This window comes from Sorex fumeus, unplaced genomic scaffold (assembly GCF_029834395.1).
Source record: "Sorex fumeus unplaced genomic scaffold, SorFum_2.1 ptg000014l, whole genome shotgun sequence".
NCBI lineage: Eukaryota > Metazoa > Chordata > Mammalia > Eulipotyphla > Soricidae > Sorex > Sorex fumeus.
Genome location: NW_026606071.1, coordinates 19,074,316 through 19,183,438, shown reverse-complemented (window position 1 = coordinate 19,183,438; position 109,123 = coordinate 19,074,316). Strand labels below are relative to the sequence as shown.

General features: G+C 39.1%; 2 protein-coding genes across 5 annotated transcripts; one reads left to right on the top strand and one right to left on the bottom strand.

The window, feature by feature from the left end:
- Positions 1 to 1,321: 1,321 nt before the first annotated feature.
- Positions 1,322 to 31,028, bottom strand: STRADB (STE20 related adaptor beta). Its single transcript, XM_056111679.1, has 12 exons — positions 30,726 to 31,028; positions 24,849 to 24,968; positions 19,080 to 19,160; positions 14,819 to 14,918; positions 12,464 to 12,585; positions 7,629 to 7,737; positions 6,151 to 6,274; positions 4,644 to 4,815; positions 4,245 to 4,349; positions 3,848 to 4,092; positions 3,018 to 3,060; positions 1,322 to 2,128 (listed from the first exon to the last, which is right to left on the bottom strand). The coding sequence occupies exons 2-12, from the start codon at positions 24,858 to 24,860 to the stop codon at positions 1,985 to 1,987; spliced, it is 1,257 nt and encodes a 418-aa protein (XP_055967654.1). The 5' UTR covers positions 24,861 to 24,968; positions 30,726 to 31,028; the 3' UTR covers positions 1,322 to 1,984.
- A 110-nt stretch (positions 31,029 to 31,138) lies between these two features.
- Positions 31,139 to 99,056, top strand: TRAK2 (trafficking kinesin protein 2). Of its 4 annotated transcripts, XM_056111573.1 has the most exons (17): positions 31,139 to 31,364; positions 57,458 to 57,748; positions 63,620 to 63,814; positions 71,576 to 71,590; positions 73,430 to 73,500; positions 75,173 to 75,289; positions 76,246 to 76,455; positions 77,445 to 77,523; positions 81,237 to 81,367; positions 81,771 to 81,845; positions 83,828 to 83,962; positions 85,017 to 85,096; positions 85,384 to 85,584; positions 87,891 to 88,192; positions 90,100 to 90,366; positions 93,543 to 93,648; positions 94,900 to 99,056. In XM_056111573.1, exons 2-17 carry the CDS (start codon positions 57,658 to 57,660, stop codon positions 95,576 to 95,578), a joined length of 2,754 nt encoding a protein of 917 aa, XP_055967548.1. In that variant the 5' UTR covers positions 31,139 to 31,364; positions 57,458 to 57,657; the 3' UTR covers positions 95,579 to 99,056. The 4 variants fall into 4 exon arrangements, with proteins under 4 accessions (XP_055967548.1, XP_055967550.1, XP_055967549.1 ...); XM_056111575.1 differs by lacking the exon at positions 71,576 to 71,590; XM_056111574.1 differs by lacking the exon at positions 71,576 to 71,590 and having other exon boundaries at positions 73,424 to 73,500.
- The last annotated feature ends 10,067 nt before the right edge of the window (positions 99,057 to 109,123 follow it).

Below are 109,123 nucleotides of genomic sequence, written 5' to 3'. Positions count from 1 at the left end.
ACCTAACTTTTGGCCGTTTACTTTCTTGGAAAACTTTGCCCCAAGTTTTTGGGGTCTGGCCAAAGGCACAGCAGCATTTGGGGATATCTGGAAGTCTGAAGGTGCCATCAGGCTGCTGATGCACTCGCCTCACAGGTACAGACTGACCTGCTGGTGGCACCATACCCCCCAAGATAATGATTTTTTAAAAGAAATTATTCCTACTTATTTTATTATTTGGTTTTTGAGCAACAACTGGCAATGCTCAGGGGTTACTCCTGGCTCTGCACTCAGGAATCCCTTCTGGTAGTACTTGGGTGCCAGGAATAAAACCCTGTGTTGGCCATGTGCAAGGCAAGTGCTCTGCTGTATTCTCTCTGGCCTGAGATAATGGCATTTAAAAATAATCTTTGAGGATTGGAAATAATTTTACATGAGTTGAGCACATGTAAAATAAGTTTTTCATGTGGAAGACCCAAGTTCAATCTCAAGCACCACATTGTCCCCACACAGAGTTGGAGGGCAGATCCTCCACCACAGCACAGAGCTGGGAGTTAGCTCCTCAGTATTGGTAGATATGCCCTGGCCCCCAAATCAAAATTTCTTTGATGAGGGGGTGTGAATATGAATAAATTTAATTAGAATAGGCCCCAATTGATCAATTTATTTTGGATATGGTGGGGTACATATCTGGGGCTTACTGTGCTCAGGGATTACTTCTACTGGTGCTTGGTGGACTATATGGGATATGAGGGTTCAACCGCAGGTGGGCTGCTTGCAAGGCAAGTGTACAGCCCACTGTACTATCTTTCTGACCCCCAAGCACAGTTCAAATTACATATTGAACATTGTTCTCCGTTTGATGGCGAGTTCTCAAGTGATGCTCAGGAGATTCTTGGTCAATCAGACCATCAGTTCAGTATAAGTGTTGGCAGATGAGATGATTCTCAGGCCTTGTGGGCCATACCAAGTGGTGCTTGAGGCCTCCAGGACTCCACCCAACAATGCTCTGGAGGACACGTAGTGCTGAGACCTGAACCTGGGTCAGCCACATGTCAGGCCTGTCCCCTGTCCCCCATACTATTCTGTTTTTCCCTTGCAACATCCTGGGGAACCACAGCAGCAATATGGTCTGCAGTTGAGAAATGCCACTATAAAGGGGAGGGCAGCATTTGTCTCAATTGAACCAGATACTGCTACTCCCCAACTCACGAAGTTATGTAAATTGAATCTGTTTGAGCAAGAGGGTTTTTTTTGGCAAAACAATTCAGAATCTGTGTCTTAGCTTTGTCCAGTGACACAAAGAAAATGAAAGCGCAAACTTACTTCAATAAATTTTATTGAGCTCCCACGGGGTGCATGAATTTAGTATCTATAAATTACATTAATAGAAAAGTGTTATTTTAACCCCCTTTTTTAAAAAAAGCAAATAACAACTTCTCTGTAGATCTCAAGTGAATGATTTAATGTGAGGCTCAGTTTGTCTGATATTACCATAAGTATCAACAGAAAAACATGGAGAAATATAAACATTTTCCTCCTACCAAAAAAAGGTGCCAGGATAATCTAAATTGTTGGTCTAACAGTAGCTGATCAAAAATGCTACATAATCTGAAGTAAAAATGTAGTTGGCAGCACGGTCCTCTGAAGGCTCGTTCCCCTAAGGGCCAAAAAAAAAAAAATGGAAAAATTAACTGGCTCAAAATTACATTATAAGATCATGAAGAGGAGTTAGTCACAGCTTCAGGAAAGAATGAGAATAAACGACATTAAATGCACGTAGATGAATAATTCTGAAGTTTCCCTGGAGTTGTTATAGTGTTCTGAGCTAACGAAAGGCTTATAAACTCATGCTCTTTTGAACAGAGTGGTTTTAATGGTAGATTCTCCAGTGCACCAACTGTATTTTCAAGTATAATTCTAGTTTTTTAGTTTTAGCAATACAGAAGAAAAAGCAGCAGGAAAAATGTGTCAAGTATATAGGACATAAAAGGATTTGGCAGCCCTAAAAATCCCAGCCTGTGTTTTCTTCATCACGAAATTCACATTCCAGCTCAGTCCAAGGTGCTGCGGGAGGCAGAGTTACTGGTGGCTTGTGATTAGCAGGAGGCAAAAGAGAAAGAATTGAATCCGGACTTTCATCTTTCATCTGTTAAAGAAATTCAAAATAAGACCTCTGGTACATATATTCAATATACTAATTTTGTTAGCAAAAAATCATTTTGAAATAATTTGTGTTAGAGGCTGGAGGAGTAGCACAGCAGGTAGGGCATTTGCCTTGCACGTGGCCGACCCGGGTTCAATTCCCAGCATCCCATATAGTCCCCGAGCACCGCCTGGAGTAATTCCTGAGCCAGGAGTAACCCCTGTGCATCGCCGGATGTGACTCCCCCCAAAAATTACTTAAAATGTGTTTAGGTATTTTCACTAACACTCCCTTTGGTTCATTCTAGTTATCTGAAAATATTAAGTCATAGCAAAATCAACTGATTTTTATCACAACTGTTTTATCCTTTCATCATTTCTAGCCAAATGTCTCTAAATTAGTTAAAATATAAACTGGGGATGTAATATCCCATGATAATATTCTGTTTTTACTTGTTTTGCTTTGCAAAAATAGGAGTATTTCAGAGAATCTATTATTGAACCACCAAAAAGAGATTTCATGCTTGCAAGAAAATTATCAGGAAACTTGATAACCAAACTATCCTATTTAGCAAACATTAGGTGACATTTTCCAAGGGGGTAGGAGTGCTCTCAGGCAGGCTCTTCCTGGTGACACTTGGCTAGTCAGGCCACACAGTGCAGTGGTAGGACCAGGGAATGCCGTGCTGCTCGAGCTCCACCTGGGCCACGCTCAGCGATGCTCCGGGGCCTCCAGAGCTACATGATGCTGGGGGTGTGGGGAAAGGGCAGTCAGGGACATAAATCAAACCAGGGTCCCAAGCACAGGCCGCTGTGCTATCTACCCAGCCCCCAAAGTGATTTCTTAAGAGTATTTTAAAAACATTTAGATAACAGAAGACAGATCAGCTTACCTGTTTGAAGAAAACATGGGACAATAAGCTGCTTGCCGATGGCCTGAAATTGTTTTTAAAAGTTATTAAAAATCAGAATTTCACAGACTGCAGACTTTTAAGTGCAAATATGTTAGAAAATTATTCAGAGCTATAAAATCCAATACTGAAAAAATAAAAGAAAGAATAATACGAGGGAGTCAAATTCTTCATTTCAACCTTGACTAATCAGAAGTATTCTAAAAGTACCCTTCTTTCATTTATTGGACACTTACAAATTACGAAGAGTTATGCTGGAGTTTAAATAAATAATACACATAGTTATCAATGATAAAATAGCAGTTTAAAAAAACTAACCCTTTTGTATTTCTCAGAAGTTCCTAAACTTTTTTAAACTATATGTAATGATTACTGTGTGGAAAGAGTGAATGAAATTCACAACAGACAAAGGAAATGATACTGCTGAGTTAGGAGTTGAAGTTTTTCTAGCTTTGAATCCAACATTCTCATTTCCCATTTCCTTACTGCTTCTACCTGTTTTTAGCATTGATCTTTTCTGGATTAGTTTTTTGCTTTAAGACACAGATAAGAGATTTTCTATCCACTGGCCCACTGGGAAGTGCTCAGGGCTTACTCCTGGCTTTGTGCTCAGGGATCACTCCTACTGGTCCACGGGGGACCATATGTGGTGCTGGGGATCAAACTGAGATTGGGTGCATGAAGTGCCTTAACCCCTGTACTATCTCTTTGGCCTGATAAAAAATTTTGGCAGGAAGGAAATATGAAAAACCTTCTATAAAATATAAAACACATACAATATGTTTATGCAGTGTAGAAGAGACCACTATTACCTTTTTTCAGGATCTTGTTGCAAACAGAGCTGTACTAAGCTAAAGAAGGCAGGAGAGAAAGTTCTTGCGGCTGGGGTTTGTAATCTGTCGCTATTTATTGTGCGAGTTCCCCCGGAGACAAGAACACTTTCTCCAATTCCAGAGTCGCCACCCGATCGGGAACTTTTCATTCTAGATTCTGACTGAGGGAAAATACTGGCATCCAGTGGGCTATAAGGGGGACCTTTCAGTTTCTGTAACAGCATCTAAAAAAAAATATTTTTTAACATTTTTCAGGGGAAAATATTAAAAGAACAATGATAAAGATTCTAAGAGTTCATGGCAAATATACTTAACAAGAATTATCTAGACCAAAGGAGCTTTTAGGGAAGTGTTTCAGAATTTTAGCAGCATTTACCTGCGTCCTCTCCATGTCCTGGAAAGGGACCTGTCCACTAGCCAATTCACATGCTGTAATTCCAACACTGTAAATATCTGACTTTACGTTATATCCATGCAAATCCTGTAGGGAAATAAATTTGAAGTGTTTCAGTGTAAATAATTTAATAAAAAGTTACACACATGTGCTTTTTTGATAAAGGATGGTGAATGAAAAAAACCTAAATGAGAAATCAAGATTACCTGATACACAATGTAAGTTTTAATATTCCTAACATGATAATTTTGACACGAAAGAGAAAGAAACCTTAAAGGAGGCCATTTACCAATTCAAATATAAGGGCACAAAACTCCTTTAGGCAAACTCAGAAGACACTCGAGACGCACAGACAATCCCAATGCAAAGGCCACACCTGACCTGTCTCAGTAGTTCTGGACTCAGCCACGGCTGCACTGATGTGCTGAACTGTGGGAAATCATACACAGCCCTATGCCTCTGTCCATCCTTAACCAAACTATGAAGATGGGACAGGCCAGAGAGGGTCACTAGGCCATCACCAGAAATGAGGATATGGCTTGCTTTAATACTCCTAGAACAAAAAGAAACAATCCTAAATACTAGGAAATTGGCCAAGGAAAGAAATAACAAAAATCTGGTCAAAACAAATCCATGTAGTCTCTTGGAAATAAAATGCTCCTTTTAAAGTAGCAAAAGACTGCTGTATATATGGACATGTATCCAACATATATCCACATATATGTAGAAAATGTTCAAGAACTAAGAAATCCTTTCAGCTAGTTTTTAATAAAGCAATAGAACTAGAGAGAACATTGTTGAAATCTACATATTTGAGAATGATAGCATTTTTTCCAAACTAGGTACGGAGTTAAATGATTAATCAGCATTTTAGAAGGCTACTGCAAAAGACCCAGTTAAAGAGTAAATTAAATGAAAATTTAAGGGTAAATTTAAAAACACAAATATTGGAAGCTTTAATAAAAGAATTATTTAAAGCTAAATGCAATATTATCCAGAAAGTCTATAATGGCATAACTCATCATTTACAACAGTATTTTTTTACAGAGAAACTTCTTTTAGTTCTGTTGTCACAGAAATCTGAAGAGAGCCTCACTTTTCATCTAAAATCCTGAATTTGGAAACTGGTACAGCAGAATGATTAGTAGTCAGGAAAAGCATAGGAGAACCAGATAAACAGAATGAAGAGAATCTGCTAGAGTTCCTCAGCTAAGGAGAAAGCTTATTAAATATAAAAATATTAAGATAAGAAAGCATTAAGAAGGTTGAAACAAGCTTCTTTTTAAAAGTAACTTAATTAAAAAGTAAAATAAAGTCCCCATGTGTTTTAGAAGGGTACACTGTTTATTAAATATTCAGTTTCTTTTGCATCTACATTTTGGTAACAGGATTGACAGAATTTCAAGGTGCTGCAATGAAGAAATCAAAGAAAGATTTAGCTATAATTTGTACACAGTATAAATATTACATAAATATGAAAAGAAGTACATTAAGAGGCTCTTAAAAAAGAAAAGAAAAGAAAACAAAAAGAGTAAAGAAAAGAAAATTTAACTAGGACCACACCCCTTATAGTTTCTACCTTGAACCAGACCTGTTCTTATACTAAATACTTTGCTAGGACATTGAGGTCAACCCTCCACCCTGGTACCCAATATAGGATTTATACAGAAGAGGTCTGAATTTCTTTGATAAATGAACATTAAATGTAACCATTTTCTGTAGTTATTTGCCTTGCTTCCCTCGAATGTAGTTATTTGCCTTGCATTCCTCAAATTACATTGATAAGTTTCATATTCCCCCCTTTCCAATACACAACTGCTCTGTCCTAAAGCTTCCAAAAGATTTTTTCCACTGAAATTCTTTCATTTTGAAAAATATGAATGAATACCTGTGAATACAGCCATTCTGGTGCAGATAGTTTAACCCTTTCACTGCTCCAAAGAGGATGCTTCTTATTAAAGTTTCAGTCATTCCATCAGGAAAGTACCTCTTCAAGAGCTGACTGGCTGAACCTGAAAGAAACCCCTGAAAACTTTAAATATTGGGAGCAATTTTGCTCCTACTTTCGTCTTAAATGAACCCTTCATTTATAAACAGATGTAAACATGCACATATTTAACACATCTGTCACTTCTGAAGTCTAATCAGGAAACTTTCCTATGCATAGACAATCTACACAAAATTCAAGAATTAAAAAACAAAACAATTTCTTTTATTATTTATTTTTAGCTTTTTATTGAATCACTGTGACATAGACCCTTACAAAGCTGTTCTTTAGATTTCCACCATACAATATTCCAACACCCATCCCTCCACCAGTGTATATTCCCCAAGCTTCCTATCATCACTCCCCACCTGCTGCCTGTCTCTATGGTAGGAGCGCTCTTCCCCACCACCCTCCTTTTAGGCATTGTGGTTTGCAATATTGATACTGAAAGGTTATCAAGAATATCCCTTTACCTACTTTTAACACTCAGATTCTGTCCAGCATGATCATTCCCTGCTATTATTGTCATAATGGTCTCTTCTCTATCTTATCTACCCTCAGCCCACATACACTTGTGGCTAGTTCTAAACACTGACCAGTCTTCCTAGCCCCTGCAAAACAACTTCTTTTAAATGACATCATTTTATGTAATAGGAAGACAGAACCATTTTCAATATTATTGGAAAAATTACATCTGTGTTTACATATGCATATATATGTATATACTTTAACCCAAAGGTAATTCACAAAATATCTCCTAAAAATAAAAGAACCCAATTATCTATTCAATATTTCTATTGACCAGTGCTTTGTCCTAAGAACTATGTGAGCACCAGGGATAGCAAAATGAAAACTACACACACATCCCTTCCTTAAAAGGCACATATCCTTGATGGACAGGAACACACGTGCATTTTCAGGGCACTGAAGGAAGTTTACACTGCTCTGAAGCAGGGAGAGGGATGGTGTGCACAGGTGGGAAACCCACACCCACCTGAAAGTAATAGCAGCTGCTCCCAGAGGGAGAGGAAGGAAAAGGAAAGCCAGCTCATACACACGCGTGGCCTTCCTGGAGAAGCAGTGGGGGTGGTTTGCAGGACCACACCCATTCTACTTTTACTGCAGACTAAAATTTAACATGAAACAAACACAGAACTGTCTCACAAAATCCTGAGTTGGTATTCGTATATATTTTATAAATAAAATTTGTATATATTTTATATACGAATATTATATTCATATATATTTTTATATTCGTATATAATTTTATGTTCATATATTTTATGAATAAAATTGAAACTAGTGATTCATAAATCTAAATTTCCTTCTCATGACATCCAGGCTAAATAAACTGTTTTAGCTAAAATGAGCTTTCTTACCATAGGCCATAAATGGAGAAATAACCCAAAGCCAGCTGCGAACAGTGAAAACGGTCCAATAAGTTGTAATATTGGGGTGCCGGAAAAAGTGAGATAGAATCACTGCTTTCTAGGACAGACATGCAAAAGACAACACACTTAAAATCAATCTTATTTTTCCTTAAGAAGAAAGTAACAGCAGGAGAGACAGGTAATAGTCAATGCGACTTCTGAGTACTAAGCACTTAGTGCGAACATAATCTCTTTAGCTCTTACAACCACTACACTGAATGTGATACATCATGGTTCCCACTTTACAGGACAGTTACAAATCTTGTCCAAGACCACATACTTAATAAAGAACTGAGGGCTGGAGAGAGAGTAGAAGAGGTAACACTTGCATGCAGCTGAGCCCTTGCTGATCCCTCGCACCAGGGGCGACTCCTAAGCACAAAGCAAGAAACAGCCCTTGAGCTGTTGGTGTGGTCCAGCCCATTAAATAAAGAAAAGTTTAAGTAAATAAGTTGAAGTAGAATGTGAACTTAAAACACATCTGACTTCATGAGCCATACCCTTATTAACTATTTTCTTTTTTTTTTTTTTTTTTGCTTTTTGGTTCACACCTGGCAATGCTCAGGGGTTACTCCTGGCTCTGCACTCAGGAGTTACTCCTGGCGGTGCTCAGGGGACCATATGGGATGCTGGGAATCAAACCCGGGTTGGCCACGTGCAAGGCAAACGCCCTACCCACTGTGCTATTGCTCCAGCCCCAATAACTATTTTCTTAATAACTATTTTATTTATTTAAGAAAATAAATAAAAGTGAAAAGTGAAAATAAACACCACTTTAACACTATATCTCAGAAAAAAATCACTACGAACATACCGGTTAATTTTTTAAAATTTTTTCTGTGCAATGTACATAGCACTATCCTCCTGTTCTTCATCGATTTGCTCAAGCAGGCACCAGTAACGTCTCCATTGTGAGACTTCTTGTTATTGTTTTTGGCATATCGAATATGTCACAGGTAGCTTGCCAGGCTTTGCCATGCAGGCGGAATACTCTCGGTAGCTTGCCAGGCTCTCCAAGAGGGGTAGAGGAATCGAACCCGGTTCAGCTGCGTGCAAGGCAAATGCCCTACCTGCTGTGCTATCGCTCCAGCCCATGCAATGCACATACACACATAAAAATATTTTAACAGTTTGGACAATATCAAAACAAAATTCTTCCCTTTTTTAAATAGAAAATGATCAGTGAAAAAAACAAAAATCAGAAAATGAAATAAAATAATAAACATTAGTGCAGAATTTAATGAGACAGATAAAAAAATAATAGTAAAATGAGATTTGGGGCTGGAGCAATATTTCAGCAGGTAGGACATTTGCCTTGCATGCGGTCAACATGGGTTCAATTCCCAGCATCCCACGTGGTCCCCAAAGCACCACCAGGAGTGATTCCTGAGTGAAGAACCAGGAGTAACCCCTGAGCATCACCAGTTGTGACCCAAAAAGGCAAAAAAATAATAAAAAAAGATTTTTTTTTCCCTCCAGGGATGGTTCAATATGGTGCAACTTGAAAAGCATGATAAACCACATCATCATAAGGGGACAAAAAAATATTATCTCAGTAGAAAAAGAAAAAACATTTGACATGATTCAGTATCTTTTTCATGATTAAAAGCCCTTAATGAAATGTGTATAGAAAGAATGTATTTCAACATAATAAAAGCCATACATCATAGACTCACACCAAACAGCACACTCAATGTGAAGAACTAAACGTTTTCCCTACAAGATGTCCACTCTCACTACTTTTCAAAATAGTAGTAAATTCGAAGCTGGAGCGATATTACAGTGGGTGGGGTGTTTGCCTTCCACGTGCTGACCCAGGTTCAATCCCCAGCACCCCATATGGTCTCCTGAGCCTGCCAGGAGTGATCCCTGACTGTAAAGCCAGGAATAAGCCCTGAGCACTGTTGGATGTGGCCCCAAAACCAAAACCAAATAGTAAATTACAGCTAGAGGAATTATATGATAAAAGGATAAAAAAAAATTCCATATAGGAAAGAAGTAAAAAAATTGACATTATTTGCTGATGGCTATATTATACATAAATGTATCAAAGATCCTATTAAAGGACCACTTGAAATAGTAAAAAGGCAGGCTACAAAGTCCGTAAGCTACAGAATAAAATATCATCCATTTCTATATGTAAATAACTAGCAGAAAGACAATTAAAGAAAAACAATCTCATTTACAATCTCATCAAGAAGAACTAAATATCTAGAATAAATTTAGCCAGGGAAGTAAAATAACAGTTGTACATGATCAACTACTAGACATTTTTCAATGAAACACAAGGTACAAAGAGATGAAAATTTTTTTCTCATGAATTAAAAGAATTAACATCATTAAAATAGCTGAATGTACAGATTCAAAAAATCCTATCAAAATCCCAATTTTATTCTCATAAAAATAGAACAAAAACAATAAATTTATTATTTTTTAATTCCTTTTTTTTGTTTTTGATGGAAGACACCTGGCAATGCTCATGTGTTACTCCTGGCTCTAAGTCACTCCTGGTGGTGCTCAGGGGATTATATGGGATGCCAGGGACCAAACCCAGCTCAGCTGCATGCAAAGCAAGCACCTTATCTGCTGTACTATCCATCTAGCCCCCAAAATAATGAAATATATCAGGAACTACAAAAGAACTTGTATTGCAAAAATACTTCTGAGGGGGAAAAAATGGTGATAATGGTAATGCTCAAGATGGACTACAGATTTGGACATGGGGCCTGAAAATATCAAATATATCAAAGAAAACACATGTGAAGAACTAAACGTTTTCCCTACAAGATGTCCACTCTCACTACTTTTCAAAATAGTAGTAAATTCGAAGCTGGAGCGATATTACAGTGGGTGGGGTGTTTGCCTTCCACGTGCTGACCCAGGTTCAATCCCCAGCACCCCATATGGTCTCCTGAGCCTGCCACCAGGCTCCTTGACACCAGCCTGAAACAATGTGTTCTGGAAGTCAATTCCAATGATAAGGGAGACAAAAGCAAAAGTAAGTGGAACTACATTAAACTACAGAGTGTTTGTACAACAAAAGATACTATTATCAAATGGAAAAGACATCCCCAACTGAATGGAAGAAGGTATTTCATATCGTAATCTGTTAAGGATAAATATCAAAAATATACAAGGACTCATGGTAAAATCCAACAATTTAAATCAACCAACTGAAGAATGTACCAAAAAATCTGAATATATATTCTTCCAAAGTGGACTTTGTAATGTCCATGAAAAGATTTTTGTTCACACTTATTTTCAGGGAAATGCAAATATCACCTCACACCTGTGAAAATGGCTATTAGCTCAAAGATAAGAAATAAGTATTGGAGAAGATGCGGAGAGAAGGGACCCTTATACAATGATGGAGCTAAAAACTGGTGCAACTATTACAAAAGCAGAATTGGAGATTTCTCAAAAAATTAGAATTTATGTAAAACTCAGTTATCCCATTTCGGCTATATTATCAAAAAATTTAAACAATGAATTCAAAAAAATATAAACAGTTCCATGTGTACTGCCACATTATTTATAATAGCCAAGAATTTGAAATAACCTAAGTGTCCTTTGACAAAAATTTGGCTTAAATGCACTATGAAATACTATTTAGCTATTAAAATAAAAAATGGAAATCCTATTCTTTGCAACATGGATGGAGCTAGAATCATGCTTACTGAAATAAGCAGATAGAAAAAGACAAACAATCATACATGGTAACAGAGAGAAAAAAGATGAATAAAATAAACCAAAAAATAAATTTTTAAACTCTAAGACTATTGGTGACTACCAGAAGGAAAGGATTGGGGGATAAACTGAGACAAAGTGGACACACATATTGATTTTCAAAGACACACACCGGAACTTCCATCATGTTATATTTCATTGTTACGTAAAAAATGTTTTAATAATTAATGACAATAAAAATTATATTATAATAATATTCATTAAAATGCAATTTTGTTACAATTTCTCAATTAAGAAATTAATTTTATTTAACTGAATGAATTGATAGCACAGCAAGTAGGGCATTTGCCTTGCACATGGCTGACCCGGGTTCGATTCCTCTGTCCCTCTCGGAGAGCCCGACAAGCTACCAAGAGTATCCCACCCACACAGCAGAGCCTGCCAAGCTACCCGTGGCGTATTCGATATGCCAAAAACAGTAACAACAAGCCTCACAATGGAGATAGTTGTTGTACCCGCTCGAGCAAATGGAAGAACAACGGGAGGACAGTGCTACCGTGACAGTGCTACAGTGCTAACTGAATGAAAAAACAAACTGCTTTTGTTTTTTCTACTCCCTATGACTATTTATGATTGAATAGTCTAAGGCTGCTATAAATCTGCCGATATGAATTTTGAATATGATATTCATTCAGAAGAATGAATAGTTACCGAAGTTTGAATTACATTTGTTCTATTTCATTTGGTTTGGATTTTGGACCATGTCTGACACTGCTCAGGTCTTACTCTTGGTTCCGTGCTCACAATCTCTCTGGAAGTGCATGTGGAATGACAGATAGGTGATACAGGGATCAGACTCTGATCAATCACAGGCTAGACAAGTGCCCTACCTACTAGACTATCTCGTCTGTCTTTGAATATACATTTTTTCTTCCTTAGATCTGACTTCCAAGTATTCTTTCTAGTTCTATAATTGCATGATATTTTGATCTACCTTTCTCTAAGATACAGAACCATTACACTGATTTGTGGAAAAAATTCTTACAAACACACTCTCACACGAACATTACTTTTAATGCATCTTTATAAATTGTCACCTGTAAAGCTTTTAGGCGTTCTTCTGAGCAGTTTTCTAGATTTGTAATTTTGACAGTCACGAGCGTTCCTGTAGGAGTATGCCGGGCAAGGTAGACTGAAGTCAAATCATCAAACCCTCTTCCTACAATCAGATGTAAAACTTGTATTAGCAATCAAAGAAGAAAAACAAAATTGATACCTTGAATTCCATCAAAATTGAAAACTTCTGAGCAGGAGAGATGGTGTTAGTATAGCAGGTAGAGTGCTTGCCTGATATGTGGCTGAACCAGGTTTGATCCCCAGCGCTACATACGGCCAGGAGTGATCCCTGAGAACCACCCCAATAAAGTTAAAAGTATCAAAAATTCAGAGTAAAAGTATTAGCAATACTTATACTTAATAATATATCCAGAGTATATAAAGAATTCTTGTGGTCCAGGAATGTAACTCAGCAGAAGAGCACTTATCTAGTATGTATGTGGCACTGAATTTGATCTCAGGATGACAAAAAAATAAAAATAAAAGAGGGAACAAAAAAAAACCCCTATAATAAGTGACATACATAAAAGTAACAATTTCAAAAATAGGCAGAAACTAAATGGGTAATATAAGGAGATATAAGAATATCTAGGGGCTGGAGTGATAGTACAGCGGGTGGGGCGTTTGCCTTGCACGTGGCTGACCTGGGTTCGATTCCTGGCATCCCATAAGGTCCCCTGAGCACCGCCAGGGAAAATTCCTGAGTGCAAAGCCAGGTCTGACCACCCCCCCTCCAAAAAAAAGAACATCTAATAAGCACAAGAAAAGAGTTAAAGAAATGCAAAGAAAAACTGCAATGACATGCCCTTATACCTACCAGAATACCTAGATACCCTGTGATATTGTGAGTTATCCAAATCGTAATGTATTTGAACAACAAGATGCTATTCAAAAACCCTTAGACCCATTTCCTGCCCCTGCAACCACTGAGCTGCTTTCAGTTGTCATATAAAAAATATCTACTTGATTATTGAAAGTATTATAAATAGAGCACCTACATAACAAAATGTAAATAAAAAGGAACATATATAAAAAAATTTAAGTGTCAGGAGTTATGATTATAATAAAAATGTAATCTAAAGTTTTCTTTCACTAGCATATGATTTGAGATTCATACATGTATATTTCACTAGTTTCTTGCTGAGTAATAATAATTCATTGTAAGGATATACCACAATTAATGTATTATCATAAAGTAATAAATACTGGAATTTTTAAAATTTTGGGTGGTAATAAAGAAAACTGCTTCAAAAGTTATTAATCAGGTATATTTTCATTTCTCTTTGGCAAGTAACAAGAGTGAGATTGCTGGGCCATGCATGCATGTTTAATACTTTAAGACATTGCCAAATTGTTTTTTAAATTTTTACTTAGGCACTGTGATTATCAACACTATTAGTAATAGTTTTCAATAATATTCCAAAAACACACCAAACTGTTTTGGAAAGTAAATTAACTATTTTGTATTCTGACAGCAATGAAGACTTGTAAAACTCACCAGTACTTGCTGTTGTCGGTTTTTAAAACTTAAAGCTTCTAAAAGGTGGCACCTAGGAAAACTTCCTCATTCTTCCAAATCCAGTCCCTTTTTCTGTGTTTCTTGATTTGTAGAGGTGGTTAGTCAGACCCTCCATCTTCTCTCTCCTACCACTTAACACACAGCTTTATTTTACTGACCTTTCATGCCAAATCTTAGTGCTCATCTTTGCAGAGAGAGGATATGAACTCAAGCACCTAAACCAGTATCTATCTGTAGTGGTTAACAGTTAACTCTAAATATGCAAAGCAAATATTTTACATGTATAAGGATACAAAGAATAATCCATATTATTCCAAAGTTAACTGAGAAAATTTTCTATTAAAAATGGGGTTGTAGGGGCCAGAGTGATAGTATATGGGTAGGGCACCTGCTTTGCTCACGGCCAACCCACGTTCAATCCCCAGCATCCCACATGGTCCCCTGAGCACCTCGAGAGCCAGGAGTAATCACTGCACATTGCTGGGTATGGCCCCCAAACAAAACAAAATAAAAGAGAGATTATAGTCAAAGTTTTAAGTTAAACTTTGGTGCTCAGAGCTTACTCTTAGTTCTGTGCTCAGGAATCACTCCTGGTGGTGCTCAGGAGACCACATGTGGTGCATAGGACTGTACCAGCCAGCCTAGTGCAATATGTATTGTCTCTTTGTCCAGGAAGTAGAACTATTTGACAGACATAATTGTATATAGTTTTATGGTTTAGGTGACTTCCACATACACTGATTCATTTGGCTACAAAATAACCTTTTTGTCATCAATTTCAGTACAGACTCAATTATGTAAAACTCAGGTTTATTACCTATCTCGGCTTGGAGCTCATACTGAGAAACATTGGTAGAACAAATCACTTCAGGGGCTTCAGCGGATGGGGGCAACCAGGAAAGGGTTGGCTTGTCAACCTGAATTAAGGGAAAAAAAAAGATAAAAACAAAATAGGTATAAACTTTTTTGCCTCCCCCACCTATAAGAAAATACTGATAGTGTGGTTTCAAATACACAAATACTCATTCAAAAAGCACTGTAAAGTGGCTTAAGAAATTTTTAAGTTCCAGGAGCTGGAGCGATAGTATAGCGGGTAGGGCATTTGCCTGGCTTAAGAAATTTAAGAAGGTCTAAAGAGTTTATAAGTACTAATAATCAATGTTAGTTAGAAAACTTAGTTTGAAAAGAGGGAGAAAGAAAAGTGGACCTAGAGTAAGTGAAGAGCATTTTTTCCAGGACAAAAGCCAGTAAACAGTTTTAGAAGTTTGCTAAGTATGGCTGTTAATCCCTCAGCACATCTAAGAAACACATCAAGGGAAGTGATGGGGGGGGGGGGGGGGGCGGGTGGAGGCAGCTTGAAGGACAGCCTGTACTTTCTCTCCTACTTCAAGTGGCTGCTGGTGATCTCTACTTACACATATAGGTACTTGTTAGCTAGTGAAGTTATTAGCAGACTTTAAGTAAATCCACATTACAGTCTATTAAAATTGCTGAAGTTCTTCACAAGATGAAATGAATGAGAAGGGAGGTCAGGAAAACAACCCTCAAGACAAGAGAACTGGACACAGATACCCAGAGTTAGTAACTCTGTGGCAATATGGGGTTTCCTGGGATGCTGTGAGTCAGGCTTGCAGATCCCCTGGCAGTGAAATCACATTCCTCCTGTGAAAGGAGAGGTCAGACCACTGGTGTCTTAAGATAGCCAGGAGGATTTTCCAAAGGACACGGGTATTCCAAATGACTTTACAGGCACCAACAGGTGACAGGGATCTTGTTACTGCCTCCAAGGTAGAGGGATGGAAGAAGGGGTTAGAAATGACTTTACTATGTGCTAGGAATTGTGCTAACTATTTTTACATATTTGGTTCTACAAGGTTTGTACCTAAATTTTAAGAGATCAGAAAAAGAAATTCAAGATCATGGCTAAAGATGAATAAAGATATGATTCAAAAAGGAAGAAAACAGAAAAAAGAAATCTTAAACAACTGGAAATAATCTCAATGAAGGAAAAAATTTAAATTTCTTTAGAACATGTAGTCTTCAAATAAATAAAGGTATGAAGATCACATATAAGAAAATATAAAGAGAATATAGAAGAAAACATACAATAATTGGGAAGGTGGGCTTGAGCCACACCTGGCTTTCCTCAGGACATACTCCTCTCTCTGTGCTCAGAGAGCCCCTTAGTGGGGCTGGGGGACAGGATAGGGTGTTGATACTTGTGTCAGTTGTGTGGTAGGAAAGCATCTAACCTGTTGTATTAGCTCTCTGACCCTAATATTTTTAAAATTAATGATTCAGCCTTTAAGCTGTCATAGGAAGGCTAAAACACAGAATAAACTGAGGCTTGTTGTTTCATTGCTTAAAAATGGCATGATGTAATCAGATGGAGTAAAATCAGGCTAAACAGCCTATACAGTGCTTCCATCTGCTTCATTAGGAAAAATCATGCTTAAAGGAAAGGGTATAGGGCTGGAGAGACAATACAAAGGTTAAGAATGCCTTCTATGTGGCAAACCCCACTTTGATCCCCAATAGTTTTGGTCCTGGAGAGTATTATGTTAAGAGAGTATTACGTTACATTATATTGTTACCATGTTATTTACTTTAAATAATATAAATTATTAATGCTAATAATAATAATCATCGTCAGAGGGAGGACTAATACTGGATCTGATTCATCTGTAGAATATCAAGAGACAAAACAAGTGAACAGACAATATCTCACAATGACAAGCCATTGGCAGGTCTGAATGAGGACCAGGCTAAGGTGATGGACAGTGGTCGAGAATTATGGGTACTTTGGTGGTATGTGTGTGGGGGGGGGCAGGGGGAAGCGGGGAGGTGTGCAATAACTTTGTATATAGACACTATACTTTAATACTATTGTTATCATTTTATCTAAACTATATTAAGATTTAAAAATCAATGGAGGCTGAAGATATAGTACAGTGGACAGGGCGCATGTCTGGCATGCGACTGAACTGGGTTCAACTCCCAACACTCCATTTGGCCCCCCAACAGATCTAGGAGTGAACCCTGAGGCACAGAGCCAGGAGTAAGCCCTGAGCATTTCTGGGTGTGACCCAAAAACAAAAGCAAACAAACAAACAAACAGAAAAGTTCCTGGTGTTCTAGCCCTCTTTCTTAGCATCACAAAGTAAGTAAACCAGAGAACTTTGAATATCACCTCAACCTGAGGGGTAATACCTAAATAAAATTTTTAACTCTGTCATCATCTTTGAAGTAGCGTTTGGCTCCAAAATGCTACTGCAAATGCAAGACTTTAGTAAGGAAAAAGTGAAATGACAAAAGTGAAAATAGGATGAGGTAAAAATATAAACAAGACTACAAGATTAACTGGGATTACCTTTTTTTTTTTTTTTAAGGAAATAGAGCACTGGAATGGCAGGTTCAATTTTGTAGTGAAAAAAATAAGGATTAAAGAGGAAAATAATCCCATTCCTAAACAAGTTTCTTTACATATTTTTTTTTTTTGCTTTTGGGGTTACACCCTGCAATGCACAGGGGTTACTCCTGGCTCTGCACTTAGGAATTACCCCTGGCGGTGCTCAGGGGACGATATAGGATGCTGGGAATAGAACCCGGGTTGGCCGCGTGCAAGGCAAACACCCTACCTGCTGCACTACTGTTCCAGCCCCTCTTTACATATTTTTAATACCAAGAATTTACCAAGGAAAATTAAGGAAAAAAAAAGAAAAAAGAAAGAAAGGATGACTACCAATGGTCATTTTACAGTTAGATAAATATTAATCCTTGTGAAATATAGTAAATGCCATTTTATGAGCATGTTCAGTAGATGCAGAAATAAAGATACCAGAGGAAAGGTTTCATCTCTGTTATGTTTGATTCTTTAAGAAGGAGGAGGAATTTCTGAGACAGAGAAAAGAGAGAAGAGTTGTGGTAACAAACGAAACTTAAAAAAATGACATATAGACATCATTAAGAGTTCTAATGCATACCAATAAATTTCCAGCTTAATCTACAGGTTTTAGGAAACTAATGAAAATTTTAAATCTAAAAAGTGATATAAACAGGTCTATGAAGTGCTGAATACTGAGATACTGAAAGGAAGTTGTCTGTCTAGGAAACTAGAGGAAAATGAGTTCACCTGAAGTTCTCCAGGCAAAAGACATCTCTGGAATAGTAGCAATGGTCAAGTTAAGGCAAGGATGGACTCAGGACATTTCAGAACCACATTCATAAAACTTGGTGCATAATTAAACTAAATAAGGGAGCAGAAGTGGAGGCAGTCCTTGTGAGTGAGGATTAATTCTAAAGTTTCCAGTTGGGTGACTTAGCAGACAGGTTTCCAATAAGGAAAGCAGGAGACACAATGAGTGAGTGAAGTTTGAGAGAGGACCAAGATTTTATTCAAATCGAGTATAAGTGCCTTTGAAAACTCTAATCAGGATTTCACAGATAGTTCTGGTTCTCAGGAAAGCCTGGGATTGCAGGCATATATTTTAGAATGAAGGTTAAAAATCTGAATTCTGGGACTGGAGCGATAGTACAGTGGGTTGGGCATTTGCCCTGCCGGAGACAGATCTCGGTTCCATCTCTGGCATCCCACATGGTCCTCTGAGCACCACCAGGAGTAATTCCTGAGTGCAAAGCCAGGAGTAACCAGCAGTCACCCTAAGCTTCGCCAGATGTGACCCAAAAAGAAAAAAAAAAAGGAAAAGAAAGTAAAGATCTGAATTTTGCTCAATTTGAGAGTCTTCTCACGGCCTGAACGAAAGAAAGTAAAGATCTGAATTTTGCTCAATTTGAGAGTCTTCTCACGGCCTGAAGTGGAGAGAAGCTTTCGGACACTGAAGGTCTAAGCGAGCAAAGTGAAAGGAGTGGGGCTACTCAGGGAGAGCCTATTTAGACATCAGAGAAGAAGCCTGTTTAAGAAGCCTATTACAGTGTTCAGGAGAGTAACCAGGATAGAAGAAGAAACAGTAAAAGCAGTAAAAGACACCAGGAAAATACATATAAAGAGAAGAACAAAAAGTGAACAGTATTACAGAAACCAAAGGAGGACTATTCATTGTACTGAATTATTTTCTTACCAAGTATTGATGAATACTGGATTCAGGCTGTTTTTCGGGTCTGAGTGATTCAACTTGTGTTCTTGAAGTGCAGAAACAGTTCTAGAAATTCAGAAACGCAAGAAATGAGTATTTTTTAAAAAGCCACAAGTTCATTTGGGGTCTAAGTTGGGGATAAAAAATAAAAAAGACCCTGTCAACCTGGGTCAACCCCCGGCACACCAAATGGTCCCCCTGAGTCTTCCAGGAGTGTCCTTAAGTGCAGAGCTTGGAGAAGCCCTTAGCACTGATGTGGCTCCGAAACACAAGCAAACATCAAAGGCCTGGTGACAGGAGTGAAGCATAGAGAGAAGGACTGCATACAGGAACCTTGAAATGAAGCCAGTATCCATACCACTGGGGTATTCAGAAGGGCTCTGTGCAGAAATATTTCTTCTTTTTGTTTGTTTTTAAGAATCAAATATTTATTTTTTCAGAAGGTGGTTCATGACTAGATTTCAGTCATACTATGTTCTGATAATATTTCATATTTTTATGTTTATTTGCTACTATTCTGAGCCTTGCCCTCTTTTCTCTGAATCTCTGAATGTGAAATACGGACTCATTTTTACTGCTGGTGTTAAATTATTTTTCTGGGCCACACCCAGTTATGCACAGGAATTACTCCTGACTCTGTGTGCTCAGGGGACCATATGTGCTACCAGGGCTTGAACCTAAGTCATGCAAAACAAGCATGACCTTAACCCTTTTCTATCTCTCTGGCCCCATGGTGTTAATTTTTAACTCTGTCATCATCCTTGAAGTTTTCTTCCAAATTATAGGGAGCCATATATTAATTCTCCAGTACTCATTAAAATGATTTTTGATGTTGGGCATTCTTTTCAGTAAGTATATGAATCATATTTACCCACATAAAACCACACTTTGAATGTATGTGAAACTACTGTGATAAACATCTTCAAACTTCAACTCAATATAAACAAAGAGATTTAGTCCCAGTATAATTTACATAGTTCTGCATGGTAAATCATGTTTTTTTTTTTTAATACAGGGTTAATAAAGAAATGTAACGTCACCCATGTAATCTATTTATTATCAATTGGTGAAGCCAAGTTTATACTGTTTAGGAAGGATACACCTAAGAATATTAAAAAAAAAAGATACTACTTTTATAATTATTTTAAAGCATCTCAAGAACATTAGCTGTGTGTAAACATTAGAAGGCTAATATTAAATAAAAGTTCATCCAGGTCTCCTTAACACTTGTGATAGGCCAGAGAAGTAGCTCAAGTGATAGAGCACTCACCTTGCATGTATGGGACCCTGGATTTGACCAAAAATCAAAAACAAAAACAAAAAAGTCACTCACTTGATAGTTTCTTTCCTTTTAAATATTTCAACATTTGTTCTCAGCAAAAATCAATTCTTTTTCCAGTTGGTCTAAATTGCTGTTCTATGTTGAATTACTATAGTCTGTATACCTTACTAATCTTGTCACAACTGAATACATATTCTCGTTATTGTATGTAAAGTTTGCTAGAAAGAACAGAAGCTACCAATGAATAACTACAGATCTGTACCATCTTTTCCTTTGCAAATTTTCTAATGGTTTACCTAGGGTGGATAAAATTTATTGTACAGCTATTTTAAAAGATTCATATTACTGTTGCTCATATTTAAAATTACTATGTTAGGTCATAGTAATACATATTTTGTATTTAAGATTTCTATTTTTTTTTTCAGTATCCTTCAGGAGGATGAGTTTCCCTCCCGCCCCAAGCAGGTGAATACCTCCAGAACCCAGCCACAGCCATGCTCAAGGCCACTCTCCGCACGGTCAGAAAAGCCTCACGCATGAAGGAACTGGCAGAGGAACCCAGGTATGCAGGACCCAGGGCTGAGGTCTCCAAGTCTGCTCGGATGGGAACTGGGCCTCCTCCACCCAGATCCCCCATTTTCCAGTAGCTTGGCAGTCACACCCACAAACTGCCCCCAGAGCCATGAAATCCCATCAACGGACAAGGTCCAGAGACTATAAAACAAAGCTGACCTCATAGTTTAGCCCACTATAGTACCTAAAGCAGCATACATGGGTTTGGTCTTTAACATACTTGCTTGTATTCTCTTACATACATTCTTTGTCTTAGTCTCGGAGAGGCCAGCAAACTACCAAGGGGTATCCCTCGGGTATCCCTCCCAAACAGCAGAGCCTGGCAAGCTCCCTGTGGCGTATTCAATATACAGTACAAAAAACAGTACCTATAATGAGTCTCATTACCCTGACCCTGAAAGAGCCTCCAATCTGGCACCATTGGGAAGGACGAGTAAGGAGAGGCTGCTAAAATCTCAGGGTTGGGATGGATGGAGACGTTATTGGCGCCCACTTGAGCAAATTGATGAACAACGGGGTGACAGTGATACAGTGATTTATCCGTCAGGCAGCACAAAAATTTAACACCTATCTAGAAGAAAGATAACTGTTCCTGCCCCCACTGCCACATATGTTTTGCTTTTGTTCCCCAAATATTTTTGGATACAACATTTTATCTGTGAATTATGATAATATGCAAGTAAAAATAATTGTACATTATAAAAATTGAAAAGAAAATATTTTACATATGCTTCTATAAATACATCATTTTTAGCTCTCAAAGAGAGGGTAAAACTTTACTCTACTACTTATTTATTTTTGTATTAAATCACCATGAGATACACAGTTACAAGGTTGTTCATGATTGGGTTTTATATATATTTTTTTATTGAATCACTGTGAGATATAGTTACAAAGCTTTCATGATTGAGTTTCAGTCATAAAATGATTGGAAAACCATCCCTCCATCAGTGTACATTTTCTATCAACAATATCCCCAGCATCCCTTCTACCACCCGCACCCAACTCCACCCCCTGCCTCTAAGGCAGATTATTTCCTTCTAACTCTACTTTTGGGCATTACGATTTGCAACAGAGATACTGAGAGGCCATCATGTTTGGTCCTTTATCTACTTTCAGCACACATCTCCCACTCAGAGTGGTCCCTCCAACCATAACTGATTTAGTAGTCCTTTCTCCATCCCAACTGCCCTCTCCCCCAGCTCATGAGGCAGGCCTCCAACCATGAAGCAATCTTCCTGGCCATTGTCTATATTGCCCTTGGGTATTAGTCTCATATTATGTTATTTTTATATTTCCACAAATGAATGCAGTCATTCTATGTCTGTCCCTCTTTGACTCACTTCACTCTCCATGTTCATCCATTTAAAAGAAAATTTCATGACATCATCTTTCCTAACAGCTGCATAGTATTCCATTGTGTAGATGTACCATAGTTTCTTTAACCAATCGTCTGTTTTTGGGCACTTGGGTTGTTTCTAGATTCTGGCTATTGTGAACTCATGATTGGATTTTAATCCTACAATGTCCCAATACCCTTGCCTTCGCCAGTGTACATTTCCTACCACCAATGTCCCCAGTTTCCCTCCCGCCATCCTTCCCACCTGCCCCCTCCACCTCCTCCACCCTACCTTGTCCCAACTTTTCTTCTTCCCCCCCCCCCAAACTCACTATCTCACACTTTTTTCTTCTGGACATTATGGTTTGAAATAAAGGTACTGAGAGATTATCATGTATATACCTTTACCTACTTTCAGCACATAGCTCTTGTCCAGAGTGATCATTTCCAGCTATCATTGTTTTACTGGTTCCTTCTCTAACCTAATTTCCCTCCCACAGCCTATTACTTTTTAAGATTCCTACAACTGTGGAATAACAAATTAAGTAATATATTCTTTTACCCTGGGCTGGAGCGATAGCACAGAGGGTAGGGCGTTTGCCTTGCACGCAGTCAACCCAAGTTCAATTCCTCTGCCCCTCTCGGAGAGCCCGGCAAGCTACTGAGGGTATTCCGCCCACATGGCAAAACCTGGCAAGCTACCCATGACATATTCAATATGCCAAAAACAGTAACAAGAAGTCTCACAATGGAGGCGTTACTGGTGCTCGAGCAAATCAATAAAGAATGGGAGGACAGAGCAACAGTGCTGTTCTTTTCCCCAATGCTGGAAATCCTGGGCAGGCAGGATCCTCGTGTATCAAATATCCTATCCTTTAAAATGACAAAAGATGATACAGTTCCTGCTCTTAATTAATTCTTAAGAACAGGGATTAGAAAACTGGTCCATCAGCCACCTCTGACCCTACACCCGTCTTAGAAATAAAGTTCTACTGGAATGTCCAGCTACATATTGCCTATGGTTGCTTTCATGATAGAAACAAAAGAGTAACTTAAGAGACCATATAGCAAACAAATATTATCTGGCCATTAGAGAATGTTCACACCTATAATTTAGGAACAAGTTAGGACCTTTACTGACTATATTTTCCAGTTATAAAGGTCTCCTCTTATGTACAAAAAAATCTTTACATCAAACATAAAGTATACATGCTTTATAGTTTCCAAATAACTAACAATACAGTCTTTAACTTCTTATCTCTGCCTTTCACACTTGCAAATGATGGCATGGACTGGTAGATGAGAATTTAAGTTCAGACTTTAATTCTTTGCAATCTTGGGCGAAAATGAAAATGAGGATACCACCTGCCCTGTCAATCATTGACAATTTTGAAGACTAAGATGGATATAAGAATTCATTTGTAAAATAAGTATACTCCTCTAAATGCACCCATTCCTTCTTAAAAAGTCACTGGCTTATTTTATTTCAAGAATTCAAATATTGAATGATATTCTATATATGGCATGATAAAAGTTTTAAAACTACTTTAAGTAAATACCATGAAGCTAGTAAAAACAGAAAACAATTTGGTATCTTTACATTCTATTAGACACTGTTCCAAATGCTTTTTGCCATATTGTGCTTGCCTTTGCCCAGATGGAAACTTGTAAAAAGGATTTTTTCATGATTTAAAGGTTAGGGCTAACTGAATGGGAGAGGCAAATCTAAGTATAAAAAAAGTATGAGAAATAGAAGCAATAAGACAAAATAATAGAATATTTAAGAGTAGGGGCCTGAGAGATAGTATAGCGCGTAAGATAGTATAGCTGAGAGATAGGATGGCCTTGCACGAGGCTGACCCAGTTTGATACCCAGCACTCCATTTGGACTCCCAAGCCCAGCAGGAGTGAGACTTGAATTTGGAATCAGGAGTAAGCCTGGAGTACAACCCAGGTGTGCCTCTAAAACCAAGGAACAAAAAAGAATGAGTGGATCAGAAAACTACGGGAAAAGCTCTTTTTTCAAAAGTACAAAAACTCAGTGAGAACTTAACTCATTTTATTAAGAAGAAAAACCATTCAAGTCAAAAGAACATCTCACATTTTAAAGATACGAATGCCAATGCTTTCTTTTAGTATGCCATTTTATGTTTTTGCAGATGAGAAAGTTTCGAACATTTCATCAAATACAATAGAAATATGACTCATTTTCTGTAGAAGGTTTTTTAGTGGAAATATTTCAACTGTAGAAACTTTAGAGAATTGACAGAACAGATCTTGAAGGGAAAGAAAGATGTGAATAATACTGAAATTTTTGGAATTTATTTGAAAATAGCATATTTTATGTATCTCTGCTAAATGTCTCCTCAAATTAGTTTTAATTTCTATTTCTAAGCCAGCTGGCTTTGTGAACAAGAAAGGTCCATAAACAAAGTTTCTTTAATTTTAAGATTCTTAGCAACTAGAAAATCCCATCAAAATATATCTTTTGTTATTGCTCTGTGTGAACGTCTATACTACTTTGATTTGATACAAAATTAAATCAAGTTAACAAACTTACCAAAAGAGACATTGAATCGCTTTAGTTCACAGAAAGTTACCAAAAATCCATCTATTCCAGGAGATATTTTTGCTTTACTTCACAAAGATTTCTGCTTTTCTTTTAAGATGTAGAAATATCCTATTAAAAACAAAATTAAAATAACTTACATATATGTAACAATTCCTTAAGAAACTAATTCCCACAAACCCCCAACCTGTTTAGCAGTTATTCCTTGACATGAGACATGACATGACATAATCTGAAAAGTGTCCTTAAAGAGCATTTCTTTTCTAGGGGATAAAATACTAAATCTACAAACTAAAGTTCAATTGAAATCTGATTAAATTTTACTCAGTTCTGCATTATTTCCAAAATTTATAATGAAACACGGCATTTATGGAAATTAATTAGAAAACATCTGCTTAATCAGGGAAATATTTCTTATGGTACACAACATTTACAACGTAATCTTTGATACTTTGATACTCTCACAAATTTAAAGTTTTTTCCGGCAGTGATCTATTTGAAAGCATGACTGACGGTATGCTTTCCACTGGTAAGCAATCTCAATCCATTCAAACATTTCTTACCCCTACAGCAATCATAACAGCTCTTCTTTTAGTTGTCATAATTGCATTATTAAGTGTACTCTGGATAAGCCACTGCAGAGCTCACACTACCAACAGGACTGAGATGTCTGCCATAGTGAAACAACTAGCTTGCAAAGCAAGATAAAATACTGTCCTCCCGTTGTTCATCAATTTGCTCGAGCGGGCCCAGTAACGTCTCCATTGGAGACTTTGTTGTTACTGTGTCTGGCATATCGAATACTCTCGGTAGCTTGCCGGGCTCTCCGAGAGGGGCGGAGGAATCGAACTCGGGTCGGCCATGCTGGCTGCGTGCAAGGCAAACGCCCTACCGCTGTAATAATAATAAATAAGGGTAAATAGCATTATTCTTGTCTTCAGGAGTAAAACCTGGAGGCAAAGTTATATTGATTAAAAATACAGCTAAATAATATTTTATACTCATTTATATAAGTTATATGATTCTATAAGTGTATAATTTGATTTGAAATCATATCATATGCTTGTCTTAGATTTCATTATGTAAGAAAAATACTTGCTTTTCTTTTTCCTTTATGTCCTTAGTATGTTTTTATTTTAGAGCAAGTTCTATAGACACAGGAAGGCAATTACAATTAGGTTTTTGTAATATGGGAGTTAACTGAGTCCAAAAAGTATTATGTCCTGGGCATCTGTTACATTTACTTGACTTATACTTCACTTGCCCTTACATTGGCCTTAGTTTTTGGCCCAGCCAAAAAGGTAGGCCCAACTGAGAGACTTAGATGAACCCAGGGTAAGCAGTAAGGTACTTTGGTTTCTACATGGGACAGCCTAAAGGCCATAAAAAGTATGAGGTTAAGAACACGGTCATATAACAAGCTCTGTCATGACTCAAAAAAGAAGTAACTGAAAAGGATCCTTCTGGAGTTAGGAAAAGCTAACCTGGTCTGAGCACTGAAGTCTGGAAAATATAGCACAATGTCCCCAGGAAAAGCCACCCTTTAACATGAGTCTAGAGAGACCATTTTATTTATTTAAAAAAATTTTTTTTAACTTTTATATTGAATAACTGAGATAGATCCCTACAAAGCTGTTCATGCTTAGGTTTCAGTCATACAGTGTTCCAACACCCATCTCTCCACCAGTGTCCACTTCCCAGCATCAGTGTCCCCAGGTTCCCTCATATCATCCTCCACCCCCATCCCCCAGCCTGCCTCTATGGCAGGCACTTTTCTTCTCTCTCTGTCTTTGTGTCCCAGAGAGAGCATTTTAAGCTTAATCAAGGGTATCGATAAGAGTCTATATCTTTTACTGTGTTTATACAAAATGACTGCAAATTTTAATAGGAAGTACATTTAACACGATTGTTTAAATAGATTACCAGTAAAGGAAAAGAGAAAGCAATATATTTCAGTAATTTGCTGAAATTTTTTGTATAAATTAGAGGCAGCAGAAACGACTTAAGTTCACTATAGTAGGCTGATTTAATGGACAGTTAGTAGATTCACCACACTGGAGTCTATTCCTGAGGATCAATTAGAGTAAATCACAATACCTAATTCAGTTCCCTCTGCCCAAGGATATCCAGATGCCAGAGAGGTTCCAACGCAACCCAATCAAGTCTTGGAAGCTGTCCAGCCAAAGCTACTGATTGAAGGAATGGTGAAACAAGAAGTGGGAAATGTTGGAGCCCCAAGATGGAGTGCCACCCCTGGGCGGAGCTCCTAGAATTTCCCCTGAAGGAAGGGCTTTATATCTGTTTAGGTTCAACTAAACCCAAATGTATGTTTATACTTAACTACACCTGTTTATATTTATATTTGACCAACACCCTCAGATATGTAAAAGTCCAATCCAACTAAAGAATGTCTGTAGTTGTAATGTTTACTGATTCTAAGCAATAAATACAGCAAGATGAGGATAGCCTGAGGGATGAGGGCTCTTATTCCAAGAGGGCTGTTAGGCCTTTAAATTTAAAAAAAGCATTTCTACTTACTGGACCCTTTTCTGCTTTTTAGGCCCACTGTAATTAAATAGAAAGCAAAATTTAAAAAGCAATGTGGGTCCCACTTTAATACAAATGACATCACAAGTAAACCAAAAAGGGTTCCACTTATATGCAGAGTGAATATATTTTATCTTAGGATATTTTTCTGTTCTCAAGCCTATTATTCCTGGAATTACTGACAGATATGCAATATATACAGATGATTAAGCAATTCCTATCCATTTTCACCAATAAAGTACTAATCCATAATTAATGAGGGTTCTGTAACAGACTCACAGGTTTAATATGTAACTTCTTTAGGTTACAAAGCTAGAAAGCACCACTAAAAACTTCCAAACCTTGCCTAATAGAAAGAATGGTAAAGTTCTAAACTTGCTAATGCTTAAGTATTTCCTTATATCAAAGCAAAATTATCTCTTTCATTTAAACTGTGATTCATTATTTTATTTTAATGAAGTCTCCAAGTTTAATTGAGCCATTTGCAATCACTGAGCAAGGACTATTTGTAAACTGGAGATATTACAAAACAATTTCACTGCTGAGGAAAGATGTGAATTTACTCAGGTTGTTCACTACAACCCAGAGGTAGAGAATGGGAGGAAGAAAATCCTGAAAGAGGTTATTATGTTGCTACTCACTGTCACTGATTTGAAGCATTGGAGTTTGATGTGGTACCATGAGAGAGAAGGCAATTACTACCGGCCCTCGTTCCTTTCTGGGATGACTGAAATAAAATGGGATTCTCCATTTGAACATGCTCATAACTACAAAACAGTATGTCAACAGAGCCTATTCAGAGGTCCTAAAACTGATTTGGAAGACATGCACCTTTCAGAAAAAAAAAATTACTGTGTCCCCCCCCCAAAAAAATATCTCTTAAACCAATAAACAGAAGTGCCTCCCCCACACCCAACTGCACCTGAAGTTACTGTTGCCCCCTTTGATCATTCCTGTACCCCTCAGAAACAGTATTTCCAACTTTGGGCAGTACTGATCTACAAATATTTGCAGCTATGTGTAGATATACAAGAGCTTGAGTGTGTGTTCTGAAAGGTACTTTCAAATACAATCTTGACAACAATCTTGACAAAAATGCTAAGACTCACTTGGAAAGTAAGTGGGTAATGTTTTGATAAGCATGAGATTGTTTCTATCTTTTGATCTGTAGAATTCTCACTTGCATAACCTATTCTAACAAAATGCACAGGTAAAAAAAAAAAAAAACCAAGTCACTACACTGTTATCTGAAACAGTCAAGTACCTTTCTGTAAGTAAATAAGCACTAGACTCCACCTCCTTCTACACTTAAGGACTTCTTAGAACCTTCCACTCCTTGGACTTTGCCCTGTCTCTCACTCCTAAGGGATGTTCCCATGCTCATGTGAAAGGTTTAAAGTTAAACCAAGTCCAATTAGGTATCCAGGGGAAAGAGCAATCAGGTCCTCTGGGAAGACTCCTGAAGGCTATCATCTAACTGCCAGAAGGTAGAAGTTGAACAAAGTTTTATAAGGGTCAGGCTTCCATCCCCAGGGTATTCATTGAACTGCTGACTCAGGCCAGAATTTCTCAAAACCGGACCCCTTTCTCCCACTTACATATTTTAATTCTAACTTTTTCAATCAGCTCTAGATTCAGCCTGGAAGTAGGAAAGTTTGGGGAACAAGTTTACCACTTTCCATAGCCAGCCCTGAATAAATCTATCTATCCCACACCAACCCTTGCAGTGAGCACCCCAACAATTTTGTAATTGTTTGATAAACAGCTACCAAAGGTGAGACACTTGGGCCCTGGAAAAGGCTGTGAACACCAAGGCTCTTACTCTCACAGCACAAAGAATAGAGATGTCCTGGTTAAGTGATCTTTCTGATTATGGGGCTTTCTGACTTCTGCTTTTCCCAAGTTAATATTTACTAATATTAACAGCAACAATGAGAAAACTTTAAACTCCATTACATCATCTATTTTTTTTCATTAAAGCATAAAAGGAATACATTACATTCCATTAAAAAGTTGAAGGAGAAAATGGTTAGCACTACAGAGGGCTGGAGCGATAGCACAGCGGGTAGGGCGTTTGCCTTACAAGCGGCCAACATGGTCGACCCGAGTTCGATTCCTCCGCCCCTCTCGGAGAGCCCGGCAAGCTACCGAGAGTATTCGATATGCCAGACACAGTAACAACAAAGTCTCCAATGGAGACGTTACTGGGCCCGCTCGAGCAAATCGAGGATCAACGGGAGGGTCTTTACCTTTACCTTACAGAGGATGTCCCTGTGGGTGGATCTGTCCCAGAGAATTTAATATGCCAGACTAGTAAGCGATAATCTTGTAAGACATTTTGAGGTCGAGGCCCCTGCTAGGGGATTATAAATTATCTATGTGGTCTCCTGCACCTGTATCTGAAAAGTGAATTAGAATAAAGCTTTCTATATTAAATTTTGTACAGAGTAGAAGAATTTCTCGGAAAACTTTAATCTGAAACGTTTTCTGTGAAAATCAAAGCGCACAGCTATTTACAGAATGAGTTTAGCAAGAGACCATTGTTTCCAAAAATGCAAAAAAAGGGGGGGGGCAGGGAACTCCTTTGTTTAAGTTTACAATTAATATAATTCTCTAAGTGATCATGGGAGCCCATAAACTCTTAAAAATCATAGCGACGCACCACTCAGTAGACTTTTCCAAATTTAGCATCGTGACTCACGCTTTCAAAAAATATTGACTGAGCGCCTACTGTGTGCCAGCTTCTGCACAGGACCCAAATCCTGGGTCACACGCTCGGGGTGGGGGGGAAGGTGGCAAAGGTACTTTACACAACAAATCCACGAAGGGGGAAAAACACGACGCTGAGCTCAAGTGTCCAGCGCATAAGGAGGTTTGGCCGTTTGGCTTTGTCAAAGGTCCCTTCCCGGTCCAGCTTTGGGGCACTTGTAGTGAACTCGCCGACGGTGCCACCAGGAGCCCAGCGTGTCTACGGTCTGCAAACTCCGCCAGGTCTGCGTGAGCGGCCAGCGGCGAGTCGCCGCTGGAATCAGGCGTCCCGCACAGCTGCAGCGTGCACCCGCCCGACAGGTACCGCCGGCCGTCCGGGCACACACAGGACGGTGGCCCCGCCACCTGGAGGGAAGGGGGACGCGAGGTGCAGAGCTGGAGCTGGGGCTGCTCGCCAAGCCGAGCCGGATTCTCTTGGGATCGAGCTCGAGGAGTGGCAGCAAGTTCTAGCCCGGACCTCCCGCGGCGTGCACCCAGAGCGCCCGTGCTCGAAGGGCCCCTAAATCTTACCCTCCTCGGACTGGCCTCTCCCCCCACGCCACGCCTCGTTACCTGACAGCGACCCCGGCCGGCGACTCTCTGCACAAGGCCACTGTGGGGGGCGCCCGAGCACGCGTGGGAGCCGACCCGCCGAGAGACGAGGCGAGAGCGCTAGGCCCACTCCCAGCGCGGGCCTCGGGCAGCGGGAGGTCGGCGCGATCCGAGCCGGGGCAGTCGGCTGGTAACTCTGCCCCAGTCCCAGGCAGCCAGCCGGGACAGGCTTCGCCCCACCGGGCCCCAGGTCGCGGCCCCGCCTCCCACCCCGGGCCCGGCCGCGAGGGGGCGGAGCCGTGGACTCCGGGTGGGGGCGGTACCTCTCCGCAGCCGCCACTTCCGAAGGCCAGGGGGCGGGGCCAACCCAAAACTACAATTCCCGGCAGGTAATGCGCGGACGGCGTGGAGGCTGCTGGGAGTTGTGGGCGTCTCCTACTCGTACCCCAATTGTGTGGGGGCTGGCCTTGACCTGGTGTCGCTGCAAAAATTCAAGTCGCCTGGTGATGATGATGTGAAGTCGCCCGCCGTTCTCTGCCACGCCCGAGGGGTGGTTGGCAGCGGCGGCAGCTCGGCGGCTGCTCTTGGGGTTGCCTCGGCTTTGGAGCTTTCGCTTCCCGAGGGAGTGAGGGTGGAGGACGGCAGAGCTGGGCCATTCCTGTGAGTAAGCCTTCCTGCGCGCTCTCGAACTTGCCCTTGCCAACTTCCTCCGAAGGCTTCCCCCGGGTACTCGGAGGTCACGCGCGGTCAGCGGGCCGGAGGCTAGAGATGTAGGAAGGCTGGTTCCTCGCTGGGTTGCTGCCGCGCTCTGGGGAGTGGGTTGTTTCCCCAAGTGTGGGTGCAAAGAGAGGGCAAAGGGGAGCTCCGTGCTCAGGGTTCATCCCAAATGTGCCTCTAGAGGATTAGCAGCATCTCTGCCGGGCAGCATCCTCTCAGAGCTCCATCCTTAAGCTGTGAGCGGCTTTAGTGTCTCTACGTTAAGCCTTAAGCCTCGGTCGCCATCTGTGATGCTTGTGAAAGGAGAGGGTATGGGAAAGAGCTGTTTCTGTATCGTGTCGAGCTGTTTTCTTCTAGAGGTTGATTTTGCTGTGGTTTATTCAAGCGTGAATATTGGGTATTGGCTGATGGCCTTTCGGTACCAGCCCTATGATGACTCCCCCAACACTGGAGAAAGATTTATAGGTCCTGAGCATAGTGCAGAGATCAATCACTTATCGGCGCACCTTTTATTTAAACGTGCCAGTTTATGCAGTCCAAACAACAACATTAACTTTCCACTGAAAAGTCATCAAGCAAGAATAGATTCTCAGAACAAACTGCAATGGACTTGTTCATTTTTAAATCTGTTTTAATGCATTATTCTTGACCTTCAAGTGTTTGCTAGAGAAGGAAGTTTGAGTTATAGGGATCTCCAAATAGCATGCTTATGCTGGTCGTGTGACACTTCAAAACAAACCGTGAAGGACGTTTGGTGGTGGGAAGGGCAGGCATGGACTTTATCATCTCAGCAGTTATTCCAGCTTTCTATTTTTAAAATTAAGGGATGTTCAACAAGTCTCAGTCAGCAAGTGCGAAAAAGTGTTTTGTTATTTCACAGAATGCAGTTTAGAGGAGAAAGGAGTCACAATGCTTTTCAGCACCTCGAACCCCCTTGTGAGATCAGTAGATTCCCCTAATCATGGACCTTGTTGCTCTAATCTGAGTCTCAGAGACTTTGCTTATGTAACACATAGAGTTACAAACTGTGATCTGCTTTTTCTTGAAAGTTACAAGTCAGAGATTTTGTTAGCTGCTTCAGAAATTACTGACCTTGAAGATTGGATAATTGCAAGGTATTTACCAGTGTTATTTCCTATTACTGGTTCCTGTACACCTTGGAATAAGTCCTGAACCCCTTTGTGTTATTTTAGTGAAAATACCTTCTTTCGGCTTGCAATTCATGTCCCCCACAGAGCTGCACTTGAAGACCCAGCTCAGTAGCTCAGTTTGACTTGATAGTTTTCAACTTTTTATTTTTTTGCTTTGCTTTGCTTTTGGGTCACTCCTGGCAGTGCTCAGAGCTTACTCCTGGCAGAGCTCAAGGAACCCTACAGGTTCTGAGGGTCAAGCCCCTCTAGGTTGTTTGCAAGGCAAGGATCCTTCCTGCTAAACTCTCTCTGGCCCTAGGTTTGGATTTTCATCTCAAATGTTTTCAGTAAAAAAATATAATGATTCTACTAATGAAAATATGAGCCAAGGAGGGTTGTTTTCCATAGTGGAGAGCTATTTTTTGTGCTTCATTAGTTACCATCCTGTTTAGTTGGTGAGAAATCTGGGCCTTAAGGTAATATATTAAAAATGACTTAATAATTGAAGGAACTAAATTATTCATGGTTTCAAGTTATGCCTGTTCAGACCTGCAGTGTTTTTATAATGATTGGAAACTCTTACCTAATACTTACTATATGTTGGATACCCATCTAAGTCCTCACATTACTACAATGAGTTATTTTTGTAAATAGGCAACTTAAAGCAGAGCTACCACATAGAACTGGCTGCCAAATCCAGACGCAGAATTTTTAACATTTGAGTACCAATTGTGTACCCTGAGACAGGATGCTATAACTAGTGTAAAACGCATTGACCTCCAAAATCTTAGAAAATCATTGTATTTGGAGATAGCACCTTTCAAGAGGCGATTAGGTTGAAATGAAGCTATTTGGGTGAGTTATGATCCATACTGATTTGATATTATAGGAAGAGGAACTTTACACATAAAAAGAGACTCTATGTAGCTGTCTGCAAGCTCAGGAGTAACAAATATTCTAAAACTTGGACCTTGGGACTCCAAACCTCTACAACTGAAAAATGAATTTCTATTCTGTATGCCATTCAGTCTGTGATATTTTGTTATGGTGGATTGAGCAAACAAACACAGGGTTTTAAGGAAAAAGGAATGGTATGCATAAACTTCTGATGTGTGACCCAGGTTTATAGCAAGATGTCTTAGAGATGGAGTTTAGACTGGGACCTTATTTGGACAATTTTATATGGGATGCTAAGGAGTTTTAATTTTTATGCGAAGATGGGATGGTGTGTTACAATAGCAGAAAAGAACCTTTGATCAGCATTTTGAAAAGGCTACAAGTTGAGCCTGTGGAGGATGGATTAAAGGGATAAGGGCAGAAGCAGGTAAACCAATTGAGTAGGTATTGTCAAAGGTAACTCAAGTCAAGATTGTCTCAGAATATTAAAATGTCAAAATAGAACCATTGTGAACATAAGGAAGACTTTTATGGTAACCTTTAAGGCACGTTATAAGTAGATTCAGGAAGAAATTGTAAATAGGTGCTTTGTACATAGAGGCTGGATTTGCTTTTGACATTTTATTTTCAGTAAGTAAATAAAGTTTATATATTCAAGTATCACAGACTATTCCATAGTTTCCTGCTATATTTAAAAGATACTTTTATGGTGCTTACAGTGTTCTAAGCCAAACTCTCAACTTTATGATATCTCTATTAATATTATCTCCATTTCATGTATAAGATACTGAGACTTAGAGAAGTTAAAAAGCCTGACTAACTTTGTGTAGCGACATTGTAGCCCTAAAACGTCTAAACTTTTCCACTTTCATATACTGATATTCCTTAAGTAAATGAAAAATAAGAAAAAGCTTTCCCAGGGTCTCCTATCTAATACATGGAAATGTTAAAATTTAAACTCGACCAATCTTCAGTCTGCTTTTGGTCATAAAGTGCTTTTGCTATATATCATTTATTTAGCTCTTCAATGAGCTTTGAAAGGAGGGAGGAGTACAAAAATGTACTGAATACATTTGCTGCAGGGATATATACAGTTTATCAGAGGAGATAAAATGCATCTAGCTTTATTTATTTTTATTCTTTAATTAATTTTTTTTTCTTTTTGGGTCACACCCGGCCTTGCACAGTGGTTACTCCTGTCTCAGCATTCAAAATTACTCCTGGCAGTGCTCAGGGGACCATACGGGATGCTGGGAATTGAACCCGCGTCAGCCGCATGCAAGACAAACGCCCTACCTACTGTGCTCTCGCTCTAGCCCCGCATCTACCTTTAATAAAAAGTATTTGAGAGAAAGTGGAGAGTGATGGGAAACAAGACTTATTTCACTTTATGACTTCAAAGGAAAGTTCGGTGCAAAGAGGCTTTGAACTAGAGAGTGAAGATGGAGAGGGCTTTAAAGGTGGAAGAAACAGCAAGACCAAAGGTTCAGGGTTGGGGATTTACTGATGTGTTTATGTTTATAAATACAGTTGTTTGGGATGAAATATATTGTGTGGTTGGAGAGGTGAGTTTTGTGAGACAGTGATAGCAGATGTCTGGGATGTCTTGACTCTGGGAATAAGGTACAAGAAAGATAGTGTTCAGCCAAGCTGAAATAAGTTATTTGCAAATTTACAGCTAACTCCTATCTTCACTGTCTCAAAACTCCCTCTTAGTATTTCCAATCATCTAGTATGCCTGTGATTTAATAATATGGGAAAAATATGATAGAATCTCAGACTCTTTTGTTTCTGGTCTTTCCATTTCTGAAATTTATCCTGTAATTTTGACTCCTGATTCATTTCGCAAATGTCACTTTCTATCTAGAAACTGTGTAATGAAGTTCAGACTTCTTTATCTGAGCTGGTCAGATCGAAAGTTTCCAGGGTTGACTTCAGAATCCTTCCACTCAGAGTGGTTTGTCCCCTGCTGCCAGAATGCCCCTCTCTGCTGTTTGCTCTAAGGCCTCTCTATTTTCCATTGTCCTTTACCTGCCATTTATACTACCTAAATATTTCCATCCTTGAGGAGCTTGCTTGAATTTATAGCCATGAAGCCGGGAATGAGTTTCCCTAGGACTGATCATCTATAGAACAGTTCTGCTCTGCTATTCTTTAAGTATGTCTTACCTAGTGCTATTTTGTTTTCTTAGATTTCTTAGATCATTAGATCTTCAATTTGGTAGCTCTTTAACCTCCCTCAGGGGAGAGACTGTAATATACTGCTTCTTATCTCTCCTCAGTACTTAAGTTTAATTGAAGTGAGATTTAAATTTTTTTAATTTTGATTTTGGGTTTTGGGTCACACCTGGCTGTACTGAGGGCTTATTCCTGGCTCTCTGTTCAGGGATCACTTCTTGCCGGTATTGAGGATCGTAAGTGGTGCATAGGGTCTTAGTTGCATATTATTGCTGTTTGCCAGACTTCCGTTCTCTTTAGAAAACTTGACCAGCCATGAAAAAAGGAATAATTGAGATTTAGGAGGGTCTAATTTAAGATCGTTGCCCTGTGTTATTTAGCCACAGAATTGATCATTATGCATTAGAATTCCCCACCTGCTCACTTAGTAGTTGTTTTAGTAGCAAATAATTATTGCATTCCTTGAGTCACTGCCATTATTTTCCTGTTTGGAATCAGCAAGGAGGAGGTAAAGGAGAAGAAAGCCTTTTATCCCTTTCTTCCTAGAAAAGGTCTTCCAGGAAGTAAATTGTAATACATGTTGGAGGTGGCAGGGATTTAGCCCATGAGTTAGAGAATGCAATTGGCCGGAAAGGCTAAATCGGATTAGGTAGACTGATAACTTGTTCCTGAGGGTGACTTTGAAATGGAGACTTCAGGAATGAGAAGTAGTTGCCATATAAAGATCTGAGAGGAATATTTCTGAGAGGAAAGGATACTGAGAGCCAGAGATAGGAGGTACTGTGGTGCGGAATTGAAAACCAGTAACCAAAGCTCTGGGTTTTCCTTGGTCAAGGAGAGGGAGAAGGAGTCTGGGTCCACAGGCCAGTTGCTATAGACTCTGATGTGAAGTGTAGGTTTTACTCCATGTAGTATAGGAACCCTTGGGGTTTGCTTTGTTTTGTTTTTCAAGGAGTCTTTTTAAAAACATTATTCTTGCTAATTTATAGAGAAGAGTACCTCTGTGTAGCTGGAAGACAGAAACAAACAGAAAACCAAAGATAACTGAAAACAATAAAGAACCTGGTCCCACTTGAAACTCTTAAAAACGCCAAACTGGCAGGATCCAGGGAAGGGAGCTGATGATCCCATGAAGAAACTGGAAAGAGCATTGTAAATTGTAGGTCCTAGGAGAGCCAATGGCTGGAACTATAGCACAGCGGGTAGGGTGCTTGCCTTGCACGTGGCCAACCCTGATTCAATTCCTCCCTCCCTCTTGGAGAGTCCGGCAAGCTACCAAGACTATCTCGCCTGCCTGGCAGAGCCTGGCAAGCTTCCTGTAGCGTTTGATATGCCAAACACAGTAACAAGTCTCACAATGGAGACGTTACTGGTTCCCACTGGAGCAAATAGTGCTACAGTGTTACCTGAGAGCCACTGGAGGAAGAATGAAGGGGGAATAATAAATGGTATTGAGCCAGAGAGGACATAGATAACAACTCAGAAGGAATGATAGGATTGGTTAATAGGGACTGAGGGAAAGTGGCTCCAAGAGAAATCCAATCCTACTGTAATTGATGTATGCCTGAGAGATGGGGAAAAAACAATGAGAGTAAAAACTCTTTGAAGAAACTTGGGTGAAGAGAGAGGGCAGGAACTGAGGGAAGACTAAAGTCCTGGGGAAGGGAGATCGTAAATGTTTAAATGTGATTTTAATGAATTGGGAGACTTTTGAGTATGATAAGTGCCAAGGAAGAAGGGTGTAAGATAGGGATAGATGATTGGTAATATATTACCTCATTGTTTTCTTACACGTTCTTGTACATACATACACCAAGGTAGAAAATTTGAAAGGTCAATTTAAAAAAAAAAATTCTTTTCTGCCTTCTAGCTACGAGTTTCTCTTCTAAAAGAAATGCTTGTTTTTATTCCTATCAGCAAGTAGACAAGTATGTGATTATGAATACATTTCTACTTAATTCTCAGAGTTTGGAGAGAAAATAAGCTATTGGTGTGTGGATTGATCAGTGGGAGAATGAGAGTAAGAGAGGCAGGTGACAGAAAGGTGCAGTCTGGAATTGTCCCAGACAAAGATGCTCAGGAGGGTAATGCTTCATTTACTGGTGTGTGGCCTTGAACACCAGATTTTCAGCTTCCCCACTCCATGTGGCATTTATGCCTTTTTCAAGAGAACTTAATTGTTTCATTTTATTTTAAAATGACAACGTAGAAGTGGACTTCTCAAAAACTTTTCACTTAAGGGGACCAAGGATGTTCAGCTGAGAGATAGAGCACAGGGCTCATATTTATGAGCCAGCTTCCCCCAACTACCCCAAACAAAACAAAACAAAAAATTCCATCCGTTCGGTAAAGTACATGTCTGGAGGCCAGGTGCCAAGCTCTGCCTTTTGCTCTTAGTGTTTTCTGACATGGGCTGGTCGTATTATTCAGACCAGTGGTGTAAGTCAAACAAAGAAACCTTGTTGCTTAAGAAAGAGCACTCTGTCTGGAGGAAGAAAGGAAGAGGACAAGATTTGAAACCAAGAAAAATGCCTGGAAATGATACTGCCATTCTTAAAGCACATCATTTGCTTTTAAGAGGTTTTTTTATTTTTAAAATATTTTCATCCCTTTTAACTACTATCCATGTTTGCCTTACAAGCGGCCAACATGGCCGACCCGATTCCTCTGCCCCTCTCGGAAAGCCCGGCAAGCTACCGAGAGTATCTCGCCCAGACGGCAGAGCCTGGCAAGCTCCCCATGACGTATTCGATATGCCAAACACAGTAACAACAAAGTCTCCAATGGAGACGTTACTGGGCCCGCTCGAGCAAATCGATGAACAACGGGAGGCCTTTGCTTTGCTTGCTTGCTTTAACTACTAGCAAGCTAAACTACTGAGGATTTTAATGAGATTCATATGAGACATTTTGAGGCTATTTCAGAGGATAATTTCTTACTTGATGTGGGTCATATTTTAAATATTCACAAACAGCTGCAATGGTCCTTGCAGAAACCAAGATAAAACCAAATTAAGAACCTCATGCAGTTTTGACTTTCCTGTGAAACTGACAACTACCATCTTTTTTGGTCAGTACAAGTAAGATGGGTACTGTGTTGCTATTATGAAAATGATAAATCTCCCTTTTAATAAGCTTACTTAGGGTATTGCATAAAGCAAAAACTTTCCCTTCAAGTGTTCCATCATAACTTAGTTTTGTTTCTTAAGGCAGTTTTTTTCAGTTGATACTGGACTGAAATGTATTAATAATTTTGTTCATTAAAATACTTCTCTAATTCAGCATATTGTTTTAGTGTTTTTTTTTTTTTTTGGTTTGGTTTTTGGTCATACCCGGCGATGCACAGGGATTAGTCCTGACTCTGCACTCAGGAATTACTCCTGATGGTGCTGGGGGGGGGGGGGGGTGTCATATGGGATGGTAGGATTCAAACCTGGGTTGGTCGCGTGCAAGGCAAATACCCTACCCGCTGTGCTATCACTCCAGGCCCTAATGTTTTAAATTTTTAAGCGTATGGTTGGGCATGTATTGTGAACCTGTTGGTTGCTTTTAGGTTTAGGATATACAAATATAAGATTATCTGGGAGTCTGGTGATAGTATAGAAGCGAGTATAGAAGCGAGGGAAGCGAGGGTATATACCCACCATGTGCCTGTCCCTGGTCAATTCCGAGCTTCACATGCTTCCCTGAGCATCACCAGATGCAATTCTGAAGACCCACGAACACCATTGGGGCAGCCTAAAGAATCCCTAGCACCATAGGCCCCAAGCAGCCATTGAACCATCAGTCCAGTTAGTCAAGAATTGCAGGTGGGGCTCTCAAGTTTTCTTAGCTACCTCCCACTCTCAAAAAATAAGATTGCATTCCTTCTAGAAAATCAGTGTAATGATTGAGAAAGGATAAGTGAGCATATAATCTTCTGGGAACTCCGAAGAGGGGGAGTCAATGAACACTGATTAAGAGGTTAATCACAATGAAAAAATTTTTTCTAACATTTTCTAAACCTTGTTTTCCACTCTATATTTATAATCCATTCTATTTCTCCATAGCAGCTAACAGTAAAATTCTCATAATAGAGAGGAGGCTTGTATTTTTCTTGGAAGATTGTAAAGAAAAGACAGTGTGTTTATTCATCACCTGCCTAGGAAAAGGCCATCAGGTGAGAAAAGTATCTGGCCACAGTGCCAAAGGTAGCCAGCTAAATACCCAGTGCTAGGGGAAGGAAAGAAAGAAGCACTTGGGGAACCAGCCAAAGGCAGAAAAACAGGTCCTAGGGTTCAGTCTCAAACACCTCCTGGGTTCTCTGATAACTGGGTTATCTGATTTCTCTGCCAGCAGCACACTGGCAGCAGGAAAGTGTAAAAGTTGATAGCCTCACTGAGAAAGCAAAGTTAGAAGTAGGCTTAAAAAATTAGCAAGTCGAGATTAGTATAGGAAGAAAATAAACAGAGCCCAGCTGGAGTGATAGCACAGCTGGTAAGGCGGTTGGTTGCCTTGCATGCAGCCAACCCGGGTTCGAATCCCAGCATCCCATATGGTCTCCTGAGCACTGCCAGGAGTAATTCCTGAGTGCAGAGCCAGGAGTAACCCCTGAGCATTGCCGGGTGTGACCCAACAAGCAAAAAAAAAAAAAAGAGTATATAGTCGGATGCTGGGTTGATAGTACAGCAGGGAGGGCATTTGACTTACATGCGCTGACCCGGGTTCAGTCCTCAGCATCCCATATGGTCCCCTGAGCACCACCAGGAGTTATTCCTGAATGCCAAGCCAGGAGTAAATGCTGAGTGTCACCCAAAAAAACAATAAAATAAAAATGTGTATGGTCCTAGAGCTGTCAGGAGTGACTTATGTATAGTAAATACTTGTTACAGTCATTCTGAGTGTTTTACCGCTCCTTCAGAGGGGTAGTTTTTTGTTTTGTTTTGGACCTATGTTCATTGTCATGTCCTTTCTTGTCAAAAAATTTAAGCACCAGTATTTATAAAACAAGTAATAGTAACTTTTTTAAATAGTGTGCTACGCCATACCCATAAACAGAGTGTCCACATCTTTCCACCGCTATGTCTAGGTTCCCTCTCACACCTGACCTTCACAGTCTTTAGTAAATTCAGCTCTTTAGGAAGACTCCCGGTGTTGTTTAGCATTGACCTTGTTTTTGTTTTGTTTTGGGTCAAACCAGTAGTGCTCAGAACTTATTCCTGGCTCCAGGGATCACTCCTGGCATGCTTTGGGTACCATATGGGATGCCAGGGATCTAATGCAGATTGTCCATGTGCAAGACAAGCTCCCTACCCACTGTATTATCACTCTGGCCCCTTACATTGGCCATTTTTTATTCCATTAATTTGTTTCTTTAGACTCTACATGAGGGGTGTCATTCAGTATTTGTCCTTCTTCCCTTTGCCTTTCTCACTCTGCGTGATACCCTCCACTTTCATCCACATTATTGCCATGTCTTGACTTTAGGGGAAAACATCTCACTACCAATAAATCTAAAATACAGCTGTGGGAAGAGGGCAGTATTAAAGATTTGTGGCTTTGCCAGTAGTTGTCCACGTGAGGAATGTTTGCAACTTTGATATATGTTCTAGGCTTATGGACTTCTTACTGAAATCCTGGTGAGCACTGGATAATTTAGATGGCCTAACTCATGTTTCTCATGTAGTTTCATTTTTTCACCCCTTCTGCAGGTTGATTGGTTCCTTTAACAAATACTCTTGAATGCTTGGCATTTATAATATATTAAAATATAGGTGAACTTTATTGAAATAGGTTGTGGTTTTTTTTTTTTTTTTTTTGGTTTGGGGTTCTTATTTTTTTTCATACTTGGGCCACACCTGGCAGTACTCAGGGCTTATTCATGGCTCTGTGCTCAGGGACCAGATGGTCCTCGCAGTACACAAGGACCATATGGGATGCCAGAGATAAAACCAGGGTTGGCTGCATGTAGAAGAAGCACCTTAACCCCTGTACTATCTCTCCATCCCAGGGATGTGTTTTTAATCTCTATATGCCGCTTATTTTTGGCAAGTCAGAATAAGTAGTAATTATAATTAACAGTAATATACCTATATTATTTTCTTGGTACTGCACATAGCTCACTAAAGACAAATAGATTCAGAGTTCTTTTTAAACAAATATACATAAAAACACAGATCACTTTGCTTCATTGTAAATATACCCAATTTTGGTATCAGATAATTCATTCCTAAGAGCAACAAATTGAGAGCTTATTTGTACACCATCTCCCCCTCCCCCCACACACAGTAAACAATATGTGATTTTTCAGAGTGAAATGGGAAAGAATTATATTAGAAATTCTCATGGGCCTTTGGCAAAATATGTGCACGCACATCCCCCATACTTCCAGATTCTTGCCAGCAGAGTTCAGAGGTTCGAGCTCTCAGCTTCCGGAAAACACAGACTTCAGTTTGATTCTTGGCTCTTACTAGCGTAGACAATTTGACCTCTAAACTTGAGTTTCCTTGTCTGTAAAATTTTGACAATAACTATTCAGCCACAAGTATTTTTGTGAGAATTAAAGGGAGTCACGTGCTTAAGGCATTTAAGCCAATGTTTAGCACATAATATGCTCCATCCATGTTAGTGATTATTAGAAAAGTATTAATTTAGAATAGAATTGAAAATATGTGTCTTTATCCTGTATTTTTCATTTGAAACAAAAAGCGCTTGTGTCTTATCAGTTGGTTACCATTATAGTCTGATCTTAGAGCTGCTGTAATGTTAGTTTCACCTGTTATATTCTACAACAAAATTATGAATTGAGTAGGTTTTCAGTCAAAAGAGCTAGTTTCTGCTCAAGAAAAGTCAATAGAACAGAGGTGTCTCATTCATATATCCAGAAAACTTGAGTTTTCTCAGGGTTTTCAAGAGTTGATCAGACCTAGAGAAAAGCTATACTGAACAAACTCACTAAAAAAAAAAAAAAACAAACAATAAATAATTCAGAATGTTTGCTCTTAATATGCAGTAGAATTATCAAATGAAATATGTGTGCCTGAATGTGCACTTCAAGGACATTTGACCTGTAAGGAGCAGTATGGTAAGGGAATAATGCAAGAGGGTGGTTTGATAGCGTAGGCACCCCAAAAGCTATTTTGGCTCAGAGAAGAGGGACAGCTGAGCCTGGAAAATCTGGCGAACAGTATTGCAGTAGCCAGGGATAGAGAAGGGCCATAGGCATCTGCTTAGAGAGCAAATTCATAAGAACTGGTGAAGTAGATGAGTAGCCAGGATTGAGGAGAAGAAAGATGACTCAGAATTTCAGCCTTGCTGATCTCTGGATTTAGCAGTTAACTAATTAATAAAGCAAGAGAAAAAAAATAGATGTTATGGGCAGATAGATCAAATTGAATGCTGTGAATTCAAGGTACTAGTTGTAAAGTAGTTATAGAGATTTCTCATTGGAAATCAAGAAGTGATGGGCATTGGAAGTGCCCATCTGCACTGATGATTAAGTCTTGGGGAGTGTATGTTGTATACTTGAGAGCAAGACCTCTGAAATTGATGAGATCCATGAGGAGAGGAAGGAGAGACCGGTGAGTGAATTCTGAAGAATGGGCGTTACTAGCTATATAAAGGCAGGCAGAAGAAGAGGCTTCCTTCATTTCCTCCACCACTTAGTCTAGACGGCGAGCTCTCCTGAAGTGCACAAAACCATGACTAGATCTCAAATAACTTTCATTATTTGGTTCCTGAAGTTCATTGGCAAATGAAATTCTTACATTCTGTGGCAGTTTTTCTTCAAAAGGTGGCCTTATCTTGAAGTTCTGGAGTCAGCTGTGGCTGCTGGCTTGAAAAACAATCTTAGGTCTAAAGTAGTTTCTCAGGCAGGGCTGGGTAGGCCCTAGGATATTTCAAGAGGGCCACAGGTGGAAAATCGTGTAAATGAGGGTCATGGCACAAGACTAGGGGCCACCCTATAGGAAAGGGTAGCCACAAGAGGGCAACAGGCCAAAGAGTCCCACAGTCAGTAAAATGTTTAGGAACTCTGGAGAAAGCAGCATGTAATTTGAATGTGTCTGCCTAGTAGAATTAGATTACTAGAGTAATCTAGTTATGTGTCTTAGTATATTTTAGAATAATTCTCGAATTCACGTGTATTTATAAATACATTTAATATTCATCTGAGCAATCACTCACACCATTTTCAGTTACATCCTGTTCCTGGTCATAAAAGATTGCATGCCCTGGGGCCACTGATTACTTTGTTGATCTGGCTGTGCCTCCTACACTTTTTCTTTTGACACCTTTTGAGTCAACAGGCTTTAAGCAATTGTAAATTTAAAATAACTGTTGGAGTTAGGGTGATTTTAAGCCTCCAAAAACAAGCTTACATTTTATAGAGGGATAAAGAATTGAGGGCACAAAAGCTGTTATACCATGAGCACTGCCAGGAATATCCTGAGTAGCCCCTGATCATTGCCAGGTGTGACCCAAAGAGAAAAGAAAAATCATGTTGGTCTGTACAGACTTGTCTTGCATGCAGCTGACCAAGGTTGAATCCCCAACACAGGATATGGGCCCCTAAGCAGTGCCAGGAGTAATCCCCTTAGCACAGAACCAGCAATGATCCCTAAGCACTTCTGGGTGTAACTCAAACATCCAAAGTAGGAAAACCCAAACGTGATGATTTTATTTACCCTCAAAAAGACAAATTCTGTCTGTAGCATCTCTTGTGAGCTGATATTTGAATATGTTTGTCACCCAAATGTCAGCTGAGTGTCAAGACAGACCTTTCAGAACTAAATAGTTGGATTGAGCCATCAGTTTTATATTTTGGGGAAACCAGAACCTCCCTGCAGTTCTGCAGATTACTGTCCTGCTGGCCTCTGAACTCCTGCCATCTGCCTGGGGCTTTCTCCTAGCCAGCTCTTTCCTTGTCTTCTCTGTCCACAGAAAGAAAAAAAAAAAAGAAAACACCACTTTCCTTCAACAGACCAGCACTGCCTTTTCTTTTCCTTTTTTTTTCTTCTTTTAAGAACTCTGTTATTTCATTTTAATTTTTAATTGTTTCCACCGTGATTTACAATGGGGCTGTAAGTCAGCTGGATTTAGGGCTGGAGCCAAAGTACAAGGGGTAGGGGAGTAGGTTGTTTGCCTTGCACGTGGCCAACCTGGGTTTGATTCCTCTGTACCTCTCAGGGAGCATGGCAAGCTACCAAGAGTATCCGACTTGCACGGCAAAGCCTGGCAAGCTCCCCGTGGGGTATTCAATGTGCCAAAAAACAGTAACAAGTCTCACAATGGAGATGTTACTGGTGCCTCCTGGAGCAAATCAATGAACAAAGGGAGGACAGTGCTACAGTGCTACAGTGATTTACAATACTGTAAATAGAGTTTGAGGTTTAGTGTCCCAACACCCACAGCTGAGGGAGGGGGGCCTAGGGGACCTGAGAGGGACTTGGACATGGTGAAAGGTCACTGCCTTTCTTGAGCTGGCAGGATTCGCCTTCCAAGTAGCTGTTCCACGTATTTCCTAATTGAACAGTTCCTTCTTGAAAGGAGCCCTGCTCTCCAATGGTGAGCTGACAAAATGTGTTCTTTATTAGATACTTTGATAATTCTTCTAGAAACTCGTTAGATACTTTGATAATTCTTCTAGAAACTCATTATTTTCTCCCTCAAGCTTTTGAATGTTCAGTTGTTCATTTTAGACCACTCTCCATTCTTTAGAAGTTGTAGAAAACCTTGCCTTGATAAGGTTTTCAGGTTTGTTTGGGTTTTGTCTTTTGTACGTTGATCGTTCCTAGCCCTGCTGGGGATTGCTGAGCAGTGACCAGCTGAGGTCCTGCACGCATAGCACGTGCTCTAGCCCTGTGATATCTCTGTGGCCCCTTCACAAGACTTTGTAGTGATAGAATTGAATACACTACATCTCCTTGTGTACACTACATTTCCTTGTGGAGCTTTTTTGCTGGATGGTACAAAGAAGATAATGCTGTCTTAAAAGGTCACAGAACTTTTTTTTTTTAATGCAGAATTTCAGATAGAGTTTAAATATCAAATTGCTCTTTCTCTAAAAGAAATAAAGGTGGGGCTGGAGCAATAGCACAGCGGGTAGGGCGTTTGCCTTGCACGCAGCCAACATGGTCGACACAGGTTCGATTCCCAGCATCCCAAATGGTCCCCCGTGCACTGCCAGGAGTGATTCCTGAGTGCATGAGCCAGGAGTAACCCCTGAGCATCGCCGGGTGTGACCCAAAAAGCAAATAAATAAATAAATAAATAAATAAATAAATAAATGAAATAAAGGTTATTTTGTGAGTGAACTGAGTCCATCCTTTTGAGCTGATTTTTGTACTGTTTTCTTGATCAGACTGCGTAGCAGTGTTATTTGATAATATTATTTGTTATCAAATAATAGCTTGCCTGTTTTTGATATTCTTAAGTCAGGCATCACCTTCATAGAAACAAACTTGGAAAAAAAATGGATGAAGGAGGAAGACATAAAACTGTAATCTATGCCGAGTAGTCAATACTATTTAAAGGATTCTTGTGTTTTTGATGACCCCTTTGATACTCATTGTCATTCTGGAGCATTACGCTAAGCTTAGAATTCCTTTCTAATAGATTTTGAAAAGATGAAATAGGTGCTCCTTATACAGATCTTTGGTGCATATTCTTAAAAGTTTGATGTTACTGTATTCTCTTGTTGTGTGCTGCAAAAATGTCCTGACATAGAGCTGAGGTCTGCAAATTGTGCCCAGTGGCCCAGATCCAGCCAGTTCAATAAGCTAAGCACAGTATTTTACATTTTTAATGGTTGAAAAAGAAAACAAAAATAATAGACAATAGAAGTCATGAGTGACTGCAAGGCAAAAAGATTGCTTGAGTTTTTATACCAAGTTTACTAACATTTGTTATGAATTCTTGAGTTTTAAATAGATTAATAATCTGTAAAGGGTTACATTAAAATGGTGTCATGTATTGATAATATGTTGACTTGGTAAACAAAATGGATAAATGAGTATGTTGCTTAATACCAATATTTTAGTTCCATGCCAATATTTTAGTTCCTTGGAAAAGATTAAAAGGTTGACACCATAAAAATAGCTTACATATAATTCTTGATATCTATCTACTGCTTCAGTAATTTTGAATAAACATTTCTTTATATTCATAATGTAGAAGAGAAAGAAATACTTTATATGTGCATATGTTGTGTGTTTTACAGAGAAAGAAAAAATGGGATGGAATTTTTTTTCTCAGGATGTAACTGATTTTCATCAGATGAGAAAGGGATTTAAAAGAAATGTGGCTTTTTAATGCACCATTTAAAAACTTTTCTCATCTTTGAATTTAAATACCTTCTTCCCTTCAAAGGTTTACAGCAGATTATCAGCAAACACCTGAAAATGTCAACTTTAAAGTTGAATCTCACTTGGTTCTGTTTTTTAGTTTGTCCTTAAGTTGAAATTATTTACATTTCTTTGAGAGCTTCAGCAAGAATATAATAACACCTTTCCTTTTAAGGATTAGTCAAGAACAGTGGCCACATAGTTTACATTGCAGAGATTGTTCTGCACACGCTGTCTTCAGAAATGTTTCCATGTCCAGGCACAGGTTCAGATTATCAGAACTGAAAAGATGAAGTAATAATTATATGTTAAGTCTGCCAGAAGAGCAGTAGGACTTCCTTTTCCCAAAAAAACAGTAGGCTTTTTTTTTTAAATTTCCTTTTATCCCTATACCTGGCTTTTAATTCTTCTCATTTTCAACTGCTCAAGGCAAATATTGTAATATAAGAATAATAAGAATTGTTATGTAAATGAATTTGTGAGTTCTCTTTCATTTTGCTTCTTGCTTTCTTCATTCAGCACTATTTTTAGCACTATTTATTCTATAAAAAGGTAAAGGCCCTCCCGTTGATCGTCGATTTGCTCGAGCGGGCCCAGTAACGTCTCCATTGGAGACTTTGTTGTTACTGTGTTTGGCATATCGAATACTCTCGGTAGCTTGCCGGGCTCTCCGAGAGGGGCGGAGGAATCGAACTCGGGTCGGCCATGTTGGCCGCTTGTAAGGCGAACGCCCTACCGCTGTGCTATCGCTTATGGTATGTGCCCACCACATTTTACCTCTCGGCTCACCAGGGAGCTGGCCTCACCTTAAGAACAACCACAGGTGATATAGGAGACCATGCCCTGCATGTTTTTATGCATGAAATGAGAATTCCTTAGGAATAGATACAGCCAGCAGCAGAATTGGTGGCCCTTGGGGTACTTTATGTACTTGTTTTAAGTAGCACTGCACTATAGCACTGTCTTCCCATTGTTCATCGATTTGCTTGAGCGGGCCCAGTAACGTCTCCATTGTGAGACCTGTTACTGTGTTTGGCATATCGAATACTTCACAGGGAGCTTGCCAGGCTTTGCCGTGCGGGCGAGATACTCTTGGTAGCTTGCCAGGCTCCCCGAGAGGGGCAGAGGAATTGAACCCGGGTGGGCCAGGCGGCCATCCGCGTACAAGGCAAATGCCCTACCTCTGATTTTAAGTACATAAAGTTTGTTTTTAAATGACTGCTCTAGTCTGCATTCCCACCATGAGATTCTTATTTGAGGGAAATTGTTATCTAAAGATTAGTTTACAGTTCACAGTGTCAAAGGATTACCTTAGGTGTGTAATTGTTAGAACTGCTGAATCCACTAGCTGTCAGTTCCACCCCACATTTGTTGGAAGCTGGGCCTGCAAATTTTGTACCAGGCAGCTTCACGTTATCACTTTACCACAGCCAGTGATGATACCATCAATGCTGTCATTTGTTATTTATGATCCTATATCATTATTGACTTTTTAATTATTTTTAACAAATAATACTGCATACTACATCCTATTTAAGTGTATAAATACTAATTGATTCACTTAACAACTCTAGAAGATAGATAGGTGTTGTTATTGTTCCATTTTAGTAATGTAGAAATTGAGGCACAGCTATCCAGCATGAGATTTCTCAGTTTTAATATTACTAGCTAGGAAATATAAAGAGCTAATGAAGCATCTGTGAAAGTCAGTGAGATAGTATAGTGCATGTAATTACATAACTCATTACAAACAGAAAAGAGCTATTGAAATTTTCTGAGTTTAACTTTATTATTTTGGCAGTGGTGGTAGGGCTATTATTTGGTCAGGGGTGGTGTTCATGTCCCTGTATCCATGGTGCTACTTCTGGCTCAAAGGCCCCTCCTTGCTATTCTCGGGGGTATGTAATGCTGTGGGCTAGAGTGATAGCACCGCAGGTAGGGCGTTTGCCTTGCACGCAGCCAACATGGCCGACCCGAGTTTGATTCCTCCGCCCCTCTCGGAGAGCCTGGCAAGCTACCGAGAGTATCTAGCCTGCACCGCAAAGCCTGGCAAGCTCCCCCTGACGTATTCGATATGCCAAACACAATAACAACAAAGTCTCACAATGGAGACGTTACTGAGCCCGCTCGAGAAAATTGATGAACAACTTGAGAACAGTGACAGTGACAGTGATGTAATGCTGGGGATTAGACCTGGGCACTCATGCAAAGCGTGAGTTCCGTTCCTTTGAGCCATCTCCCTGGGCCTACTTTAACTTTAGAATACCAAAATGTTTGTCATTGTTAGGCCAAGTGGGCATATTTAGTAACATTTTCTAAATTTGAAAATAAAATTTAAAAATTGTGATGACTAGCTTTATTAGATACTGTATTTATTGGATGCTGTACTTGATACACCAAATATGTAAATTTTCCAGAAGGGTAAGATTATTTATGTTCCACAAAATATTATCTTGTAACATTTTGTTATAAATCATGCTTTCTAACTTCTTTATTATATATCAAAGTATCATTAGAATTTTCTTGGACTTGGGGCTGGAATGATAGCACAGCGGGTAGGGTGTTTGCTTTGTACGCGGCCGACCCAGGTTCAATTCCCAGAATCCCATATGGTCCCCTGAGCACCGCCAGGAGTGATTCCTGAGTGCAGAGCCAGAAGGAACCCCTGTGCATCGCCGGGTGTGACCCAAAAAGCAAAAAGAAAAAAAAAAAGAATTTTCTTAGACTTGTACATCGATGAGAATCTGTCATCCTGTCAGTCATCGATTTACAATCGAGCGGGTGCCAGTAGCGCCTCCATTTGTCCCAGCCCTGAGATTTCAGCATCGAAGACTTTATGCTGTCTCTCCGAGGATGCTGCACGCCAGCTGGATGTCCTTGGGCATAATGGTGATGTGCTTGGCAGGGAATGCGCAGAGGTTGTTGCCCTTGAAGAGCCCCACCAGGTAGGCCTTGGATGCCTCCTGCAGCGCCATGACAGCCGAGCTCTGGGTCTTTCTTGAAGTCCTGCACTGTCTCGTGCACCAGCCACCGGAACGGCAGCTGGCGGATCTCTCCTAGCGCCACGGTGTCAGGCCAGTAGCGGTGCAGCTTCTTCACGCCGCCCATGGCTGGCGCGCTCTTCCCGCTCCTTGCAGGGTGCCTTCCTGCTCCTTGACTTGTGCATCCTTTGCTTAGTACGAGCCCTCTTGTTCTTCCCAACTGAGCTGGAGACTGCTTCAGGGTTAGGGAAATGAGACCCATTTTAGCTACTATTGTTGGCATATTTGGTACATCATTGGTGGCAAGCCAGGCTCTGCTGTGTGGGCTAGATACCCTTGGTAGCTAGCCAGGCTCTCTGGGGTGGAGATGGAAGCTTTGGGGGCAATTGCTAATCATCCCTGCAGGTGTTCCCAGTCCACCGAATGTAAGTTCCTGGTGACTGGCCTGCTGTAACAATTTGCATGCAGCCTGCGTCTCTGGGCAGCACCTGGGGCATCTGCGACCTCAGGTTGATTTCCTTGAGGTGAATGGAGTGTGCCCAGAGGTTGTTGAATAGCTGGCAGAGCAAGACCCCATCGCATAGGGTCTGTGCCACTCGAACATCTGTGCCGAGTCCCAAGTCACTTGGTGGTTGGCTGACAGCATCCTGCAGTGGACAAGTCATTGCACGGGCTACTGTCACTGTTTCATGCTCAATGGTGTTGTGACTCGGCCCAGCCGGGGGAGGTGGTAATGCTGAATATAGATGAGAATATATATGTAAGTTAGAATTAGAGTGACTTTTGCTAATGAATAGGTCTGACCTTCTTGAACCCCTCCCCCCCACCACAATGCCTCTTGCATTTGGAGTATTTGCTTAATTCTTATGAAGAATAAGGTATGGAACATGCTTAACTTTATATGTAACTGCTTTTCTGTAAACTTACTCATTGAATTTCACATGATTTCTTGCTGAGACCTTCAGTGTGATGGTTTTAGCTTAGTGATTTGAAAGCTCTGAGGAATCGTACTTATTAGCAACCTCCTATTCTCTTTAGGTAGTCACTAGTTGTTGTGGAAAGTGTAGAAATACTTACTATCCCTTTCTCTTCAGTAATTTAGACTGGATTTCAAGCACTGTAGTACTGTAGCACTGTCCTCCTGTTGTTCATCATTTTGCTCAAGCGGGCCCAATAACATCTCCATTGTGAGGCTTCTTGTTACTATGTTTGGCATATCGAATATGTCACGGGTATCTTGCCAGGCTTTGCCTGGATTTCAAGAAAGAATATAAATTTCTTATCTTTTTTATAAACAAGATATTAAAAATTTACTTTTTTTATTTTCAAACTTGATTTGAAACCAGTGCTTGAAACTAAGCACAGCCAACATTTAAAATTACATCATTGGTGGGAGAAGCATGCTAAAAGTAGTCTATAGACCAAACATGATTGCCACTCAATGCCTCTCTTGCAAAACAGTACCCAAAAAAAGAGAGAGAGAACAAGGGGGAATACCCTGCCACAGAGGCAGGGTGGGACGGGGGGGATGGGGGGTGGGGGGGATGCTGGGACCCGTGGTGGTGGATGATGGGCACTGGTGGAGGGATGGGTACTTGATCATTGTATAACTGAAACCCAAGCACAAAATTTGAAAGTCTATAACTGTACCTCATGGTGTTTCACTAATAAAAAAAGAAAAAAAGAAAATTACATCATTAATGTATAGAACAGAAATACCTGTCCTTACTTGGTGTATTTTCATATTATAAATCTTTTGAAACAAACTAACTTGTCACTAGAGCACTTCCTGGATAGGGACAAAAATATGTTCCAGATCAAGGAATTTAGCTGATCAGCAGTTACTTTCAGATGGTTACTTTCAACTCAGCCATTACTGTTCTTAATAGTATGTTTCTTTTATATCTGTATAGTTTGAGGTATTTCGTAAGTGTTACAAACCCCATTTTGTTCCTAAGAGCAGTACCAGTGATACATTGTTGGGCACAGAAATAGAGAGTGCAAATGGAAAGTCAAACCATTACACTTAACTATGATGAGACAGTAAGAATGACTGCAAAGAACTGTAATTTTCTAGTATAATTCTACTTTTATGTGATGTAAAAAATTTACCTGGGCAGTGATAATCCACCAAAAGTGAAGAAACATGAAGGGTTCTGATAGAGGTCCATTGTTTAAGTGAATGCCTGTTTAATCAAAAGTTAGCTTAGGTTAGAGTTAGGAGTGTCACCTAAAGGCATCTTGAAAATACTGCCTTGGAAATTTATCAAAAACCACAGATAGTGCAGGGTTCTAGGTCTTCCCTATCTGCAGGGGAGGCTCTGATGTGGATTCCTTAACAAATGTTTCCTCCCTTCTGTTCATAGCGATTATGGTGGGTAGGGGTTGCCTGCCTTAGCAAATGTTTACCGGGGCCGAGATCTCCAAGTCTACTCGATGGGGCCGAGCATCCTCCACCCAGATCCTCCAAATTCCAGTAGGCAGGGGTCACACCCACCAACTGGCCCCCTGGCACCGTGTAATCCCATCAGCGGCCAAGACTCAGACTATAAAAACCAGCTCCCGGAACCGAATGCGGCCACGCGACATCTTATTATGGCATCTCATTATTTCATTCCTACTTTGGACAAACTGGCAGGCTACCGAATGTACCTGCCCACATGGCAGAGTCTGGCAAACTCCCCGTGGCATACCCAATATGCCAAATACCAGTAACAATGATGGGTCTCATTCTCCTAAAGAGCCTTGAATATAATCTCAGGGCTAGGATGAAGGAGATGTCACTGGGACCTGCTCGAGGCAATTGACGAATAACAGGATGATTTGTGATTGTGATTTGTATAAAAATAAAACAAGGCAGCTTGGGAAGAAAAAACAAACATTAATTTGCAAGAACCACAAACCCCATAAACCTAAAAGTCACCAATGGTGTTCAAACATTGGACAGCCACTTTGGAATCCAGCCTATTTGTAAGTAGAGCTGTGACCATGTATTTCATATTCTGAACACTGTACTGATCTTTACATTGAATATTATTTTAAAAGAGGGATACGTATTTACTGGGCATGGATCCTATTCCTCATGATAAAATCCGGTTCGTTTATCATTGCTCGGAGAGTTGGGAGAGTTGGGCTGGATTTAGCCACTGTTGGCATCTACCAGGATTCAGCATTGCAGCGAGGCTTTTTGTTGGTGTGTGGTCTCTGCCTCTGTGAGGGTCTGCTGCCCATTATCCAGGTTAGAGTTTGATTGTGACACACCCCCACCCCACCCCACTTTTTTACGGCTCTTACCCTGCAAACTGTTATATACTTTTTTAACGGTTCACTTTTTGGCTTTAAATAATTTTTTAAAAGTTTATCTTTGGTACAGCCATTAAAATGAGTCTCTGGGCCATAGTGGTAGCGTAAGTGGAAGCAGATGCTAAGTTTGATCCCTGGCACCTCCTGGCATCTCCTGGAGGTGGCCCGTATTAAAGTTTTGTTGCATTGTTTTGTTTTTGTCGAAACTGTTAACTGGCTAGGAAATTTATAGTGGGTAGCATGCACCCTGCCAGGTCAGTGCCTGGCAGCCTGGTGGTGGGAATCCCCAGCAGTTCCGGAGCTAAGCTACACTGCATCCTCCGACCCTTGGATTAAACTAGTGTTCCAGTTGGGGCCTCCTGCGTGATTTGAGAAGGATGTAGAATATGAAAATGTGTGTCATTGTTAGGCCAAATGAGCAAGGGAAATACATCTAGGAACCTGTTATAAGAATTTGAAAATAAGATCTGTTTTATTTACCCTCTTCCACTCAGATCTATTTAATGCAGGAACTGGTGCATTTAAAATTACACTTTTAAAAGTGTAGACTTTTAAAGATAAAATAAAAGCATACCATTGATCTGGAATGGAGATGTCAGCGTAAAAGAGCTGCTGACTTTTCCTGTGGGTCTGTGGCCAACATGTATTTTAAATTAATCTCTGAAGTATGATTTGACCAATTAAAAATTAAAATACATTTTGAATTTAAAAGTTTCATTTAAACATATATATTTCCTATTATTCTGGACTGTGCATTCATCTTGAAGGGTGTATTTCCCGGTTTATTTCAGCTTTTTTTTTATATGGATTGTTTTGGTCAGAGTATCCTGTTTTAAGGAAGTAGCAAGATTTTTTTTTTAAGACACAGCTCCTATATTTAGGCACTGGTCGATCATTTTGTTTCCATGGCTAGACTAAACTAAGTTGTTTACCATGTTGTTTTTTGCCAGCAGTATTTATATCATTGTCATGTTTTGGTGACTCTTTTTTAAGTCTCATTAAAATAAGTCGCTGTATTCTTTTACTTTTTCTCTCCTCAGTGTGCATGAATAACAAGGGCTAAGTTCTTGTTCAATGATGCAAGCCTGGTCCACTGTTTTATAAAGAAAGGCATGACAGTTGTTCCTAAAAGGATTGAGCAAATACCTAGTATTAAAAATACATGTGTTCAAGGAAATGTTAAGAATACGTTTGTACAAACTAAGAAAAGGCACTGGAAATATGGTGTTTGTACTTGCTATTTGTTTCTAGTACTTTAGGACTCTGAAAGCTATAAGTGTATACATGTATCAGGAATAAGGGGGGAATGACTAATGGTACAGAACTCACTTATCAGAGGTAAGAAAGAAAATGTGACTTTATTAGAGAGACTTCATTAAACAGTGAAAAGCTGGTTTTACAGTGTGTCCCACTTTGTGTAAGGTACAATAGCAATAGTAATGTTAACATAGTACAGTTTCATGGTCATAGAAATATGAATATCAACAGTGTTTTCTATATTCTAAGGTTTCCTCTAACTGCTGTATATGTATTAGTTCATGTAGTTCCCTCCTACTACTATGATGTAGGTGCTATTATTATCATCTCACTAAACCCCATAGAAACACCATAAAATGAACCCTGCTATTATTTCCATTTTACAGATGATCCTTCCCAGGCACCACATGTTTTCATAAGTATCCCCAGGGGTAGCCCTAAGTTTTCAGGGACCTTGGGATGTGTACCCCAAACAAATTCAGACTTACAGACTGTGAACTCAGTAAGTCTTACAGACTGAGTTCACAGTCTGTAAGTCCAGATCCTTAAGCTATTTTATTTAAAAGACCTTGATAAATATGACATGAAGACTAGGTAGCAGATAGCTTGGGTTACCCACCCAGGGGGTCATCATTTCCCCACTTCTTGGCTGGCAAAGAGTTTCTAGTTGAGATTTGATTCACACACCTAATGATACTGTACTTGATGGGAAGTTGTATTCTTTCCCAATACCTCTTCTGAATTTTGCACTGGTAAGGTTATAGGAAAATCTTTGTTTCATCCAACTTTTGTTCCACTCCCCTTGCAATATTTGACTTAGGAATGACAATTCAGACAGTAAACTATATGTGGGCAAGAATTCCACTGCATATAGTAAACTGGTCTTAGACATGAAAATGAATTTGGGGCCAGAGCAGTAATACAATAGTAGGGCACTTGCCTTAAACAATTTCCTTTGGACATTTTGGTGTTTGTTTTAAATAATACTGCATGGGTGCATGGGGGGGGGGGGGGAAGATAGTCAGTTGGTGCATATGCATGGAGTGTGTGAGGCATTTAGTTCAGTACCCACTGCCTGTACCTCCCTCCCTTGCACTGCCGGGTCTAGCTCGCATGGCCCTGAGCCATCAGGCCCACATTGCTGGGCTCACTCAGAAGTGGCCCGGGTTTACAAAGAAATATTCTGAGCTCCCAGTGCAAATCTGCTGGCATACTTTGAGGATGTATTTATGACATAAATTTACTTTTTAATCATCAGATTAATTACTACTAATTTATAGTATGTGACATTTAAAAGTTTGTCATATAGCCTTTCTGAATGTTTGCAATACTATTTTTTCTTTTGGTTTTGGGGCCACACCCAGTAGTGTTCAAGGGGTACTCCTGCTTCTTTTTTTTTTTTAATTTTTATTAGTGAAACACCATGAGGTACAGTTGTAGACTTACAAATTTTTGTGCTTGGGTTTCAGTTATACAATGATCGAGTACCCATCCCTCCACCAGTGCCCATCCTCCACCACCACGGGTCCCAGAATCCCTCCCACCCCCCATTTCCCCCATCCCACCCTGCCTCTGTGGCAGGGCATTCCTTTTTGCTCTCTCCTTTTGATTTGCAAAAGAGGCATTGAGTGACAGTCATGTTTCATCTATAGTCTACTTTGAGCATGCTTCTCCCATCCTGGGAGGATCCTCCCAGGACCCTTTATTTGGGGGTACTCTTGCTTCTACATTCAGGAATTAACTCCTATGGTGCTGGGGGGGGGGGGCGGGGGGCAGTCAGCCAAGGCAAATGCCTAACCCACTGTACTTTTGCTCCAAAAGTACAAACTTTCAAACTTCCAAAAGTTTGAAACATTTGGTACTTCTATCAGCAGTGTAGGAGTACCCCATTCTCTATATCCTCTTCAAAAAATGCGTGTAAAATTAATGTTTACTAAGCAGGTGGTGAAAATGTTTTCTTCCCTCACCCCCCCCCACTTTTTTTTTTTTTTTAAGAATTGTGAGGTAGAGCATTTTTATATCAGTGCTTCTCAACTGGGAGCAATTTTGCCCACTCGTGTCCACAGGATATTTAGTAGTATCTGGAGGCATAATGGTTGTTTCAACTAGAAGAAGACCTGGGGAAATATTTCTATTTGTGGAAAAGGTTTCTGTTGGTGTACTGCTAAGTAACTGTGGTACATTCAATAGTATTAGTTGGCCCCCAACTGTCTGTAACATCAGGACTGAGAAGTACTGTTTTATATTATTTCTTTTCCTTTGTTGACTTACTGGGAATAATTGTCGAATTTTTGGCTGCTTAGGATTAGGACATAATCTTTTTTTTTCAAGTGATATTTTGTTTTTTCATATGTAATATTAAAAAGCCTTTCAACATTATACTTCTGTTTTTCTTCCCAGCCTTTATACTTTTTATACTTTGTTGAAATTCTGTTTACATCTGTACATGGAGAAATATTTATCCTATAGTATATTATTACTTTACTTTTAACAGTTGCCTTTAAATTCTTAACAGTTTTGCTGAATTATAATTAAGATACATACATTGCACATTTTTGTTATTTTGACTCATGTTTATGCTTGTGAAACCAGCAGCACAGTCAAAATAATGAACATATTTGTCAACCTCCAAGGGTTTCTCCTGCCTTTTTGGTAATCCCTCCCAACGCCAGGCAGCTACAGATCTGCTTTCAGTCACTTTAGTTTACATGTTTTAGAATATTATATAAGGGGAATCATGAATTATGATTCTTCCACCCCCTCCCCCCTCCCCCCGCTTCAGTCTGACTTCCTTCATCCAAACATGATTGAGATTGAGATTTTCAGTGTTGTGTGTAGGTAAAGTAGGAAAAAATTCTTTCACATAATTAGGAAAACATTCTTTCGGGTAGTTAGACTGCTTTGCTAAGGACTGTGCTGAATTCTAAATTCACTTGATGTGTTCTTTTTTTTTTTTTTTTTTTTTTTTAGGGTATGACTGTCCAAGGTTTGATCATCACATGAGAGTACTTGTTGGCTGCAAATGTCATTTGACTCATCAGGAAAAATCTGGTTAAAAGAAAATACCCATATAACCAGGTCCATTTCCTTATTGAATGGCTTGATGGATTTCCTTGACTCTGATTCATACCAAAGCTGTCCTTCTCAGCCAAAGCAAGAAAGGATCCTGCATGAGTCAGTCCCAGAATGCCATTTTTACCTCACCAACAGGTGAAGAAAACCTCATGAATATCAATCACAGAGACTCAGAGAGCATCACTGGTGAGTCTAAATAAATTTTCTGTTTCTGTTGCTGACAAGATAAAATGCAAATGTCCAAGTCTGATGTATAAGACATGCCTTGATAAGCCCTTGCCCTCCTTTTCCAGCTCAGTTTCCTCATATACATGCCGAATACATTTCTCTTATCACATTATCAAAATCAGCCAATTTCGTGTTGTTGCCTGACTTTGCCTAACTCCCCTATACTTTGTGATTTCCTGATGAGCAGGAGCTGCATCTGACTCTTCCTCTTCACACCAAGCAGGGTCAGAGTTGCTTGTGTTGCACACCCCAAGAGCCTCAATGGAAACCTGCCACATAGAGACTCTTGGGATAATACAGGGTATCAAGCACAGGTACAGCTTAATCAAAACTCAGCACTCAAAAGGTTTTTTTCTAAACTTTGGTCCTGATAACCATTTGGTCCACAAAATTTGACGTATGCAGTATTTCTAGAGTTATCTCACTTAGGGTGAATATTTAGTTTGGTGAAGATGTGTTAATGCCTTTATGAGTGTTAGAGGAGTTTATGAAGTGATAGTGGAGGAGTTAAGGCGCATGTATTGCATGTGGCTGACCGTGGTTTGTTCCCCAGCACTCTTGGTCCCCTGAACATTTCTAGGTATAGCCCTGGAGGCCCTTAGGAACTGCCAATTTAACCCAGATAATCCCTAGCAATGCAGTGCATACTCAAGCCCTTACATGTGTTAAATAATTGATCCTCAGGTGGGCCCCTAGGCCTCCTGAGTACTGCTTGGGAGGCTCAAACTTGAAATTATGGGCTGTGGCTACAAAACCAATTAGGGATCCTAAATATTGTAAAGGGGCTAGAGCCATAGCACAGAGGTAGGGTGTTTGCCTTGCATGCAGCCGACCTGGGTTTGATTCCTTCGCCCCTCTCGGAAAGCCTGGCAAGCTACTCATGACATATTTGATATGCCAAGCACAGTAACAACAAGTCTCACAATGGAGACTGGTGCCCACTTGAGCAAATCAATGAACAACAGAGGACAGTGCTACAGTGCTACATATCTTAAAATATGCCAACCATATAGTAAGCGCATGGTGCTGCTTTTCTAAAACTAAAAAAATTCTGAATCTATCTTGGCTTAAAATTTTGGGTTTTTTTCCATTTTCCATTCAACTTTATTGAGATAACTTTACCAAGATATAATAAAGTGTATCCATGTTAAGTGGAGCTGCAGCCTGTTTTCATCTACACGTCACTACATACCCAGATTTCCCCCACCCCTCCCCACTGTCTCTAGGGAATCACTAATCTGTTTCTGTCTCTCAAGATGAAATTTGCTTATCTAGAATTCCATATAATTCATTTTGCATCTTTGTTTGTGTCTGGCTCTTAATATATATTTAAAAAAAAACAACCTTTTTGAGATTTATCCACAGTTGTGGGATATCTCAGTAGTTAATTCCTTCATATTACTACATTGCAGCTGTTCAGCTTTTGTGTTAAAAAGTAGTCCTGGATAATACATGAAATAGCAAATGTGATTGTATTGCATTAAACCTTGATTCACAGAAGCAGGCAGAAGCAGCAAGCTAGGGCTTATCAGTGTTTTAAGCCATTCTAGAAAGGTTGTGCAGACTTTTGTGTGTGTGTGTGTGTGTGTGTGTGTGTGTGGTTTTAATTTATTTTTCCCCACTGTTTGTTGATGATGTTCATCTTTTCATGTGCCTTTTGGCTATTTTATATTAGTTTGCCTGTTTAAGATTTGCTTTAGTAGTGAGCTACAAATGTTCACAGATGTAAAAAGTTTTTTAGATAAATAAATTATGGATATTTTCTCCCAAACTGTGGCTTACCTTTTTATTTTACCTTGTCAGTGGTATCTTTTGAAGAGCATAGTTTTTATTTATTTATTTATTTTTAGCTTTTATTTGTGTTTTTGTTTTGGACCCACATCCGGCAGTGTTCGAGGGTTACTCCTGGCTGGGTGCTTAGTAATCACTCCTGGTGGTGCTCAGAGGACCATATGAGATGTTAGGAATCATACCTGGGTCTGCTGCATGCAAGACAAGTGCCCTACCCACTGCACTCTCTTTCTCCAACCCCTAGAGCAGAAGTTTTAATACTGGTATCACTCAGTTTTCCTTTGTTCATTTTTTTTATGTGATTTCTAAGTAACCTATGTGTCCTGAAAAATGACCAAAATGCTCTTTTTTAAAAGTTGTATAGCTTTTTTTTCAGGACTGGAATGGTAGATGGTACAGTAGATAGGGTGCATACCTTGCACACGACTGACCCAGGCTCAGTCCTCAGCACTCCATATGGTCTCATGAACCCAAAAGGAGTGATCCCTGAGCACCACCAGGTGTGACACCCCTCCCCACCACATAACACATACAAAAAAAGTTATGTAGTTTTTGCTTTTCTTAGATCAATGGTTCATTTTATATTAATATGGAATGAGGTTAGGGTTCAGATTTATTTATAGTCTGCATTTTTATTGAAAACATGGTATTTAACTGTGTTGAATTAACTTGGGAATCTCATTGAAAAATCACTTTTCAGGATTCTTAATCTTTTTTTCACTCACACCCCTTTTCACGCAAGAAATTTTTACATGACCCTAGGTATATCAGTACGTAAAATAGATATAAAAGTAAAACACTGATTAAAAAATTCATATTTTTATTTTTATAAAATAACATTTTATAAAATTTATTTTTGTTTGGTTTGGGCTCACACCTTGAAGTGCTCAGGGTTTTGTCTTTCATTATTAAGTTTCATAAGCAAATTCAGGATATATCCCTCTCTTCTTGGTTGGATGAGAGATTTTTGTCCTGAATGTATTACATTTTGTCTATTGTGTATTCATTATTCATTGAAGTGCTTTTTTTTTTAATCTTTAGTTTTAACTCTTTAATCTTTAATTTTAAAATTTAGTATGGTAAACTTTGTTGGTGGTGAGTTGTTTTGTTTTGACTGTTATTTTGATTTGGTGACCACACCTGGCAGTGTTCCAGGACTACTTCTGGCTCAGTACTTGGTACAGGTCACACCTTACCCCCACGTTTTCAGGGGACATACGCAGTACTGAAAAATCTAGCCTGGGCTTCCTGTATGCAAAGCATATGCCTTCACTGTTGAGCCATTTCTCCAGCCCCTTACTGATTTATTTTAAATCAACCTTGCATTCCTGGGGAAAACTATTTGGTCCTGAGTATTATATCTGATTATTACAGATTTGCTTTATGAATATTTAATAATAAGGGGAGCCAAGAGAAAAGGCAGAAGGGTGAAAAGAAAGCAAGAGAGTGAACTAGAAAGAGAAAATGCAAGCGAGTGAGAGATGGAGATTAAGGCGCATACACACTCCAGTATGAGAGAGCTGGAGAAACCAGAATGAAGAACAAAAGAGAAAAGAATAGAGAGAGGAAGAGAGAGAGAGAGAGAGAGAGAGAGAGAGAGAGAGAGAGAGACCGACCAAGTGTGAGAGCAAGAACAAGACATGGGTCTTTATCACCCTCTAACCGGCTTAATTCTAGTGACCTCTCTGCTGTGGCTAGATGACCTTCAAACCTGTATGGGAGAATGATGGAATTTAGATATGAACACATGAAGGGAAAATTGAGTGTATCAAGGACAGACCAACTTAGATGCCATCTTCAAGAGAAACAAACGGAAGCCTCACAAATAGAGCAGCCTGGCTAGAAAAGACACTCATGGAGAAATGTCTGGAAGAGAAATAGTAGAGAGGAGCTTATGCAGACTAGACCATGAATAGGGTAATAAGCAGCACATTATCAGAAATAAAGAAACAAATAGAAGTAGCAAGTTCAGTCTACTGAAAGTTGATTGTATATTTTTAATTACGTGTCGGAAGTTGGAGATCATTCGCCATGAATTTGCACTGAACTGTATTAATGCTTATTAAAAGGAAATTTCTGGGGAACTGTAAGTCTTTTAATAATTACTTTTGTTTTTCATTTCTGTTGTATCCTTGAATACCTGAGTCTGGTTTTTCTTTTTTTTTTTTTGTTCTGCATTTATTTATAATCAGCTTCTCTTCCTCTTATGAGAATCCATATGTAATATAATTATGGCAGGAAAATGCGGATAATTATATGGAATTTGTATTATTTGTAGAGCTCTTATTTAAGCGATCTACTAAGGTTTGAGAACTTTAGAATCAATCATATTTAAGATTTTAAAGTTCTCTTATCTGTGCTTATGAAGCCATGTTTGCTTTTCTGTTAAATGATATTGTCATTTCTTATACCTGATTATTAAATTGTTGTTGACATGAAATAGTAAATGTTTTCTCTTGTAAAATGTTTTCTTAAAATGACTTTGCCAGAATTAATCTTTGCCAGAATTAGAGCAGATTTCTTTATACTAATTCACAAAGGGAATACCAGATCTCAATGTAAGATGATAGGACATCCTGTTTTTTTCTCTATTTTAAGCCCTAGTATTATTTGAAGCTTGTTTAAAAGGAGATAGTCTTCTTTCTGTCTTTTGTAATCTTCTAAATTTGGGAGATGTTAAATGGGTGGGCACTATTTGTAACAGGAAGCTAAGATCAAAGGCACAAAGTATGTTCAGAGATAATGTACAGTAGGAGAGTGAGAAAAATACAAATTGGAAAGTAGTAATGTAAAAGGTATTTAGAGTTTTTATGTACCACATCTTTCAAATAAAAATGATAAAGGATTTGTTTATTCTCTTCCAGTGCTGGAACACAGTTGAAATGTTAACATTACTGGTTTAACATTTAACTAGTAAATTTTTAAAATATCCAATGGCAGAATATATTAAATATATTAATTTAAATATATTAAAATGGGGACTGGAATGATAGTATAGCGGGTAGGGCATTTGCTTTGCACGTGGCCAACCTGGGTTTGATTCCCAGCATCCCATATGGTCCCTCGAGCTCTGCTAGGAATAATTCCTGAGTGCATGAGCCAGGAATAACCCAAAAAGATATATATATATATTTATATATTTTTTTAAGATTAATTTTCCAGTGTTTGAAGACTCTTCCCATAAAGTTCAGATTCTATTATTAAAGAACTTATTATTCTATTTGTTTTAAACCCTCTATTTTCTGCTGGTTGTTTTGTATTGTCCACTCTGCCCCCTGCCTCAAGTATATGAGTTGTTTGGGATCAGATCTCTTCATTGCAGCACTAAATAAATTGATAGGGAATAAATAACTGTGTCTAAATTCATTTTAAATTTTATCTTTTTTACTTTTTGGGTCACACTCAGCAATGCTCAGGGGCTGCTCTGTCCTCGGGAATTATTCCTGACAGTGCTCATGGACCATATGGGGTGCTGGGGATTGAACCTGGGTTGGCCATGTGCAAGGCAAATGCCCTACCCACTGTACTATTGCTCTAGCCCCTCATTTTAAAGCTTTAAAAGAAACAGTTATATACTCTACATATATATTTTTAAGAAAGAGTAAACTATAGTGTTGTTTTTACTATAGAAGTTCTTGTGATAAACTTAAAGACCAACAGTTGTACGAGAATATATATGTGTGTGTGTGTGTGTGTGTGTGTATATGTGAAATATATGCTATATATATATAGCTTTTGGGATCGCACCCAGTGATGCTCATGGATTATTCCTGGCTCTGCACTCAGGAATCACTCCTGGCAGTGCTTAGAGGACCATAGGAGATCCTGGGAATCCAACATAGATGGATCATGTGCAGGGCAGATAGATGCCCAACCCACTGTACTATTGCTCTGGCCCAAGGATATATTTTTTAAAAGAAATTCTTTTGACTGATGTTTCTTTGGTTAGCCTTTCTCAAAAATGAGTTGGCTGATTTTCCTCTGTATCCTAGTAAACTGAAATGTATTGGTCTCTTTGCCCTGGAATCTCTCCTTTAGATGTCTCCTCCAATGACGACCTGCCTGAAGTAGAGTTGGTGAGTCTGTTAGAAGAGCAATTACCCCAGTATAAGCTAAGAGTAGACTCCCTGTTTCTATATGAAAATCAAGACTGGACTCAGTCCCCGCACCAGCCACAACATGCAGCTGACACTCTCTCTCCAGTCCTGGCTGAAGAGACTTTTCGTTATATGAGTGAGTATTTTTTAAAATGTATTTAGGCACAATAATTTACAGTGTTGTTAATATGAGTATTTCAGCAATCTAGTATTGCTACACCACACCCACCAACAGCAATAGTCGTCCCCCTCTCCTCTTCACTTAGCAAATTCAGTTCTAAGGCAGACTCCCAGGGTCTGCAATTATGGGCCATTGTTTATTCTCTTACTTTGTCTTTTTATACTCCACAAATGAGCAAGATATTGTTTGGTATTTTCCTCCTTTTTTTGAGTGAATTTTTTTTTAATCCTTTTAGAATTTTTCTTTAGAAATAAAGATTGTGAAGATCTTGGTGAAGATCTTTTAAAACATTTGACATCTCTAGCCATTTTCCAGTGTATATATACTTGAATTTAACATTTAAATGATTTAAAATTTAAATGATTTAACATGGAAAGATGATTGATTCTAATTGTTTTATATGAAGGAAAGACTGTCATTCTTTTTTTCCTGTTTTTTTTTTGTTTGTTTGTTTTTTTTTTGCTTTTTGGGTCACACCCAGTGTTGCTCAAGGGTTAACTCCTAGCACTGCACTCAGAAATTACTCCTGGCAGTGCTTGGACAACCATATGGGATACTGGGGATTGAACCCAGGTCAGCCACATACGAGGCAAACACCCTACCCGCTGTGCTATCACTCCAGCCCCAGGGCTGTTAGTCTTCTTTTTTTTTTTTTTTTTAATTTAATTTTATTGAATCACTGTGAGATAGTTACAAGCTTTCATGTTTGGGTTACAATCACACAATGATCAAACACCCATCCCTCCACCAGTGCACATTCCCCACCACCAATATCCCCAGTACATCCCCCCCACCCCTTCCCACCCTCTCCCTGCATGACTGGTTAAAGAAACTTTGACATATCTACACAAAGGGCTGTCATTCTTAAGGCTTTTGAGTGTCTGAAAAAGACAAAATACTCACACTTTTTCTTTTTTTCTTTTTTTTTTAATTTTATTGACTCAATGTGAGATATAGTTACAAGCTTTCATGTCTGAGTTACAATCACACAATGATCAAACACCCATCCCTCCGCCAGTGCACATTCCCTACCACCAATATCCCCAATATACCGCCACCATTCCCACCTTCTTCCTGCCTCCATGGTAGACAATATTCCCCATACTCTCTCTAGTTTTGGGCATTATGGTTTGCAATACAGATACAGAGAGGTTATCATGTTTGGTCCTTTATCTACTTTCAGCACACATCTCCCATCCCAACCAATTCCTCCAATAATCATTTTCTTAGTGATCCCTTTTCTATTCCAGCTGTCCTCTCTCTGCCCACTCGTGAGACAGGTTTCCAACTATGAAGCAATCTTCCTGACCCTTTTACTGTCCTTGGGTATCAGTCTTGTGTTATGTTATTTTATACTCCACAAATGTATACTCACACTTTTTTTCAATTTTCCCTTCTTTTTTTTTTTTCCTTTTTTGGGTCACACCCGGCAATGCACAGGGGTTAACTCCTGGCTCTGCACTCAGGAATTACTCCTGGCAGTGCTCAGGGGACCAGATGGGATGCTGGGAATTGAACCCGAGTCGGCCCCGTGCAAGCAAACGCCCTACCCTCTGTGCTATCACTCCAGTTCCCAATTTTCCCTTCTTTAAGATGATACTCCCCAGAATGAGTATGAAAAGGAACTTTTGAAAAATGTAGTGAAGTTATTTTAAATTTTACTATCTCCTTATATCTCTTAATATTTGTTGCCCCAAATAGCGTGATATCCTGAGCTGTCAACTTATTTACTCTGACGTTTTTTTATCAAATATGGTCACATTCAGTATACATCGAGTATTTTAATAATGCTAAAGGAGAAATAAGTGTACTCTTAGATGGTTATTGTCTTTACTTAAAGATGCATAGAAAATTTTCAGTAAAATTAAGCCAGATTTACCTGAAACTTCTTTTGCATGAAGCCCTTAAAAATGATTTAATGAAATAAAATACTTCTTAAACTTTAAATTATAGGGGACTTTTTCCTTTTCACTTTATTAAAAAACACACACTTTTAAAAATTTATGCACTACTAAAATTGTGTGCTTAGTAGCTAAGTATATAATAAAGTATACAAGTTCAGATTTTTTCATTTGTGAAATTCTTTTCTTTTAAATTAGATATGTATGAGATTACATCACTTCCTAGACATTTTCCCATTGAGTGCTTCTGTTTTTTTTTTAAAGATTATAGTTAGAGAATGATTGTTGTGAAATACTTATTTTCATAGTAATCATTAACTTGTTTTAATAGTTTTAAAACCAGTTTACTTGCTTAGGAAAAGAATTGTGAGCATAGTTTAAACTTGAAATTGAATATTAAACTCAGTTAAAACTTTCTGTCCTCGGTAATTATTTTTTGTAGTTGAATATTAAATAAAGGCTCTTAAAGTTTTCTCTTAAGTTCCTTGCATAAGAAATTGCTTGTTTAAGAATTTTGGGAAAATGCTTTTCTGAAGGAATACTGTTCTTGATTTCAGTTCCCCTTGTTCTATGAGTTTTAGTATTTATGAGAAGAAATTTTAAATTGAAGTTTTATCTGTATACTTTGTTTATCATTTATGTTGGCAGAATCACAGAAAGTGCTGTTCCTTGGTTTACTTGTTCTTTGTACTATTAGCTGCTAACAAGTGGAAATGTAGCCTGAAAGATGTCTCAAATCATAGTTTGGGGAGTAACTCTTAGAATGGATTTTAAGTACAAAGATTATAAATAAAAGATAAGCAGATTCTAAAATACTTGGCTTTCAGGACTGTATACAAACAAACCATGACATTCAAGAGTGGAATAATTTAAAACTGTGATTAATAGGATAAAGTTCCCTGATTCAAGGTTCTGAAAAGCTATCTTGTTTCTTTAGTCTGGTCGTGCAATTTTCACTTTAACTTGAAATTTGAACTATCAATATAATATATCTAAGAACATAAAGCAAATAACTCTGTATTAACAGATTTTATTATAAAATTGAATTTTAAGAATGTCGAAGATAGGGACTAGAATGATAGTACAATGGGTAGGGCACTTACCTTGCATGCAGTTGACTTGGGTTCAATTCCCAAGCACCCCAAGTAGTCCCCCAATCTCCACCAGAGTGATCCCTTAGCACAGGTCCAGGAATAACCCTTGAGCATCTTCAGATACAAACCAAGCACCCATCCCCCTGCAAAATGTAGAAGATAAGTGATGTACTTTATTTAGTAAATTGACCAAGGATTTTTAAAAAGATACAGTACATTCTTTTACCGTTTCCCACTTTTTTTTTTTTCCCTTGAGATGTCTAATTTCTGGTTTGGACTGGGAGCCTATCTCACATGATCCAAAGGATACTGGAGATTCTCTGAAGTCCCCTTCTCCCAACTGAATCAGAAATAAATTGTCTACTTAAAATACAATATATGCAGGCAATGGGTAGATTAGAAAATAATCCTGCCCTAGTTGCTGTCAAAAACACAGATGGTTTCAGATACTCAAGAACACACTGCAATCAGAACAGATCACTGCAGGATTTTCTTAATTTTACTAAGCGTGAGACCCACAGTGAGTGGTCAGTTAGTGCCGTCAGTGCCCCTTAGCATTATCAGAAAGCACCGCCATGAATACAAAATCAGATGTACCTTGCAGAGTATTTTTAAATTTTGTAATAAGAAGTCACCTGTACCATTTTCTAATCTTTAAGAAAAAGAGGGAGAAGGATTAGTTACTTAAGTTTTATTTAAGCATCTATATCACTTGGAAATTCACTAGAAATACTAATTCTTGAAATACTAATTTTTGCCCCCCCACCCATCCTGAGCTGCAGAATCAGAAATTCAGGGGGTGGAGCCCAGCTGTCTGATTCTTAACAGTTGCTTCAGATAGCACTCACACACTCGATAAAAAAACTTTGCCAGTTAAAACTAAGTGACTATTTCACGGTGGCATTAGTTGGGGACATTTAAGAAACTGGGAAGAGAGAGTTGTCTGCACTTTCTCTGAGAAATACTGTTGTAGAAGTTATTGCTTCTAGTTGGCAACCTTTTGCCCTAAGACATTGTAAAATAAATTAACTTATTGCCTATTATGTACTTAGTATTCTTCTAAGAGAAGCGATAGCACAGCGGGTAGGGCGTTCGCCTTACAAGCGGCCAACATGGTCGACCCGAGTTCAATTCCTCCGCCCCTCTCGGAGAGCCCGGCAAGCTACCGAGAGTATTCGATATGCCAGACACAGTAACAACAAAGTCTCCAATGGAGACGTTACTGGGCCCGCTCGAGCAAATCGACGATCAACGGGAGGGCCTTTACCTTTACCTTTACCTAAGAGAATTGAGATCATCGCTTACATAACATATAGATTTAATTCTCCCTTTCATCCCTGTTGAGAAAAGTTGACCCTTGATGGTCTATATTATGAGTCTCTTGTGATGTCTCAAAGTTCTTTAGAAGACTGATTTTTGTTTCAGCAGATATGTTCTCAGTTTTTAAAATAGCAAACATTGCAGTCACTTCTTTGGAGGTTAAAACCTCAAGACTGGGGTCAGGGAATTTAGCTCAGCGTCTGGAGTGCATGCTTTGCCTGCAGGGGGCCTGCTCAAAGTGACCCCTGAACAAGTCCGGGCATCTTCCAAAACAAAAAAATGAAATAAGGATCTCAAGACCTGTCATAGTTGCCAGGAGTATGGCACCTCTTACTGTGCAGTATTAGCTGTGTTTGTGTTTTGGTTTTTGTTGTTATATTTTTGTTTTGGTGTGGAAGGGTTAGAGATGAAAGGTGATGCCTTTTTAAAAAATCAGTAGTTGTGGTAAGTGCTCTACATCTTAAAGAGGAGGGATATAAAAGACATCTCATATAAAAGACAGATATCAAGTAAAATAAACTTTTATTTCCCATTCTAAAGATATGTGAGAATTGGGTGTTTGGTGTGAAATAAGCAGAATTAGAGCATAAAGTGGGATTGGTAAAGTGCTTGGTTATATTACCACTCTTATTTATTTATTTTTTTAGAAACATTGGGCTCTCCAATTAGCACACTAAAAATGTTCAGCATCGAGTAACAGCCTTTGGGAACCAAGTTGAAATATTGCTCTGAAAAAATATTTACTGTCTTAGGGCCAGAGAGATAGTACAGAGGATAAGGCGTTTGCCTCATATGCAGCTGATCCCAGTTTGGTCCCTGGCATTACTTAGGGTCCTTTGTATACCTCTAGGAGTGTTCCCTGAGCACCATCAGGACCAAGCCTGAGCACCACTGGGGTTTGGCATTTCCTCCCTATCCCCCAAATTATCATCTCCCTAGAATATAAATCCTTTTTTCTAGGAGAGGTAAATTCATGTCTGAAAACAGCATTGTTAATGTTCATGCCATTTAATATATATATATATATTTATTTATTAGTGAAACACCATGAGGTACAGTTGTAGACTTACAAATTTCTGTGCTTGGATTTCAATTATACAATGATTAAAAGGATGGGTATTTACCCATCCCTCCACCAGTGCCCATTTTCCACCACCACGGATCCCAGTATCCCTCCCACCCCCCCAGCCCCCCGTCCCACCCTGCCTCTGTGGCAGGGCATTCTGTTTTGTTCTCTCTTTCCTTTTGGGTGTTGTGGTTTGAAAAAGAGGCATTTGAGTGGCAGTCGTGTTCGGTCTATAGTCTACTTTCAACATGCTTCTCCCATCCTGGGAGGATCCTCCCAACACCTTTTATTTGGTGCTCCCTTCTCTATCAGCTGCCTTTTCCCCTAGCATGTGTGGCTGGCCTCCAAGTCATGGAGTAAACCTCCTGGTACTAATCTCTGCTGTTCTTGGGTGTTAGTCACCAGTGCTGGTGCGGATGTGACGAGAAAGGGACCCTCCTTCACTGCTGGTGGGAATGCCGACTGGTGTCAGCCCTTCTGGAAAATAGTATGGACGATTCTCAAAAAATTAGAAATTGAGCTCCCATTTGACCCAGCAATACCACTTCTGGGAATATATTCCAGAGAGGCAAAAAAGTATAGTCAAAGTGACATCTGCACTTGTTTGTTCATTGCAGCACTCTTTACAATAGCCAGAATCTGGAAAAAACCTGAGTGCCCGAGAACAGATGATTGGTTAAAGAAACTTTGGTACATCTACACAATGGAGTACTATGTAGCTGTTAGAAAAGATGAAGTCATGAAATTTACATACAAGTGGTACTACATGGAAAGTATCATGTTAAGCAAAATGAGTCAGAAAGAGAGGGATAGACATAGAAAGATTGCTTTCATCTGGGGAACATTTAATGTATTTTTATATTAACTGATGAAAACTCTAAGGAAAATAGTATTTTAAATGATACAGTAGTCAGACTGCTTGACTCCTTGTGCTTTCATAGATTAAGAAGACTTAATCTATGGCTTGGAAGCATTTGCTTATAATAATTAAATGCCAGGAAATACTTAAGATTTTTATCTTGGGGCTGGAGCAATAGCACAGCGGGTAGGGCGTTTGCCTTGCACACAGCCAACCCGGATTCGGTTCCCAGCATCCCATATGGTCCCCTGAGCACCGCCAGGAGTAACTCCTGAGTGCAGAGCCAGGAGTAACCCCTGTGCATCGCCAGGTGTGGCCCAAAAAGCAAAAAAAAAGAGTTTTATCTTGAGTGCTTTTGAAATCATCCCATAAATCATGCCTTTATCAAGAATAGTGTAAGGGAAAAAGAATTAATTAGCCTGCAAAGAAAAATCCATTATGTTCCTTTATATTTTGTGACTAATATTAATAGAGAAACTGTGCACTTTAGGTCACTGGTTGAGACTTGGTAATGTATAGATTGTTTTACATAAACATAAAACTTGGTAGTGTGTAGACTTTCACATAAAACATAAAAAGTGAAGAATTCTGAATAACAAAATCTTAGTTTATTTACCGTAATAAGTATTTAAACAATTAAAATTTATTTTTGAAACCGCTTATCAAGAGCTACTCTTAATGAGATTGCATAATGTTCATTTTTAATGAAAAATTAGCAAGTACCTGCAAGCAGTTGATCAACCTTAGTCCCTACTCAGAAATAACCATTAATATTTTAATGTCTGTCTTTCCTGCCTCTCTAGTGCCGAGATTTGTACAGATAAGTTAACACTATAGAAAATAAAATAGGGATTTTTGCAGTTGTACAAATAGGTTCACCAGTCGATATGCCTAGTGTTTCATTATGTAAAGACTTCTGATGTTTTTAGTGGGGCTATGATGAAAACAAATGCAAAGAACCCATTACTGGGATGAGCAGGGCATTTGCCGTGTCCCCGACTTTTAAAATTATATCAGAACTGTTGGGGAGGGTGGGAGTTGTGTCTCCCGAGCAATGCTCAGGGAACCTTAGGGCCATTCCGAGCAATATTCAGCCCATTGTTCTCAGACCCAGAAGTGACCATGAAGTGCCAGGAACTGAACCCAAGTCCAGGCATGCTCCACTCCAGTTCTTTGGACTAGCTCCCTGGTCCCTAGAAACTATTTGTTAACTGAGTCTCCAGAGTTCTTGATTCTTACTTTGATGTTAATCCTGGATCAGTGGTTTTGCCTCTGCCACCCCATCAGATCAATTAAACCTATTTTGCTTCCTACCTGTGCTTCAGATCTCCTCCAATAAGAACATAAACATTTACATTTGAAACCTACTTATTAAGTAACATTGGGTTTTGCTACCTTTGACTAGTTTACTGTAAGAAATTTAGAGGATAGATATGCTGACGTTATTTTCCCCCTTCATCTTCTTATTGGGATCAGAAGAGACCACACACAGTAAGTATATGCCTTGCTTTTTATCCTTCATTCCTGCTATGCTACCAGATTAAGCTGTGAAAGTTCCTTAGACCCCAAAGCCTTTTCCCCTTATCCCCACAGTTAAGTTATGGAGCCAGTTTCTCTACCTATAAATATAAATTATTTTGGAGTAAAATGTTTAGGTTTTTCTTTGTTTTAGATTTCTTTAGATGTTTCTAGACCTTTAAGTTTTCTTATTTTCAGTTTAAAACTTTCAGCTATTTTCTGCTACCATCAAACCAATATTTTGTTTTACTTTTAGCTAGTAATAAAGTTACAGTAATAAATTAGCTCCCTAAAGTTATCAGTAATAAATTTAGCTCCCTATTAAATGATGCTAAGAAGAGGGGGAAAACTCAGATAAAATACATCTCTTGAGCAACCTAGAGTGTTGTAATGTACTTATCTTCATGGTAAACCAGTTACAAGTCCATCTAAGTCAGACTCAAATCTGTACCATGCAATGCACTACAAGATTAAAGATTTTTTTTTATTAATCGTCATTAGTTTTGAAAGATAGTAATTATTGTGATTGTGAATCCTTGGGGTCATATTTATTCTTTTTCCTGGGGTTAAATTACCCAAGTACATTGATCTATATACTTACATTGATATATATTGTTTGATACGTATACTGAATTAATAAAGTATAGAGAAAAGCTGCAGTTGAGTAACATAATTAAAAATATACGGTTTATATTATGGTAAGTGACTAGATACCAGGAAGATTGTTATAAAGATGACAGGTTTTAAATTAATGAGCTAGAGAGACTGTACAGTAGTAGGGTGATTGCCTTGCCCGTTCAGTCCCCAGCACCACCTAGGATTCCCAGCAATCAGTCAAGAGGAAGTCTTGAGCACTGCTGGTATGACCAAAACAAAAAAAAAAAAAATGAGGGGCCCTTTAATTAAGCTATGGAGACTATGACTCATAACAAAAATATTAAAAGTTCTACAAACCTCAGGGGCCTTAGTGATAGTACCTAGGTAGGGCTCTTTCCTTGCATGTGGCTGACCCAGGTATCTGTGGCATTCCAGGTGATCTCCCGAGCACTGCCAGGAATAGTTCCTGAGTGCAGAGCCAGGAGTAACCTCTGAGCATTGCCAGGTGTGGCCTAAAAACAAACAAAGATTAATAAATAGAGGTTCTACAAATCCCATTCCTTATTTATTGATACTAGCTTACATGGTAGATTATCATAGTGTTAGGGATAATCACAACAAAGTTCTAATTAGATTGCTTGGTAGCACCATAACCTGTCAGTGTATTAATATTGGTTTGGATGTAATACAATTGGTGATTAACCTGCTTTCCCATCTCACACTCTCTAGTATGAGTAGATCACAGTTCTAATCTCACTGAGGGAAGACGAGAGTCAGACAGTGACTGCCTGTGATCCTTTGATGCTTTCTTCATTGGTTGTATGATGTACATTTTGTTTGAACTATTTCTTGGGTGTCTAATGCAGCAACCATTTCTCTTTTTTTCATGTATTTTTATTTTCCCAAATGAGATTTTGTTTGTAATAATTGGCCTGCTTCCTGGATAGATAATGCATGACTCATTTCTCTCTGTGTGTCCACACACGTGTGTGAACACTGAATGTCAAACCCCAACCCTCATGTGCGATGCATGTGCTCTACCACTGAGCTACAGCCCCAGTCCACCTGCTCAGTTTTTTTCAACGTATACTTCTGTTCGCCTGAGTAACTTTTGTGAAAGTCTGGGTTGTTGTTATATTTGAATTCTTTTGAATATTTAAACCTGTATTGTACCTAAATCTTATAAACAGTTGGTTTTAACCTTCTTAGTTCTAGGTACAGATAGGGTGGAGCAGATGACCAGAACTTACAATGACATTGATATGGTTACACACCTCCTGGCAGAGGTAGGAATTTTATCTTTTCTTTCTTTCGTACAAAAAAGCTGAAATCAAGTGAAAAATGATTATGTCTTTGCTCTTTAGGAGTTCTTAAGATTGTTACAACTCGAATAATTAGGGAACCAACTAGCATTCCAAAACAGAAAACTTTCTTCCTAAAGTAGAGGATTCAATTTCCGTTGTTGTTACAAACGAGCTGGTTAGCCTCCCTGTCCAAAAAGGGCAATTTTTATTTACTTTAATTTTATTTTTTGTTTTGGGGTTAAACCAGCCTTGCCTCAGAACTTACTCCTGGCTCAGCATTCTGGGATCACTCCTGACAGGCTCTGAGGATTGGTGCCACAGATCGAACTTAAGTTAAATTTTTTTTAATTGTTGAGGTACTATGATTCACAAGTGTTAATTTATATGTTTTAGGTATCCAATGTTATTGCACCAGACCCAAAGTGCCAATTTATAGCACTCCATCATTGTCTCTGTTTCTTTTCTAAAAACTTTTTTTTATTATTATTAAATCTTCTTGTTACCCTGGAGCAGTGCTATGTGTTTAGAAGTAGCTTCATTACAGATCAATACCTGCAATTGTTTACTTTTTACTTTAGGCTATGAATTGAGCCTACTTTGTCCAAGATGTTTTTCATATGGATAGTGAACTTCTTCTAGTTGACAGTTACAGAGGTCTCTCTTGGTATTTCACTTTAGTTGACCTTATGGATGCCTGCCCCTCTTATTTGAAGCATCCTTTTCCCCTCTTACCTAAGATCCCTAGTGAGTTTATATAGGCCACTTAGCCTATGTTAAAAATGAGGTGATGAGCCTTGAAAACGTGAGGATTAGCTGCCTGTTTTCAAGTGTTGTGAAGCAAAACAGTAAAACCTAATTTTGTTTACAGTAATGAATTTAAGTAGATTCTGTACTCATGTATATAAGGCAGGCATAAATTGGCAGTTTCCCATTCTGTGTAATAAAGTTCTCACTGTCACAATGTAGATGAGAGCCCTGTGCTTTTTGCTAAGTATCACCGTCTACTCAGAGTAATTCTTGCCTTTTCTGTAGTCCTACCTGCATCATTACTATCAGCTTCTTTAGAATCCCTTCTTCTCTGTACTTTGAGTAGAACCCTATAACCTCAATTTTTAGTGTTTTGTCCCCTTTTTTATTTCACATTATCACTTATGTCGCACTTGGCAACAGGTCTCCTAACTATGCATTCCCCTAAGCCTCTGGCAAATACTATGCCCTGGTTGAAACATTTTTTATATCATAAATACCCAGTATTGTATCACTATCATGCTTGATTGGCAAATACAGTCAACAAAATTGTGTTGGGCGTTTCATGTGGATTAGGCCCTGTCCTTATTTTTAAAGATAATATTGACTTTCTAATCCCCTAGATTTATATGTTCAAAGATTACTGGATTGTAATAATAAGATGATGAATAAATCACAGTTGATACCAGTAAAAGAAATGCCCTCTTTATGGTTAACATATGACCAGTATTAAGTATCACTTATGTACCAGGCCCTGTGTTTATTGTGGTGTTTGAGCAGTAAAATGGTTTTTTCTGATGGTGCTTTTTAGGACATTCTATTGAGTTGAGCAAAATTGAGTGCATAGTTTCTAAAATCCCTTTTAATGTTTTGTGACTTAAAGAAGGTGTATTTAATGTTTTAACAGAGGGACCGTGATCTGGAGCTAGCTGCTCGAATTGGACAAGCTCTCTTAAAGCGGAACCATGTCTTATCTGAGCAGAATGAATCCTTGGAGGAGCAATTGGGACAAGCCTTTGATCAAGTAAGCTTGTGATCACATTTTTACAGCTTGAAACAATTAGGTCTTAAGCAATGATGAAATTATTTTCTTTGGCATCTCTGAAGAGATGGCACTAGGCAAACAGCACCAGTGCATTCTGACTTTTTGTCAGTCATTGAACTGATTTGTACAAGGGAGTGCTTGTATGACTCTACCTTGGTTAATGTAAAAGCCTGTTTTCAGGCCTCGATGCTGGTGACTCCCTGCCTAGACTCTAACCCTTTCCTCACCCCTTTGTGTGTGTGTTTTATTTGCTGCTTTGTTTTAAACAGTGTATACCCATGATTAATAGATCTCTAGTTCCTATAAAAACTGAATATTATTTAATAGCCTGGTTAGATTTTAATATTTTGACAAATTTTTGTTCTAACGTGTTTGTACTTTTATAAATGCAGTGTGTTTAATACAATTTGAGCCTTTACATTGGAAATGTTGTCTGGAAGTAGTTTCGAAGTCCTGCAGAGTTACACAGCTTAGAAGTACAAGGCATAGGAGGCGAATTTGAAGTCATAATCTATTCTGATACCTTAAAGTTTCTTTAATTTTGTTCTGCTTTTAACTATACTATTATGGAAATGTTTTTTGGGTTTTTTGTTTGTTTTTTGCTTTTTGGGCCATACCCAGCAATGCACAAGGGTTACTCCTGGCTCTGCACTCAGGAATCACTCCTGGCTGTGCACAGGGGGCCATATGGGATGCTAGAAATCGAACCAGGGTCAGCCGCATGCAAGGCAAACTCCCTACCCGCTGTACTATCACTCCAGCCCCCCAAAATGCTATTTTTAAGTACCTATTACTCTAGTCAGTAAAACGTAACAGCTGATTGTATAAATTTGTTTTATGATGAAAAACAGTTGCTCCATGAATTTGAAGCCATACTACATGTAAATAATGGGAAATAAGGAACAAATTATATTGCAAGCATTTTTAATTTGCAGGTTAATCAACTGCAGCATGAGCTGTCCAAGAAAGATGAGTTACTTCGAATTGTGTCCATTGCTTCCGAAGAGAGTGAAACTGATTCCAGCTGTTCTACACCTCTTCGATTCAATGAATCCTTCAACTTATCTCAAGGTTTGCTGCAGCTGGACATGCTGCAAGAAAAGCTCAGGGAACTGGAAGAAGAGAACATGGCCCTTAGATCCAAGGTAGTATTGAGATGAAATACTCTGTAACTGAGGATTTGCTTTTTACCTCTTCAGATCCTGGGGAGTTGGGGGTGATCTTTAATTGGTGGTAGCAGCCAAGGCACATGTCTTTCCTTTTCTTTTTAATGATTTAAATCCTAATGAAACCAGAAAATAGATAGTGGGTAATTAGTAGCCATGGATAATGGCAGGGTGATGGGTGAACTAGAGAAAGCCTATATCTTATGGAGTTTACATATATTTATAACTATTTATGTATATAATTGCAACCATGTGAGAACTCTGTCAGTGATCCAAGGAGAAAGAGCAAAGGATTGGAGCACATGCTTTATGTGTAGGAGGCCTAGATTTTATCCTGTGCAGTGGATCAAAACCAAGAAATTAATTATGTTCAATAATTAAAAAATTCTCTGAGCTTGTACAAAGAGAGGGAGTCAAAGTAATTCTGTTGGGGGCATCTTAGCTTAGGTTCGGAATTAGAAGTACAGAGATGTATGATGGGAAAGGAAGGGACCCAGGGAATGATCAAGCATGTTTTACACAAGATCAGGTATGTTCAGGGTGGTATGGCCATAGACTAAGCTTGTTTTAATGACCCCTAGAGAAATAAAGGGAAGAGGCTAGAGAGATAGTACAGGGATTAAGGTGCTTGTCTTGCACGTGTCCTTCCTGGGTTTGCTCCCTGACATCCCATATTGTCCCCTGAGCCCTCCAGAAGTGAACCCTGAGCACAGAACTAGGACTAAGCCCTGAGCACCACTAGGTGTGACCCAAAAACAAAAACTAAAAAAGGAAATGAAGGGAGGTTGTTTGTCATATCCCTTTTTATACCCTTAAATTCTGGTAAAATTTTCTACAGTTTTGTTTGGTTTTTTGTTTGTAAATAATGAACTTGTATTTTCAAATGAAAATGAGAGGTTTTTTAAAAAATTAATACCATAGAATCATTAGAAGATATTATTACTTACTAATTTTCTTTTTTCTTGAAGGCTTGTCACATAAAGACAGAAACTATTACCTACGAAGAGAAGGAACAACAGCTCGTCCATGACTGTGTTAAAGAGCTTCGTAAGTTTCTTTTTAATGTTTCATTTATTTTAATGTAGAAAAAAGCCACAATTATTAATACACTTTTAGAATTAAAATTGATTAGGTAACAAAGCTCCAGCATTTGTAAGTATTACAAAAAATTAATTTATGTGAGAATTGTTACATCTTATGGAGGGGTGGGAGGAGTCAGTTAAGTCCTTGTCTAAGAATTTTGAAGCTGTTTGTTGCTAGTTGAACCATCTGTTACTGTTTGTGGAGTTTAGTGGGCTCCTGCGTGACTTTTCCGTCTAACTTGGTGTGCTACTGCTGGAATTTCAGTATTGAGGATCTGTGGTCAGGGCCAATGAGTTGACATGGTGGTGGCCGCAGAAAGTAGGGCTTGGGCCAAGTTGCCCACCCTAACTCTGAAAAACACCGGAGTTCTCAGCCTGGGCACCGGGTACCTGAAATTATTTGCAGTTTGGCTGCCCTGCAGTGAATATTCATGAAAGAGAGGAGTTGAACCCTTGGTGTGGCTGCAGTGGTGGGGTGTGGGTGCAGCCGCCAGGGCTTTTCTTCGGCAGGTTCATTCTCTGGTAGGGCAAAGCCTTTCTTCGGAGAGCATTGCTAAAATCAGAAAATTAGATTAATGAGTTCAAGCATCTCAAGAAATTGGTTTAAATAGTTACTGAAAATCTTATAGTCTGCCTTCAGTCCACACTGTAAATAAAATACCATCTGGGGGCCAGAGCCATAGCACAGTGAGTAGGGCAGTTGCCCTGCACTCACCAACCTGAGTTCAATCTCCAGCATCCCATTTGGTCTCCTGAGCCCACCAGGGGTATTTTCTGAGTGTAGAGCCAGGAGTAAGCCCTGAGCACCACTGGTGTGGCCACAAAATAAACCCAATAAAGCAAAATTTTAAAAATAAATAAAATCACCATCTATACTTTTAATAAACATCTTTGTTTCAGATTGCCATCTTTACTAAACAAAGTCATATAAATGAGTTATAGGATATTAAAATGAAAGGAGCAAAAGTTCTGTTTTGTTGATGAGGAAATAATCTTATAGAGAATATGATTTGCCAAAGATAGAAAACTGGTAAATGGCAGAGTCAAGTCTTATAATGGCATAAAACCTAACAATTCAGAAAGAGTTATTAAGTACCAACTGATTTTATGTGTAAAGTCTGGAATATTTTGGCTTGACATGATATTAGCCAAAATAACTCTTAGAAATAAATCACTTGGACAAAGATTGATTTTATTAGAGAGTAATATTTAATTTCTCTATAAGTACACAAGTATACCTCATGGTATTGCAGGTTCACTTCCAAATCACAGTAAAGCTAATATCACAATAATTGAAGTGACTTTAGATAATTTCTTTGGTTTTGCTGTGCAGATGAAAGTTATAAACCATTTTACAATCTATTAAGTATTCGAAAAAATATACCTACCTTAATTAGAAAATGACACAGAGACACAAAGTGAGTGCATGCTCTAAAAAAAAATACCTTCCTTTGACTTGCTTCATATCAGGTTGCCTTAAACCTTCAGTTTATAAAAGGAGAATTGCAATATGCAGTGAAACCAAGGTATACCTGTTTTACTTTGTAAAAGTATGCCTTTTACTTTGAAAGAAAGGTATTATCACATCACATCAATTTATTTGTACTACTCTGCTGCCTTCTTATAATAACAGTGGTAAAGAACAGAAGTAACATAAATAAAACTTTCCCTTCATTTCTATCATTACCCACTTTTATACTTTTTAAAAAAATAGCAATGTGACTCGCCCAGAATTCAATGCTTCCTTGGTGCTATCCTTTGGAATGTTACAGACTTTCCTGCCTCCTTGGTGCTATCCTTTGGAATGTTACAGACTTTCTGTCAATTTTAAAATAGTTTCACATGACACTGAGAAATAGTTTTGCCAATAGTATTTCGATGTCAAAGTTTTCAAATGAAATAAATGTGTATTTCCTCAATGAAACTCCGGGGGTGGGGTGGGGCAGTTTTTTTATGTATGTGCTTGCAATAACACTGAGCTATAATCTTTTTTTTAATGTTTGAAACTTTATTTAAACATCATGATTTTCAGAATTGTTTATAAAACAACTTTCAGTTATTCAGTGTTCCAACATCAATCCCACCACCCCACCAGTGTAAACTTCTCTCCAGTGGTGTACCCCATTTTCCACCCACTCCTTCCAAACCTGTTTCTTTAGCAGGCTCAATATAATTTACTTTATATTGCTTGTTACAACATATATCTCACAGTGGTGTTGCTAAAGTTATTGTCCGATGATTTACTAAACTGTTAAGTGTTCACTGAGCCTTTTGTGTTACTATTTTCACTCGCTGAGCTTAGTGGGCTTCCTCACAACTTTCCCATAAGATTCACTGTGCCCCTGCTGGGCTATCCGTACTATGAAATTTGCAGATGTTGCCCCTGGAGCTGTGGAACTGAAATTATTAAGCAGCTTGGCATCTCTCCAACGTTAGTGTGGAGCTGGACCATGTATATACTGGAATATCGCGGGGGGGGGGGGGAGGACACTGGGGTGCTGGGCCTTCCGTCAGGGTAAGAACTTGGCCCGTCCCCATGCTGAGAAGACTCCAGAGATCTCAGCCCAGAGAAGGGTCCTGCCTAAATGCCTCAGCTGTGGTATCTCTCTCTAAGGATCATTTTAGAGACCCTATTCTGTGTGCCTGGTGTTCCAAAAAGTTGTTCTTTTATATAGAAAAAGGTCAGTATCATTAAATGATTGTAACTGTTTCATTCTGGAAATGTTTCATGTTTTGGTTTGTTTTTGTTTGGGAGTCACACCTGGCCGTGTGCTCAGGATCACTCCTGGAAGGCAGGAGGGCTCAGGGATTGGACCCAGGCTAGCCACATGCAAGGCAAGCGCCCTACCCACTGTACCCTCTCTCCAGCACCCTGAAATGTTTCTTTGTTAGATTTGTTTTTGTATTCTAAACAAACAAACTAAATTGCTTGTTGGGATTTTTTTTTATGTCCTTGAAGAGCTCTCAGAGACATCAATGAGGTTATGTCTTGGTATTTGCAAAGATATATAATTCACTTGTCTCCTTTCAGCTGTCTTGTTCTTCATAAAGAAAAAGATTGGAGGGACTGGAGAGATAGTACAGCGGGTAGGTTGCTTGCCTTGCATGTGGCCAACCTGGGTTTGATCCCCCAAGTACTTTCTGGAGTGATCCCTAAGCACAGAGCCCGTTGTAAGCTCTGAGTGCAGCTGGGTGTGACCCAACCCCCATCCGCTCCCCAAAACAAAAAATCTTAAAAAGAGAGAAAAAAATTGAGGAAAGAGGGAGCTGGTTCAAAGGGCTAGAGCACATGCTGTGCTTGAGGAGCCCTGGGTTCAGTCTCTAACACTGCATGGTCCCCCAGGTACCATGTCAAGAGTAGGCCCCACGGCCAATGCATATAGCCCAAAAATCAAAGGAGAGGGGAAAAGATTGGCTTGATGCACATGCCCTCTTCAAAAAGAAATGTTGTTCATTTTCTTTTCACAAAAAGTTTATAACTAAAACTTTAAGTCATATGCCTCTGAGTCATCTCTCTTTGATTTCATTCTTCTTCTTTAATTCTGAACATAAGTCTTTCTAAAGAATCTTTATTTTTCCCTAAATTTAGTTTTTTAAAGTTGTGTTTTAAAATCTACAATTGTTATCAAATAGCATTTGACCCACCACCTACCATTTATTTTTCATTTTATTCCCAAGGTGAAACAAATGCTCAGATGTCCAGAATGACTGAAGAATTATCTGGGAAGAGTGATGAACTGCTCAGATACCAAGAAGAAATCTCCTCTCTCTTGTCTCAGATTGTAGATCTTCAGCACAAACTTAAAGAAGTAGGTTCATTCATTCAACAGATACTGTTAAGCATTGACAAAGTACATTTGCTTAGATACATTAAGCAAAAAATACAGTCCCTGCCCTCTTAAAGTGCTTTTGTGATTGTCTTAATCATCTCAGTGTCATTACCTATGGTTTATGACTACTTTCGAGTCACTATTTCTATCTATAAAATATTCTCAGAAGGTTGAGGTAGAATTACTGACTCGTGATCATTTTCCTCTGAACACCTTGATGGATTTAGTATTTCTGCTTATTTTATTGTTCTTATTTGACTTTTGAATGATTAGTTTCTAGGTTAGACCCTTGAGAGGAACTTTTTAAGATGTTGTCAAGAGAAAGTAGGCTATATTTTTATATGGGAAGATTTTATATGTCTTTTTTTAATGTTTTTATTAGCATGTGATTGAGAAAGAAGAACTGAGACTTCACCTCCAAGCTTCCAAAGATGCCCAAAGACAACTGACAATGGAGGTAATGATATCTTCTGTTATCTTGTGTAGTGTGGAAAGAAAGAAGTGAAAAGTTTCTTTCGTTTTCATGAGTAAAAGTTGTTAAGGGAACTACCAGATTTTAAAATAACAAAAGACAGTCATTTTAACTGTGAGATCTAAAAAGGAAAGCATTTTAAAAAGTCAGTCTCTTAAAACTATAATATGCTGTCCTTCTTGATTAATAGGAAGAAAATCTTTACTCTTAAAAATTATTTAGGAATATGTGACTCGTATGCCAGTTTACCTTAACTAATAACCCAACAGTTTTTTAAAACAAGATAATTTCTGTCTGTTCACTTATATCGGGCAATGTTTCAGGATAAATAGAACTCCAAATTTAATTTATTGGTAAAAATACGGAATTTTAAGTACTAAGCTTTTTTTATCCTAATTTCAAAAATAAAGGGAAAGAAAATAATAAACATCTCACCTATTTGGTTAAAACAAAAGGTAGCACTGTAGCACTGTCCTCCCGTTGTTCATCGATTTGCTCGAGTGGGCACCAGTAATGTTTCCATTGTGAGACTTGTTGTTCCTATTTTTGGCATATTGAATACGCCACAGGGAATTTGCCAGACTCTGCCATGCAGGCGGGATACTCTCAGTAGCTTGCCAGGTTCTCTGAGAGGGATGGAGGAAGCGAACCCGGGTCAGCCACATGCAAGGCAAACGCCCTACCTACTGTGTAGTTTTTAAGAATTCGTATTTTTTAGGAGAAATAGGAAAGATCTCTAAATTTCTACATTCAGTTCTGTGTGCTAGATATAATTCAGTGATTCTTTAGCATATGCAGAGTTTGAAATGTAGATTCTCAGTTAGCCATAAAAGTTTCTAACTAGGCAGTTCCAGAGAGAACCTATAATCTTCACATTTAACTGTCCCAGCCTGTTGACATTGATGATCCTGTCTATATATCACACTGGTGGCAATTCATAAGTTAAAATGTATTCTAAAAAGTATGTCCTCTTTAACATGCTTACATATCTACCTATAAAGAAAATTGTGGAAAGGAACAAGATACCATTTGTCCTGACTGAGTGTTCTGACATCGTCATATATATAGAACTTTGTAGACTTAATTTTGTCATTAACAGTTGAAAGATTTTCTTTATGTCCAGCATATGTATTAATGTGTTAAAACACATATTACAAAGAACCAGCTCCTCAGTAATGTCATTTTGTTCAAAGTCAGCTGGATTTTTTTAATTAAAGAACTCTGATTTATAAAGTTACTGATAGTTGAGTTTTAGGTATATAATATTTCAGTGCCAATCCCACTTCCAGTGTCAACTTCCCTTCACCAGTGTTCCCAGATTCCCTTCCCACCCCAACCCCCACCCCATCCCCATCTGTCAGCTTGACAAGCACATTACACAGTTCAGTGCTTGTAGCTTAGATCTCATGTTTTCAGTTTTGCTGAGTATGTGTTTCAGATACATGGCTGTACCACTCACCCATATCACCAGTATAACTGGAATCCTGATGTGTGTTCACCCATTACTTCCCATTCTCTTCTCCTCTTGATTTCTTTCCTTCTCTGTCCTCCTCTTCTCTAAACACTGGGATTAAGGGTAATCGAAGCATCCCCCTTTTACTGCAGTACATGAAGTTTTTTTTCTTATCAAAGTAATAACTAAAGCAGTTATTCCAGGAGCTGGTTTATACATCATCTGAATCTAACTTGACTCCCGCTCGAAGTTTATTTAAGGTCGTTGAAGCACTAAATTTTGATTAATGGTTAAGGTTGTCTATGTTACATCTCAGATTTTAAGGAAATTATGTTTATGTGTAATTCTTGTCAGGACTTCCTTAACTCTGGCAACTTGAAATGCATATACCCTCCTTAGTTTGCTTCAGCATCTTTGTATAGAAATACTTTCTCAGTGGGTTTGATTTGTTGTTGTTCTTTTAATCATTACTATTTCTAGTAAGATAACCTAATTTGCCATTCTTTTCTTTCAGCTACATGAGTTACAAGATAGGAATATGGAATGTTTGGGAATGTTACATGAATCCCAAGAAGAAATAAAGGAACTTCGTAGTAGATCTGGCCCTGCAGCTCATCTTTATTCCCAGTCATATGGAGTTTTTTCTGGGGTAAGGAACTAAGAAAGTTACTACATTTTTAAGGAAATTTGTTTGAGTAGCTGTTTGTAAAAGTGATATGCTTCCTGGAAAGGTTAAGCACCTTGAGAGAGGTAATATGGTTTGTCTTTGTTTCTGGAATCCAGTTATTGATTCAGACCTTAATATATATATATATATATATCAACATCAATTTTCATAAGTCCTCTTAATTACTATAGCCTTTCATCTAACTGATGCCCTTTCAGATTTATTATAAGGCTATGAAACTAACCCTAAGGAAATTGGGCCTAGGTCCACCATAAATAGGTGTCATGCATTGTCTCTCTCCCATTATTGATGACTGTCAGTTTAACTTCAATCACTTAGTCAAAGTAGTTTCTGCTAATCTTTACCACTGTAAAGCTAATTGTTGTTTATGAATAAGTAGTTGAATTAGCTTTGCTAATTAACTTTACAGTCATGAAAATTTTTAAGGATAGTATCTGCAGATATTGTTCTTAAAAAGTTATCATTTTCTGAAGAGATTCTTGAGACTGTTTAATATCCCATTCTTCATCAAACTTTTAACCACGATCTGAGCGCCTATTGATGATTTCTTACCTGATTCAGTTATTTATAGTTTAGAGTTATTACTGTGGTAACTATCAAATGGTAATTTTAAAAAATTGTTCTATTCATTCATTTCTTCCTTTAATTACATCAGTGTGAACTTAAAAACATCTATGTCTATCTTTCCATCCATACTTCACATCCATATGCATGTATTTGGTTCATAATCCTTTCAGACTTTCTATTTGTTGTTATTTTCAATTTATCACATCGTTTTCCTACTGCTTTCTTGTAAATATCTATTATGAAAAAAGTAGTTGGCTCTTATATAAAAGATACATTTCCAAAACATCTCTTTTCCATCTAAATTTTAGCCTATGACTATTTTCTTATTTTCTGTTATCTATTATACCAAAAGTGTGGGATTCTAAAGACTTAATTTTTTAACAACAGTTAATTTTTCCATACAGGTGTCTAACATGATCACTGTAGGAATCTTAATTTTTTTTCTTAGGAATCCCTGGCAGCTGAGATTGAGGGAACCATGCGTAAAAAGTTGAGTTTGGATGAAGAATCTTCTGTTTATAAGCAAAAGTAAGTCCAGGTCACATCCATTGCTACTCAGCCATCAGGGTGGATTTTTTTTTTTAAAGCCACAATGCAGAGTGGTAAGATTCAATAGCAAATCTGCTTACTCTTCAGTTTTTCCCTCATAGCAATTCTTCTGTGAGAAAATTCTATGCTTCTGAAATGTATTTTCTAATGACTTCTTGATTTTAGACATCAGTCAGCGGGGGGGGCGGGGGGGTGACTTGGGAGGGGGCTTAGGGAGCCATACCCTATATGGCATGTGGCAGTAATGAGTACTTGTGTCTTGACAGAGTCCAGCAGAAACGGGTATTTGACACTGTCAAGGTTGCCAATGACACACGGAGCCGTGCTACCCCGTATGCAGTCCTGCCCATTCCAGGCTCCAACCGTTCAAGTGTCATCATGACAGCAAAGCCTTTTGAGTCTGGTTTACAACAGGCAGAGGACAAAATGCTCCTGAACCAGGGAGACAACTCAGAGGCGAATCCAGGGTAAGAAACATAGATCATGAGTGTGACTCTATTTCCTGTGTCGATCATGTGCAAGGCTCCCATATTCGATCTCCTGCCTTGCTCTGTGCTATCCCAAGGGCCTTCTGGACCTGTCAGTTTTCAGTAACTGTGTCCTCTGTATTACTTGTAAGACAGGTTGTTGATTTCATGAACATTTGGGGAATAAATGGCAACATTTAAAAGTCAGCAGATGGCTTTTGAAAGAATTCTTATTTGGCATCTGAGAGAAACTTTATCAGTGCAGATATAATTGTCCTGTTTGTGTTGACAGTCTGTTGTGAGCATGTTCAGAACTCACAATGGCTTTGTAGGTTATCTCAGGAAAAAAATATAACAAACATCAATCTTTGTGAACTGATACATAGTAGCCAAGAGCAATTCCTGCACTTGCCATCAATTGTAAGATACCTCTAGTTTCAAACATGTTTGGAAAAGTAAAAATAAGGTATACTGCAAAACTGAAAATGCAGTATTTACAATTCTGAATTTCTTTTACATGTTTACAATATTTATAGAGGATTGTGCAGTTCAAAGTCAACATTTTCACATCTACATATTTTTAATTTTGTTTTGCAACAACTAAGTAGCATGTTAGAGTTTACTTTTTTCTTTCTTCGTGGAGTTTACTTTTTTCTTTCTTCCTACCTCTTGCAATCAGTGAGATCACTGATTGAATGAAATGTAATTATTTTTTTCAACTACTTACTCTGAATTTATAGATGGTTATATGTGTAAGGTAAAGGTAAAGGTAAAGGCCCTCCCGTTGTTCATCAATTTGCTCGAGCGGGCCCAGTAACGTCTCCATTGGAGACTTTGTTGTTACTGTGTCTGGTTTTGTAAATAAAGTGAATCAGAAAAGTTAGGTGAGGTGCTGGAGAGATAGTACAGTGGGCAGGGTGCTTGCTTTGCATGTAGCCAACCCAGGTTCAATCCCCAGAATCCCATATGGTCCCACAAGCTCTGCCATGATTGATGCCTAAGCACAGAGACAGGAGGGAACCCTGAGCATCACCAGGTGTGGTCCCCCCAAAAAAGTTGGTGAAAAACAACAGTAATATAGTATTTTTGTGCTGGGGTTGTAGCGATAGTATGGGGGAAAAGCACTTGCCTTGCACTCAGCCAACCCATGTTTAATCCCTGGCATGCCATATGGTCCCCAAAGCACTTCAGGAAGGATAGAGCATACTCCTGAGCATAGAGCCAGGAATAAGCCCTAAGCATTTGCCGGTGTGGTCCCCAAACCAAACATATGTATATATGTGTGCATGTGTGTGAGGGCTGGAGCGATAGCACAGTGGGTAGGGCGTTTGCCTTGCAAGCGGCCAACATGGCCAACCCAAGCTCGATTCCTCTGCCCCTCTTGTAGAGCCTGGCAAGCTACCGAGAGTATCTCGCCTACACAGCAAAGCCTGGCAAGCTACCCGTGACGTATTTGATATGCCAAACACAGTAACAACAGGTCTCACACTGGAGACGTTACTGGGCCTGCTCGAGCAAATCAATGAACAACGGGAGGACAGTGACAGTGTGTGAGGGTCATGTTTTTATATAAATATATTTATTTATTTATTTATAGCGCCTATCTGAAGTCACTTAAAATGATTGATAGAATAATCGGTAATATTGGTTATCTTGCCGAGTTCTCTAAGAGCGAAAAATAGACAATAAGAAGTCGGTCGCGTGCTTGCTTCCAGGAGCTTGGTTTTATAGTCTCTGGATCTTGGCTGTTGATGGGATTACACGGCAGTTGGTGGGTGTAAATGTCTAGCTATTAGAAGATGGGGGATCTGGGTGGAGGAGCCCAGTCCCAATCCGAGCAGGCTTGGAGATCTCAGCCCCGGGTCCCGCACACCTGGGTTCCTCTGCCATTCCTTCATGCGTGAGGTTCGTCTGAGCATGTGGAGAGTGGTCTTAGCATGGTTGTGGCTGGCTTCCAGAGTTCTTCAGCTGCTGGTGCACTGATCGGGGTAGGGAGGGAAGCTCAATGATGGTCCTCATTCCCCTGACCCTGAAAGAGCCCCCAGTATGTCATTGGGCTACGCTAGCTCGTGACAGGGATGAATCAAAACGTTGCTGGTGCCTGCGTGAGCAAATCGATGAACAACAGGATGACAGTGATACAGTGATTGGTTATCTTGATTTGATATCATTACTTTTGTATTACCAATACCTTCAAGAAAGAAAAGCCCAAAAAACACAGATTAGTCTCTTGAACAGTGACTGTTATAGAAGGAAAAGGTTTCAGTTGAGCTCAGATCTAATGAGTAAATGTAATTTTCCCTTAGGAACACCCAAAATGAAGATCAGTCAGAACCCTCTGCAGACAGTGATTTGACTACAGCATTGCATCGCCTGAGTCTGCGGCGGCAGAACTACTTGAGTGAGAAGCAGTTCTTTGCTGAAGAATGGGAGCGGAAGATTCAGGTTCTGGCTGACCAGAAAGAAGAAGTGGTTAGTGGTTGTGACACCCCTCCAGAGAGTCTTGTGTCTCTCTGCACCAACCAGTCAGAAATCACCGACCTCAGCACTGTCAGTTGCCTTCGAGGATTTATGCCTGAAAAATTGCAAATTGTCAAGCCCCTAGAAGGTAATCAGTAAGGGTTATTTTCTATCCTTATTGCATCTTGGCTTTCCCTTCCCCAGAAAATATGATTTCTATTTAAATTGTAAGAGCATGATGTATAGAGAATGCAAACCACTTCATTCATTTTTCCATAATGTGCTACAATGTTCTTTCACCCAAACAGTGAGACTTAGGATACTTAGCACATTATGGAAAATGAATGAAGTGGTCTGCATTCTCTAAGTCATTAGCTATTAATTTCTCCTACTGATGTTAAGTATACAGATGTGAGGAAGAAGGAGTAATTCTTTTCTTGTCCTTTGCTAAAGATGTCACTGACAGCAGTTACTTATGATAGTGGTATATGCTAGATATCACAATAAAAATAACCTAGGTGTAATACTTGTTCCCAGTCTGTCTTTACCTAGGAAGTGTCATCTACTTAAAGGTCTGTCACTGTCACTGTCCTCCCATTGTTCATCAATTTGCTTGAGCAGGCCCAGTAACATTGTGAGACTTGTTACTATGTTTGGCATATCGAATACACCACGGGTAGCTTGCCAGTCTTTGCTGTGCGGGCAAGATACTCTCGGTAGCTTTCCTGGCTCTCTACTCTCTGAGAGGGGCGGAGGAATCAAATTCGGTCAGCCTTATTGGCCATGTGCAAGGTAAATGCCCTACTAGCTGTACTATCTCTCCAGCCCTGGAGGTCTATAGGTCTCTGTTTTTCTTTTCCTTTTTTCTTTTCTTTTCTTTCTTATTTTAAATTATGTTCATTTTAGTTTTATAGTCTCTCTTAAGATAAAACTCAAATTCGAAATAATTTTTGTGTGTGTGAAATTTTAGCAATCTTCAAGTGATTCTCTGATGTTATCCTAAGCCTTCAATAGACACAATTTTGAATAGGTAATCTATAAGGACCCCTTTAAGAGTCTATAAATCAGTTCTTTTAGTTAAAGATTAGTGCAGGTATTTTTAAGTTTCTCAATGCCATTTTTAGAATGAAATTGCTGTGGCGTAATTAGTTATTGCATCTTGTTTAAAATATTTAGGATTAAGAGTCACCAGGATTTGCCATATCCTCCTCTTAGCATTCTTGTTTTCCTGCTCTGTCCCAAGAGCCAAAAGAAAGAAGCTGGATGAAACAGTTGGAGAAAGAGACAGAAGTCCACTAAAATTTTAGGGAATCTTTCGACCTTAGTTCCTGGAGTTTTTCTTCAGTGTTCATAAGACAAAGGAGTACTGACTTTTGGCCACTGTAAAAATGCAACCCCGCCTCTGAAGTGTATTTCTTCCTTATTGCTTCAGCATCCTAGTTCCCAGTAAGAGTGTTGTTTGGATTTTTTAATCCCTGCTTTAGATTATTTTGACTCTTGAAATTATGATTCAGACCTTCAACATCTTGTCCATAGAGAACTTTCATTTGAAAATTTTACCAAAATATTTAGTTCAAATAAGTGGTTTTATTTTATTTGTTCATTTTTGACTTTTCGGGTCACAACCGGCGATGCTCAGGGGTTACTCTTGGCTCCGCACTCAGTAATTACTCCTGGCAGTGCTCAGGGGACAATATGGGATGCTGGGAATAAAACCCAGGTCGGCCTCGTGCAAGGCAAACAAATGCCCTACCTGCTGTACTATTGCTCTAGCCCCATAGTGGTTTTATTATTATCACTTTTCTACATATCTAATTTGTAGCATCTGCTCCAGAATTTAATATTTGTGGGGAATTTAAAACATGGCCCTGGCTGAGAGATCATATAGCAGCTCAGGTAAGTGGGATAACCCAGAGCCCCAGAGCACTGAGAGGAGTGATGCCTTATCACAGAATCTGGAGTAAAACTTGAACACAGCCAGGAATAGCCCCAAAAAACAAAGAATAAATCAAAATAAAACATGAAATCTCCTCCCTTTTTTTCTCTCACATTCAGGATCACAAACTCTGTACCACTGGCAGCAGCTTGCTCAACCAAATTTAGGAACCATCCTCGATCCAAGACCAGGTGTCATCACTAAAGGCTTCACCCAGTTACCCAAGGATGCCGTTTATCACCTCTCAGATTTAGAAGAGGATGATGAGGAAGGCATCATGTTCCAGGTTCAGCAGCCTCTTCAAGTGGAACAGAAACCTTCAGTATCCGAGCCAGTAACAGGAATCTTCCTACCGCCCATCACTTCAGCAGGTGGGCAGGTTACAGGTGAGAAGAGAACTGGATTGACTACAGGCTGCTAACCAGTAGTACTTTGTGCAGTCCAGCCTACTCTGTGATCAGCTGGCTTCTTCTGCATAAATATCACTAGGTGTACTCAGTGTTGACTGTAAGATAATAAAAATCTCTAGTGTTAGTGAACCTTCTGATTATCTCCACATCATCTTATCCAATCTACATAAATAGATTGGGCAGAGAAGGAGAAGATCAGTCAGTGGTTTGCGGACCTTTCAGCTCAGGAGATCTTTATATTTAAAACACTGAGAGAGGCTAGAGAGATAGTACAGGGGTTAAATGCTTACCCTGCATGGAGCAACCCTGAGAACCTCTGGGGATAGCCCAGATACTGCCTGCCCCACAAAAGCAATCACTGAGAACTCCAGAGAGCTTGTTTTTGTGGATTGCATCTATTGATAATTACCATACTAGAAATAAAAACTGATGAAATTTAAAAACATAATTCACATAAAAATAATAAAGGTAAAGGTACAGGCCCTCCCGTTGTTCATGGATTTGCTCGAGCGGGCCCAGTAACGTCTCCATTGGAGACTTTGTTGTTACTGTATTTGGCATATCGAATACGTCACGGGGAGCTTGCCAGGCTCTGCCGTGATAAAAATAATAATTGCGTGTTAACTCTCATAAGTAGCAGCTTTTTAAGTAGTGATAAGTTATATTTTATAGCATTGCTGATGTAATTTATGATTTAATAGACAATAACTAGATTCTCATCAGCTTCTACATTTGGTCTCCTGGGATGCATGTTTTGGCTGAAAAGTGGAAAAAAATGCAACCTCGGCTAGATATGTAGTTGGAATTAGGAAAGAGTATTTTAACTGCTTCCTCTGTATTTGTGGATTTTCTTTGTTGTTACACCAAAATTTGATAAGTAATAATCCCTTAAATTTATAGCTGTGTAGTATCTGAAGCTTTATCAGTAAGCTTCTCATATCTTGTTAACATTAAAATCTATTGATCTGTCCTGCAGTTTGAAAGCACCTTTTGCCCCCTCATGAATGAAACATCATGTGTAGTTTGTTTGGAAAGTATTAATTCACTGAGTTACTCAGATCTTTGGTATGTTGACAAATTTAATTATATATTAAAAATCACATCAAAGGGCCAGAGAAGTAATACAGCAGGGCACTTGCCTTGCACATAACCAACCAACTTAAGTTTGATCCTGGTACCACATATGGTCCATAGCACCACCAGGGGTGACCTCTGAGCACTACCAGGTATGGCTCCAAAACAAACAAAATAGCTAGAATCATAACATCTTATGAGAAAATCATTAAATTAGGGAACGTTCAAGTTCTATGGTGGATATAAGTTTTCCAGAACTCTTATTTTCATTTGAAAAGTCAAATTCTCATCACTGATAGCGAAACACTGTCAGTGTTGTTTTTTTTTAAGAAGTTGGCCACTCTGCATTTATTTGCGAGAAAACTTCTGATAAATACCTGTGTCTGAGTAATGATAGTTTGTTCATTGTTCTTTCAAGTGAAAGTGGAGTACCATTAAAAACCTTCAACTCAAGACTGTAGAAATAGTACAGCAGGTAGGGTGCTTGCCTTACATGTGGCCTACCCAGGTTTGATCCCTAGCACCTAATATGGTCCCCTTGAGCTCTGAATATTTCTGGGTGTGGCAACAAAACAAAGTCAGTTCAACACACTAGAGAGAAAATACAGCCAGTAAGGTGTTAGTCTAATATGCAGCTGACCCTTGCTCAATCCCAGTCACTACATATGACCCCCTGAGACCACCAGGAGTGATCCCTGAGTGCAGACATAAACCCTGAATGCAGCTGGATGTGGCCAAAAAAATTCATGGCAACAAAAAATTTACTTAGTTGCACAAGTACTGTTCCTCTAGATGGCCTTTGGAACATACCAGGCTATAGAGGGCTTAACTGCTCACTTTCTGTTTAATCATGCAGAATATTAAGAAGATGTGAGAATCAATAATTTTTGCTGCTTCTTCAAAAACTGTGTGGTGTGAAATTTGCATCAGTGAAATTAATCAGTGACTTATTTAAAAAATAGTAACACAGGGCTGGAGAGATAGTACAGTGGGTAGGGAGCTTGCTTTTGCACGTAGCTACCCAGGTTCAATCCCCAGCATTCCAGATGGTCCCCCAGGCACCGCTAAAAGTAATTCCTGAGTGTGGAGCCAGGAGTAAACCCTGTGCATTGCCTCATGCAGCCCACTCAAAATAAACAACAACAAATATACAAGTGGATAACAGTGAAGAATACTATTATAACTTGGTGCCTGTGCCTCAATTTGTATTGAAGAGCCAATAATATTGCCACAGTGGTTTTGTACCAACTGTACAAAGAACAATTGTAAATACATGCTGAAGGTCAGAATGTGTGTCAGCATTACTGGGGATGTAATTGACCTGTAGACTTTGAGTGGCCACACATTAAAGTATTTAAAATAGGCACAGTAGTTATTTGTGATCTCTAGTAAATACAGAAGAGCAGATAACACAGTAACTGAACTCTGTAAAACAGATTTGAATGATGAGAGTTTTGATGTTTCTTTCAATGACTGGTTAATTATTTGTAACTTATAACAACTTGCTGAAACATTTCAACAATTTATGAAAAAGTTTACTGTACTCTTCTAGAACCACTAGATTTAGTGGTTAAAGAACCACTAAAGTAGAGAGCTTAGCTAGAAAGATAGGATGAGATATTGTTTTCTTTCAAAGTATAATTTCAAAAGGTATTTTTCTCTTTCTTCTGTACCATTTTTAAGCCTTTTGATTTAGTTTTAAAATACTAACGGATTAGACTGTATCAGAGATTCCCAAGCTAATTTTGGCCTACCGCCCTTTTTTAGGGAAAAGAAAATTATTCGGTGGCCCCAAGAAAAATCTACCTTCCTTAAGCAAACAGAAAGTGCTCCCTCCCCCAGTTGCTACTTACCCCATGAATCAGACCTGGGGGGTGGGGAGGGCGCTGTTACCCACTTTGGAGAACATTGGAGATGTATAAACGATGGATACTAAATAAAACATTTATGTAATTTTCATTTTCAGATACAGAGTTTTGTATAACAGACTGATGTTATTATTAATAATCATGAATTTCTTACACCATTAAACCTAATCTTTCAATTTTGTGTTTGATTCTCCAAAATCTCTATTTCAGCCGCAACCTTGAATCCAGGAAAGTGTCTTTCAGGCACAAACTCAACCTACACCTTCACCACCTGTAGGATATTACATCCTTCTGATATCACTCAGGTTACCCCCAGGTAAGAGAATGGGTGACTTGAGACCTTCTTTTCTGCAACTCTGTTTTTTTATTCCTAGAATTCTAATTATTGTCCTGTGATACTTTGAGTTTAGCATCTTTTCACATTGTAATTTCTCATTTGATTATAATTCTTTGAAATTGATGGAGCAAGTGGATATATCATGTAAATTGGGAAACTGACACATATAAGGCTCAAGGGTCTGATCCAAGGGCAGTCAGTAAATAACCTAGGGTGATACCCAGAATTAGCCAAATAGCTCTTTTTGAGTAGGAAGTCTTCACACAAGACTGTCCACACTACTGATACCACCTACAGGATCAAACTGGTTTTGGGCCCACTCATTTGCTAGAATGACTTACGGATCTCATTGAAAGTTGTTTTGCTTATATGTACTATTTTTTCCAAAGGAAAGACACAGGCTAAAATAGCCAAATGTTTAGACACATGCATCAGAGTTGGAGAGGGTTCTACATGCAGAGTTTCTTTTTTGTAGGATTCATTGCTTTCTGGCATCAAAGTGTGACAGTGGACATAGGTGATTCTCAGCAGGCGAGCTCATGCAAGCCAAAGTGTAGAGTTTTTCTCAAGGCTTCATTGCATTAAACGATGCTTGGGTGCATGGATGGATAGGTGGATGGAATGTTGGAGGATGAATGAGTAGATGGACAATGGACAAACTATTGTTATCAGGCATGGTCCATCCTTCACCCTAAACAAAGACACTTCCATCAGCTGTATTATATGGTCTTTCTGTGTTTAATCAAAGAACATTGCTCTATAATAAAATATAAAAAGGTTACAGGGGAAATTAAAAAGCAGGTACAAATGCACAGCACTTCAAATACAAAGCAGTACAGATACGAAGTTCAGAATTACCAGAAAGTTTTGACTAACAAGTAATCAAGACTGACTTGGTATACTATGACTATGAGAGGTAAAATACAAAGGAAAGATTAAAGATAAACTTTAACTAAATTAAGGATGCTAGCAAGAGCATGTTAAGCTTCTCTGGGAGGAGGAAAGGGGGCAATTTACTGATGAAACCTAAAACACTGAGGGTTAATATCCAACACTTGCCTTTGAAATCTATTTTATAATAGCGTATAGTTAATAATGTGCTACCTGTTCTGTATTTACTAAGGATAATGTAAATACTGTGACTTTAAATACTTTAAATGCTATTTTGAAGATGTTTTTAAAGTTTCTAACTCTCCTACTCGTTTCTTTCTTTCTTTTTTTTTTCTTTAGCTCTGGGTTTCCTTCATTTTCCTGTGGAAGTAGCAGTAGCAGTTCCTCAAACACAGCGGTGAATTCACCAGCCATGTCCTATAGACTCAGCATTGGTGAATCCATCACCAACCGACGAGATTCCACTATAACCTTTAGCAGCACCATGGGCTTGGCCAAACTCCTACAAGAACGAGGCATCTCTGCTAAAGTGTACCATAGCCCCATTTCAGAGAGCCCCGTCCTTCTGCCTCTCTCTAAAGCCCTAGCTATCCCTTGCACCCCTCCAAATTCACCATCTCACTCACCTTGCCCTTCTCCTTTGCCCTTTGAACCTCGAGTGCATACCTCTGAAAATTTTTTGGCCTCTCGACCAGCTGAAACATTCCTCCAGGAGATGTATGGCTTGAGGCCTTCCCGGAACCCTCCTGATGTTGGCCAGTTGAAAATGAACTTAGTAGATAGACTGAAGAGACTGGGGATTGCCAGAGTGGTCAAGACTCCTGATGTCCAGGAAAATGGAAGAAGCCAAGAAGCAGAAACTGGTCTTCAAAGACCAGGCTCTGCTGTTTATTTAAATTCAGGTAGCAATCTGTTGAGTGGACTGAGAAGGAATCAGAGTCTTCCGGTAATGATGGGTAGCTTTGGTACTCCAGTTTGCACACCCTCGCCCAAAATGGATATTCTGAAGGAGGATTGAGGACCAGCAGTTAACCCACCTCCTTTGCAGATTAGCACATGAAGGATAGCTTTGCACTACTACCGGTGGTCCATTCTGAAAGAAAAAGAAGGTTGCAGAAGGTTGTGAATGTGAGAAAGGGAAGCAGGAAAAGAGAATTGGAATCAGGTGCTAATGAAAGGAGCCTGCTAAATAGAAAGTAGAGATGAATGACCCTGAGTCTTTGGAGATAAGACTGGAAGAAAGATTTAAGTATTTGTCCAGTTGGGTTTTCTTGTCTTGGAAATAAAATCACTAGAACATAAATCCCGTAATACTGAAACATACTAAAAGTCCTGAACTTGTTGCATGCACATTTGTTTCTAGTAAGTGTAAGTAAGGAAAGCCCAGGTTAGGGAGTGAGAAGAGAAAATGAGGGACCAGGGAAGGTAGATCAAAGACCGGGGCATGTGCGTGTATGCACAAGACCTCAATTAAAGTCCCCACATGGCTCATGGCTCCAGCACCACATGCCCCTCTTCCCCGGCACCACCAGGTACAGCTCTGGAGCCCCACACACCACCTGGTGCCAACCCCTGACCTCATCCTCACCCCCAAGCACTATTGGACCCAAGCAGTGCCGTATCCTTCAACCTGAGGTAATTGGTTGGCCAAGTATTGCTGAAGGCCTCCTGACACCCTGAGCACTACTTGGAGCCCTCTCCCCATCTAAAGAAAAAAATTAAGAGAAAAGGACCAGAGCAGCTTTGCATCTCCGGAAGGCTGCAGAAGTGATGGCAGTCTGTCACTGAGACCACACTGAGGTGGCTTTTGTGTTTGCCCCGTTCCTGTCTGGTGAAATTACACTTCTGTCAGATGGCTTACTCACTGCGCAAGCAAACAGGGAGTTTGACCTTTTTCATGAGATCTAAAGAGTGAAGACTCCCTGTTTGCTCTTTTCAGGCCATTGAGCCACTCACTGGGAACCCAAACACTCCCATATTCCTTTTGTATTTGTGATTTATGGAAGTTCATGTTTTAAATTTGTATTTTTATACAACATCCAAAAAAGCGGGGAAAGAAACCAGCATGTGTTTAGGGGTGGGAGGGTTTTACTTTAAGAAGGAAAAAATGTGTGAATTGGAACACAGTAAACTTGTTTTCAGAGCATTTCTTCTGGACAAGTGCAGTGGCCAAGGAATATGAATATAATTAAATGTTTTCAAATTTCCTTGGAAACTGGAAGGCAATCCCAGGTAACCAGAGTGCAATCAATAGGAATTAGGAAAATTATGTATGTATTTATGTATGTAAACTTTTTGTAAGGAAAGTTGACTGCAACTGAACTTTTCCCAAAGTGTGCTATGCATATTTTAAATGAAAGATTACTTGTATTTGCACAAAAATTCTCAGGCAAATTAAATTATTATAAGCTGAAATAAAATCCAGGTGCTTGATTGTGGGTTTTTTTTTAATGTAAGATAAAATTAAAATTCCTCTGCCTTTTTCTTGATATCTTTAGAATTAATAGCCGTTTTTAATGGGAGAGTCAAATCTTTTGCTTTTTCTCTGGGATTTTTTTTTTCTTTTTTAACCAGCTTTGTAAAATGATAAAGTAAAACTTAGATTGGATTTCAGCATTCTTCTTTAGGATGCAAATGTTTAAGGAAGAAGCGGCTGTTTTATGAATGTTGTTGATCAAGGTCTGCCCCTTGTCAGAAGGCAGGTCTTCATTTAGACAGAGCAGTTCAGACATAACTTTTTATGAAATGAGGGAAGGAGCAAACTAGTGACTATTTTTCAGTGGAATATATGACATCATCTCTCTGGTGCTGAGTTCGCACATGCTTTCTCATTTGTCCTGAAACTGAAAGTCAGTTTTCTGAGAGATATCTAATGAGAAATTTGCTTCTGAGGTTCCCACAGATATCCACAGAGAAAATGTTTCTTCCTTCTCACCTTTAAGATACCTCTCCTGCACCAAGAACTTGTGCTCAGAATAGAAAAGGCAGTGTGCATGCACTGGTAGGAGTGTTAGTTTTTTATGTTGTTTAGAGTTTCTTATAAACATTTCCAAATGATGTTCTTAACACCAACGACAGTGTCCTTTCCTCTGTCTCTAAATTTCATCAATCAAAGCTACGGCTAATAAACTGAAGACAGACATGGTCAGAATCCAAGCACGCCCAGAGTAAGTGATGCCGAATGTCAGAAGGATGGCTCATGTTTCAGTTTCTAAGATATCCCAATTCACTTTTCCAAAAATAGTATTTAAGTTTCTCTTTTATAAAAATACTGGGGTGCTTATGTTTGCCAGTTCTTAAAACTTAGTTGTTCTCTAAAAAAACTATCTTCCTGTTTCCAGTTTCTGAGTAACACCAAAAAGTCGTGAGATAGAGGGCCAGAGAGTAGTACCATGCATTAAACTTCCAGGTTTATGTATGTCACTTAAGTGGCTTAAAATTAAGTTAGATTTTGGAGTGTTCCATATAATTAGTCCACTTTCTTATAACCAGTGCTAACGTGATCAGTTTGCCTCATAAAGTTGAAGACATAGTCACAGCCAAAAAGTACATCTGATTAAAGAGAACCAGACTTAGGTTTTTGAAATGAACTGATAGTGATGTTTCACCAGAAGCACAATAATTTCCTGTCGGTGCATGCTTATCTCTTGATGAATCCTTTTTGAAACTGGGTTCTGTCATTTTAAAATTTTCCACCTAAAATCATTTTAGATACAGCCTGAGAATCTCTATTATAACAAAATTGTGTGCAAACTGTGGAGCCTTACAGCAATTTCTTCCTCTGTCTGTTTACTACTATTCCCATTTTCATATTTTCTATAGTTGTATGTAACATTATGGAAGTATAGAAAACTTTGGTATTTTCTTTTTCTCCAAAAAGGTTCTCAGTGATTATACCTCAGGTATTTCTGAGTATCCTGTTATCTAGTAGGGTGATACCTTCCAGAACTCAGAATTAAAAGGTTTTCTAAATTATGATGACCCAAATCTTATGTAAAAATAGCCTTACACATAGGTCTGACAAGTTAATTACCATAACCTAAGTAGATTTGGATTTTTTTTAAGTTTTATATGTCTTTAACATGAATAACACACTTTGGCTAAGGAAGGAAGTTAGAGGCAGCTCACAAGAACCTGTTCTCAATAAAAGGTGTATTTTGTACAGTATTCAAAGCCTGTTCTTTTTTTCTGAGCATTCAAGTACACAGCTAATACTTAGTATTACTAACATTGACATCTGAAACTAGAGCTCTTTGTGATCAGTAGTTTGCATCTTTGATGTCAGACGCATGCAGGCTTGTCAAATTTCACAACAGTGTATGCACTGTGTGATTGCATTACATTGCCCAACCACCTAGGAGGGGCAGAAGTGCCCTCTGGGGCACCCAACAAATACTGTTGTTTGATACCTAGGACGTTGTCAAACAGCTCTTTGTGCACCTACCTTTACTTTGTCAAATGTAAATCAGATAATAAACATGAGTATCTGAACTTTTCTTTTGTCTCCCTGTGTTTTGTGTCCCAGTTCTTTGCACAGATATTCCTACTTAAATTTTCCCATTGTGTTGCTTTTGGTATGTAAAACAACTTCTATTTGCCAAACCAACCCCAAAACACAATAGTTGGTTGTAAACAGACCTATTTTCTTAGGCTAGAGTGAGAATATATATATGTATATATATATATATATATATATATATATATATATATATATATAGGCTAGATCTTACCAAAATTAGAACAAAAGAAAAATCTAAAGTCAGTAATTTGAAAAGATTCAGGAAGTATGAAGCAACTCTATTCCTCTACTCTGCAACTTACTTTTGATACTCTATAAACTGATTCCAAGAAACTAGATTTGGAAATTATTAGACTCTAACAGAAAAAGCTCTTTGATGCTTGTTCTCTTATCTACATCACACATGGTTATCACTGTTTGTGTTAAAGTCCAAAAACCTTCAGATAAGATTAAAGATTTGAAGCTATCAGTATCCTGTCTTTGTTTTCATTATATCAGTTACACTACTATGAAGATCAGCTCTTCTGTTCTTTGTAGGTTTTTATAAATTAGCCGCCAGATTTTCTAATGAATAAATACTGTTATGCAGGTTTGGCATGAATGCTTAGATCTAAGTGGGTTTGTAGAGTGTTGCCAGCAATAAGATAAAGAATTTCATTGTAAACACTTTAAGAAAGTCTGAATAAACATCAAAAAGTAATGTGAGATGTTACAGAATATATATATAAAGAGTGTATATCTTTATATATATATGCATATATATATATATATATATATATAAAGACTAGTGTGTTGTGTGAATATTCAGTCAGAGGCACTGAGACAAGAAACGCAAGAGAAATTATTTTCACGGAAGATCACAGGTTCATTCGGACCCTGTGACAAGGGTAGAGTGCCCTGAGATCTTTTATTGCAGTCCGACTGTACACACCTCTAAAGGGCAGTGAGGTCATCAATAAAGAAGTTACAGGAAAAACATGCAAAGCAGAAAACTTTTCTACATACTGAAAACAAACAGGCTAAGTACCTGAGATCTGCATACTGAAAACAAACAGGCTAGGTAAGCACCTGGGATCTGTGATAAGAAGACTGACTCTTTCGGTGTACTGAGATTTATGTTATTTACTGAAGGCAGCTTAAAGAGATGTTCAGCCTCATCTAAACCAGTCAGGAAAGTAATCTTGCCCATTTTCATGGGTTCCTTGTTCCTGCCCATTTGTGGGTTGGTCTACATGGGCTCATCTTGACCTAGTCCGGCCCCAACAGTAGTGTTCTATGAATTTTCTTTTTCTTGCCTTCTCAGACAACATGCTAAGTTATTGAAAAGCAAGATTTTGGTCTTCAAACATACACTCCCACAATTTTCAGTGCAATGGCGTTTTTTTTTGGGGGGGGGGGGTGGCAGGATTTTTTTGTTTTTTGTTTTTGGGCCACATTCAGGAATGCTCAGGAGTTACTCCTGGCCCTGCATTCCGCAATTAACCCCTGATGGTGCGTGGGGGTGAGAATAAGGGACCATATGGGATGCCAGGGATGGAACCAGGGTCAGAGTCAAATGCAAGGCACGTTTCTTACCATCTGTATTATCTCTTTGGCCTAATTTTCAATGTTATCAACTCTGAAGACTGCTCAAGTATTTCTTCCTTTGATTTTCCTTATGACTTCTCCAAATATTTAATAAACTCAAGTGTTACCACTTGAATTCCTCCCTAGCACCTCAAACTTTGTTTGTTTAATGCCTCTCAATGTCTTTACCCCTGGGACTGGCCTGTGTCAAATGGTTCAGCCACCTACTCAAATACCTGAGCTAGAGCCCAAATAGTCAGATTTCCTTCACCCTGGTATCAGATGTCAAATTTTATTGCTTCTCCTGCTCTCCATCTCCATTGCTCCATTGCTGCTTCTTAGTTGAGACCATTGTTGGGTCTCATTTGTTCACTGCTACAGAATCATTTTTTGGAAAATTTTCTTGGCCTCACAATCTTTCTAAAGTACTTATTTAGTCAGATATCTCTTCTGATTAAAACTGATGCTTGAACAGAGGAGGATGAAGGAGAAAATCCCTGCTTTACATGCCCATGCTCTGTTGAGTCAGGAACGTTTCTGTCTTGTTTCCAAAGTCTCTAAGCTCTGTGGAGCACAGAAATGTATGTAGCCACACACCTCACAACAGTGGAACACAGTAGATGATAAATAAGAAGTGGAAAAAATAAAAGAACTTTAACTATTTTGTCAAGTGTGGGCTGTGATCCACCAATGGACTGTGAAATCAACCTAGTGGCATTACATTTAGCTATAGTTGTAGGAAGAATAGTACCTAATAAAGATAAATTTTTACACAACTTTTTATTATAAAATTGTTAAATCTGTTATAATGAGTTGCAACAAAATGAAAATGAAAGCCACTGGCCTATACTAAGCATTTTTTCCTATAAGAAAAAGCAACTTTATTTAGGAGGAAAAACTTTGAACTCCCTGGTGAATGAATAATCCTGTTCTGAACAGTTTGTACATTGACAAATTTTAGTATCTTAAATTTAAAAAAAACACAATTACTACTATAGAATTTAAGGTGTCTTTGTGTGTGGCGGGGGCGAGGGGAGAGGAGATGATAAGCCCAAGTGGTGCAATGCTGGGGGGCACAGAAGGGGACCCAGAAGAGAATTGACCATACCCTGCAAAGCCCTTGACACTGTCTCCCCATCCCTAGATTTTAAGGCTTCTGCAAATGACAGAGGAATTTAAAATTTGTCATTCATTAGTACAGGGATTAAGGTCCTTACCTTGCACACAGCCAACCCCAGTTCAATCCGCAACACTTCTATAGCTCCCTGAGCACCGCCAGGGAGTGATCCCTAAACACAGTCCAGACTAAGTCCCGAGCACCACAGGATGTGACCCAAAACCAAAAGAAAAAGAAATCCATCATAGAACCTGTCTAGCAATTACTGCCAGAAGCAATTAAATCTAGGAATGTGATTCACAAATGAATCGCAGAACAGAGCAGCTTGCTGCAGAGATGTCTCCACCTTGCATCAAGTTCATTTCACCAGGGTGCCTCAGATGGGAGCACGCTGGTCCCTCCACCTGCTTCTAAATGAACTCCAGTGGCCCAAACCTCCTAACCCAATCGCTGCCACCCTCATGGCCAATCTTCACAGGCTTGTCCTGAGCCTCGCACACAAGAGAAGGAATCTGCTGGAAAACCCAGGTATGCGGTAGCAGTGACTGAAAACTCCAGGCCTCCAGAAGCTAGGAATGGATTATCCCTTCCCATATCCCTGCCCTTCTGAGGTCCTGGTTGTCAGACCCATGAACTGCCCCTGGGTGCCACTTAAGCGCGTTAATGGCCATGATCCAGACTCACAAATGAATCAATCCCAGAACAGAGCAGCTCACTGCAGAGATGTCTCTGGACCTCAATTATTTAAAATTTTAGAATTTCAGGAGCTCACGGCCATGTGAAAACGCATACTATTTTTTTTTTTTACTTTTTTATTGGCTCACTGTGAGATAGACCCTTACAGACCTCTCATACTATTCATAACAAGCAGTACAAAAATAGGAATGGTGTGGTGGGAAGGTGTAATGGTGGGGGGATTGATGTTGAAATATTGAATGTAATCAGTTATTGTGAATAACTGTAGCACTGTAGCACTGTCCTCCCGTTGTTCATTGATTTGCTCGAGTGGGCCCAGTAACGTCTCCATTGTGAGACTTGTTGTTACTGTGTTTGGCATATTGAATACATCACAGGTAGCTTGTCAGGCTTTGCCTTGTGGGCAAGATACTCTCCGTAACTTGAACTTGCCGGGCTCTCTGAGAGGGGCAGAGGAATCGAACCTGGGGCAACCAGGTCAGCCGCTTGCAAGGCAAATGCCCTACCCGCTGTGCTATCGCTCCTCCCCCTGTGAATAACTATGAAAATAAAATTTTTTATTTTTAAAAAATAAGGTGGCAAATAATCAAAACATTTAATAATAAATTTTGATATCTAGCTTCTAAAAAATAAATCTAGGAATGCCTTTTAGTTCTACTATGCCGTGAAAGTGTAGTTTATTTTGTCCTGGCTTGGAGAATTTCTTAATTGGCTGGTTCTCCAGCCTTCACTCTTTGAAAGCAGAGTGTCTGAACCAATGAGGTGCTGCCATTCTGTTTCCATAGTGATGAAAGAAACAAACCTTCACTGGCCGCCTCCCAAGATTATAAACAATATTTATGCCCCAAGTCAAGAGAATCTGAATGAGAAAGTGATTTTCTCCTCTAGGGGACTTCCATCACAGTATTTGAAGATTTAGACGGAATTATCTTTACAAGGGAAATTTGTGCTCATTCCAATAATAGCCTTTGATGAAAGTCTGGACTGGTTTTGCAGGAAGTTTATCACGGCAACAACATATACCAGGGTTTTCTGCTTTGACATTTCAAGCACTTGGAATGACAGTTAAAATTTGAGTTCTGGAACCTCAGAAGCTGGCCTAATTCTGATTTTATGTTGACGAGAAAGGATTTCTCACATTGTAATTTCTTAAAGGCTCTTAAAGGAAGTTGGAAGGAAACTACAAAGGTAAACAAATATTTGGGCAAGGTAAGTTTTATATAGGTTTCTTTTGAATTTTAATACTGATCATGACCTCTTTGAAGGCTCAACTGACTCTTTGATGTCACCCATAGTAGCATTTAGTTATGTGGGCCTCAGGTAAAATAATCAGGAAGAAATGCAGGAAAGGAAAAAAATTGAATCCTTAAGATACAAATATGCATGTATGTACACAGAAGAGTTCTGTAAAGCCACACAGTGCCACATCAAATCCTTAGATGCAGTAGTTACACCCTGGGCAGGTGTAAAAATATCTATTAGCCATTTAATTATATAAAAAGAGCAATACATGATGCATGTTCTTATTTATGTTAAAAAAAAAACCTTTACAGGTCAATATACATATATGCATTCATAGACCAATCCTAGAAGGATCACTGTATCACTGTCATCCCATTGTTCATCGATTTACTCAAGCAGGCGCCAGTAACATCTCCATTCATCCCTGCCCTGAGATTTTAGCAGCTTCGCCTTACTCGTTTTTCCCAATGCTGCTGTATTGGAGGCTCCTTCAGGGTCAGGAGAATGAGACCCATTATTGTTACTGTTTTTGGCATATCGAATATGCCACAAGCAGCTTGCCAGGCTCTGCCATGCAGGTGGATACTCTCGGTAGCTTGCCAGGCTACCCTCTATGATTTCTTGTGTACTGTTTGAACCTCCCCCCCACACACACACAATTTAAAACAAACAGCAATGGCTCCCTCTTGGGAGGGAATGGGAAGGACACTGAAGACTGATGTTTTCCTGATACCTAGAGTGACTGAAGTATTAAAACACTGCCAGACTAAATGGAAAGTGTTATTGCTCCATGTTCTTGAATGTCCTCTCTGCCACCTTCATTGCTCCGAACCCCTTATCTGACACCCCCAAACATCCCCATGATTTAGTCCTAAAGCGTGCAGGCCTGCCAATAGGAGTGGATGGAGTCCCCTGAAGCTTCTTCCAGCAATATAGTCTGCATCTAGTCTCATTGTTTAGTAGCTTTGTTGTCATACTGGTTGTTCAGTACCAATCCCCTGAGTGGCTGGAGTGAGAGAGCTTTACTTTTTGGTGTTTGCTTTTTTAAGAATTTCTGTTTGTTTGTTTGTTTGTTTGTTTTGGGGCCATACTCAGCTGTGCTCAGGGCTTACTCCTGGCTCTACACTCAGGAATCCTTCCTGGTGGTGCTTGAAAGACCATATATCGTGTTAGGAGTGAAACCCAGGTTGCCTGTATAGAAGGCAAGCACCTACCCACTGTACTATTACCCTGGCCCCAAAACCTTTACTTCTTAAGAGGAAAAGAATACTTACCAAGGCATTGTTTATAATAGAGGGGAAGAGAACATACAAACGTTCATAAATAGAAAGCTGGTTAAAAATAAATCAGTACATTCACAGAAATTTAGAGCCATGATAAAGTAAGACATCTAACTCTTGTCTTAAAGATTTGGCTTAAGTATAACTTAATTTACATATTTGCTCTAAAATAAGATGACATTGAGGAAGTGACCTGGCTTGGGTATATAGAAGTGAGATATTAGTTGCTATCTATGCAGTTAGGTACTGTGGTGATTTCATTACCTTCTCTTCTCTACTTATGTGCTTCGGGCCAGTAGAACAGCGGGTAGGGCATTTGCCTTGCACGAGGCCAACCCAGGTTCAATCCTCCACATCCCATATGGTGCCCTAAGTACTGCCAGGAGTGATTCTTGAGTGAAGAGCTAGGAGTAACCCCTAAGCATCGCCAGGTGTGACCCAAAAAGTCAAAAAAAACCAAAAATTTTCTCCACAGTAAATACATTTTTTAATGTTGATATATCTATAGCTCCAAGTCATAAAAGAAGCTTATAACACTGTTGGAAAAAATATATGTATATGTATTATTGTTTCCATGTATAGAAAATTGTATGAATCTATTTCTTAGAAAACCGAATTCTAGCCCTGCCACAGTGGCAAGGGGGGATGGGGGGAGGGGGGGATGGGGGGAGGGATATTATCCTGGTGGTGGAAAATGGGCACTGGTGGAGGGATGGGTATTTGATCGTGGTATGACCGAGATCCAAGCACAAAAATTTGTAAATCTACAACTGTACCTCATGGTGTTTCACTAATAAAAAAAATAATAAATTAATTAAAAAAAAAAAAGAAAACCGAATTCTAGAGATTTTAATGAATATATTTTCAATAATCATCTCCAAGTTTTAGTATTTGGGGTAATTTTTTTGCTTCCTGTGTCTTTTTTGTTTTGTAATTTTTCTCTCAAGAATACTATTTTAAATTCACACACACACTCACACACACACACACACACACACACACACACACATAGCAAAACCTATATTTCCCCAAAATTTAAAACTGAAGTTTCCCTGGGGGCTGGAGCAATAGCACAGTGGGTAGGGCATTTGCCTTGCACGTAGCCAACCCAGGTTCGATTCCCAGCATCCCATATTGTCCCCCAAGCACCACCAGAAGTAATTCCTGAGTACATGAGCCAGAAGTAACCCCTGTGCAATGCCAGGTGTTACTCTCTTGTAACTATCTCACGGTGATTCAAAAAAATAAAAATAATAAATTAGTTAATTTAAAAAAATAAACAAGTAAAAAAAAGTTTGATCTCTGAGTCTCTAGGTTGTTTTTCAACTCTGTAAATTGTATTACTCAGTTTTGAGGGTTTTGCTTTATTTATATTTTGATTCCTCATACGATAGCACAGCAGGTAGGACGTTTGCCTTGCAAGTGGCCAACAAGGCCAACCCGAGTTCAATTCTTCCACCCCTCTTGGAGAGCCCGGCAAACTACCAAGACTATCTCACCTGCACGGCAAAGTTTGGCAAGGTACCCGCGATGTATTTGATACGCCAAACACAGTAACAATTGTCACAATGGAGACGTTACTGGGCCTGCTCGAGCAAATCGATGAACAATGGGAGGATAGTGACAGTGATAGTGACAGAACAACTGCTATTGTCACAGATGCAATAAAGCCTCTAAATAAATTTTAGGATAGTTTTTTTTTTTAAATGAAGCTTCTGTATAGAAAATACCTCTGTAGCACTTGTAGTAGTCCTAAATTCAGTTCCCACTTTGGAAATTTACCGTGCCTCACGGAACATGCCGTGAGAAGAAAAGTTCTTCTGACCTTGTTTAATGCACCACAATGAAATGTGAAATCGCGTGTCCCCATTTTGCAATGAAAAAACTGAGACTCAGAAAAGTAAAAGTTTCTTGAGCCCCAACCCTAATAAATAAAAGAGCCTCTATGCAAACCCAGGTTCTAAAACACCAAAGTCCAAGAGGGAAAAATATAGGTAAAAACGTGTGTCATGGGGGCCAGTGCAAAAGTACAGCAAGTAGGGCATTTGCCTTGCACGCAGCCAACCTGGATTTGATCCCCAGCTTTCCATATGGGCCCCTGAGCCTGCCAGGAGTTTATCCTTAAGTGCAGAGCTAGGAGCATGCCAGGTATAGCTAAAATATAAGTGTTGTGGATTAGGGAAAGGCATAATCCTGACATCCTGGCCTAATTTTCATTTTTTGATACATTCTGTTCTAACTTGTCCATATGCATATCAACTTATATTTTGTTCACCATTTCTTCGTGTCTCCACAGGCTTCAAAAAGTCTAAGTAAGTCTAAGTAAAGTTTCACTGATTGTTTATACCATGATTTTTCTACGCACTTTAGTTTTTTAATTAAAATTTTTGGTGGGGGACTCTCCTACATGGTGCTCAGGAGGACTTGAGACCCTCTCCCCCAGTCCCACCTCAAGATTCTCAGCCAATCCGGCCTGTGATTCATTGTAAGGGCCTGAGGAAGGGGTGTCCCTTCTCAAGTCCTTCTAACTCTTCTTAGATCTCATAAAGTCCCTGACTTGGGTCTTCCCACCATCCTCTTGCAAGAAAACTTGTGAACCCCTCAGACCCACACAGATAATCCAGGGTGATCTCCCCCATCTCAAGACCCCCAGCTTAACCACATTCCCTCTGGAAATGTTAGGAAGCATATTTGTAGGTCCAAGCTAGAGCGTGGCCATGTATAAGGAGATCATCAAATAAACTCTCTGCTCCAAGTCAAGTCTTTGGGGCTCTTTGACTTGGGAATTTGGCTCTTCTGGTTCATACCTTCTTTGTGGGCATTGCCTTGTCTGTTGCTTTTTTATGGTGGATCAGCGAAGGATTTATTTACCACATACATATGACAGTATTGTGAAATACTGTCTCCTTTCTCATTCTCTTTGTCTTATGAAATTAAATCAACTCTTGAGTTAAGGAGAAAAACCAGTCTTTTCTTGTGACTTTTTTACTCACACTCACCAAACTCTAGCTACAGCTGTATAGAAGCCCCACCAACCAGTTCCCAGAAACAGCAGGTGAGTGTCCTCCAATTTAAGTAAATTCTGACATGGTCCACTGGGATATAGCACCAATCCTACAGGTAAAGGGCAGTCCACTAGTCTCTCCTTATCCCACCTCAGGTGTCAATCCCAAGTCCAGGTTTTCACTCTTGACCGTTATCTCCTAAGTTCAGGTAATTTATTTGCACAGCTTACAGGCCTTTGGAAACAGTCACTTACCTTTACTAGTACATTAAAGAACACAACAAAAGGTGAACCACCAGGTAAAGAGAAACACTGAGCAAAGTCTGAGAGTGTTCCTTAGTGCAGAGCTTCCATTCCCCTTGATTTAGGCTGTGTCACCTTCCTGATACAAATATGTTCACCATCCTGGAAGGTTTCTGAATCCCTCACAATTAGGATTTTATAGAGACCCTTATGAAGGCATGTTCAGTTATAAACTCCATTTCAACTCTTCTCCCATGTCTGGAGAATAGGGATCAGGCTGAATATTTCAGGCATCTTATCACAGCTGGTCTTGCTAGTAACCGGGTGCCAATCAAGCACTGTCCAAGAGCCTACTCAGAGTCACATCATTAGAATAAAATGCTCCTAGAGTTCTGATCAAATCAGAATTTCCAAGCATCTGAGGAGTCTTACATCAGGAACTGAGGGCAGAGACCAATATATATATATATATATATATATATATATATATATATATATATATATTCTTCCTATTACTTCACAATTCTGTACTCTCATTTTAGTAGAAATACACTGGGGTCAAATCTATCATGTTTATTTGATAGTTGTCCTCCTAGAGACCTGATAATAGTGAGTTTTAGTTCTGTTTTTATAGAATAATGAAGTTTCAACTTTACAATTCAGGCAGTTGACCAGAAATAAGAAACTGAAAAAGATTCCCTTGCACTGTGGGTTGACTAACATAATTTCCAGAAGGTTCTGTGTAGGACCTACAATATGGACCTCACTTTGCTTCAGTGAAAGTGAGTATGATCTAAAGGAAGTGCCAGATCTTAGGGATCAAGTAAATAGTATCTGTTCTCAATTCTGCAATTTGCTACCTCTGTGAAAACTCTGATGTCAATATCATCTGTAAA

Excerpts from the sequence above, each read along its gene's own strand:
- STRADB (XM_056111679.1), bottom strand. Across the intron at positions 4,816-6,150 it reads CAGAATGGCTGTATTCACAG|GAGTATTAAAGCAAGCCATA; the intron begins GTATTCATTCAT and ends TTTTTGTTCTAG. Across the intron at positions 4,350-4,643 it reads GTCCAGAACTACTGAGACAG|GATTTGCATGGATATAACGT; the intron begins GTCAGGTGTGGC and ends ATTTCCCTACAG.
- TRAK2 (XM_056111573.1), top strand. The coding sequence starts at position 57,658 with ATGAGTCAGTCCCAGAATGCCATTTTTACCTCACCAACAGGTGAAGAA. Across the intron at positions 81,368-81,770 it reads TTCAGCACAAACTTAAAGAA|CATGTGATTGAGAAAGAAGA; the intron begins GTAGGTTCATTC and ends TGTTTTTATTAG. Across the intron at positions 88,193-90,099 it reads AATTGTCAAGCCCCTAGAAG|GATCACAAACTCTGTACCAC; the intron begins GTAATCAGTAAG and ends TCTCACATTCAG.